The sequence below is a fragment of the Neofelis nebulosa genome, chromosome X (genome assembly GCF_028018385.1).
Source record: "Neofelis nebulosa isolate mNeoNeb1 chromosome X, mNeoNeb1.pri, whole genome shotgun sequence".
Classification (NCBI taxonomy): domain Eukaryota; kingdom Metazoa; phylum Chordata; class Mammalia; order Carnivora; family Felidae; genus Neofelis; species Neofelis nebulosa.
Genome location: NC_080800.1, coordinates 128,017,484 through 128,161,662, shown reverse-complemented (window position 1 = coordinate 128,161,662; position 144,179 = coordinate 128,017,484). Strand labels below are relative to the sequence as shown.

The 144,179-nt window shown below is 37.9% G+C and overlaps 1 protein-coding gene and 1 long non-coding RNA gene across 6 annotated transcripts; one reads left to right on the top strand and one right to left on the bottom strand.

Moving 5' to 3' along the window:
- Positions 1 to 24,319: 24,319 nt before the first annotated feature.
- On the bottom strand, positions 24,320 to 32,200 carry LOC131502627 (uncharacterized). Its single transcript, XR_009257097.1, has 2 exons — positions 31,504 to 32,200; positions 24,320 to 27,260 (listed from the first exon to the last, which is right to left on the bottom strand). It is a non-coding gene; the product is annotated as an uncharacterized LOC131502627 (long non-coding RNA).
- Positions 31,215 to 135,834, top strand: TMLHE (trimethyllysine hydroxylase, epsilon). Of its 5 annotated transcripts, none has more exons than XM_058713479.1 (9): positions 31,215 to 31,351; positions 35,454 to 35,645; positions 48,268 to 48,458; positions 73,858 to 74,034; positions 79,357 to 79,636; positions 89,690 to 89,809; positions 99,580 to 99,816; positions 132,986 to 133,124; positions 133,498 to 135,834. In XM_058713479.1, exons 3-9 carry the CDS (start codon positions 48,278 to 48,280, stop codon positions 133,627 to 133,629), a joined length of 1,266 nt encoding a protein of 421 aa, XP_058569462.1. In that variant the 5' UTR covers positions 31,215 to 31,351; positions 35,454 to 35,645; positions 48,268 to 48,277; the 3' UTR covers positions 133,630 to 135,834. The 5 variants fall into 5 exon arrangements, with proteins under 5 accessions (XP_058569462.1, XP_058569463.1, XP_058569461.1 ...); XM_058713480.1 differs by lacking the exon at positions 35,454 to 35,645 and adding an exon at positions 33,270 to 33,395; XM_058713478.1 differs by lacking the exon at positions 35,454 to 35,645.
- The last annotated feature ends 8,345 nt before the right edge of the window (positions 135,835 to 144,179 follow it).

Sequence of the window (144,179 nt, the reverse complement as noted above, 5' to 3'; positions counted from 1 at the left end):
TATGAAAAAAATGGAAAGGTGACAACATAATTAGGTGTGCTCACAACTAATTGAACAATTACACCAAAATAGTTCTGTTTACTGAATTAATCATAAGCTCCATGAGGAAGGAAACTGTAGGTGTTTTGTTCATCACATAAAAGGTGCTCTAGAAATGTTAAGTGAAGAGATAGAAAGTATCAAATGCAGGGAGATTGGTAGTCATTGGCCTGTTCAATATTTTTGAGGATAACTTGGATAAGGATGAAGAAAGCTGAAATGGACCGAGATTTTTTTTAAAAAATGAGATGCAATAATTGGAAAAATCCTTCAAATACACGGGATAGAACAGACTTGGCTTAAGAGCTTCATATATGCATTCATCAGTTGATAGACATTTAGGCTCTTTCCATAATTTGGCTATTGTTGAAAGTGCTTCTACAAACATTGGGGTAAGTGCAAGTGCCCCTATGCATCAGCACTCCTGTATCCCTTGGGTAAATTCCTAGCAGCTAGGTCATAGGGTAGATCTATTTTTAATTTTTTGAGGAACCTCCACACTGTTTTCCAGAGCAGCTGCACCAGTTTGCATTCCCACTAACAGTGCAAGAGGGTTCCCGTTTCTCCACATCCTCGCCAGCATCTATAGTCTCCTGATTTGTTCATTTTAGCCACTCTGACTGGCGTGAGGTGATATCTCAGTGTGGTTTTGATTTGTATTTCCCTAATGTGGTTTAGATTCACAATGGAATACTATGTGAGAATGAGAAAGAATGAAATATGGCCTTTTGTAGCAATGTGGATGGAACTGGAGAGTGTTATGCTAAGTGAAACAAGTCATACAGAGAAAGACAGATACCATGTTTCCACTCTTATGTGGATCCTGAGAAACTTAACAGAAGACCATGGGGGAGGAGAAGGAAAAAAAAAAAGGTTAGAGAGGGAGGGAGCCAAAACATAAGCGACTCTTAAAGACTGAGAACAAACTGAGGGTTGATGGGGGGTGGGAGGGAAGGGAGGATGGGTGATGGGTATTGAGGAGGGCACCTGTTGGGATGAGCACTGGGTGTTGTATGGAAACCAATTTGACAATAAATTTCATATTCAAAAAAAGAAGAGCTTCATATATGAAAAAAAGGGCTTCATATGCAAAAAAAAAATGTAATGGTGCACCTGGGTGACTCAGTCGTTTAAGTGTCCAACTTCAGCTCAGGTCATAATCTCATGGTTCGTAAGTTCAAGCCCCACGTTGGGCTCTGTGCTGACAGCTCAGATCTGGAGCCTGATTCAGATTCTGTGTCTCCCTCTCTCTGTTCCTCCCCTCTCACTCTCTCTCTCTCTCAAAAATAAATAAACATTAAAAATGTTGTTTAAAAAAAGTATAGGGACGCCTGGGTGGCTCAGTCAGTTAAGCATCCGACTTCAGCTCAGGTCATGATCTTATGGTTTGTGAGTTCAAGCCCTGTGTTGGGCTCTGTGCTGACAGCTCAGAGCCTGGTGCTGCTTTGGATTCTGTGTCTCCTGCTCTGTCTGGTCCTCCCCTGCTCATGCTCTGTCTCTCTGTCTCTCAAAAATAAATAAATGTTAAAAAAATTAAAAATAATAAAATAAATAATAAATAAAATAAAAAATAAAAAAGTGTAGAGGTCTTAGTTGACCTTAATCCCATGAATCAACAATTTACAAAAATAAAAGCTACTATAAAAGCTACTAAAATCAGTCTTTGTGGGGCGCCTGGGTGGCGCAGTCGGTTAAGCGTCCGACTTCAGCCAGGTCACGATCTCGCGGTCCGTGAGTTTGAGCCCCACGTCAGGCTCTGGGCTGATGGCTCAGAGCCTGGAGCCTGTTTCCGATTCTGTGTCTCCCTCTCTCTCTGCCCCTCCCCCGTTCATGCTCTGTCTCTCTCTGTCCCAAAAATAAATAAAAAACGTTGAAAAAAAAAATTAAAAAAAAATTTAAAAAAAAAATAAAAAAAATAAAATAAAATAAAATCAGTCTTTGTTAGTAAAAGTATAGTATACAGAGGAAGGAAGATGTGAAACTTCTACTTAAATTTGTTCTGACCAAATCCAACCTGAAGGGATGTGCTCTATTTTGAGAGACAATTTTTAGTTTGATAACAAGTAGAACTGCATAGCCATTAGACTTAGCCAACAATGGAACAGATTTCCTTCCTTGACAGGCAGTGAGTTTCCCAACACTGGACATGTACAAAGAGAAAATGGAAATCTACTTGGAAAGATTTTGTACAAGAAATTCATCTTCAGCATGACAGGATAGGTGAAAAATAAATAAATCTCAAATTTTCCCAATTGGTATGTTTTTGGCACAAGTGTTTCTCCACAAATGTACCTTAGGGATGCAATAAAATATTTATTCCTTCAACTCTCATGGTGACCAGATAGAGCTTTGGGTAGCTGGAATCTCCATGCCAGTTGTCTCTGGCTGCAAACAGCCTTACCTCTTTGTCCCAGTGAGATATACAAATATTATTTTCTTTTTGTGTCATGATGTGAAAAAGAATGGGAGCCACAGTCCAAAATGAGTTCTTGGTTCCTTTCAACTAAGATGACTAAATTGTACAATATAGAGTTAGAATTGTGACTAGAAATTAGTCCAGGGTTTTTTCTCAATTACAGAACCCATAATTAGAATAAAATATCAATAGAATCTTGAATTGAAGCAAAATAAGATAGCTGCTGTGAATTTGACTTAGAGAAAGATGGCAGAGAAGATAAAGGACATAGGCTACAGCTCTAACGGTCTGGTATTAGGAGGATAAGTCCCATTCTTTCTGTATTAATCATAGCATTGACCAGAGGCAAATATGACTGCCCTCTAATTGTATCCTGAATCAGTACCTACCTCTGAAGGGTTAATCTTTCTAAGTCCATGACTTGTGAAAAAGAGTATAGATACATTTTGACCAGCAAAAGACTAAATAGAAAACTCCAAGAAGGAACTGTCCAAGGAAGGCTGATCTGGATAAGATGCAATAAGAAGAGGGCCTGAAAAGCTGGGGGACAGTTTGAAGGCATTGGAAATTTGAGAGCCAGTAGTCAGGGAGGTTGGAAGGGCACCAAAGAAACATTGGCTGATTTCACACTTTGGCAGCTTTTCTGACAAACTTCCACACTTTGGCAGCATTTCTGACAAACTGTGGCCAGAAACATCTCCCACTGCATTGTCCCCTTTTGAGAATACTAGGCAGATTTACTAAAACCAACAAATGCTTTTCACAGAAGCGATAGCAACGTCATTTCAAACCTACTTAATATTTAGTGAACAAAGGAGAAAACAATGTTATATACATGTAGTAGTTTGAAAGCATATCATGCTCATAGTCATGTGTTGTGCTCATGACATAAGGTCATTGAAGGCAAGAAATGGTCTTGAGCTTTTGTATTTGCATTCTGGTGCCCGACAGAGCACAGCATGATGGATAGATGATATATTAAAATGATAGATTAGGTATATGATAGATAGATAGATAGATAGATAGATAGATAATAGATAGAAGGAAGGAAGGAAGGAAGGAAGGAAGAAAGGAAGGAAGGAAGGAAGGGAGGGAGGAAGGGAGGAAGAAAGGGAGGAAGGAAGGGAGAGGGAGGGAGGGAGGGAGGGAGGGAGGGAGGACCATGGATGTCTATTCAAAACAAATGTTTGAATGAAATAGTTGGGTAATCGTTAAGACTTGGAATGACACTCATAAGAAGACAGAATGATTTGTCCTAGCCCTTGGCACGCCCTTCCTGCTTCCTCACCAAGCCCAAATACCAATCCTCAAAATATTCCCATCCCCCAGACATTAGGAGAAGCAATAACCTTCCTGCAGAAGAAAACTGGCTCTTTGCCTCAGGGATCAGAATGACTCAGGAAAGAGAGTGATTAACAAAAAATGTTATCAGGCTAAAAGATTACTGTTTAAATCATGAGCATCCTAGAAGAAAACAATTTAAAATAAGTAACTATCTTTCTCTTCCCAGCCTATAATTCCCCCTATGTCTCTTAGTTCTACATTCCCAAGGCCTCAGCTTCCTCATCACCTCTAAAATAAAGTATCATACCCTAGCAGATTGTGTTAGCACCTTCCAAAACCTCAGACGGTGGGAGTACAGTGGTTTAGCAGAATATAGATGGAGGTAAATGGCACAGAGTACGCCAAGTGTGTTACATAAAAGGAAAAGGTTGCCATGAGCTTGCATCTGAGGACAAGGAAAAATCATGGACTGGTAATCGGTATGGCTTTCCTCAGGGAACTCTATTTGAGGATGATCAGTGAATCTGGCCCCTAAAAGACTTTAAAAGGCTAGTATGATAGTAGAGAAAGAACAAAATAGAAAGTTTCTAGTTCTGGTTGTACTCTGCATGGCCTTGAACAAGTTCTTTTGCCAATCTGGGCCTAACGTTTTTAAATAGAAAAAAATAATATCTACTTTGCCTAACTCACAGGTCGTTATAAGGTCAGAGGTGATAGTTCTCATAAAATAATTTTAAACTATAAAGCAAAATACAAATAAAGGGAATTTTCGACTCTAACCTCTTGGTTTTACAGAAGAGACAATTCTGAAGCCAAAAGATATTATGGTACTTGCTCAAAAATACAGATAGTAGCAGAGCCCAAATAAGAACTCATTCTCCTGACTTAGTCAAGTGCTTTCTCCACTACACCATTTTTACCTCCTTCACAAACTTGGTGTATGTCAGAACTCAATTGACTGAGCTTGCAAGCATGGGGTGTCTAATTAATTTAGAGTGATAATCTACACATTTGCATTCACACTGCAATAAAATTTACTGAGGAATGTTTAGATATTGTCACTGTAAATTTAATTATTTTTCTGTGGATTTTAATTTAGCAAAGTTTTTGCAATCCTAAACATGTCTAGCTATTAATTGAAATAGTACTGTGGTCTGTATTGTAATTAGCAAATAATATATCAGCATAGGAATTATAAAAATGCTTATGGCATCTTTTTGTAAGGTGTGATATTTTCAATTTAAAGTCAGTTTCTTAGAGATACAGGTAATAATGTGGAAGATTAATTTGGATTATACATATTGTATACCTTAAATACTTTAATGCTTAGAATGTGGAGGGTGAGAGTTCCAAGAATAAATTTTAAAACTTTGTAGAAGATGAATGAGAAACACAAAACTTTGTAGAAGATGAATGAGAAATACAATAGTATAAATGGATAGCGTGATGTGACAGAATAGGAAGAGAAGGATAGAGGAAGGATGAGAAAAAAGGGTAAAGGAGAATTAGTCTAAAGGTAACTCTATAAAAGCCATTGATGATTATTTAGAGACACATTAGAAATTATTCAGTCAGTACTTAAAGCCCAGAAATAATCCCTTTATTACTTGCCTAATCTATGTTGTTTATCTCCTAAAGCAAATCATTGGAATGAAGCCAGTATTGCATTAAGGTTACTAATGGCTCACTGTCTATGATGACCTAATTTTTTAAATTTGAAAGACACTTAAAAAAAATCTTCTACAAGTACCCCTGAGCCCTTGGGCCTTTATAATACTGGCAATCCTAAGTCATGGAATAGGGAAGAGGACAGAAATAGAATATCCTAGAACTGATAGTTATGGCTTAGAACAAAGAGACTGAAATATTCTGTGAGATCGGCCCAAGCAAAAGAGAAAAGCGAAAGAGGATCAGCAATTAAACAGAGAAGACACAGGAACAATATGGGGCCCAAGGACAGGTAGTTATTCTGGAAGCCCCAAGGTAGTGTTACATTTCATGTTTTTTTTTTTTTTTAAAGGCGAAAGATTTATGCGATCTGAAGAGAAACCAGAGTATCATGGTTTTTTTTTTTTTTTTTTAAAGGCTCAAAACAAAGGAGTGAGGAGATATTTAATATAAGAATTACCACAGGGGCGCCTGGGTGGCGCAGTCGGTTAAGCGTCCGACTTCAGCCGGGTCACGATCTCGCGGTCCGTGAGTTCGAGCCCCGCGTCGGGCTCTGGGCTGACGGCTCGGAGCCTGGAGCCTGTTTCTGATTCTGTGTCTCCCTCTCTCTCTGCCCCTCCCCCGTTCATGCTCTGTCTCTCTCTGTCCCAAAAATAAATAAAAAACATTGAAAAAAAATTAAAAAAAAAAAAGAATTACCACAGTATCTCAAGATATAAAATGTATAAAATGCATAAGGAGCAATAATCTGAAGTGCACAGCTAAATAAAGTCGTGCATATGTATATATACCTGTGTAATGCCTATGTAGATAAAGATATAGAGCATATCTAGCACACAAAATTTCCTCTGGTGCTTTCTGATTCTATATTTCATTTGTCCCTTCCCAGAAGGTAACCCCTATTCTGACTTTTTGTTATCATAGATTTTCTTTTTCTAAAAATTGATATAAATGGAATAATATAGTATGTACTTTGCTGTGTCTGGCACTTTTGCTCAATACATTGCTTAGAATAATACTCTCTAGCTCCATCAATGTAATTGCAAATGGCAAGATTTCATTCATTTTTATGGATGAGTAATATTTTTTTTTTTGCTTCATCCCAGAGGTTTTGGGCTATTGTGTTCTCATCTCATTTGTTTCCATGTATTTTTTTATTTCTTCTTTGATTTCATGGTTGACCCATTCATTCTTTAAGTAGCATGTTATTTAACCTCCATGTATTTGTGGTCTTTCCAGATTTTTTTTCTTGTGGTTGACTTCCAGTGTCATAGCACTGTGGTCAGAAAAGATGCTTGGTATGATTTTAATCTTCTAGAATTTGTTGAGGTTTGTCTTGTGGGCTAATATGTGATATATTATGGGGAATATTCTGTGTGCACTTGAAAAGAATGTGTATTCTGTGGTTTTAGGATGAAATGTTCGGAATGTATCTGTTAAATCCATCTGGCCCACTGTGTCATTCAAAGCTATTGTTCCCTTGATGATTTTCTGTTTAGATGATCAATCCATTGATGTAAGTGGGGTGTTAAAATCCCCTACTATTATTGTATTATAATCTATTAGCTCCTTACATTTGTTATTAACCATTTTATGTATTTGTGTGCTTCAATGATAGGTGCATAAATATTTACAGTTGTTACATCTTCTGGTTGGGTTGTCCCCTTTATTATTATAAGGTGTCCTTCTTTGTCTCCTTTTACAGTCTGTGTTTTAAATTAGACTTCATCTGATACTAGTATTGCTACCCTGGCCTTCTTTTGACATCCATTCATATGACAAAGGTTTCTCCATCCCCTCACTTTCAGTCTGCAGGTGTCTTTAGGTCTAAAATGGGCCTCATGTAGGCAGTATATAGATGAGTCTTGTTTCTTATTTATTCTGCCACCCTATGTCTTTTGATTGGAGTATTTAGTCCATTTACATGCCAATTAATTACTGACAGATATGTATTTATTTATTGCCATCTTATTATTTGTTTTGTGGTTGTTCCTGAAGATTTTCTCTGATCCTTTCTCACCTTTCGGTTTTTCATGTTTTACTGATTTTCTCTAGTGTTGTATTTGGATTTCTTTTCTCTATTCTTTGCATGTTTATTAGTGGGTTTTGACATATGGTTACCATTAGGTTTACATATAACATCTTCTGCACATAGCAGTCTCTATTAAGATTATGGTAGTTGAATTTTGAACACATTCTTTTCTCCTTTTATCCCCATATTTTAGGCATGTGCTATTATATTTTATATCCTTTTTTCTCTGAATTCCTTGACTGATTTTTTACAGAAATATTCATTTTGGGGACGTCGGGTTGGTGGCTCAGTCAGTTAAGCGTCTGACTTTGGCTCAGGTCATGATCTCACAGTTCATGTGTTCGAGCCCCATGTCGGGCTCTGTGCTGACAGCTTGCAGCCAGGAGTTTGCTTCGGATTCTGTGTCTCCTTCTCTCTCTCCCCCTCCTCCACTTGTGTTGTCATCTCTCTCTGTCTCTCTCAAAAATAAATAATCATTTAAAAAAATTTTAAAAGGAAATATTCATTTTTACTCTTTGTATGTTTCCTACCTGTATACTGTCACTTTTGGTCTTTCCTTTTCACTAAAAGAAAGAGTCTCCTTTAGTATTTTTTTTTCAGGACTGGTTTAGTGGTCATGAACTGCTTTAGTTTTTGTTTGTCTGGGAAACTCATCTTTCATTCTATTCTGAATGACAGCCTTGCTGGGTATTCTTGGCTGCAGATTTTTCCCACTCAGCACTTTGAATATATCATGCCACTCCCTTCTAGTTTGCAAAGTTTCTGCTAAAAAATTTCTTACTAAATTTATGAGCTTTCCATTGTAAGTTAATGACTTCTTTTGTCTTACTGCTTTAAATTTTTTTATCATTATATTTTGCAAATTTAATTACAATTTGTCTTGGTGTGGGTCTGCTTTTGTTTATTTTATTGGGAGTTCTCTATGCCTCCTGGATCTGGATATCTGTTTCCTTCCACAAATTAGGGGAATTTTCAGCTCTTATTTCTTCAAATAAATTTTATGCCCCCCTTTCTCTTTCTCTTTCTTCTTGGACTCCTATAATATAATGTTATTACATTTGATGGAGTTGCTGCGTTCTCTAAGTCCATTCTCATTTTGCATTATTTTTTGTTGTCTCTTTTGTTCAGCTTACTTTCCATTACTCTGTCTTCTGGGTCACTAATTTGTTCCTGTGCTTCTTCCAGCCTGCGGTTCATTCCATCAAGTGTTTTTCTCATTTTGTTTATTGAGCCCTTTATCTCCTTTATGTTATTCCTTATCTCTATGTTAAGATTCTCACTCATGTCTTCCATTCTTTTCTCAAGTGCAGTGAGTATTCTTATAATCATTGCTTTAAATTCTCTATCAAGCATGTTACTTATATTTGTTTCATTTAGATCTCTGGCCATGGCTTTGTCCCGTTCTTTCATTTGTGATAAATTTCTCTGTCTCCTCATTTTGTTTGCCCCTCTATCTCTGTTTCTGTGTGTTAAGAAAGTCAGCTGTGTCTTCTGCTCATGAAAGTAGTGACTTTATGACCTAAATGAAGATTTTAAACCATAAAAATCCTAGAGCAGAACATAGGCAGCAATCTCTATGACATTCGCCATAGCAACTTCTTTCTAGATATGTCTCCTGAGGCAAGGGAAACAAAAGCAAAAATAAACTATTGGGACTTCATCAAGATAAAAAGCGTCTGCATAGGAAAGGAAACAATCAATAAAACTAAAAGGCAACCTACAAAGTGGGAGAAGATATTTGCAAATAACATATCTGATAAAGAGTTAGTATCCAAGGGGCACCTGGGTATATTAACTGACTGGAGATTAAATAAAAACTTTAAAAAAATAAAAAGAAAAAAAAGAAATATGCACTTCTATGTTTATTTCATCATTACTTACAATAGCCAAGATATAGAAGCAACCCAAGCATGGGGCGCCTGGGTGGCGCAGTCGGTTAAGCGTCCGACTTCAGCCAGGTCACGATCTCGCGGTCCGTGAGTTCGAGCCCCGCGTCAGGCTCTGGGCTGATGGCTCGGAGCCTGGAGCCTGTTTCCGATTCTGTGTCTCCCTCTCTCTCTGCCCCTCCCCCGTTCATACTCTGTCTCTCTCTGTCCCAAAAATAAATAAAAAACGTTGAAAAAAAAAAATTTAAAAAAAAAAGAAGCAACCCAAGCATTCATCCATAGATGAATGAATAAAGATTACGTATATATATACATATATATATGTATATATATACATATGCATAATACATATATATATAAATATATGTATGTGTGTATATATTCATACACACACATATATAATGGAAATTTACTCAGCCATAAAAAAGGATGAGATCTTGCCATTTGTGACAACATGGATGGACCCAAGGATATTATGCTAAGTGAAATAAATTATAGAAAGACAAATATCATATGATTTCACTTATATGTGGAATCCAAAAACCAGAAAAAATGAATAAATAAACAAAAAGCAGAATCATACCTATAAATACAGGGAAAAAAACTGATGGTTACTAGAGGAGAGGGGTGGGAGATGGGCAAAAAGAAGTGAAACGGAGTGAGAAATATAGGCTTCCAGTTACAGAATGAAAAAGTCACAGAAATAAAAGAGTCAGCATAGGGAATATAGTCAATGGTATTGTAATAGCATTGTATGGTGACAGATGGTAGCTGCACTTATGGTGAGTGTAGCATAAGGTATAGAGACATTGACTCCCTATGTTGTATACCTGAAACTAATATAACATTGTGTGCCAACTATATTCAAACTAAAAAAAAGTCATGCATTCCCCTAAAAGGAGCTTTCAAATGGCCATTAAAAATAAAAAAAAAAGATGCATTGACTTTATAAATCATCTGGAAAATTTTTAATGTTTATTTATTTTTGAGATAGAGTGTGAGTCGGGGAGGGGCTGAAAGAGAGGGAAATACAGAATCTGAAGTAGACTCCAGGGTCTAAGCTGTCAGCACACAGCCCAACTCAGGGCTCAAACCCACCAAGAACAAGATCATGACCTGAGCTGAAGTCAGACGCTTAACCGACTGAGCCACCCAGGTTCCCCAAATCACCTGGAAATTTTAAATTAAAACAGAATGAGGGGCACCCGGTGGCTCAGTCAGTTAAGCCTCTTGATTTTTTTTTTAATTTTTTTAAGACTCTTGATTTTGGCTCAGGTCATGATCTCATAGTTGTGAGATTGTGAGCGCCGCATCGCTCCCTTAAGATTTTCTCTCTCTCCCTCCCTCTGATCCTACCCACTTATGCTCTCACACTCCCTCAAAAAAAAATTCAAAAAACCACAATGTAATAGCTTACACACCTACAAAAAAGGCTAAAATTTTAAAAAATCTATCATTGACTACTAATTCTGTTGTTAGGCTGGTGGAATAAAGGGCACTCTTTACACCTGCTGCTTTGCCTATAAATTGCTTGTATCAGTCAGAGTCCAGTCAGGAGACAGAAACTACAGAAACCACTAAACATTGACCAAACATTGAACAAATAAAAAAGCAAAAAGAGAACAATAAGTTATCGTAGATATCATAACGGTAGGAAGCAGCTACCACCCCTAGGGCTGGGAAACAAAGAGGAAAGTTTGGAATTATTAAGTCCTAGAAATGAGGAGAAGACACCCTGAGATGTGAAACTCAGATCTCTGAGGCCTGCTGATGCTTGTGTCTCTGATTGCAGAGGACAGTCCCCAGTGAAAGACTTCTGAGGAGGAGGCGCTTCCAGCTGGTGGTGGCGTGTCTGAGGGGATGTAATGAGGCTGGTTCTGGAAACACTGGGAAAACTGCAAACTGGATTTAGCTGCTACTACATGCAGGAATTTATGCTGCTCTAGCACTCCCTATTGGCAATGCCTACCAGGGACCTAGCAGTCAAAACATAAATGTGGTTTGCATAACATTAGCCCCAATATTCACAAAGCAAAATACAGAATGTGGGCTTGAATCTTAAGAGAAAATTTCTTAATAACCAGCAGTCAACCCATTTGCCTAGTAAGCATTCATTTATATCCTTCTACATGTATTTTCAATTCCATACACCAACAGAATAACTCTCTGTATTTGATTAACAAGATGTAATTATCCTTCATGCAAACAAGACAGTGTCATAGTCTCTCCAAGTGAGGAGTGACAAAATTCCAATAGTCATTGTATACATCTCTGGACTATGTTGATTTCTCCTTAAATTCAGGCACAGCTCATCTGAAATTTCTGTTACCTAAAGGCTAAGTTGTAAAGTTAACCTCTAACAACAATCTTTATAAAATATAATGAGAAAGCAGACAGAGAAAAAGAAATTAGTCAAATATACACATATATTTTATATACAATACATACATTTAAAAAAACAAGTAAAAATGATGTTTTATTTCCATTTATATATCCTCTGGTTCTGAGTTAGTATCTAAAGCATTCTTTTTTCACTACTTATTCAAATATTCCTTGCCCCAACTTGTGCCACCTTGTGGGGAGATACACAGTTTTATTTCTAAAAGGTTTGAACCTTTAATGGTCTTACCTATTTTCTCTTTGATGTAGTTTTCCATTAACTTTTACTATTGGGCACAGACATACTATAGAGGTGCCCCAGAGAATCTCCTGGGCACCAGCCATAGTCCTCCCTGACCCTGTTGTGTGCCAGCAACCCAGTTTCCCTTGAAGATCAGGATCAATCACTCCAGCCAGTAGAGTAACCCCCTTTCCTAATTGTTGGTTCAGTTGGCATAAGAACCTCCAAATATGCAATAGCAGGTGGCAGTCTCAAATTCCGATCTCATAAAACCATTGTTGTGGTCCCTGCTGAAAACAATCCTCCCTTGTTAGATAAGACCTCCAAGCCAGCAGAGCTCAAAGTGACAAGGACAAGAAGCAAAAATTCTGCAAGTGGGTTACTGGGGAGCCACTTCCACATTCATCCCTTGATTCCTAAGTACATGGGTACGTGCACTTAGGGTACTATCTTCCAACTGATGCCACAACTGAGTCTTCAGTAGTCTACCCACTGTTTAATCAGTCCAGCTGCTTCTAGGTGCTATGACATATGGTAAGACAAATAAATTCCATGGCATGAGCCCATTTATGTACTTCTTTTGCTATGAAATTAGTTTATTGTTCAGAATCAATGTCATTAAAATACCATGATAGTGAATAAGGCATTTCACAAGTACACACATGGGAGAGCTAGCAGAAGCATTATAGTAAATCATACCCAGGGTGAATGTCTACTCCAGTGAGGAAAATGGCTTCCCCCTCCTTTGACAGAAGCAACCCTTTGCCACCAGGTGGATGGCTTGTCCCTTCTAAGGGAGTGGAGCTAAGCGTTCTGCTTTTCTCCTGGCATGTTAGGCACTCAGTAGCAACAATACCCCTATAATCCTGTGAGAAGATATCTCAAAATGCTTTTGACCAGTTGACCACCAGAAATTTCACTGAGATCTTGTGATCTCAATTTTATGGTATTTGTTTCCCATTTTCTGATTCTCATATTTAAATAGGCATTTAAAGTCCGTGCTACTTTTCCCCTCATCAGGTAAAATCACTGTAATGCTATCAATGTAGATAACCAGTATAATATTTTGTGGAATACGATGAGAGTTAGCATATTTATATATTATGGCCCAGAGGAAGATTGTTGATATAGCCATGAGGCCAGATTGTGAAGGTGTACTGTCAGCCCAGTCAGGTAAAACTAAACGGATTCTTGTGATCCTTGCAAACTTATATAAAGAAAAAGCGTTTTCTAGGTCAATGGCTGCATATGTCAGGGGATGTGTTGATTTGTTCTAGTAAATAAAGCACATCTAGAATGCAGCTGTTACCATCTGATGAAGTTTATAAAAGTTCACAGTCATTCTCCAAGTTCCATCCTATGTCTGCACAGTCCAAACAGGAGAGTTAAATGAGAATGTGATATGTATCAATACCCCTCTTCTTTTAAGTATCTGATGGTGTTACTAATTCCTATGGTTTCCACAAGCATTTAAGTTTTCCTTTTGGTTTACTATCCTGGTATGAAGGGAAAGTTCCTGAGGTTTATACTTGACTCTTCTTACAACAATAGCTCTCATTTCATAGATCAAATAGCAAATATGGAGATTCTGTCATTGTCTGAATGTATCTATTTCAATTGTATATTCAAGAACTAGGGGAAACAACCACAGAGTGTGTTATCCTACCTATTTAGTCACTGTTATTAAAACATAGGTCAAAACTCCACTTACTATCTTACTGCCACAAGCTCACATTTAGATTCGTGGACCAGAATAATGACTTGGGTCCTTAGAAGTTAACATTAATTCAAAGACAGTGTCTAGTATCCCCCAACGTGTATGAATATTTCCTTTTACCCAGTGTTGTCACTATGGCGAATGGCCACAGGTCCCTTTGGGTAAAGTTTGGGATAAGATTTACAGTACATTATGTATAGCAATGCTGTAAGGTTTGTCCCCAAGGGACCTAGCCTCTCCTTCAATCACAGAGCTCTGGGTCTGTCTGGGAACTTCTTGGGTCTTGGAACTGGGTTCTTAGAGAACACGGATTTCCATTTTAGTAATTCCAGTAAAGTTTCTCTCACACTGGAGCTTTCTTGTTATTTAAAGTATCATTTTAATAGTATGTTCATCTATTGTATTCCTAAGGACATGGATGAATTAGCTATCATCAAAGATCCTTGAGGACTAAAGCACTATGATCATTGCTTTGTCCTCATTTCTAATTATGGTATTTATTCTCATCTTCTCCTGTAGTTAAGTGTTGACAGTTGGCTGTGGTAGTGGTGCTGGTGAGTGTAGAAACTTTATGTGATAAATTCACTCCATCTTTTCTGTCCTCCTAAGGTTCTGGATTATTTTCTCTACATTATGCCATGGAAGTTCTAGCACCGTAACCTCATTAAATATAGGCCATCATTCAGTCCACATTAAGATGCTAAAGCTACTTCCTACTGCAAAAGCTAATGCATTAAATCCAGAATCTCTGGTAAGTATACTTATATCAATACATTTGGCCTGATACAATGTTAGATTCCATCTTTCTTGGTAAAACACTTAGAATCCATTTCAGTATATATTCCCTCAGGTTTATGGTATTATAACTTAGAAAATCTTTAAATTTTGACCAAGTGTAAATTATTTCCTCTTGAGTCAGATTGCATTTGCCCATCAGCACATTGAGATCTGATCCTAGTTACAAGTCTAGTGGCAAAAAGTAGTAGGACAGTAGATCTTGAGAAGAATAGACATCCCTTTGCAAGGCAACATATCTCCTAAAGTTGAATGTATGTATATTCTATGACCCAGCAATTCTATCCCTAGGGATGTACCTAACAAAAATTTATGCACGTATACTACAAAAGACATGTACAAGAGTGTTCATAGCAGTATTATACTTCACATTCCCAAATTGGAAACAACTTCAATGCCCATCAAGAGTAGAATGGATTAATAAATTGTGGTATGGTCACACAATGGAATTCTACACAGCAATGAGGATGAATGAGTTGTTGCTGTACACAAAATTAATAATGAATTTCATAAACATGATATTTTGGGAATGGAGACAAAACAACACAAATACACACACACACACACACACACACACACACACACAGTTTCATTTATATAAAGTTCAAAACAGGGGCACTTGTGTAGCTCAGTTGGTTAAATGTCCAACTCTTATTTTGGCTCAAGTCATGATCTCATGGGCATAAGATTGAGCCAAGAACGTCCATGATGGGCATGGAGCCTGCTTAAGATTCTCTTCCTCTCCCTCTACCTCTCCCTGCTTGTACTATATAAATAAATAAATAAATACATACATACATACATACATACACACACACATACATACATACATAAATACATAAACAAACAAATAAATAAATAAAGTCAAAACAGGCAAAACTTATTTATGTTGTTAAGTCAGGATATTTATTTTTCTGAGGAAGTCTCCTGGAGTACTGGCAACATTCTAGTTCTTGACTGAATTTGTGTCGACACAGGTGGTTTCATTTTGTGAATATCAACTGAATTGCATACTTATACTATGCCCAGTTTTCTGTACTTTTGTTACATTCAAATTAAAAATGTTTTTAAGCAAATTAAAAAAAAGGGTGGGGCGCCTAGGTGGCTCAGTCGGTTAGGCTGCGGACTTCAGCTCAGGTCATGATCTCACGGCCTGTGGGTTTGAGCCTCGTGTCAGGCTCTGTGCTGGCAGTTCAGAGCCCGGAACCTGTTTCTAATCCTGTGTCTCCCTCTCTCTCTCTGCCCCTCCTCTGTTTGCTTTCTGTCTCTTTCTCAAATAATAAACATTAAAAATAATTTTTTAAATGTTTTTAAGCAAATCAAAACCATGAGATATCACCTCACACCTGTAAGAATGGCTATTATCAAAAAGGTAAGAATTAAGTGTTGGCAAGGATTTGGAAGAAAAGAAACTCTTGTGTGCCATTCTTGGGAATGTAAATTGGTGCTGCATCTATGGAAAATAGTATGGATATTCCTCAAAAAATTAAAAATAGAACTAGTATATATCCAGCAATTCCACTTCTGGGTATTTATCCAAAGAATGCAACACTAATTCAAAAACATATCTGTACCACCATTATATTAAAGCATTATTTATAATAGCCAAGACATGTGATACATAATGGAATATTATATAGCCATAAAAAGGGAAAACATATTTTTTTAAGTTTTTTTTTCCTCCAAGTTTTTATTTAAATTCTAGTTAGTTAACATACAGTGTAATATTAGTTTCAGGTGTACAATCTAGTAATTCAACACTTCCTTACAACATTCACTGCTCATCACGACAAGTGCACTGCTTAATCCCCATCACCCATTTAACATATCCCCTACCCACCTCTCCCCTCTGGTAACCATCAGTTTGTTCTCTATAGTTAAGTCTGTTTCTTTGTTTGTCTCTCTCTCTCTTTTTTCCCCTTTGCTCATTTGCTTTATTCCTTAAATTCCACATATGAGTGAAATCATATGGTATTTTTCTTTCTATGACTGATTTATTTCACTTATCATTATACTCTCTAGTTCAGTGCAGGTCGTTAAAAATGGGATGATTTCATTCTTTTTTATGCCTGAGTAATATTCCATTGTATGTATATACCACTTCTCTATCCATTCATCATCAGACAATGGATACTTGAGCTGTTTTCATAATTGTAGATAATTATGCTATAAACATTGGGGTGCATGTACCCATTTGAGTTACTATTTTTGTATTCTTTGGGTAAATATCCAGTAGTGCAATTGCTGAATCCTAGGGTAGTTCTATTTTTTTACTTTTTGAGGAATCTCCATACTGTTTTCCACAGTGGCTGTGCCACTTTGTATTCCCCCCAACAGTGCAGGGGGGTTCCCCTTTCTGCACATCCTCACCAACACTTGTTTCTTCCGTTGTTTGATTTTAGCCATTTTGACAAGTGTGTGGTGATATCTCATTGTAATTTTGATTTGCATTTCCCTGAGGATGAGTGGTGTTGAACATCTTTTTCTGTGTCTGTTGACTATCTGTACGTCTTCCATGGAAAAATGTCTATTCATCTGTTCTGCCCATTTTTTAGCTGGATTATTTGTTTTGGGGGTATTGAGTTTTATAAGTTCTTTATAGATTTTGGATAATAATCCTTTATCAGATACATCATTTGCAAATATCTTCTCCCACTCTGTAGGTTGCCTTTCAGTTTTGTTGATTTTTTTTCTTCCCTCTGCAGAAGGTTTTTGTTTTGATAAGGTCCCAATAGTTTATTTGTGCTTTTGCTTCCCTTGCCTCAGGGGACATATCTAGAAAGAAGTTGCTATAGTCGATATCAAAGAGGTGATTGCTTGTGCTCTCTTCTAGGATTTTAATGGCTTCCTGTCTCACATTAGGTCTTTCATACATTTAGAATTTATTTTTGTGTGTAGTGTAAGAAAATCATCCAGTTTCATTCTTTTGCGTGTTGCTGTCCAGTTTTCCCAATACCATTTGTTGAAGAGATTGTCGTTTTCCCATTGGATATTCTTTCCTGCTCTGTTGAAGATTAATTGGCCATACAGTTGTGGGTTAATTTCTGGGTTTTATATTCTGTTCTATTGATCTATGTGTCTATTTTTGTACCAGTACCATACTGTTTTGATCACTACAGGTTTGTAATATACCTTGAAGTCCGAAATTGTGATGCTTTCAGCTTTACTTTTCTTTGTCAAGGTTATATTGGCTACTCAGGGTCTTTCATCATTCAATGCAGATTTTAGGATTGTTTGTTCTAGCTCTGTAAAAAATGCTGGCGGTATTTTGATAGGAATTTCATTAAATGTGTAGACTGCTTGGAGTAATATGCACATTTTAACAACATTTGTTTTTTCAATCCATGAGCATGGAACGTTTTTCTAGTTCTTTGTGTAATCTTCAATTTCTTTCATCAATGGCATCTTTTACCTCTTTGGTTATGTATATTCCTAGCTGTTTTATGGGTTTTGGTGAAATTATAACAATGGTATTGATTCCTTAAATTCCCCTTATTCTGCTTTATTATTGGTGTATAGAAATGTAACACATTTGGGGCGCCTGGGTGGTTCAGTCAGTTGAGCATCCAACTGTGGCTCAGGTCATGATCTCACATTGGTGAGTTCAAACCCCACATTGGGCTCACTGGCATCAGCCTGTCAGCATCGAGCCCGCTTTGAATCCTCTATCCCCACTCTGTCCCCCTCTCTCTTAGCGCCTCCCCCACTTGCACCCTCTCCCTCTCAAAAAATAAATTAAACATTAAAAAAAAAGAAATGCACGAGGCACCTTGGTGGTTCAGTCAGTTAAGCGTCCGACTTCAGCTCAGGTCGTGATCTCACAGTCCGTGAGTTTGAGCCTCATGTCAGGCTCTGTGCTGACAGCTCAGAGCCTGGAGCCTCCTTTGGATTCTGTGTCTCCCTTTCTCTCTGACCCTCTCCTTCTCACGATCTGCCTCTCTCTCTCTCTCTCTCTCTCTCTCTCTCATATAAATAAAGGCTAAAAAATTTTAAAGAAAATGCAACACATTTCTTTCACATGTTGATTTCATATCCTATGATTTTACTGAATTTGGGTATCATTTCTAGCAATTTTTTGGTGGAGTCTTTCAGGTTTTCTACATAGAATATCATGTCATCTGCAACTGGTGAAAGTTTAACTTCTTCATTGCAGATTTGGAAGCCTTTTATTTCTTTGTGTTGTCTGAGGAAAGGCTCTTAATTTTTCCTCATTGAGGATGATATTAGCTGTGCATTTTTCCTATATGACCTTTATTATGTTGAGGTATGTTCCCTCTAAACCTACTTTGTTGAGGGTTTTTATCATGAATGGATGTTGTACTTTGCCAAAAGATGCTTTTCTGCATCTATTGACAGGATCATATGGTTCTTATCCTATCTTTTATTTAGGTTGGTGTATCATGTTGATTGATTTGTAAATATTGAACCACCCTTGCAGCCCAGGAATAAATCCCACTTGATCATGATGAATGATTCTTTAATGTACTGTTGGATTTGGTTTGCTAATATTTTGTTGAGAATTTTTGCATCCATATTCATCAGGGAAATTAGCCTGTATTTCCTTTTTTTTTAGTGGGGTCTTTTTCCGGTTTTGGTATCAGGGTAAATCTGGCCTCATAGAATGAGTTTGTAAGTTTTCCTTCCTTTTCCGTCTTTTGGAACAGTTTGAGAAGAATAGGTTTTAACCCTTCTTTAGATGTTTGGTAGAATTCCTATGAAGCCATCTGGCCCTCAATTTTTGTTTTTGGGAGCTTTTTGAGTACAGATTCAATTTCTTTGCTAGTTATTGGTCTGTTCAAGTTTTATTTCTTCCTGTTTCAGTTTTGGTAGCTTGTATGTATCCATACATACATATGGTAGCTTGTAATCCATAAATTAATAGATTTATCCATTAATTCTAGTTTGTCCAATTTGTTGGCATATGGTTTGTCATAATATTCTCTTATAATCATTTGTATTTCTGTGGTGTTGGTTGCTATTTCTCCTCTATCATTTGTGATTTTATTTATTTGGGTCTTTTTTCTTTTCTTTTTATTAGGTCTGGCTAGAGGTTTATCGATTTTGTTAATTTTTTTTAACAAACCAGCTCCTCATTTCATTGATCTGTTCTATTGGGTTTTTTTTCAGTTTGTATCTTATTTATTTATACTATAATATTTATTTCTCTTCTTCTGCTGGTTTTAGGCTTCATTTGTTGTTCTTTGTCTAGCGCCTTTAGGTGAAAGGTTAGCTTGTTTATTTGAGATTTTTCTTGCTTCTTAAGGTAGACTTGTATAGCTATATAGTTCCCTCTTAGGACCACTTTTGCTGCACTCCAACAGTTTCATCTGTTGTGCTTTCATTTTCGTTTATTTCCATGTATTTTTAAAATTTCTTCTTTGATTCAATGGTTGACCCAATCATTGATTAGTAGCATGTTGTTTAAGCAGCATATATTTGTGGTCTTCCCAAATTTGTCTTATGGTTGACTTCAGGTTTCATAGTGTTGTGGTCATAAAAAATGCATTGTATGATTTCAATCTTTTTGTGTTTGTTGAGTCATGATTTGTGACCTAGTATGTGATCTATTCTGGAGAATTTCCCATGTGCACTTGAAAAGAATATGTATTATAATGCTTTAGGATGGAATATTCTGAATATATCTGTTAAGTCCATCTGGTCTAGTGTGTCATTCAAAGCCATTGTTTCCTTGTTGATTTTCTGTTTAGATGATCTGTCCATTGACGTAAGAGGGGTGTTAAAGTCTCCTACTATTATTGTGATATTATCAATGAGTTCTTTTTGTTCATTATTAATTGTTTTGTGCATTTGTATGCTTTCGTGTTGGGTGCATAAATATATACATTTGTTATATCTTCTTGTTGGGTTGTTCTTTTTATGATTATATAATGTCCTTCTTTGTCCCTTTTTACAGTCTTTGTTTTAAAGTCTAGTTTCTCTGATAAAAGTGTTTCTACTCAAGCTTTCTTTGAAATCCATTTGCATAATAAATGTTTCTCCATCCCCTCACTTTCAATCTACAGGTGTCTTTAGGTCTAAAATGAGTCTCTTGTAGGTGGTATATAGATGAGTCTTGGTTTTTTTTAATCCATTCTGACACACTATGTCTTTTGATTGAAGCATTTAGTCCATTTACATTCAAAGTAATTATTGATAGATACATATTTATTGCCACTTATTACTTGTTTTATCATCATTTCTCGAGATTTTCTCTGATCCTTTGTTGTCTTTGTCACTTTTTGTCTCTCCTTTACATTCAGAGAGTCCCCATTAATATTTTATGCAGGGCTGGTTTAGTGATCATGATCTCCTTTGGTTTTCATTTGACTCCCAAGCAGGCTCTGAACTGCCAGCATGGAGCCCAATGTGGGACTCAATCTCACCAACCACGAGATCGTGACCTGAGCCAAAATCAAGAGTAGGATGCTTAACTGACTGAGTTACCCAGGTGTCTCTGTGTTTTCACTTTTTACGTTTAAGAGTTCTTTATGTATTCTCATTATCTGATCTTTGTAATGTGTATGCATTATGACTATTTTCTCCCTAGTCCATGGCTTATATTTTCATTTTCATAATAATATCTTTGATGATGTGCAAAAGTTTTTAATGTTGATGAGGGTCAATTTATCAATTTTTTCTTTTATGTTTTTCTTTTGTTTTAGGAAATATTTGCCTATCTCAAAATTATTAAGATATTCATCCATGTTTTCTTCTTTATGCTTCATAGTTTTAGTATTTATGTTTATGTCTATGATTCATCCTAAATTAAATTTTGTGTATGGCATGAGGTAGAGTTTAAGGTTAATTTTCTTCAATAATCAGTGGTTTATGACACTTCCTTTCCTTATTTAATGGCATTGGTAACTTTAGAAAAAGTTAATTGAAGTTATCAAGGCAGTGTGGTGTTGGCAGAAGGATAGACACAACAATGGAATTGAATTTAAAAGTAAGAAATAGACCCATTCAAATATGTCCAAATGATTTTTGTAAAAGTAATTCAATAGAGTAAGAATAGCCTTTATATATATATATATATATATATATATATATATTTATATATATTCCATTGGAATGGAATATATATAAATATTCCATTTATTCAAAATAAACAAATATGTAGAGACAGACGTAGGTTAGTGGATACCCAAGGATGGGAGAGATGGGAGTGAATAGGGAGTAAGGAGGGTTACGTTTCTTTTCAAGTTAATGAAAAATTTCTAAAGTTGATTGTACTAATGGATGTACAACAATGTGAATATATTAAACCACTGAACTTGTACACTTTATATATTTATTTATTTTTGGGGAGAGTGAAAGTGGGGAAAGGACAGAGAGAGGGAGACAGAGGATCTGAAGCTGGTTCTGCACTGACGGGCTGACAGCAGTGAGTCTGACGCGGGGCTCAAAATCACAAACTGCAAGATCATGACCTGAGCTGAAGTCAGACGCTCAACTGACTGAGCCACCCAGGTGCCCCTGTACACTTTATTTATTTATTTATTTATTTATTTATTTTATTTTATTTTTTTTTCTCTTTTTTTTTTATTTTTTTTTATTTTTGGGACAGAGAGAGACAGAGCATGAACGGGGGAGGGGCAGAGAGAGAGGGAGGCACAGAAGCGGAAACAGGCTCCAGGCTCTGAGCCATCAGCCCAGAGCCTGACGCGGGGCTCGAACTCACGGACCGCGAGATCGTGACCTGGCTGAAGTCGGACGCTTAACCGACTGCGCCACCCAGGCGCCCCAATTTATTTATTTATTTAAATATAAGTTAGTTAGCACATACTGCAATTATGATTTCAGGAGTGAATCCAGTAAGTCATCCCTTATGTATAACACCAAGTGTTCATCCCAACAAGTGTCTTCCTTATAATGCACCTTATCCATTTAGTGCATCCCCCTACTCACAACCCCTCCAGCAACCTTCATTTTGTTCTCTATATTTAAGAGTCTCTTATGTTTTGTCCCCTTCCTTGTTTTTTATATTATTTTTGCTTCCCTTCCCTTATGTTCATCCGTTTTGTATCTTAAATTCCACATACGAGTGAAGTCATATATTTGTCTTTCTCTGGCTGACTAATTTTGCTTAGCATAATACTCTCTAGTTCCATCCACGTTGTTGCAAATGGCAAGGTTTCATTCTCTTTGATTGCTAATACTCCACTGTATGTATGTGTGTATATATATATGTATGTATGTGCATATATATATATTTATGTGTGTATATATATATATGTATATATATGCCACATCTTCTTCATTCACTCATCAGTCAATGGACATTTAGGCTCTTTCCATTCTTTGGCTATTGTCAATAGCGCTGTTATAAACATTGGGGTGCATGTGCCCCTTTGAAACAGCACACCTGGATCCCTTGGATAAATACCTAGTAGTGTGATTGCTGGGTCATAAGCTAGTTCTATTTTTAATTTTTTTTAGGAGCCTCCATACTGTTTTCCAGAGTGACTGCACCAGTTTGCATTCCCACCAGCAGTGCAAAAGAGATCCTTTTTCTCCACATCCTCACCAACATCTGTTGTTGCCTGAGTTGTTAATTTTAGCCATTCTGACTGGTGTGAGGTGGTATCTCATTGTGGTTTTGATTTGTAATTCCTTGATGATGTGTGATGCTGAAAATTTATCATGTGTCTGCTAGCCATCTGGATATCTTCTTTGGAGAAATTCATGTCTTTTGCCCATTTCTTCACTGGATTACTTGGTTTTTGGGTGTGGAGTTTGATAAGTTCTTTATAAATTTTGGATACTAACCCTTTATCTGATATATCATTTGAAAATATCTTCTCCCATTCCATCAGTTGCCTTTTAGTTTTGTTGATTGTTTCCTTTGCCATGCTTACACTTTTTATTTTGATAAGGTCCCAATTTTGCTTTCATTTTTGCTTTTGTTTCCCTTGCCTCTGGAGATGTGTTGAGTAAGAAGTTGCTGCAGCCAAGGTCAAAGAGGCTTTTGCCTGCTTTCTCCTCAAGAATTTTGATGGCTTCCTGTCTTGTGTTTAGGTCTTTCATCCATTTTGAGTTTATTTTTGTGTATGGTGTAAGAAAGTGGTCCAGGTTCATTCTTCTGCATGTCACTGTCCAGTTTTCCCAGCACCATTTGCTGAAGAAACTGTATTTCATTGGATAGTCTTTCCCGCTTTGTCAAAGATTAGTTGGCCATACGTTTTTGGGTCCATTTCTGGGTTCTCTATTCTGTTCCATTGATCTGAGTGTCTGTTTTTGTGCCAGTGTTATACTGTCTTGATGATTACAGCTTTGTAATACAGCTTAAAGCCCGGGATTGTGATGCCTCCAGCTTTGGTTTTCTTTTTCAGGATTGTTTTCGTTATTCAGGGTCTTTTCTGGTTCCATACAAATTTTAGGAGGGTTTGTTTTAGCTCTGTGAAGAATGCTGCTGTTATTTTAATAGGGATCGCATTGAATGTGTAGATTGCCTTGGATAGTATCTACATTTTAACAATATCTGTCCTTTCAATCCAGGAGCATGGAATCTTTTTCCATTTCTTTGTGTCTTCTTTAATTTCTTTCATAATCTTTCTACAGTTTTCAGTGTATAGATTTTCCACCTCTTTGGTTAGGTTTATTCCTAGGTATTTTATGGGTTTTGGTGCAACTGTAATTGGGATCAATTCCTTGATTTCTCTTTCTGTTGCTTCATTATTGGTGTATAGAAAAGCAACCAATTTCTGTGCATTGCTTTTATATCCTGCAACTTTGCTGAATTCATGGAGTATTTCTAGCAGTTTTTTGGTAGAATCTTTTGGGTTTTCCATATAGACTATCATGTCATCTGCAAAGAGTGAAAGTTTGACTTCCTCCTTGTCGATTTGGATACTTTTTATTCTTTTGTGTTTTCTGATTTCTGAGGCTAGGACTTCCAATACTATGTTGAACAACAGTGGTGAGAGTGGACATCCCTGCTGTGTTCCTAACCTTAGGGGGAAAGCGCTCAGTTTTTCCCCATTGAGGATGATATTAACATTGGGTCTTTCATATATGGATTTTATGATCTTGAGGTATGATCCTTTTATCCTTACTTTCTTGAAAGTTTTTATCAAGAAAGGATGCTGTATTTTGTCAAATGCTTTCTCTGCATCTGTTGAGAGGATCATGTGGTTCTTGTCCTTTCTTTTATTAATGTGATGTGTCACATTGATTGATTTGTGTATATTGAACCAGCCCTGCAAGGGACAGCCTTTCAAACAATTGTCCTGGGGCAACTGGACATCCATAGGCAAAAATATGAACCTCAACTTAACTTACACCTTACAAAAATTACTCAAAATGGATCATGAACTTTAATGCAAAACATGAAACTATAAAACTTTCAGATAAAACATGTGATAATATTTGGGATATAGGCCTGGGCAAAGAGTTCTTAGACTTTAACACCTAAAGCATAGGCAACAAAAGAAATACTGACAAATTAGACCTCATTGAAATTCAAAACTTTTACTCTATAGAATACTCAAAAGAATGAAAGAGACAAGCAACAGAAAGGGGAGAAAATATTTGTAACTCAAGTACCCAACAAGGATTAGTATCTTAAACATATAAAGAGCTCTCAAAATTCAACCATAAAAAAAAAATCCAAGCAAAAAACATGAAGAGACATTTCACTGAAGATAATACACAGATAGTAAGTAAGCACATGAAAATTTGCTCAATATCATTAGTCATCAGGGAAATGCAAATTAAAACCACAATGAGATATCATTATAGACCTATCAGAAAAGCTGAAATGAAAAATACTGGCAATATAAAGTGTTGGAAAGGTTGCACAGAAAATTGATCTCTCATGCATCACTGGTGAGAATGTAAAATGTTTTACCCACTCTGGAAAACACTTTGGTTGTATCTTAAAATATTAAACATGTAACTACCACATAACCCAGCAATTATACTCAGGGATATTTAGCCCAGAATAATTAGAACTTGTGTTTACACAAAAACCTGTACATGAATGTTCATAGCAACTTTATTCACAGTAGAAAAATACTGGAAACAGCCCAGATGTTCTTTGATTGGTTAATGGTTGAACAAACCCCCCAAAATAAATGAATGAATGAATGAATGGCCATATATGTGTAGGTATATTACTGGATTCTAATCTGTTCCATTGACTTATTTGTCTACAATATCATACTGTTTTGATAAGTGTAGTTTTTACAGAAGTCTTGAAACCAAGAAGTGTAAGTTCTATTTTCCCTATTTTTAAAGATTTGTTGGAAACCCCAAGACATATGCCTGCCCATTCAAACATCTTCACAGCTTTGTCTTCTCTAATGTCTTGTTCCATGGATTTAATTTGGTTAGCTGCTCTGAACTCTGATCCTTGCCTCCTGAGCTTAGTGAGAATGCTAAACTCATCTTAGAATGCAGCTTTCTATGTTGGCGTCAGAAAATTGACACCAGGCAAAGAATGGAGTGATCCTGGGGACTTACCTTGTGAGTTTCTCTTCTAATGTAAATCACAGTCATGTGCTGACTATTGTTCAATACCTGTAAACAGTTTCTTGGCATATATTATGCAGTTAATGCCTGTAAACAGTTTCTTTGCATATATTATGCAGTTTTATGATTTCTGTAATAGCATGAGTGCTAGTCTGGTACCATTAACAATATAGTTTTATTAAACTTTCCTTTGTTTAAATCATGCAGATTCAGCTTCTGTTGCATGCAGCTAAGAGTCCTGACTGATACAAGCTGTTACTTTATGTCATGCTCTATGATAGTTGCTTAGAATTTATTATGTGACTTAATCCTTATTTGGGGAAATCCTTCCTTGTAGAAAACAAAGCATTGGGGAAGAGGCATTTCTCTCTAACAGTGGTAAGAAGGGTAAGCAGGTTTCAGTGAGAGAAACTTTCTAGATGGACTAGGCATGTATAAATGCACAAGAGAGTGAACATGACAAGAAATAAAATATGAAACCTTTGGCATTTTCATGGGAATAGTTCTGAGACCTTCATAAGTTCCCCTAATCTAATAAAACCACTATACCAGAGAATTTCCTCCATAAAATGCAGTAAGATGCAATTGTTCATACAGTTTAAAATCCTATAGGATTATCTTAAATGCCCTTCCCATGCCTATTACACTAGGAAAAGCAACCATCCCAGTTTACCCTGGAGTATCATAGTTTTAGGAAAATCTTTAGGGAATCTCTCGGTCTCAGGCAAACTGGGATGGTTGGTCACCCTTGAAAACTGTCCTTTACTATAATATGACATCAGTCACTTAACTACAGTTAATTGGTCTTGATGACTTAAAGCTTGATGATGAATCCCTCTCCCAGTGTCTGTGGCAGGTGCCTTTCAGATTTTCTTTCAAGAGAAAATCTACTGTGGGCAGTGGAGTTAGACAACAGCCTCCAGCTGTAGCACCTTGGGGATATTTTTGCATCATTTTACCCAAGGCCATACCCATCCCAGGCATCTCCAGGCAATTTCTGAGCACAGAAGGGATATTAGGAACATTTATGCTCAATGTGGGATTCTTATAATTAGTAACCTTTGCTCTAGAGTTCCCAGTTGGGCTGGCTGGAAATTCCACAGAGTTGCACTGCAGTCTGAGGCATTTTGTACCCATTCCTCCTTAATTTCCTCTCCTTTAATAAGTGTCAGACCTGTACTATGGTCTGAATTCTCCCCTGCCTACTCCTGCTCTTCCTCTTTATCTTCTTAATCATTACCCACAATAGATCTCTGGACTTGTAACTCCATCTTGGCATCTGCTTTTCAGAGGACCCAATGTGGCATAATGTCTCTCTCCAGTGGTTGAAGCTGTAAGATGAAAATTTGGGAAGGTATCAGTAACCATATTTCTTATTGCATGAACTTGAGAAACAAAGGAAGATTTTAAAGGAGATGGGGGAAGGAGACAGAAAGAAAGGGAGAGGGAAGGAGAGAGAGGAGAGAGAGGACAGAGACAGGGAGAGAGTGTGAGCACAAATGTGTAGGGAAGAATATGGATAAAAGAATGATAGAGCTATAATGGCATTTGAATAATTGCCATTTGACCATTCTTGAGGCCTAACTGTATCTTGCCCTTTCCAAATTTTGATTGTTCCACTCCTTAAATTTTGTAACAAACTCCACATCTTTCCACAGATTTCTCTCTCACTTAAGTTAGTTTCAGGTAGATTTGTGTCCCTTTCAACTAATGAAATACCTCTTCACTGCAAAAGTTATTATACACGCTACTGATTTTGTGCTGAGTCATATTTCTGTTAAGTCAGAAATGTTCATACCCTGCTCATATCCTCAGACATAAATTAATACAACACTTTTAAGGTTTACCATGTTTTTGTTCATTGGTAGATGAGGAAAATTTTGCATGGCCTGCATGATTTCTGAGATGTTTTAGCATTTACTTATTTCTGTATAGAATGTATAGAATTGTTGTCATAGACCAAAGCCTCAGCCAAATTTGACATTGCACTTTGTCCAGAATATTTATTTTCTGATTAAAAGTCACTTTTAATCATATAATAAAGGTTAGTTTTAATATGAATTTTTTCTTTCTTTTCTTAATTATTTTTAAGCTTTTCAAAGGTCACTAGTAGCTTCCTTTAAGGACCATTTTGATAAATCAAAATTCAAAAATCACAATATACAGTTTGAATCACTTTTCAACAACTCTTAAGGTTGTGACCAAGTTTAGAGAGTATGAAAGCTTCATTCAGATGCTGACAAAAGTAAGATATAGAAGTTGGCCAAAGATGAGAGCTCCTACACATCACCCTTCCAGAACATTCATGCAAGAATGGTGCTGATTTGGTCTGGGGCAGGGCTGTCAACTTATAGCCCACAGGCCAAATTCTACCTCTGTCTTGTTTTTGTAAATAAAGTTTAATGGAATACATTTACACTCATCATTTAAGTGTTGTTTGTGGCTGCTTTTGCTCAATGAAGGTAGAATCAAGTAGTAACGGAGACTGTACGTGTCCCACAACACCTAAAATACTATCGACCCTTTCCAGAAAAAAAATGCCAACCCTCAGCCTCAAGTATTATCAGTACATGTGGAGACGAACAGATGAGCAGATTATATTTTTGAAAGCAGAGCAGGAACAAGCCTGGTGTATTCTAGGAACGCAAGGAAGACCGGTGTGGCTGAAACATAAAGGACCCACATACTATTGTGTATTTTTTTAGCACATTTGTACCTATTGATTTTTGAGACATTAATTCACTCACTCAACAAATGTTCTTTAAGTTCCCACTCTGTGCTAGACAGTGTTAGCTATTTCACACACACAAGCACGTAGAAATTGTAATAAGGGAAAGCAGCAAGTAAACAATCGCAACACAGAATAGTAAGCACTAACTAAAAATGCAATTGATGCCAAAAGGAAGAAATTAACTTTTGTTTCACCGCCCACTCAATACTTATCTGATATTCCATGGTACCTTCCTCAGATTATACCTGAACCACATCTTATCTGGTTGGTCACAGCTCCCTTCCTTCATTCACTAAAACACATCTTTATAACATTAATAATCATAATCATAGCAGCCAGTACTCACTGAGCAGTTACTGCGTGTCAGACACGGCTGGGTACTTTATACACATTGTTTCATTTAATCATCACAATCCTGTAATATAGAGACTATTATTATGCCCATTCGTAAAATCAGAAACTGAGGGTCAGAGACCAAGGTCTCATGTGTGTCTCACAAAGTAGCACTCAGGACATCTACTATTTTCTTCCTCATCTACTCTGGCTTGCTTCTGATGCTTAATGTTATGATCATTGCTGCTTGATGGTATCACCTACCAAAGGCACCACTACCCCTGCCAATACCAACCAATGTCTATACCAAATTCTTCTGTCTAGAGCATTAATGTTTGACTCCAGGTTATTGTTTCTCATAGATGTCCTATATCTGGGAACAATGAACATATTTTGTGAAAGAGTTCTTTGTAGTTTTTACTTGTGCTTTTATTATAGTTCCTGTCCTCAGGTTTGGAGCCAGATTACCTAGGTTTGAATCTCAGACCTGAAACTTAACTATTCTGCGATTCTGATGAAATCGCTTAAGTGGTCTGTAACCCAGTTCCATTATCCTTAAAGCAGAGATAATAATGTTGTCTACATTAGTGTTTGTTATAAAAAAAAACTTGGCCTAGCATTTGGCATATAAGGCAGGTTTAATAAATGTTGGTTATATTACTAGGGCAAATTACTTCTTTTTCCAACTGTTAAACAGGCTTTATCTATCAACCTCTTGCCTCTTTCTGGGTACTTACTATCTGTTGATTTCACCTTACCTTTACTGATCTTACTCACTCTAATTAATACTGTCATGCTCCTTCCTATTATAGGACCTTTGATCAGGCTGTCCTTTCTGTGTAGAATGTTCCTTTTCCTGTTTGCCTGGACAATTCCTATTAGTTCATTAAGCTCCATAAGGGCATGGACACTATCTGATTTGTGTTTACCATTTTACACCCAGAGCTTGATATCGCACCTGCTGTACACTAGGCACTCATTAATACTGGCATGAAAACCAGCCTGAGTCTAGAGTCACTACATTCAGCTATTCCTCTGTATATGAATTCACATCCTAGACTAGCTGGAGCCTTTTCTTCTGTCTAATCACTGGTTCTAGATAATTTTCAACAAATATTCAGTAAATACATACTATATGTTAGGTTCTGTGCTAGGGTCTTAGAAAATAAATTTTATAATTTATTATATAAAATTTATTTAAAAATATATATATTTTTTACCATCTCAAGAGGCCACTTGTTCATTGAAAGACACAGGCATGCAAAGGTAGAAGTAATAATACAGAGTGATATTTGCTATACCGAAGGCCTGTACTGGATCCATTGGGCATATTGAACCCATGGAAAAGAATAGAAATTTATCTGGGAAGAGAGAGACTGATTCATAGAGGAGGTAATATCTAAACTGAGTCAAAATAAGGAGTAGCAATTCTCCTAAAGAACAAGCAGGGGTAGAGCGTGTGGCAGAAAGATTTTCAGGACAAAATTATGAAGTCATTTCCTTCTTTTATTGGTGCTAACTTTTACAAACCATTTCCTTTATTACCCTTTGATATTAGACGAATTATTTTTCATCTGTAATAAGTGCAATACCGGTCAGTTTATTTTTCAATGTCTGTACGTTATATTTGTTTGTTCTTGCTCTAGATTTTTTTTCCCTTTGATCTGGACTTCATTTTCATTGTATATACTATTTCAGTGCAGTTTTTGGTCTTTTTGTAATATGTGTTGTTCTTAAATTTTTAAGTGCATAAGCTGTGCATTCGCGATGGCTCCTTCCATTCTAATGTTCATTGTATTTAGCACTGTACAGGGGCCCTGGATTCAAGTAGCTCAAATGAACTCCTGGGAGTCCAGCAGTGAGTGGTATGTGGCTTAAGTTCAAGAAAGTGGTGCAAGGAAGTGGAAGAATTTTTGTTCCAGCAAACCTCGATAAGCAACCTCAGTAGTGGGGAGAGTCAGGAGGGGCACAGAAAAGGCAAACAAGGAAACCTAGGTGTTAGTTACACCCAGTATATTTTCATGAGTCCGTCTCTTCTCCTCTCTGTGCCTGGGGCTCCAAATCTGTCAAACTAAGGCCATCGACTAGGGCACCCCGTCGCCACCCTTCTGGACCAGAGGCTGTAGCACACCCCCGCAGCAGTCCGGGTCCCGGGCGCACAGGACGCGCACCCACAAGGCCGGAAGAAGTGGGGCGGGGCCTCTAGGCAGTTGGGCCTGAACGGACTGGGGGAGGGGAGCGCGGGGCAGATGGTCTCTGGGAAAAAGCAAAAGGCGGGTGCAGGGCTGCCTCCCACGGCTCTACTTGCTTGCATTTCCTCCCGCTTTGCTGAGTTGGGAGTCGCGACCTCCAGGACAGGTGGGTCCCGTCCCACGGATCGGGAAGGGGTGTCTTTGGTGGGTGCAGTGGCTGGGTTAGCCCGGGCGCTCTATTGAAGGCCTGGCACGGGAGGCAGGGTGAGGGGAATGGTTCCCACCCCGTCTGCTCGGTACCAGGGCGGTGGTACTTACCTTAACCCTGGCTGAGGAGAAGGCCACTCGTGCATTTCCGCACGGCTGTCGTCACGGTTTATGCCAGTTGCGCGACAAAGCCCGGAGATCAGCGCAGGGCCAGATGGGCCTAGCGCTCGGAAAGAGCTGGGAGAGCTGGAGGAAGCTCGGGTTCGGAGTGACGCCCAGTGTACATTGTTTCCAACTCGATCCGACTTCCCCGCCCTGGGTCTGTCACCGACTTGGTGTCTTTCAGAGAGCCCCTAGCCTGTCCATGTCTCACTTTGTTCGGCGGTAGAGTGGAAGGTGGAACTCCTTTCGTTATAATCCACCAGTGTTGTCTGCGCATTGTACCCTTCGTCTGCCCCTCCCGAGCAAGAATGCCTAGCAGGAGTCGGGAGTGGCAGGGCAGGGCAGCGGAGAACTTACGCGAGGAAGTGCTCTCCCTTATGAAAACAATTCTGAAAAACCTTTTCAATGTTTTTAACTACTGACTGCCCCTAAAACTGGAAAAAGCATTCATCCAATGCCCTAGAGGTGAATGTCCACTCTGGAAGAATGCTTTTGTGAATGCTTTACTGTTAAAGATTTTTAACCAAATGATTGATCAAAACATTATGAGTTGAATGAACGTAACACAATGCCTAGCAAAAGTCTCCTCATAAAAGACTTGGGTGGTTTACCTGTTACCAAATCGCTGCAAAAACAAAACAAAACAAAAAAAAAAACAAAAAACGAAACCCAAAAAACAAACAAACAAACAAAAACCTTGAGCTCTCATATGGAGAAACACTTCCATAATCCATTCCCACATAGCAGTCGTTTAGAGTTGCTTCTTGGGGCGCCTGGGTGGCTCAGTCCGTTAAGTGTCCGACTTCGGCTTGCGTCATGATCTCGCAGTTGGTGGGTTCGGCCCGCGTCGCGCTCTGTGCTAACAGCTCAGAGCCTGGAGCCTGCTTTGAATTCTGTGTCTGCCTGTCTCTCTGCCCCTCCCCCATTCACACTCTGTCTCTCTCTCAAGAAATGGATAAACATTAAAAAAAATTAGAGTTGCTTCTTAGCTGGCATTGTCCTTTGAGGAATCATTATAGTAAAACTTACATACATTTTATTGTACATTAACTCTAGAGATAGAATTATAAACGCTATGGACCAACATTTTGGTGTCATTCCAATTCCATCTCATTAAGAAACTGCTTATAATGATAATGACAGCCATATACTAGGCAAAATCCTGTAGTCTTCACAACCATGAGATATGAATGTATTTGTCACCATACTTAAAGATGTGTTCTATCTCGTAACCAATATGATGAAGGGAATGTTCACTGGGTTAGTTGAGTCTGAGGCGCATCATCCACATACCCCATCTCATTCTTATTTCTGGGAAATCTGCACTGGGACAGATCACTTCCTGGTTTTGGTCTCTGTACCAGGAACCACAAGCAGTTCTGTATCTCTGCTTGTCAGCCCTGGCTGGGAGAAGCAATAAAATATCCAAGCTGATCACTTGATGTCTGTGGTGTTTCTGGCAGTTGTATTTTTTGCCTGCCAGCCCGAGGGTCTGGGGGGAGAGGCTGGATTAAGAAACCCATTTGGTGGGAAGAGTCTCTGATCCAAGCCAAGGTGAACACAGATCCACCAGTTGGGTGCCATTGTGACCCTGTTTCTACAACACCAAACGTCCCCTGTGCTCCTAAGGGTTGTACGCTGTGCCATTGGCCTCTTTCTGTAAAGAAATTACAGAAGAGGCTCCTGGCAAAACCCGGTCTGTGCCACACCTACAGGTTCTAGGCAAGGAGTGTCTGATGTGAAGGTGGGTGTTCTTCTGGACCTGAGATATGGCGATTTTCCAAACGGTTGATAAAGTGAGAGGGAAACTGTGATAGACCTCTGCTGAGCCGACCTTGAGGGTGAGTTTAGGACTGGCTGTTTGGCAGGCACTGGTGAATGAACTTTGTTTGGCCGTATTTCTACTCTATTCATTTATTCTTTCACTCCAAAGACAATCAATGAATGCTTAGTCTGTGCCAGCATGCTGATCCACTCACTGAGATTAGCAGTGAAGGAAGACAGTAAGTTCGGAGGCGAACAGCAATTCCACTTTAAGCATGCTAAGTCGGAGGCATCCTCTCTCTTCCCGATTCCCAATATAGAATCAATACAAAATCTCACTTCTGCTTCCTGAATATTTTTAAACCTATCCACTTCTCTTTGCCCCCACTGCTACTCCAAATTTCAAGCCAGCAACATAGTTTTGTAAGTTCATTTATTAAAAAATTATCATTGAAATAGAATTGATATACAGTGTTATGTTAGTTTCAAATGTACAACATATTGATTCTGCAATCCTATACATTACTTGGTACTTACCAAGATAAATGCAGGCACCATCTGTCAACACACAATGTTATTGTAATATTATTGGCTATATTGTCTATGCTGGGCTTTTCATCTCCATGACTTACTTATCCATTTAAAAAAAAAAACTTCATCTTCCAAATTTTGTTAAATATATTTAGAGAAGTTCTCATAATTCTTATCCTTGCTCTCTAAGGTATTCTCCCCCCACCCCGGGTTCTTCAATATCACATGCCTCTGTATAGACTTCTTCTTTTTTTGTTGTTTATTTATTCATTTTGAGAGAGGGAAAGAGAGAGAGCCTGAGTAGGGGAGGGGCAGAGAGAATCCAAAGCAGGCTCTGCTCTGTGCGGACAGCACAGAGCCCGATGTGGGGCTCGATCTCATGAACAGTGACATCATGACCTGACCTGAAATAAAGAGTTGGATTAACCAACTGAGCCACCCAGACACCCCTAGGTTTTTTTATTTGATATTTATCATGCTCATTCTCTGACCTTCCTGGATCTGTGGTTTGGTGTTTGTCAATAATTTTTGAAAATTCTTAGCCATTATTACCTCAAATATTCCTTCAGCTCCTTTCTTTACTTCCTGCTAATCAATTAAGTGTATGTCACACCTCTTGAAATTGCCCCATAGTTCATAGGTATTCTGTTCTGAGCTTTATTAAAATTTTTTTTCTCTTTGAATTTAAGTTTGGGAGGTTTCTCTTGACTTATGCTTACATTCACTGATTCTTTCTTTGACCATGTCCAGTCTACTGATGAGCTCATCTAAGGCATTCTTTATTTTTGTTAGTGTTTTTTAATTTCTAACATTTCCTTTAGATAATTTTGTAGAATTTCCATCTCTCTGCTTACATTTACCCATCTGTTCTTGAATATTGCCTGCTTTTTCCAATCGAGCCCTTAACGTATTAATCATGTCTTTTCTTTCAAAACTGTCATATCTGAGTCTGGCTCTGATACTTGTTTTTTATCTTAAGACTAGGTTTGGGTTTTTTGTTTGTTTGTTTGTTTGTTTGTTTGTTTTGCTTTTAATGTGCCTTATAATTTTTTTGTTGAAATTCAGGCATAATGTATTGTGTAATGGTACTGACATAAATAGCCTTTAATATGAGGTTTTGTTTTAATCTGGCTGGAAGTTGGGCTGTATGTAATGTTTGTGGTAGCTGTAGGTGTCAAAGACTTCACATTTTCCTAGTGTCCTTGATTTTTGTGTCCCTTTTGTCCCTCCTATGCCTTAAGTACTACTCATCAGATAGAGTCTACATCTTGCAGATCCTTCATTTAATAATCCACTCTTATTATACTGAAGTCTGATGGCATGGTGGTACGGTGTGAGATAGGGGATGCATTCTATAATTTTATGATTAAATCTTAGTTTTTTAGTGGGCCTGTGTCCTTAACAGTGTTTCATACCACCTCCCTTTTGGTAACATGAAAAGGCTTAAGAAGGCTCAAGTAAGAGAAGGGCCCTTTCCCCAGATGGGATAAGACTCTGATTAAAGTCTTTTCCCTTGGAGAGCAGGCCTTTGTTATAGAGACAGCTCTGTTTGGAGAATACTCTATTATGGACAATGCAATGTTTACTCTCCCCTCCCCTGCCAGAACCATGCAGGAATTGTTTTGGACCCTATACCATAAGATCCTGGTGGGATTCATGGAGGTAAAAACCCGTGAAAGTGTGGGTTCCCCCTTAAGACTATGATCCCAGAAGTCTCTCCTTCTCAAGGTGGACCACACTCAGCCTCCAGCAGTTCATCAAAATTACCATTTAAGTGAATAGAGTTTCTCCTCCAGGTAAATAGATCTTGGCTGTGCTTCTCTGGCTTTGCCAGTCTCTCCAGATTTTGGGTGGCAGTTTGCCCTGCAACCTCAGTTGTCTAAATCTAAGAAGAGCCATTGTTTCTCAATTTGATCACCTTTTTCTTATTGTTAGGACGGGAATGACAAGATCCAAGCTCTTTACATGTCAGAACTTAAACCCAAAGTCTGATGAGGTTTTTAAACTATGATCTTGTAGCTTATCTGGCTGATTCTCACTTTTAGGGCTGGTGAAACAATCTTTTGTAACTTTCTTCAACCTAACCAGAAGCAAAAGCCTAGGGCTTGAGTGACTTTTAAATTTCTTTTAATTTGAGTGGACTTGACACTCAGTGTTACATTAGTTTCAGGTATACAACATAGTGATTCAACATCTCCATACATTATGGAGCTACCATCTGTCATCATAAAACACTATTACAATACCATTGACTATATTCTCTGTGCTGTTCCCTTTATTCCCATGATTTATCTTGGAAGATTTATCTTCACTCCATCACTGCAAGCCTGTATCTCTCACTCCCCTTCACCCATTTTGCCCATCCCCCCACTCCCCTCCCCTTTGGCAGCCATCAATTTGTCCTCAGTTTTTATAGGTCTGATTCTGCTTTTTGTTTGTTTGTTTATTCATTTGTTTTGCTTTTTAAATTCCACATATGAGTGAAATCACATGGTATTTGTCTTTCTCTGTCTGATTTATTTCACTTAGGATAATGCCTTCTAGGTCCACTCATCTTGTCCAAATGGCAAAGTTTTATCTTTTTTGTGGCTGCACAATATTCTGTTACACACACACACACACACACACACACACACACACACACCACGTCTTCCTTATCCATTTGTCTCTCAGTGGACACTTAAGTTGCTTCCTTATTTTGGCTATTATAAATAATGCTGCAACAAAATAGGGGTACATATATCTTTTCAAATTAGTGTTTTAGTTTTCTTTGGGTAAATACCCAATAGTGGAATTATTGGGCCATAGTTTAGTTCTATTTTTAATTTTTTGAGGAACCTCCATATTGTTTTCCACAGCTGTACCAATTTGCATTCCCACCAACACGCATCCTCACCAACACTTATTATTTCTTGTCTTTTGGATTTTAGCCATTCTGACAGGTGTAAGGTGATATCGCATTGTGGCTTCTATTTGCATGTCCCTGATGGTGAGTGATGTTGAGCATCATTTCATGTGTGTTGACCATCTGGATGTCTTCACAAAAATGTCTAGTCAGGTACTCTACCTTGGCTTGAGTGTCAATGCTTGCAGGAGAAGGCCTTGGGTCCTTACAAGTCATAGAATTGGAATGGAGAACCTCAAAGATCTACACACAGTTTAGCAAAAACTCCACCAACAGAATAGTGATACATCAAAGAAACTTTTCCGTCTTAGTCTAGGCTGTAGATGAGCCTTAATTAGGATGTGGGTTCAAATGCCTATAAAAAAGACCAAAAGTAGAAGTGGAAAAGTGGAAGAAATGCAGCCCAGAGTGCACTGTGGTGGCCTCACCTAGCTCCTCAAGGAATCTCCATGTTCTGAAAGACTCTGGACAGAACTGGTCACTGCAGCAGGCCAGTGTTGCACTTCTTCCACAAAGGGTCTGCTCACCCGTAAACACCAGATTCCTGAATACACACCAAAAGGTTACTATATGTGTATATACTAACTACACACACACACACACACACACATATATATATATATATATATATATATATATGTATATGTATATATAATGGGTTTTATATATATGTAAACATAAATGAATTTCATATATAAATAGAATAAATATGTTTTATATATTATATATAATTATATGTATATAATGTATATTAAAAGGTTATATATAATAAATGTATAAAAGTCTGCATTTGATTAACATGTAATAAATATTTATTACATATAGTAACTATAATAAATATCTATATGTATTTAAATGTAGTCTTAGAGTTCTTCCAGGGAAAGAGCTCCAGAAGAAACCTCGGAGAAATCTACAAATGTTGTGATGTTAGAAAACTACTTGTTACAAATGCGATAGCTAAACAACAGGAAGATGAGAGCCAAAGGTTTTTCTATCCAACTAAGTTAACTTTAAGTCATAAATGCAAGCTATAATGAATGTGCAAGACTCAGGAAATATTAGTTCCATGATGCTTTACTAAGGTATTTAATGGAAATACAAAAGCTTCAGATAACCTAGAAATCATAGGAGACATTTGATGTATGTTTAATGGTGAGCTGTAACTATGTTTACTTGTAAAGCTAAGAATAAGTAAGGAAGATGAAATGACAGAATAGAGGCAAATATTTTATACTCTGAAATATAGATATTACACAAGTAACAAAAAATGTGTGTAGAAAGAGGACATAGATACTAATCAGGAGTAAGAAAATACAGGTTTAAATTAGAGGCTGGGTCAGAAGGAGGGGAGAGAAAAAAGAAGATACTAGCAAATTTTATTATGACTCATGAAGGAAATCAATAGAAAGTATCTTTAAAAGGAGGATAAAAGTAGATCTGATATAATCCCAGCTTAGAACCTTTGCACTAACTTACTTTACACTGGATATCTTCATGACTAACTTCCTCTTTGTTCAAATGTCATCTTTCTCAATGAGGTTTAGCCTTACCATCATATTTAAACCTCCTACTACCTCCAGCCTACCCCTTTTTCATGCTGGATTTTTTTCATAGCTCTTATCATCTTATAATGTGTTATATAGTTTACTTATGTATTGTGTTTATCTTTAATCATCTCCCACCTCCCACTGGAAGATACACTCCATGAAAGGAGGAGTGTTTGTCTTTTTTGTTCACTTATATATCCCAAGCGCCTAAAATAGTGCCTGGTACAAAGTTGGCGTCCAATAAATATTTTTTAAATGAGTTGATTAATTAATTAGTTAACAGTGTTAGGGACGTTTTCTTCAGTGAATTGATATTTAATCTGAGACCTGAAGAATGAGTAGAAAGAATAAGAGGGAGAACATGATAGTCAGAAGAAACATAGGTAAAGCCCCTGAGGTGGTGGGGCAAGATGGGGCCAATTATGTAAAACCTTGAGTGCCATTGTAAAGAGATGACTCAATCCTTTTGCCTTCCCTCAAGGAGCTCTTAGCAAAAGGGGAGAGAAAAATAATAATTTAAGCAGGTGATTATTATACATGTTGTAATTGCACTAATAAGGGTATGCACAAAGAACTATGAAAACATTGACTAGGCAGCTATTACCTCTTCCTAGGGCAGTTAGGAAGATTTTACAAAGAAGGTGACATTTGAGCTAGATCTCAGGCTGGAGAGTGACATGATGAAAGTGTTTTAAGAAGATTAATCTGGCAATAGTATGGAAAATGGATTGGAATGTGGATGGACTAGAGGGAAAGAAACCATCTAGCCTATGGCAGTAGTCCAGGCATGAGGTGATGAAGGCTTCTATAGGAATGGAAAAAGGAGGACAAATCTGAGAGACATTGGAAGGAAAAATTGATGGGAGCTAAATGGATTCTTGGCTTTAAGCCTTTCAGGAGGTAATGCTTCTTCCTTAGTAATAACCATGAAAAGATTCAAATTGACCTATTATGTAATTGCCTACTCTGACTAGAATTTCTAGCTATGGCTGTTCTCCAAAAGTTTCTGTTATTGTGATTGATACTTGTTGGACCTTAATTTACATTAAGATGGTTTTAGACTCTAAAGATTGGGAAGCTCTCAAAAACATAATTTTGACTATGAAACAGCAAATTATTCTATTAAAGGAGAAATGAGGGAAACCATGGGGCTACATAGGAAGTTTTACAATGAGCTCATAGTTCCCTTTTTAAAAGAATAATATGAAAAGAAGGATGAATATAACAGGTGGTATGTGCTTAAAGCATCAGTATTTGGAAACATAAGGCCCCAAAATCACCTCAGGTTGGTAGAAATACATATTTGCAAAAAGAACAAGAACAATGTGCATGTGTCCTGGCATGGGAAAGCTATAAGTCAGATGATATCATTACACTACTCTCAATGATCAGAGGAATTATGGAGAATAGGAGAAGTGCTTTAAGACTGGATTTATGTAAATATATTACCACTTCTAACAAAGACAAAGAAGGAAGAATTTTCAATCTAGTAATCAGTGAACTAAGTATCTCCTGGGTTGGATTCTAGAACAGGCTTTCAAGTAAGTGTGTACTTAGAAAATTACAAAGTTATCAACAAAGACATTCCACACAAATGTAATTTAAAAAAAAAAAAGCTTATTGGGGGTAGTTTATGGAAATTCGGCAGACATAATGTGCATTAAGTGAATTAATGAATGAAATTTCATTAAGATTTTAACAACTCTTTCATGAAACCTTCATGAACAAGAATTATAAATCTATATTTTGATGGGTTTTATAATTAATATAATTATGTATTAATTAATTAAATTTACATACTCAAAGGGAACTGATTAAGAGACCATAGGCAAAGGAAGAGTTTCTGTTGGCCTCCTGCAAAGCCTACCTTTGGTTTGACCTGACTATTTTCATTACTGACTAAAGTGAAGAGTTACAACAGACATCTTACCAGATTTAAAGAAAATAGGAAGTTGGGAGAAAAGTAATTCGATTGAATTCCCACAAACATTTATGGAGTTTTACAAAGCACTAGGAACCATGCTAGATGTTAGAGTACAAAAATTAATGAGACATACATCTTCCTGTTGAGGAGCATCCAAATATTACTAGGAAGAGAGACATAAAAACATAGTTTCATCAAAATGTATAAAGAAGGAATATAGAGACATAAACAGAATATTAAGAGAGAACAAAAGAAAGCTTCATTCTGGGAATTTAGGGAAGAATTCTTAAATGAAATGGTATCTCCACTGATTCTTGAAATATGAATAAAAGGCAGGGTTTCCTACTCTGTTTGAGAGAACAAAGGGCATGAACATGAATTTCTTAGAATCAGGAAAGAGTATAGTGAGTCCGGCAAACAATAAGCAATGAAGTACAAGGAGGAAGTGAGGCTGAAAGGTAACTCAGGACCAGGTAAAAGAAGGCATTATGTAACATGATAACAAATTTGGATGGACTTCACCCTGAAGGCCTTAGGGATCCATTCAGAGAGAATTACATACCAACAAGTCTATTTTAGTTGACTCTTCCTATAGTGTGCAAAATGGTTTGAAGGGAGGCCAAATGTGTATATGGAGAGATCAATTAGAAGACTATTACATACAGTCTTTGGGAGAGAAATAACAGTGGGCTTTGACTGGGATGGTGGCAAGTAAAGCTATAATGCAGTGGGTCAGGTTAGGGAATTTCTTAGAGAGTAAAAGTTATGATTTGATAATTGCCCATAAGGGAGAAATTTTATTTTTTCAAAATTTTTCAAAATGTCAATTCATTTTTGAGAGAGACACACACACACACAGCACAAGTGGGGGAGGAGCAGAGAGAGAAGGAGACATAGAATCCGAACCAGGCTCCAGGCTCCAAGCTGCCAGCACAGAGCCTGATGCGGGGCTCAAACTCACAAGCTGTGAGACCATGACCTGAGCTGAAGTCAGACGCCCAACCAACTGAGCCACCCAGGCACCCCCATACGGGAGAAATTTTAAAGAGGAGGTATCAGTTTGAAGCACAGATTTCAGATTGAACCAGTTATAGAACTGATTGGATGTTACTGGAATTGACTGTGAGGAAGAACACTGTGGGAGGAGCTAGTTTAGGTACAGTAGATATCCGGAGGCCATTAAAAGGTGCTTCATGAGGCCTGAGGACAGGAATATTCGTTGTGTTTACTGATATATTTCCAGCACTTGTAACAATGCCTGGCACCTAGTACATGTAAAGGTCTGATATATTTGTAATAGGAGCCCTAGAGGGAGAGGAGAGAGAGAATGGTACAGAAGCATGAAGAGATGGTAACTAAGAGTTTTCTAAAAGTAACAAAAGCATTGTATTATTTTGCTATTGCTGCATACCAACTTACCAGACACTTAATAGATTAAACTAACACCCACTTATTAGTTCACAGTTCTATAGATCAGGATACCAGGTTTGTCATTACTGGCCAGTATGTTAAAGGCTAAAATGAGGGTATTGGCCAGCCTGCATTCCTTTCTGAAGGCTCTGGCTAAGAATGCACATTCAGCTTCATTCAGATTGTTGGCTGAATTCAGTTCCACATGGCTGTAGGACTGAGGTTGCTGTTTCCTTCTTGCATGCCATCTGTTACTCACTCTCCTCTCCTTGAGACTGCCTGCATGACTTTCCCTGTGGTCCCCTCCATCTTCAAAGCCAATGGAGAATCTCCTTGACAGCAAATCCCTCTCTGGTTTCACATCTCTCACCAGAAAGATCCCTGTCCCTTTTAAGGGATGGCTGGATAAGGACAGTCCAACCAAGGATGTTTCTAAAAGTCATCTGTGCATTATACATTGCTTAATCACTCAAGTGAAATCCCATCATATTCATACTCTAGGGGAAGGGATTATAATTTGGCAAGGATCACTGGAAGTCACTTTAGAATTCTGTCTATCACAAACATCAAGTCAAGGATTCAAAAAGTGCTGTGACTCAAAGAAGAATAAATACAAAGAAAACCTTATCTAGGTGTTTTTGTAAAAACTGCTAAAAATGAAGAAAAAGATAAAAACGTAAAAGTAGTTGGAGAAAAAAGATGTAATACCTAATACGGAGCAGCAGTTAGATTGGCTTTGACTTCTTGACAGAAACAACATGAAGATAATGGAATGACATCTTCAAAATGCTGGAGGAAGTAACTGCCAATCCAAATTTCTATATCCAGTGAAAATAGCCTTCAAAAATGGAAGTAGGGGTGCCTGGGTGGCTCAGTCAGTTAAGCATCTGACTCTTGATCTTGGCTCGGGTCATGATCTCAGGGTTCGTGGGATCAAGCCCTGTGTCAGGCTCTGTGCTGGCAGTGTGGAGCCTGCTTGGGATTGTCTCTCTCCCTCTTTCTCTGCCCCTCCCCTTCTAATGCTCTCTCTCTCTTTCAAAATAAATAAATAAATAAACTTTTAAAAAATGGAAGTAAAAGCTGTTTTTAGATGGTTCAAAACTTAGGGAATCTGCCACCAACTGCAAAGGTAATATTAATGATCTTCAAGCAGAAGTAAAATGATCCCAAATAAAAGCTGGGAGCTATAAGATGGAATGAAGTGTGATGGAGAGGTTAAATATGTGAGTAGGTTTGAATGCCCCTTGGTTGTATAAAACAAAAATAGTAATGTCATGTTATGTGGGATATATATGTGTTAATTAAAATACACAACAGTAGTTGAGGAAGGAATACAAATGGAGTGAATATAAATTCTCTAATCTGCATTATAATTTAATAAGTCAAAGATACATGTTGTAAGTCCTAGAATAACTCCTTTTTAAAAACCAGTAAAAGAATGTATAATAAACAAGTAAACAAAGGAGGAAATTGAATAATACAAATTACCTAATAAGTATAAAAGAAAACAACAGAGAAAAGGTAACAAAACAGGCAAGAGAAATAGAAAGAAAATATTGATATACTAGAGTTAAGTTCAAATATATCAATAATTGTGTTAAATGTAAATGAACTGAACACATTAATTAAACAACAAAGAATATTAAACTGTTTAAAAAAACAAAATATAACTATGTGCTATTTATAAGAGACACGAGTTAAATGTACAAATACAGGAAAATTGAAAGTTAAAGGGTGGAAGAAATATACAATGCCAACACCATCCAAAAGACAACAGATGGAGATATATTAATAACAGACAAAGTTGAAGGTTTTTTTTTCTAGGAAAGAGTATAGCTACCCCATTTTCAGAGCTCCCCTCATTAGGGGTCTTTCCATAGCCACCTGGGATCCTGTTCAGTGGCAGTTTACTGAAGCCACCCTCAACAAGCAGACCTACCTGGGATGTATCTTGGTTTCGTCATCAAATGTCAATCCTACTGAGGATCTGAACCAATCTGACACACTACATCTATAAAAGTACCAGTACCCAGAACACATGGTAACAGGATCCCTGTGTTGCCTAAATCCAAAGATTGAATTAATGTGGAAATCTCAGGCTCTAAAGTCAGTTAGTGAAGAGATGCTCAAAGTTGGCTTTAAGGTGGGAATATTTACTAGACATGGAGAGATTTTGTAATGTCCTTTTCATGCACACAGAAAAATAGATGGTAATCCTGGGCCATAAAGTAAGTCTCAAAAACTTGAAACAATTACAGTCATTTATACTAGCTGTTTGTTTGCTTGCTTGCTTTTGTTCACTTCAGAGTGAAATGAAGTTAGAATATAATAATGAAAAATCTAGAGGGGTGCCTGGGTGGCTCAGTCGGTTAACTGTCCAACTTCAGCTCAGGTCATGATCTCGCAGTTCATGGGTTCGAGCCCCACATCAGGCTCTGTGCTGACAGCTCAGAGCCTGGAGCCCTCTTCAGATTCTGTCTCCCTCTCTCTCTGCCCCTCCCTGTCTCGCACTCTGTCTCTCTCTCTTCCTCAAAATAAATAAACATTAAAAAAAAACTAGAAAATCTCCCTAAAATATGTAGTATACTTCTAAATAACCTGTTGGTCAAATTTTAAAAATCACAATGTAAATTAGAAAATATTTAAATGAACTGAAAAATGGAACATTGCATATTAAATCCATGGCAAGGAGGATTTTTATGGCAGTCAAAAAGTGAAATTAATCTGTATGATCCTATAATGATGGTACATGTCATTATACATGTGCAAACCCATAAAATGTAGACCACCAAGAGTGAACCCTAATGTAAACTATTGACTTTGGGTGATACAGATGTGTCAATTATAGGTTCATCAGTTATAACAAATGTACCACTCTGTTGGGGATGTTGATAATAAGGGTGCAGCCTATGCATGTCTGGGGAAATCTCTGTATCTTTCCCTCAATTTTGCTGTGAACCTAAGACTTCTCTAAAGAAATAAAATCTTAATTTAAAAAATGTTCAGTGGGCAAAAGATCTGAACAGATACTTGGCCAAAGAAGATATACAAATAGCAATTAAGACTATGAAAAGATGCACAACATCATATATAATTAGGGAAATGCAAATTAAAATAATGAGGTGTCATGCACAACCATTAGAATAGCTAAATTTAAAAAACTGACGGTGCACCTGGGTGGTTCAGTTGGTTGAGCGTCCAATTTTAGCTCAGGTCATGATCTCACAGTTCATGAGTTTGAACCCTGCATTGGGTTCTCTGCTGTCAGCGCAGAGCCTTCTTCGGATCCTCTGTCACCCTCTCTCTTTGTCCCTCCCCTGCTCATACCCTCTCTCTCAAAAATAAACTCTTTTTTAAAAAAAGAGTGCTATTGATGGGTCACATGCTAAATCTATATTTGACATTATAAGAAACTGAAACTGTCATCCAAAGTAGCTAGACTGTTTTGCATTCCACCAGCAATGAATCAGAACTCCTGTTCCTCCACATCCTTGTTATAACTTGGTATTGTCACTTTTTTATTTATTTCTTTAATTAATTTTTGAGAGAGAGAGAGAGAGAGAGAGACAGCATGAACAAGTGGGAGGGGCAGAGATAGAGGGAAAGAGATAATCCCAAGTCAACTCTGTGCTGCCAGCGCAAAGCCTGAAGTGGGGCTCAGCACCATGGAACCGTGAGATCATGACTTGAGCCAAAACCAAGAGTCGGATGCTTAACCAATTGAGCCACCCAGGCACCCCCCATGAATTGCACTCTTAAGTATTTACCGAAGTGATCTGAAAACTATAAAATGCAAAATGTATTTTTGTATGTGAGAATAGAAGGTGTGGAGACTTCACATGCGTGTGATCTGGAATTTGGTTCTCCAGACTGTTGATTGTTGATTGTTGACGAATGGGAATGACAAATATTGAAGACAGGAGGTTTCGCTTTTTATTTTCTTCTATATTTATGGGTTGTTTAGACTTTTTTTTCTTTTTACATGTGAGCAAATTTTATTTTGTAAGTAAATACAAAACAATGAAACACTTCTTCAAATAATATAGATCACGTGGAGTCCTCCTGGTTTTACCAGGCATAGTTAACTGCTTTCTCTTTTGCAGTTTTTCACTGTATTCTGTGTTTAAAAATGTCATAAGTAGCAGTAGTTATCACCCTATGTTTGTCTTTCTTCCCCACTAGATTGTGAGCTTCTTGAATGGTGGCCGAGATTGCTGACTTATTTATGTTTCTCTTCCCAGTACTTAAGAAAGTACCTGCTAGGGGTGCCTGAGTGGGTCAGTCAAGCGTCTGACTTCACCTCAGGTCATGATCTCACAGTTTGTGACTTCACGCCCTGCATTGGGCTCTGTGCTGACAGCTAGAAGCCTGAAGCCTGCTTCGGATTCTGTGTCTCCCTCTCTCTCTGCCCCTTCCCCGCTCATGCTCTCTCTCTCTTAAAAATAAATAAACATTTTAAAAAATGTGAATATATATATATATATATATATATATATATATATATAGAGAGAGAGAGAGAGAGAGAGAGAGAGAACCTGTTATACACATGCTCAGTAATATTTGTTGAGTGAAATAATGAAGAAAGGAATACATATACTTGCTTAAGAGTGGTTTTCTGGGGGAGCAATCCAATGTAAAGGGAGAAGAGTATTCAATTAAGAATTAGTGTCAACTGGGGGTGGCTCAGTGTGTTAAGAATCCAACTCTTGGTTTCAGCAGGTCATGATCTCACGGTTCGTGAGATCAAGCCCCGTATCGGGTTCTATGCTGATAATGTAGAGCTTGCTTGAGATTCCCTCTCTCCCTCTCTCTCTGCTCCCCCCACCACCAACCACATCTCTCTTGCTGTCAAAATAAATAAACTTAAAAAAAAGAACTGAGCACTAAACCAGGGGTTGGAAAAATTGTACTTTGAAGGACCAAATAGCAAATATTGTAGACTTTACAGGCCACATATGGTCTTGGCCTCATATTATTTTTTGTTCTTGTTTACAACCTTTTATTTTTTATTTATTTTTGAGAGAGAGGGAGTGAGCATGAGCAAGGGAGAGGGGTGGAGGGGGAGAGAGAGAATCTTAACCAGGCCCCACAGTCAGCATGGGGCCTGACATGGGGCTTGATTTCATGATCCTGTTATCATGACTTGACCTGAAGTCAAGAGTCAGATGCTCAAGTTACTGAGCCACCCAGGAACCCCTACAATCCTTTAAAAATATAAAATCCATTCTTAGCTTGTGAGACATATAAAACTAGGCATGGAACTATAATTTGCCAGCCTCTGTAGGTAGGAGGTTGAGAAACAAGAGACAGTAGAGAACATAAATGTAACCAAGACACCAGCAGAGGCCTTGCCATGCTCTGCTCCTTGCTTACACCCGTAAAATATCAATAAATTTGACGTTAGTTCCTCATTTCCTAGCCTGTCATCAGAATATGCCCAAGTCATCACCCCAAGTCATCAGAATATGCAGTTACATCTCTAGCTATGGCCTTTGTGTTTATCATTGATGTCGTCCCACATCAACGTGACATTCAGTTCCTTCCTCAGCTTATACCACACACACACACACACACACACACACACGCACATACCACTGAAAGCAATCATTCTATGGGTTTAGTGACCTTAAGGGGTTATTGAAAAGGTTCACATCAAGCACCATACAGCTTCTCTGTAGTTGGATGGCTTTCTCCCTCTTTTCTCACAGAACAAATTAATTCTTTTAAAGGTATTATGCAAATGAAGTTTTTTTATTAATCTTTCTGAAACCATGACACTCAGGGAGTCACCAACTCTAAGCAGGTTTGTCAAGGTAGTTTTACCAACAGATATATTTTATCCCTAACAATAATCATTATAAAAATGATAATGACAATAATAATATGGGACAGACACAATTCTAAGTACTTTAGTCTTTATGTTAGACAAATTAAATAAGTATTATTATTATTATCCTCATTTTACAAAACAGGAAACCAGAGTGACTGAGAGTTTAAGTAATTTGCCCACAATCATGCATAATCAGTGGGAAAAAAAAGTTTCAAGAAGTCAGGTGAGAGTGATCAATAAATAGTGTCACAAGTGGAGAGGGCCAAAAGGGTTAGACCTGTAAAGCAATTCTTCTATGTGGTGGTAACGTTAACATTACTGAATTTCGGGAGTGCCTGGGTGGCTCAGTCGGTTAAGTGTCAGACTTCAGCTCAGGTCATGATTTTGCGGCTTGTGATTTCGAGCCCCACATCAGGCTCTGTGCTGGCAGCTAAGAGCCTGAAGCCTGCTTCAGATTCTGTGTCTCCTCTCTGCCCTTCCCTCGTTTGCACTATGTCTCTCTCTCTCAAAAATAAATAAACATTTAAAAAATTTGTTTAATTAGTGAATTTTTAAAGAACCATTTCAGTTAAATAGTATGTTAGAAGCAAGATTACAAGACATACAAAAAGACTATGTAGTGAGAAAATGGAAGTAATGGTTATAGACCACTTATGCTTAGCTTTTCAGAATTTTTCCTTTGTTTAATCCTGAATTGAGATAATTAAATCTATTCTTTCATATAGTTACATCTGTAGTGTTATTCCTACAGCTTCATAAAGGTTATTTAATACTGTTACTAACTCTCTCTTCTCACTGTCAGATTTTCTAAGATGTGGTGCTGCAGGCTGTCCCATCTACACGGCAGGCTCCAGAACCTGCTGAGCAGAGGAGTCACATGCTCAGCCTTCCAACAGCCCAACTTCAAAAGCTTGTTTCCATTAGCCATCCGTTGGCACCATACGGCCTCCAAGTCTCTGAACTGTGCTTGGCAGCAACACGAAGATCATTTTGGTAAGATATATGGAGACAGATACTTCATTTTTTTTAAGTTTTATTTTCATTCCAGTCAGTTAACATATAGTGTAATATTAGTTTCAGGTGTAGAATTGATTCAACACTTCCATACAACACCTGGTGCACATGACAACAAGCACACTCCTTAATGCCCATCACCTGTTCAACCCATCTCCCCATCCACCTCCCCTCTGGGAACCATCAGTTTGTTCCCTATAGTAAAGTCTGTTTCTTGGGTTGACTCTATTTTTTTTTCCCTTTGCTTGTTTGTTTTATTTCTTAAATTGCACATGAGTGAAATCATATGGTATTCGCCTTTCTCTGACTTATTTTGCTTAGAATAATGTACACTCTAGCTCCATCCACATCGTTGCAAATGGCAAGATTTCATTCTTTTTGATCACCAAGTGGCATTCCACTGGATGTATCCCACAGAAATGAAATGTAACATCTTACCCATGTTTGAGTGTACAGTTCAAGTGTTAACTATATTCACATTGTTGTTCAATATCAGATACTTCTCATGTGGACTGAAAATACTTTCTGTGCAGTTGTAAGGGCCTCTAGCCATTTATTTCCAAGATTATCCTACAGGTTGCAAGAAAGACAAGAATAATATACAGCAACAGTATAATCTCATCCTAGCAAAAGAGAAGGGAACATTGCTCTACTCCAGTCCCGCTCTGTCTCTCTCTCTCATATAATGGGAAAAATAAAATAAAAGAAAGCCTCAGTATATAGGGAAGAGGGTTTCAAAGGCATAGACTGGGAATGCTACAGCCAGGTAAGGTTTTAGGTGGCAGAGGGGAAAAAAGCTTTACCCTGTCTATTAGTTTCCTAACACTGCTATAACAAATTACCATAAACTAGTTGGCTTAAAACAACAGAAATCTGGGGAGCCTGGGTGGCTCTGTCAGTTGAACATTTGACTTTGGCTAAGGTCATGATCTCACAGTTCATGAGTTTGAGCCCCTTGCCAGGCTCTGTACTGAGAGTGCAGAGACTACTTGGGATTCTCTGTCTCTCCTCTCTCTTTGCTCCTCCCCACTCGTGCTTTCTCTGTCTCAAAATAAATAACTTTTTTAAAAAGTTAAACAACAAAAAGAGACATTTATTTTTTCACAGTTCTAGAAGATAGAAGCCTGAAACCAAGGCAGGTAGGGATATATTCCCTCCAAAGACTCTAAGAAAGAACTCTTTCTTGCCTCCTCAACATTCTGGTAGTTGCTGACAATCCCTGGTGTTCCTTGACTTATGGCAACATCACTTCACTCTCTGCCTGTCATCACATGGCTTCTTCCCTGTGTGTCCTCTGTCTTCAAATATCTCTCCTTATAAGGGTACCAGCTGTGGGATTTAGGGTCAATAGTGTAAGATGACCTAGTACCATATGACCTCATCATATCTTGATCATCTTCAAAGACCCTATTTCCAAATAAAGTCTCATTCACAGGAGCTAGAAATTATGGGTTCAACATCTTTTGGGGGAATACTGTTCAACCTATAACCCTGAAAAGGGACAAAAACAATTGTGAAGGCTATACCCAAAGACATAGGCCCCCTGTTTACTCCAAAGACTGAGACTTAATCCAAATATTAGATAGTGCCCTTCTCCTCCATACATTATACATTATGCATTATAACCTGATAATAAGCCCCCAGTTAAAATAACAGTGGATTATAGCTGGGAGAGCTGCAACAGACAGGCAGTTTCTGAGGTACAGCACAAAGAGAAGGGCCAAGGCCAAGAAGAGAGACAAAAACAAGGTCACTAGAGGAATTCAATGCCTTTGGTACCCATAGAGACAAAAACATCAGCTCTAGCCCCTCTCTTGGCCAGATTGGTATAAATACTCACCTTAAAGTCCCATTTACCTCAGCGGCTACTGCTTTATACAACACATGTGCCTTTCAACAACAACAAAATTACAAAGCATGCTAAAAGGCAACAAATAACAATTTGAAGAGACAAAGCACAATGAGAACTAGACTCACATGTGACACAGGTGTGGAAATTATCAGTCAGGAAATTAATGGCTAATATGTTAAGGACTCTAATGGATAATGGAGATGGGAGACAAAATGAAAGACCAGATGGATAATGTCAGCAGAGTGATGAAAAATATAAGAAAGAATTTTTAAAATCAAAATCATAGCAACAGAATTGAAGGATGACATTAATGGGTTCATCAGTAGACTTGACATATTCAAAGATATAATCAGTAGATGTAAAAAAATAGGTCAGTAGAAATTACCCATACTGAAATGCAAAAGAGAGAGAGAGAGACAGAGACAGAGACAGAGACAGGGAGAAGAGACAAAAACATACAGTATTCACACACTGTGGGACGATACTAAGGGATGGAGAAAGAAGCACCATGCAAATGATAATCAAACAAATAGTAGCTATATTTCAGACAAAGCAGTCTACAGAACAAGGAAGATTATTAGTGATAAAAAGGCACATGACATAGTGATAAAGGGATCAGTTCTTTAAGAGAACATGTAGCCATTTAAAAAATGTAGAACCTAACAAGAGACCATCAAAGTACATAAAGCAAACACTGATATAAAATTAGAAATAAACAAATCCACAATTGTCCTTGGAAATGTTAAAACCTCCTTCTTCACCGTTATTGATAGATTAAGCAGCCAGAAAATCAGTAAGGATATAAATAACCTGAATGGCACTATCAACCAACTTGACCTAATTGACATTTATAGAAGAGTCCATCCAGGAAAAGTAAAGTACATGTTGTTCTGAAATGTAAATGAAACATCCACCAAGACAGACCACATTCTGGGCCATAAAAAAGCTCAACAAATTTGAAAGAATCTAAAAGCATAGATTATGTACTCTGATCATAATGGAATCAACTAGAAATCAATAACAAAAAGATAGAAGTCTCTAATATTTGGAAATTAAGCTGTATTCCAAAAAATATATAGGTATAAAGTCTCAAAGTTAAAAATATTTTGAACTAAATGAAAATGAATATAGAACTTATCAAAATTTATGGTAAGCAGCTAAAGCAGTGGTTGGAGGGAAATATGTAGCAATAAATGTATATATTAGAAAAGAATAAAGGTCAAAAATCAATAACCTATACTTCTACATTAGGAAATTGGATAAGGAAGAGCAAATTAAACCTAAAGCAAACAAAAGGAAGGAAATAGTAAAAATTAGAGCAGAAATCCATGATATAGAAAATGGGGAGAAAAAAACAAGAATATCAATAAACCCAAAACTGTTTATTTGAAAATATCAATAAAACAGATAAGCCTCTAGCCAGACTAACCAAGAAAAGAAGGGAAGAGAGAAAGATTACCAATGTCAAGAATTTTTATCACTGATCCTACAGATACTAAAAGGACAATAAGAGGAATACCAGAAACAACATTATGCCCATAGATTTGATAATTCAGATGAAATGGACCAATTCCTACAAATACACTATTATGGACTGAATTGTTCCCTCCCACCAAAATTCATGTTGAAGCCCTAACTCCCCATATTACTGTATTAGAAAGATGGTCTTTAAGGAGGTGATTAAATGACATGATGAGGATAGAACCCTGGCCCAAATGCACTATCCTTATAAAAGAGGAAGAGTAGTGATATTTTCCAGTGATATCTCCCTACCCACCACCCCCCCAGCCTTCTTTCTCTCATGAGGATGTAGTAAGAAGGTAGCCATCTATATAAACCAGGAAGAAAGCTGTCACCAGGAACCAAATCAGTTGGTGCCTTGATCCTGGACTTCTAGCCTCCAGAACCATTAGAAAATAAACTTACATTGTTTAAGCCAACCAGTCTATGCATTTTGTTATGGCGACCTGAGCAGACACAAAATACCAAAACTTAAGAAAAATTACATAACTTGAATAGTCCCAAATCTTTTAAAGAAATAGTAATAAAAAAAACTTTCAAAAAAGAAAACACCTGGCCAAGATGGTTTCACTCATGAATTCTACCAAACATTTCAGAAAGAAATATCACCAATTCTATACATTTTCCTCCAGAAAATAGAAGAATAAAGGACATTTCACAACTTATTTTTTGAGGTCATCATTACCCTAATACCAAAGTTAGACAAAGACAGTAAAAGAAAGAAAAACTATAGATGAGTATTTCATGAACATAAATATAAAAATCATGCCAGAATATTAACAAATCAAATCCAATGATATATAAAAAGGATCAAGGCCAGCTAGGATTCATCCCAGGAATACAAGGCTCTTTCAACATTAAAAAAAAAGATCAGTGTAATCCACCATATGAATAGGCTAAGAAACACTATATGATCATCTCATTAGGTTCAGAAAAACAGTTTAACAAAACTCAATACCCATTTATTATAAAAGCTAAACAAATTGGTAATAGAAAGGAACTTTCTTAACCCAATAAAGGACATATATGAAAAACATACAACGAACATCGTACTTCATGTCAAGAGATTGAATTCTTTCCTCCTAAGATCAGGAATAAGAGAAGGATATCCTTTTCTCACCACTTGTATTCAACATTGTTTTCGAAATCCTAACTAGTGCAATAAAGCAAGAAAAATAAAGACATGCATATTAGAAAGGAAGAAATAAAACTTTTTTTTTGCAAATGATATGATTATCTATGTAGAAATCCCCAAAGGATCTACAAAAAAATCATGAGAGTAAGTTTAATGAAGTTGCATAATACAAGGTTAATATACAAAAGTCATTTGTTTTCCTATAACAACTAACAACTGCAATTTGAAATTAAGAAAGCAATACCATTTATAATAGCACCAAAAAATAAGTACTTAGTTTAAATAGTTAAATATTTTAGAATCTGTATTCAGGAAACTGTGGAACACTGATGGAAGAAATGAAAGAATGAAATCACTGGAAAGGCATTCCATGATCATGGATTAGAAGACTCAATATTGTTAAAATGAGAATTCTCGATATGATCTATAGATTCAATGCAATCCCACTCAAGCTTTTTTTATAGATATCAACAAACTGGTTATAAAATGTATGTGGAAAGGCAAAGGTACCAGACTGGCCAATAGAATTCTGAAGAAAAAGTCAAAGGACTCAAACTACCTGATTTTAGGACTTACTGTAAAGCTATAATAATCAAGACAGTGTGGTGTTGGCAAAAGGATAGATACACAGATTAGTGGAACAAGACGGAGAAAACCCAGAAATAGACCCATACAAATATGGTCAACTCATTTTTGACAAAAATACAAAGCCAATTCTATGAATATTTTTTTTCCAAAAAGTGGTGCTGGAACAATTAGATATCCATGTGCAAACAAAACAAAACAAATCAAATGAAAATGCTGACACTTACCTCATACTTGGTGTAACTATTAACTCAAAGTTGATTATGGGTCTAAATGTAAAATGCAAAACTATAAAAGTTGTGTAAGAAAACAGAACAAAGTATTACCTTTGATTAAACAGAGTTCTTAGATACAACTTTAAAAGTATAACCCATTAAGGGAAAAATGATAAATTGGCCTCTATCAAAATTCAAAACATTTTTTCTCTGGCAGACACTTTTAAGAGAATGAAAAGAAAAGCCACAGACTTGGAGATAATTTTTGCAAACCACATATCTGAGTAAAGACTTCCATGCAGAATATATAAAGACCTCTTAAACTTAGTAAGAAAACAACCCACTTTTTTTTTTCAATATTTGAAATTTATTGTCAAATTGGTTTCCATACAACACCCAGTGCTCATCCCAAAAGGTGCCCTCCTCAATACCCATCACCCACCCTCCCCTCCCTTCCACCCCCCATCAACCCTCAGTTTGTTCTCAGTTTTTAACAGTTTCCTATGCTTTGGCTCTCTCCCACTCTAACCTCTTTTTTTTTTCCTTCCCCTCCCCCATGGGTTTCTGTTAAGTTTCTCAGGATCCACATAAGAGTGAAAACATATGGTATCTGTCTTTCTCTGTATGGCTTATTTCACTTAGCATCACACTCTCCAGTTCCATCCACGTTGCTACAAAAGGCCATATTTCATTCTTTCTCATTGCCACGTAGTATTCCATTGTGTATATAAACCACAATTTCTTTATCCATTCATCAGTTGATGGACATTTAGGCTCTTTCCATAATTTGGCTATTGTTGAGAGTGCTGCTCTAAACATTGGGGTACAAGTGCCCCTATGCATCAGTACTCCTGTATCCCTTGGGTAAATTCCTAGCAGTGCTATTGCTGGGTCATAGGGCAGGTCTATTTTTAATTTTCTGAGGAACCTCCACACTGCTTTCCAGAGCGGCTGCACCAATTTGCATTCCCACCAACAGTGCAAGAGGGTTCCCGTTTCTCCACATCCTCTCCAGCATCTATACTCTCCTGATTTGTTCATTTTGGCCACTCTGACTGGCGTGAGGTGGTATCTGAGTGTGGTTTTGATTTGTATTTCCCTGATAAGGAGCGACGTTGAGCATCTTTTCATGTGCCTGTTGGCCATCCGGATGTCTTCTTTAGAGAAGTGTCTATTCATGTTTTCTGCCCATTTCTTCACTGGGTTATTTGTTTTTCGGGTCTGGAGTTTGATGAGCTCTTTATAGATTTTGGATACTAGCCCTTTGTCTGATATGTCATTTGCAAATATCTTTTCCCATTCCATTGGTTGCCTTTTAGTTTTGTTGGTTGTTTCCTTTGCTGTGCAGAAGCTTTTTATCTTCATAAGGTCCCAGTAATTCACTTTTGCTTTTAATTCTCTTGCCTTTGGGGATGTGTCGAGTAAGAGATTGCTACGGCTGAGGTCAGAGAGGTCTTTTCCTGCTTTCTCCTCTAGGGTTTTGATGGTTTCCTGTCTCACATTCAGGTCCTTTATCCATTTTGAGTTTATTTTTGTGAATGGTGTCAGAAAGTGGTCTAGTTTCAACCTTCTGCATGTTGCTGTCCAGTTCTCCCAGCACCATTTGTTAAAGAGACTGTCTTTTTTCCATTGGATGTTCTTTCCTGCTTTGTCAAAGATGAGTTGGCCATACGTTTGTGGGTCTAGTTCTGGGGTTTCTATTCTATTCCATTGGTCTATGTGTTTGTTTTTGTGCCAATACCGTGCTGTCTTGATGATTACAGCTTTGTAGTAGAGGCTAAAGTCTGGGATTGTGATGCCTCCTGCTTTGGTCTTCTTCTTCAAAATTACTTTGGCTATTCGGGGCCTTTTGTGGTTCCATATGAATTTTAGGATTGCTTGTTCTAGTTTCGAGAAGAATGCTGGTGCAATTTTGATTGGGATTGCATTGAATGTGTAGATAGCTTTGGGTAGTATTGACATTTTGACAATATTTATTCTTCCAATCCATGAGCAGGGAATGTCTTTCCATTTCTTTATATCTTCTTCAATTACCTTCATAAGCTTTCTATAGTTTTCAGCATACAGATCTTTTACATCTTTGGTTAGATTTATTCCTAGGTATTTTATGCTTCTTGGTGCAATTGTGAATGGGATCAGTTTCTTTATTTGTCTTTCTGTTGCTTCATTGTTAGTGTATAAGAATGCAACTGATTTCTGTACATTAATTTTGTATCCTGCAACTTTGCTGAATTCATATATCGGTTCTAGCAGACTTTTGGTCGAGTCTATCGGATTTTCCATGGATAATATCATGTCATCTGCAAAAAGCAAAAGCTTGACTTCATCTTTGCCAATTTTGATGCCTTTGATTTCCTTTGGTTGTCTCATTGCTGATGCTAGAACTTCCAACACTATATTAAACAACAGCGGAGAGAGTGGGCATCCCTGTCGTGTTCCTGATCTCAGGGAAAAAGCTCTCAGTTTTTCCCCATTGAGGATGATGTTAGCTGTGGGCTTTTCATAAATGGCTTTTATGATCTTGAAGTATGTTCCTTCTATCCCGACTTTCTCGAGGGTTTTTATTAAGAAAGGGTGCTGAATTTTGTCAAAGGCCTTTTCTGCTTCGATTGACAGGATCATATGGTTCTTCTCTTTTTTTTATTAATATGATGTATCACATTGATTGATTTGCGAATGTTGAACCAACCCTGCATCCCAGGAATGGAATGAATCCCACTTGATCATGGTGAATAATTCTTTTTATATGCTGTTGAATTCGATTTGCTAGTATCTTATTGAGAATTTTTGCATCCATATTCATCAGGGATATTGACCTATAGTTCTCTTTTTTTACTGGGTCTCTGTCTGGTTTAGGAATCAAGTAATACTGGTTTCATAGAATGAGTCTGGAAGTTTTCCTTCCCTTTCTATTTCTTGGAATAGCTTGAGAAGGATCGGTATTATCTCTGCTTTAAACGTCTGGTAGAACTCCCCTGGGAAGCCATCTGGTCCTGGACTCTTATTTGTTGGGAGATTTTTGATAACCGATTCAATTTCTTCGCTGGTTATGGGTCTGTTCAAGCTTTCTATTTCCTCCTGATTGAGTTTTGGAAGAGTGTGGGTGTTTAGGAATGTGTCCATTTCTTCCAGGTTGTCCAATTTGTTGGCATATAATTTTTCATAGTATTCCCTGATAATTGTTTGTATCTCTGAGGGATTGGTTGTAATAATCCCATTTTCATTCATGATTTTATCTATTTGGGTCATCTCCCTTTTGTTTTTGAGAAGCCTGGCTAGAGGTTTGTCAATTTTGTTTATTTTTTCAAAAAACCAACTCTTGGTTTCGTTGATCTGCTCTACAGTTTTTTTAGATTCTATATTGTTTATTTCTGCTCTGATCTTTATTATTTCTCTTCTTCTGCTGGGTTTGGGGTGTCTTTGCTGTTCTGCTTCTATTTCCTTTAGGTGTGCTGTTAGATTTTGTATTTGGGATTTTTCTTGTTTCTTGAGATAGGCCTGGATTGCAATGTATTTTCCTCTCAGGACTGCCTTCGCTGCGTCCCAAAGCGTTTGGATTGTTGTATTTTCATTTTCGTTTGTTTCCATATAGTTTTTAATTTCTTCTCTAATTGCCTGGTTGTCCCACTCATTCTTTAGTAAGGTGTTCTTTAACCTCCATGCTTTTGGAGGTTTTCCAGACTTTTTCCTGTGGTTGATTTCAAGCTTCATAGCATTGTGGTCTGAAAGTATGCATGGTATAATTTCAATTCTTGTAAACTTATGAAGGGCTGTTTTGTGACCCAGTATATGATCTATCTTGGAGAATGTTCCATGTGCTCTCGAGAAGAAAGTATATTCTGTTGCTTTAGGATGCAGAGTTCTAAATATATCTGTCAAGTCCATCTGATCCAATGTATCATTCAGGGCCCTTGTTTCTTTATTGACCGTGTGTCTAGATGATCTATCCATTTCTGTAAGTGGAGTGTTAAAGTCCCCTGCAATTACCACATTCTTATCAATAAGGTTGCTTATGTTTGTGAGTAATTGTTTTATATATTTGGGGGCTCCGGTATTCGGCCCATAGACATTTATAATTGTTAGCTCTTCCTGATGGATAGACCCTGTGATTATTATATAATGCCCTTCTTCATCTCTTGTTATAGCCTTTAATTTAAAGTCTAGTTTGTCTGATATAAGTATGGCTACTCCAGCTTTCTTTTGGCTTCCAGTAGCATGATAAATAGTTCTCCATCCCCTCACTCTCAATCTAAAGGTGTCCTCAGATCTAAAATGAGTCTCTTGTAGACAGCAAATAGATGGGTCTTGTTTTTTTATCCATTCTGATACCCTATGTCTTTTGGTTGGTGCATTTAATCCATTTACATTCAGTGTTATTATAGAAAGATATGGGTTTAGAGTCATTGTGATGTCTGTATGTTTTATGCTTGTAGTGATGTCTCTGGTACTTTGTCTCACAGATCCCCCTTAGGATCTCTTGTAGGGCTGGTTTAGTGGTGACAAATTCCTTCAGTTTTTGTTTGTTTGGGAAGACCTTTATCTCTCCTTCTATTCTAAACAGACTTGCTGGATAAAGGATTCTCAGCTGCATATTTTTTCTGTTCAATGCATTGAAGATCTCGTGCCAGTCCTTTCTGGCCTGCCAAGTTTCAAAAGAGAGATCAGTCACGAGTCTTATAGGTCTCCCTTTATATGTGAGGGCACGTTTATCCCTTGCTGCTTTCAGAATTTTCTCTTTATCCTTGTATTTTGCCAGTTTCACTATGATATGTCGTGCAGAAGATCGATTCAAGTTACGTCTGAAGGGAGTTCTCTGTGCCTCTTGGATTTCAATGCCTTTTTCCTTCCCCAGTTCAGGGAAGTTCTCAGCTATAATTTCTTCAAGTACCCCTTCAGCACCTTTCCCTCTCTCTTCCTTCTCTGGGATACCAATTATGCGTATATTATTTCTTTTTAGTGTATCACTTAGTTCTCTAATTTTCCCCTCATACTCCTGGATTTTTTTATCTCTCTTTCTCTCAGCTTCCTCTTTTTCCATAACTTTATCTTCTAGTTCACCTATTCTCTCCTCTGCCTCTTCAATCCGAGCTGTCGTCGTTTATATTTTGTTTTGCATTTTGTTTAAAGCGCTTTTCAGCTCCTCGTGACTGTTCCTTAGTCCCTTGATCTCTGTAGCAAGAGATTCTCTGCTGTCCTCTATACTGTTTTCAAGCCCAGCGATTAATTTTATTACTATTATTCTAAATTCACTTTCTGTTATATTATTTAAATCCTTTTTGATCAGTTCATTAGCTGTTGTTATTTCCTGGAGATTCTTCTGAGGGGAATTCTTCCGTTTGGTCATTTTGGATAGTCCCTGGAGTGGTGAGGACCCGCAGGGCACTTCCCCCTGCTGTGGTGTATAACTGGAGTTGGTGGGTGGGGCCGCAGTCCGACCTGATGTCTGCCCCCAGCCCACCGCTGGGGCCACAGTCAGACTGGTGTGTGCCTTCTCTTCCACTCTCCTAGGGGCGGGATTCCCTGTGGGTTGGCGTGGCCCGTCTGGGCTACTTGCACACTGCCAGGCTTGTGGTGCTGGGGATCTGGCGTATTAGCTGGGGTGGGTAGGCAAGGTGCACGGGGGCGGGAGGGGCAGGCTTAGCTCGCTTCTCCTTAGGTGATCCACTTCAGGAGGGGCCCTGTGGCAGCGGGAGGGAGTCAGATCCGCTGCCAGAGGTTTGGCTCCACAGAAACACAGAGTTGGATGTTTGCGCGGAGCGAGCAAGTTCCCTGGCAGGAACTGGTTCCCTTTGGGATTTTTGCTGGGGGATGGGCGGGGGAGATGGTGCTGGCGAGCGCCTTTGTTCCCCGCCAAGCTGAGCCCTGTCCTCCGGGGACTCAGCAACTCTCCCTCCCTTTGTCCTCCAGCCTTCCCGCTTTCCGAGCAGAGCTTTCAACTTATGACCTCCCAGAAACCAAGTCGCGCTTGCTGTCGGAACACACTCCGTCCGGCCACTCCGCTTTTGCCAGCCAGACTCGGGGGCTCTGCTTGGCCGGCGGGCCGCCCCTCCGCCCCGGCTCCCTCCCGCCAGTCCGTGGAGTGCGCACCGCCTCGCCGCCCTTCCTCCCCTCTTCCGTGGGCCTCTTGTCTGCGCTTGGCTCCGGAGACTCTGTTCTGCTAATCCTCTGGCGGTTTTCTGGGTTAGTTAGGCAGGTGTAGGTGGAATCTAAGTGGTCAGCAGGATGCGCGGTGAGCCCAGCGTCCTCCTACGCCGCCATCTTTCCTCTTCAAGCAACAACCCACTTTTTAAAAGGGTGGGAAGATCTTGAGGCACCTGGGTGGCTCAGTCGGTTAAGTGTCTGACTTTGGCTCAGGTCATGATCTCATGATTCGGGAGTTCAAGCACCACATCAGGCTCTATGCTGACAGCTCAGAGCCTGGAGCCTGCTTCAGATTCTGTGTTTCCTTCTCTTTCTGCTCCTCCCCCACTCACAGTCTGTCTATCTCTCTCCCAAAAATAAATAAACATTAAATTTAAAAAAATAGGGGCGCCTGGGTGGCGCAGTCGGTTAAGCGTCCGACTTCAGCCAGGTCACGATATCGCGGTCTGTGAGTTCGAGCCCCGCGTCAGGCTCTGGGCTGATGGCTCGGAGCCTGGAGCCTGTTTCCGATTCTGTGTCTCCCTCTCTCTCTGCCCCTCCCCCGTTCATGCTCTGTCTCTCTCTGTCCCAAAAATAAATAATAATAAAAAACGTTGAAAAAAAAATTTAAAAAAAAAATTAAAAAAAAATAAATAAAAGGGTGGGAAGATATGAACAGGCATTTCATTAAAGAGGATGTAAGTATGGTAAATAAACATGTGAAAAGATGCTCAACATCATTTTCTTTATGTAAATGCAAATTAAAGCCAAAACGAGATATCATGCACACATACTGGAATAACTAACACCCCCCCCCCAATAAAAAGCTGACAATACTAAATGCTGGCAAGGGTGCAGAGCAACAGAAAGTCCTATACATTGCTGGTGATTATACAGAAATGGTATGTCCGCTCTGGAAGACAGTTTGGCAGTTTCCTCTAAAATTAAACCCCGCACATGAATAACAGCTTTATTCATAATTGTCAAAAGTGGGAATCTGCCAAGATATCCTTCCAAAGGTTGATTAATAAACCGTAGTACATCCATACAATGGAATACTGTTCAACAATTAAAGGTAATGAGCTATTAATTCACACAATTAATGAGCTATTAATTCACACAACAGCATGAATCGTAAATGCATTCTGCTACATGAAAGAAGCCTGACCATTAAAGGCTACATACTGTATGATTTCATTCATATAACATTCTGTTAAAGGCAAAACTATAGGGACAGAAAACAAATCAGTGGTTGCCAGGGGGTTGGGAGGAGGTAGTGTAATACGGGATATTTTTAGGCCGGTAGAAACAATCTGTATGGAACTATAGTAGCAATAACTACATTTGAAAAAAAAAAAAACCCTATAGAAGTTTATAGCAAAAAGTGAAAGGATACAAGTTTAAATGTATACAAATTTTAGAAAATCAACCAGGAAGTCAGATCTGAGGATGGAATACATCCTGTGATAAATGAATCCAACTGTATTATAAACATGTAACTATTGAAGGGAATGGACGGAAAGGTGGTGGCCTATATAATGTTGGAAAACAGTGCTTTGGCCGGAAACCGTAAGGCTAAAGACAAAAGGAGCTATACATAAACACTATACTCTAGTTTTTAAAGTTGTTTCTTATATGAGAACAGATTTACAATTCTAAAACTGCTGTATATGTATCAGGATTAAACACATAAGAGCATGGCAGACAGTGGGAACCAGGTTTCTCAGCATCAGAGAGTGTGGTTACAAATAAGCACAGGGGAAATGCTAGAATGAATCGTGTGGTTCTGGATTAGAGTTGGAGATATCAATATGAACTCATGTATAGCTTAATATAGATACAGGTGGATACACGCAGAAATCATTATAGATGTTTTTTCACATAGATAGTGTATTTCCTAGCTCTGTCCATTGCGAGAGCCTAGAAGCAGTGATACCTCAGTAGCAGTGAGTGCATTCAGTGACCAGATCTTGATTTCTAATGCTGTTCTCCAATAAAAGGAACCAAGCCTCCTGGGTGAAATGACTTATTCTAGGGCTTGGTCAGGGAAAATACAAGATAAACCTGGAGAAACTTGAAGTGCCAGAAAATAAGGAAGTGCTAAAAAAAAATGAAACGATGTTAAAGGGACACAGGAGCCAACTAAAAGAGTTGCCAATGGCCGAAGCTGGAACAATTTGAGCAAGAAAATAAATAATATATATTGGATTCTAACCCGAGATAAAAAATAAATATCCATGAGTCCATGTTGATATAAACAAATGATCGAATAAATGGGGAGAGTAGAGACAGATCTCCCATACAGGAGAATTTCAAATAGTTTATGTAGTCATTTCTCCTCCTCCCACTATGGAGGTCAATCTTAACTCCCCAGTCCTAGCATGTAGGCTGCATTTAGTGATTTGCTGCCAAAGAATAGAATATGGAAGGAGAAGGAATAACTCTAAGTAGGGAATCTGGCAAGCTCTATCTTGGCCTGGTGTTAAAGGATAAGACCATCAGTAATAAGTCCTATTACTAGCATGTACCATTGATATGATGTGTTGAAAAGGGCACTTCACTTGTGTAGCCCATCTCCCAAAAACCTATACTATAGGTTATACTATAACCCCACTTCAACCATGAGAAAATCATCATACAAACCCAAATTGGGGAGCACTCTAATAACAAAATCCCTCTCAAAATTGTCAGGGTCATCAAAAACAAGGAAAGTCACAGCCCAGAGAAGCCTAAAGAGACATGATTAAGTGTACGGTGGGACCTAGATGGGATTCTGGATAGAAAAAGGACATTAGGGGGAAACTAACAAAATTCAAATAAAGTATGGGATTTTGTTAATAAATTGTGTATCAATATTTATTCATTAGTTGTGGCAAATTTACCAAACTAATATAAGATATTCATAATAGAGGAAACTGGGTAAGGACTTTATCGGAACTGTTTGTACATTTTCTGTAAATCTACAACCATTCTAAAACTTAAAACAAGTTTAGTAAGAGGAAATTGGAGAAGGTAGTGGAAACATCAAGCCATAAGTTTCACTATGAAAGGGAATATGATTGAGGTGGGGTGGTAATGGGAGGGGTACACAGAGTGAAGGGGAACATTGTTTTAAGATGGTGGGATATTACAACATGTTTGCTGATGAGAAGGATCCAGTAGGGAGGGAAACTTTGATAATGCAAAGAAGGGGGTGGAGCAATTTCAGAAGTGTAGTACCTGTGTGGGAGAGAAGAGATAGGGTCTAATTCCTAAATGGAAGTGTTAGCCTTAGTTAAGTGCACAGATGTCTCAACCATAGTAACAGGAAGGAAGGTAGAATATATGTGCACAGGTGCAGGTAAGTGGGCAGATGTGGAAGGAACATGAGTTTGTGGAGATTCTCTTCTAATTGCTTCCATATTCTCTTTGAAGGAGTAAGCAAAGTTATCAGTTGAAAATGGGAAGGGAGAGGCGGTGCTAGCAGTTTGAGGAGAGAGGAGACAGTGTGAAATAGTCTTCTTGGAGAGTGAGTGAGTGATTTTCCCAGGAAATTATGCAAGGATTGTTTGGCAGTGGTGAGTACTCATTTGAGATTTTTGGTGATGATTTTAAAATGAAAATAGTCATTGTGGTTTAGAACATTTTCTCTGACAATGTTCAGCTGCTTGGCTACAGGCACAGACAAAGTAGGGACTTGAGTTTTTTAGGAGTGGGGCTTAGAAAAAAAGGAGTGGGGCTTTTTCAGGGAAGTATGGTGGAAGGAGAGAGAAGGGCAAGGGAGTTAGGGTGTTTTCAGGGAATTGATTAAAATGAAGGACCATTGCATCTGGGCTCCATAAGGAGAGAAATGAAAACATTAAAGAAGACAAGATGATGGATGACAAAAAGGAGGTTGTGGTCAATGGATTAGAGTTCTTTGTGGGGTTGAAAGAGTATCAGAGTGAGGAGTGCGCAAATAATTGAACTGAAAAGGAACAGGATGTAGGATAGGATGTTAAAAATGAAAATTATAAAGGTATTACAATTAATGGTGATGAAGTTGTTAAGAATGCTGACAGGAGAGGGATGGCAATAAACTGATCTTTATTTATTTATTCAAAAATAGAGGGGCTCAGGAGATATTTGACTAGAGTAATGAAGAAGGGTAGAGTCATATAGGACAGCATGAGTTTCAGAAGAGCAAGGGAACAACTATCCTACCAGTATGATTACAGCATTGTCTTGCCCTGTTGAGCAAAAACTAGAACACTCTTTCCAAAATACAATCTGATTTCACAACTCCGATTTTAAAAATCTCGTTGTGGGGGCGCCTGGGTGGCGCAGTCGGTTAAGCGTCCGACTTCAGCCAGGTCACGATCTCGCGGTCCGTGAGTTCGAGCCCCGCGTCGGGCTCTGGGCTGACGGCTCGGAGCCTGGAGCCTGTTTCCGATTCTGTGTCTCCCTCTCTCTCTGCCCCTCCCCCGTTCATGCTCTGTCTCTCTCTGTCCCAAAAATAAATAAAAAACGTTGAAAAAAAAAAAGTTTAAAAATCTCGTTGTGGAGGCCCACGGTGAAAGACGGTGGTTGCCTAAATGTGGCATGAGAAAGGAGTGGAAAGGTCATATAGATTTTAAAAAGATTTAGGAGGTAGAAGCAGCACACCTTGGTGATTGATCAAATGCAGATTATGAGAAAGATGAGTTAAGATGAATCCCAAGTTTCTTTTCTGTATTGACATTTTGGCCTAGTTAAGAAACATTTGTTTAGTGTCAATTTTGTGTATAGCTGAGAATTTCTAGAGACCCAAGATGTAAGATGTGGTATCCAAGAAACATAAAATAAGTAAATAAATATAAGAAGTATGAATACCTTATGCCATATGCAAATGCAAATTAAGTTGTTACCTACCAAATACTTAATTTCAAAGAAAATGTAGGGTTGTTCAAGGAAGCTTCCTTGAATAAATGAATTTGTAGCCAGATTTTGAAGGAAAAGATGGTCATTTAATTAGGGGAGCTTATAATTTCAAGGAGATAAATGGCAAGGGCAAAGACGAGAATGAACTCAGTCATGGGAAGAAGGACAATGAGCACAGCAATTAAACTAAAATGTAGGGGATGTTCTGGAGCTTGCAAAGAGAGAAGTCTAGCCACATAGGACATAGGATTCTACCATACTGTATGTGCCTAGCAACTCCTGAACTGAAAACAGTATATGTATGGCAGGTAGTAGTCAAGATTACTAGATATTGAACAGAGCAAGAGAAGGTCATTCATAGAGGTCATTTCAATGAGAGGATCCTTCTCATTTCTGATGTGTAACCTATATTGGAGTTACCAGTAAGGCAGCTTCAGCACTGCTTATTGATTTCCTCAACAGACATTTAATGGGCACAACGTCTAGAAGCTAGACGTTGTGATAAGTGCTAAGCATGCAGTGATGAAGAAGGCACACTCAGTATCTTAAAGGTGCTCCTAGTCTTTGGTAAAGACAAACCTGTAGACCATTATAAGACAGCATGATAAATGCTTTTAGGCGATATATAGGGTGCTGTAAGAACAAAGAGGAGAAGTACCTGACCCAAACTGAAGAGTTACATATGACTGCTTATAAGATATAACCTGTGAACTGAGTCATGAATACAGAATATGATTTAGGCAAGGAAAGAGGGGTGAGAAGGTGAGGATAAATGTTCCAGTCAGAGGGAGCTGCATGTACAAGAACTTAAAGGCTGCAGACAAGATGGCATAATGGCCTATATGGACTGTTGCATAGAGTACAAGGAAGGGTTGTTTGAGAGAAAATGTTTAAAAAGTTATTGAGTTGGTGATATTAGCAAGTCCTGTGAAGAAGTGGAAGAGAAGGTGATAAACGACTTTATGGCTATGAATTATTTTGGGAGCCAACAAACACTTTCTGTAAAGGGCCAGATAGTAAATATTTTTGGCTTTATGGGTCATGGACATATCTGTTTCATGGTCTTCTTTGTTTTGTTTTTGTCTTACATTTTTAGAATGTAAAAACCATTCTTATCTTGCAAGCTGTACGAAAACAGGCTACAGGCTCTATGTGACCCCCAGGCTACCTGTCACATCCTGGATTAGCTCAGTGTAATGACCCATCTGAATGAAGTTAATTGCTTTTGTCACTTCAAGGACAGGGTTCTCAATATTTTTAGCTTATGAATTGCATAGGAATTCTATAGAAAGCTATGGATCCTCTCAATGGAAAAATGTAGGACTACCCACACATACGCACAATTGTATTATTCCATGGATCCTAGGTAGGTCAGGAATTTGCCACTTAACATTGTTTTTTTATATTGTTTGCAAAACAGGTTTCTTTACATATAGACAAATTTATCTTTTATGATTTTCGTATATATTAACATGGCCATTCCTACCTCAAGATTGTCACTGTATACTAATTTTATTTTTTATATTTTGATCTATCAGTAATTTACTGTTTTGAATGATATGAATCCAGAGTCAAATCTGTCAAATATTCTTTTTCTCCAAAACTAGTTATTGAATAATATATCTTTTCTCTACTGTTATGAAATGACACCTTTAACATAAACATATTTCCATGTATACTTGGGGCTGTTTTGAAACTCTATTATGTTCCCTTAACCTGTTCATCTATTCTGCACAAATACCATACTTTTTTTTATTCTAGTTAGTCAACATATAGTGTAATATTGGTTTCAGCAGTAGAATTTAGTGATTCATCACTTACATACAACACCCAGTACTCATTACAAGTGCCCTCCTTAATCCCCATCCCAAATCTAGTGCATCCCCTACCCACCTTCCCTCCAGCAGCCCTCAGCTTGTTCTCTATAAGAGTTAAGAGTCGCTTATGGTTTCCCTCCCTGTTTTTTTTTCAAATATCATACTTTTTACATGACTGTAGCTTTATATATGTTTTTTGTATTTTGTAAGACAGTTACCCCCTTGCCTTTCTTCTTTTTCAAAATTATAAGTTTATTAATCCTGAATATGAATTTTGGAATTAGCCTGTCCAGTACATGAAAATTTCCATGTGAATTTGGACTGGAAGTACATGGAATTTTGTGCATTAATTTGTTGGAGAATTTGTATCTTTTCATTATTGAATCTGCCTCTCTTTGAGCATATTTCTCTGTAAGCAGTCTTCCACATTTTTGCTTATTTCCAGCTGCATTATACTTTTTGTTCCTCTAACAAATTTGATCTCGTTTTCATTTACCTTTCCTATATTAGTAACCCAGTATATAGGAAAGTCTTTAATTTTTTGGCAACTTTTTATTTTGGTATAACTTCAAACTGACAGAAAAGTTGAAAGAATAGTATAAGTACCTCCTTTATAACCTCTACCCACCTGTGTTTCCTTTTAAAATACTTCAGTGGTTTCCTTTTCCAATATTTTTTTCTTAAATTTTTTTTAAATTTTTATTTATTTATTGTTTTTAATATGAAATTTATTGTCAACTTGGTTTCCATACAACACCCAGTGCTCATCCCAACAGGTGCCCTCCTCAATACCCATCACCCACCCTCCCCACCCTCCCACACCCCCCCCATCAACCCTCAGATTGTTCTCAGTTTTTAAGAGTCTTTTGTGGTTTGGCTCCCTCCCTCTCTAACTTTTTTTTCCTTCCCCTCCCCCATGGTCTTCTGTTAAGTTTCTCAGGATCCACATAAGAGTGAAAACATATGGTATCTGTCTTTCTCTGTATGACTATTTCACTTGCATAACACTCTCCAGTTCCATCCACGTTGCTACAAAAGACCATTCTTTCTCATTGCCATGTAGTATTCCATTGTGTATATAAACCACAATTTCTTTATCCATTCATTAGTTGATGGACATTTAGGTTCTTTCCATAATTTGGCTATTGTTGAAAGTGCTACTATAAACATTGGGGTACAAGTGCCCCTATGCATCAGTACTCCTGTATCCCTTGGATAAATTCCTAGAAGTGTTATTGCTGGGTCATAGGGTAGATCTGTTTTTAATTTCTTGAAGTACCTCCACACTGTTTTCCAGAGCGGCTGCACCAGTTAGCATTCCCACCAACAGTGCAAGAGGGTTCCCGTTTTTCCACATCCTCGCCAGCATCTATAGTCTCCTGATTTGTTCATTTTGGCCACTCTGACTGGCGTGAGGTGGTATCTGAGTGTGGTTTTGATTTGTATTTCCCTGATGAGGAGTGACGTTGAGCATCTTTTCGTGTGCCTGTTGGCCATCTGGATATCTTCTTTTTTTTCCTCTCCTATAAGACTATTTTTTTTTCAATATATGAAATTTATTGTCAAATTGGTTTCCATACAACACCCAGTGCTCATCCCAAAAGGTGCCCTCCTCAATACCCATCACCCACCCTCCCCTTGGATATCTTCTTTAGAGAAGTGTCTATTCATGTTTTCTGCCCATTTCTTCACTGGGTTATTAGTTTTTCAGGTGTGGGATTTGGTGAGTTCTGTATAGATTTTGGATACTAGCCCTTTGTCTGATATGTCATTTGCAAATATCTTTTCCCATTCTGTTGGTTGCCTTTTAGTTTTGTTGATTGTTTCCTTTGCAGTGCAGAAGCTTTTTATCTTCATGACGTCCCAATAGCTCATTTTTGCTTTTAATTCCCTTGCCTTTGGAGGTGTGTCAAGTAGGAAATTGCTGCAGCTGAGGTCAGAGAGGTTTTTTTTTTCCTGCTTTCTCCTCTAGGGTTTTGATGGTTTCCTGTCTCACATTCAGGTCCTTTATCCATTTTGAGTTTATTTTTGTGAATGGTTGTAAGAAAGTGGTCTAGTTTCATTCTTCTGCATGTTTCTGTCCAGTTCTCTCAGCACCACTTGTTAAAGAGACTGTCTTTTATCCATTGGATACTCTTTCCTGCTTTGTCAAAGATTAGTTGGCCATACATTAGTTGGCCATGCAACTGCATTTCTGGAGTCTCTATTCTATTACGTTGGTCTATGTGTCTGTCTTTGTGCCAATACCATGCTGTCTTGATGATTACAGCTTTGTAGTAGAGACTGAAGTCTGGGATTGTGATGCCTCCTGCTTTGGTCTTGTTCTTCAATATTACTTTGGCTATTCAGGGTCTTCTGTGATTCCATACAAATTTTAGGATTACTTTTTCTAGCTTCTAGAAGAATGCTGGTGCAATTTTGATTTGGATTGCATTGAATGTGTAGATGACTTTGGGTAGTATTGACATTTTAACAATATTTATTCTTCCAATCAATGAGCACGGAATGTTTTTCCATTTCTTGTATCTTCTTCAGTTTCCTTCAAAGGCTTTCTATAGTTTTCAGCATACAGATCTTTTACATCTTTGGTTAGGTTTATTCCTAGGTATTTTATGATTCTTGGTGAAGTTGTGAATGGGATCAATTTCTTTATTTGTCTTTCTGTTGCTTCATTAAGAATGCAACTGATTTCTGTACATTGATTTTGTTTCCTGCGACTTTGCTCAATTCATGTGCCAGTTCTAGCAGACTTTTGGTGGAGTCTATAGGGTTTTCCATGTATAATATCATGTCATCTGCAAAAAATGAAAGCTTTACTTCATTTTTGCCAATTTTGATGCCTTTGATTTCATTTTGTTGTCTGATTGCTGATGCTAGAACTTCCAACACTATGTTAAACAGCAGCGGTGAGAGTGGATATCCCTGTTGTGTTCCTGATCTCAGGGGGAAAGCTCTCAGTTTTTCCCCATTGAGGATGATATTAGCTGTGGGCTTTTCATAAATGGCTTTTATGATGTTTAAGTATATTCCTTCTATCCCGACTTTCTTGACAGTTTTTATTAACAAAGGATGCTGAATTTGGTCAAATGCTTTTTCTGCATTGATTGACAGGATCATATGGTTCTTTTCTTTTCTTTTATTAATATGATGTATCACATTGATTGATTTGCAAATGTTGAAAAAGCTCTGCAGCCCAGGAATGAAGCCCACTTGATCATGGTGAATAATTATTTTTATATGCTGTTGAATTTGATTTGCTAGTATCTTATTGAGAATTTTTCCATCCATATTCATCAGGGATATTGGCCTGTAGTTCTCTTTTTTTTGCTGGATCTCTGTCTGGTTTAGGAATCAAAGTAATGCTGGCTTCCTAGAATGAGTCTGGAAGTTTTCCTTCCCTTTCTATTTTTTGGAACAGCTTGGGAAGGATAGGTATTATCTCTGCTTTAAATCTCTGGTAGAATTCCCCAGGGAAGCCATCTGGTCCTGGACTCTTATGTGTTGAGAGATTTTTGATAACTGATTCAATTTCTTAGCTGGTTATGGGTCTGTTCAAATTTTCTATTTCTTCCCATTTGAGTTTTGGAAGTGTGTGGGAGTTTAGGAATTTGTCCATTTCTTCCAGGTTGTCCAGTTTGTTGGCATATAATTTTTCATAGTATTCCCTGATAATTGCTTGTATCTCTGAGGGATTGGTTGTAATAATTCCACTTTCATTCATGATTTTATCTATTTGGGTCCTCTCCCTTTTCTTTTTGAGAATTCTGGCTAGGGGGTTTTCAATTTTGTTTATTTTTTCAAAAAACCAACTCTTGGTTTCGTTGATCTGCTCTACAGTTTTTTTAGATTCTATATTGTTTATTTCTGCTCTGATCTTTATTTCTCTTCTTCTGCTGGGTTTGGGGTGTCTTTGCTGTTCTGCTTCTATTTCCTTTAGGTGTGCTGTTAGATTTTGTATTTGGGATTTTTCTTGTTTCTTGAGATAGGCCTGGATTGCAATGTATTTTCCTCTCAGGATTGCCTTCGCTGCATCCCAAAGCATTTGGATTGTTGTATTTTCATTTTCATTTATTTCCATATGTTTTTTAATTTCTTCTCTAATTGCCTGGTTGATCGATTCATTCTTTAGTAAGGTGTTCTTTAGCCTCCATGCTTTTGGAGGTTTTCCAGACTTTTTCCTGTGGTTGATTTCAAGTTTCATAGCATTGTGGTCTGAAAGTGTGCATGGTATGATCTCAATTCTTTTATACTTATTAAGGGCTGTTTTGTGACCCGTATGTGATCTATCTTGGAGAATGTTCCATGTGCTCTCGAGAAGAAAGTATATTGTTACTTTGAGATGCACAGTTCTAAATATATCTGTCAAGTTCATCTGATATCGTTCAGGGCCCTTGTTTCTTTATTGATCCTGTGTCTAGATGATCTATCCATTACTGTAAGTGGAGTATTAAAGTCCCCTTCAATTACCACATTCTTACCGATAAGGTCGCTTATGTTTGTGAGTAATTGTTTTATATATTTGGGGGCTCCTGTATTTGGCGCATAGACGTTTATAATTGTTAGCTCTTCCTGATGGATAGACCCTGTGATTATTATATAATGCCCTTCTTCATCTCTTGTTACAGCCTTTAATTTAAAGTCTAGTTTGTCTGATATAAGTATGGCTACTCCAGCTTTCTTTTGGTTTCCAGTAGCATGATAAATAGTTCTCCATCCCCTCACTCTCAATCTAAAGGTGTCCTCAGATCTAAAATGAGTCTCTTGTAGACAGCAAATAGATGGGTCTTGTTTTTTTATCCATTCTGATACCCTATGTCTTTTGATTGGAATATTTAGTCCATTTACATTACATTCAGTGTTATTATTGAAAGATATGGGTTTAGAGTCATTGTGATGTCTGTAGGTTCCATGCTTGTAGTGATATCTCTGGTACATTGTGGTCGTTGCATTATTTTACTCACAGAATCCCCCTTCGGATCTCTTGTAGGGCTGGTTTAGTGGTGATGAATTCCTTCAGTTTTTGTTTGTTTGGGAAGACCTTTATCTCTCCTTCTATTCTGAATGACAGACTTGCTGGATAAAGGGTTCTCAGCTGCATGTTTTTTCTGCTCATCATCACATTGAAGATTTCCTGCCATTCCTTTCTGGCCTGCCAAGTTTCAGTAGATAGGTCTGCCACTAGTCTTATGGGTCTCCCTTTGTAGGTTAGAGCCTGTTTATCCCTAGCTGCTTTCAGAATTTTCTCTTTATCCTTGTATTTTGCCAGTTTCACTATGATATGTCATGCAGAAGATCGATTCAAGCTATGCCTCAAGGGAGTTCTCTGTGCCTATTGGATTTCAATGCCTTTTTCCTTCCCCAGATCAGGGAAGTTCTCAGCTATGATTTGTTCAAGTACATCTTCAGCCCCTTTCTCTCTCTCTTCCTCTTCTGGAATTCCTATTATACGGATATTGTTCTGCTTGATTGCATCACGTATTTCTCTGAATCTCCCCTCATACTCCTGAATTTTTTTTTATCTCTCTTTTTGTCAGCTTCCTCTTTTTCCATAATTTTATCTTCTAATTTACCTATTCTCTCTGCCTCTTCAATCCATGCTGTGGTCGCCTCCATTTAATTTTGCACCTCATTTATAGCAATTTTTAGCTCCTCATGACTATTCCTTAGTCCCTTGATCTCTGTAGCAATAGATTCTCTGCTGTCCTCTATGCTTTTTTCAAGCCCAGTGATTAATTTATGACCATTATTCTAAATTCTTGTTCCATTGTATTGCTTAAATCGTTTTTGATCAATTAGTTAGCTGTCGCTACTTCCTCTAGTTTCTTTTGAGGAGAATTCTTCCATTTGTCATTTTGGGTAGTCCCTGGGGTGGCTCCAAACTGCAGGTCACTTCCCCTGTGCTGTCCTGAGAAACTTGTGTTGGTGGGCAGGGCTGCAGTCAGACCCCATATCTGGCCCCAGCCCACCGCTGGGGCCACAGTCAGACCGGTGTGTACCTTATCTTCCCCTCTCCCAGGGGCAGGACTCACTGTGGAGTGGTGTGGCCCCTGTCTGGGCTATTTGTACACGGCCAGGCTTGTAGTGCTGCTTTGATGGGATCTGGCGTATTAGCCGGGGTGGATCCACAAGGTGCACAGGGGCAGGAGGGGTAGGCTTAGCTTACTTTTCCATAGGTGGTCCCCTGTGGGAGAGGCCCTGCAGCACCGGGAGGGAGGCAGATCTGTCGGAGGGATGGGTCCACAGAAGCACAGCATTGGGCATTTGTGCGGTGCCAGCAAGTTTGGTGACAGGAACTGGTTCCCTTTGGAATTTTGGCTGGGGGATGGGAGAGGGATATAGCGCTTGCCACCACCTTTGTTCCCTGCCGAGCTGAGCTCTGTCTTCCGGGGCTCAACAACTCTCCCTCCCCGTGTCCTCTCGCCCTCCCGCTCTCCGAGCAGAGCTGCTGACTTTTAACATTCCACATGTTAAGTCCCGCTGGCTGTCAGAACTCACAGATTCCGGTCCCTCCGCTTTTGCAAGCCAGACTTGGGGGCTCTGCTTTGCCGGGGGGGGGGGGGGGGCTGGGGGGGCTGCCCCTCCACCTCCCGGCTCCCTCCCGCCAGTCCCTGTAGCACACACCGCCTCTCCACCCTTCCTACCCTCTTCCGTGGGCCTCTCGTCTACGCTTGGCTCCATAGAGTCCGTTCTGCTAGACTTTCGGCAGTTTTCTGGGTTATTTAGGCAGATGTGGGTGGAATCTAAGTGATCAGCAGGACAAGGTGAGCCCAGCGTCCTCCTATGCCACCATCTTCTCTCCTCTCTTCCTTTTCCAAATTTAGAACTCTGATATGTTTTGAGTTTATCTTGGATACTGGTGACAATATGGTTATGGACCCAATATTGTCTTTTTTTCCAAATGGCTACCTAGTTGTCCAAACGTCATTTATTTTAAAAGTCATTATTTCCCCAGTCTATAACTATCAGTTTATTAGATACCAAGTTCCTATATTTAGGTATATTTTTGGACATTTTATATGCATGTGTTGTTTTATCTGCTCTGCCTATCCCAACGTCACTGTTTTAATTCTAGAGATTGCATAGGATGTTTTCTATCTGAGAGGCTCATGTTCCTCTCATTGCTCTTGCTTGTTTCTTGGTAGAAAACTTTTTGAAGGAAGTTTTCTATTGATTGTTTTTAAGTTTTCCTCAATAAATAATTATCTCTTTTTGTAAAATAATACATTAAACAATCTGAAAGAATGCTTTCCCCTAGAACTGCATTATGCAAACACCGTGATGTGCTTTGATTATGTGTGGCTTCGAGACCACTGCCGCTCAGCATCTTGCTACAACTCCAAGACCCACCAGCGCAGCCTGGACACTGCCAGTGTAGATTTATGCATCAAGCCAAAGACCATTCGTCTGGATGAGACCACACTCTTTTTCACTTGTGAGTAGACAACAGACTTTGCCTTCATTGGAGTATTCTTCTAAGGAACAATTATTTTGCAAAAACTGGTTTGCCTCATTCCAAAACAGAGAATTCTATTTTTTTAATGGACGTATAATTAACATAAAATATCTTCTTAGTTTCAGGTGTATAACATTGATTTGACAATTCTGTACATTACTCAGTGCTCACCATACATGTAATCACCATCCAAGACCATACAACGTTATTACCGTATTATTGACTGTATATTCCCTACGCCATACCTTTCATCTCTGTGGCTTGTTGACTTTATAACTGAAGTTTGTACCTCTTAATCCCCTTTACCTACTTTGCCCCTCCTCCTCCCCCTTGGCAGCCACCAGTTTGTATTTGCTATCTTGTATTTGAGAAACTGGTTTTTTGTTCGCTTGTTTTGTTTTTTAGATTCCACATATATGTGAAATTATGTGGTATTTGTCTTTTTCTGTCTGACTTATTCCACTTAACAAATACCTTCTGGGTCCATCCATGTTGTTGCAGATGGCAAGATCTCATTTTTTATGGCTGAATAACATTCTATTGTGTGTATATATATCTCATCTTCTTTATCCATTTGTCTATCAGTGGTCACTTGGGCTGCCTCCCTATCTTGGCTATTGTAAATAATGCTGCAACAAATATAGGGGTGCATGTATCTTTTCAAATTAGTGTTTTCTTTGAGTAAATACCCAACAGTGGAATTATTAGATGGGATGGTATTTCTATTTTTAATTTTTTGAGGAACCACAAAGCTGTTTTCCACAGTGGCTGCATCAATTTACATTCCTGCCAGCACTGCATAAGTGATCCCTTTTCTCCACATCTTCGACAACACTTGTTATTTCTTATCTTTTTGATGCTAGCCATTCTGACATGTGTAGGTGATATCTCATTGTGGTTTTCATTTGCATTTCCTTGATGATGAGAGATTTTGAGCATTTTTTCATGTGTCTTTTGACCATCTGGATGTCTTCTTGGAAAAATGTTTATTCAGGTTCTCTGTTTTTAATCAGATTATTTGCTTTTTGATGTTGAATTTTGTTAGTTCTTAATATATTTTGGATATTAACCCCTTATAGGACATATCATTTGCAAATATCTTCTATTCACCAGATTGCCTTTTTGTTTTGATGATGGTTTCCTTTGCTGTGCAGAAGCTTTTTATTTTTATGTAGTCCCAATAGTTTACTTTTGCTTTTATTTCCTTTGCCTTGGGAGACATATCTAGAAGAAGGTTGCTATGGCCGATGACAAAGAAGTTACTCCCTCTGTTCTCTTCTAGGATTTTTATGGTTTCAGGTCTTACATTTAGGTCTTTAATCCATCCTGAGTTTGGTGTGTGTGTGTGCATGTGTGTGTGTGTGTGTGTGTGTGTGTATGGTGTAAGAAAGTGGTCCAGTTTCATTTTTTTGCACGTTGCTCTCCAATTTTCCCAACATCATTTGTTAAAGAAACTGTCCTTTTCCCATTGCATATTCTTGCCTCCTTTGTTGAAGATTAATTAACCATATATTCATGAGCTTATTTCTGGACTCTCTATTCTGTTCCATTGATCTAAGTGTCTATTTTGTGCCAGTACCACACTGTTTTGATTATTACAAATTTGTAGTATATCTTGAAATCTGGGATTGTGATACCTCCAGTTTTGCTCTTCTTTCTCAGGATTACTTTGGCTATTCAGGGTCTTTTGTGGTTTCATACAAACTTTAGGATTATTTGTTCTAGTTCTGTGAAAAATACTGTTGGTATTTTGATAGGGATTACATTGAATCTGTAGATTGTTTGGGTAGTATCGACATTTTAACAATATTAATTCTTCCAATCCATGAGTATTGGATTACTTTCCATTTTTTGTTGTTGTTGTTCAATTTCTTTCATTCATGTCTCATACTTTTCACGGTATAGGCCTTTCATCTCATTGGATAAATTGATTCCTAAGTATTTCATTCTTTTCAGTTCAATTGTAAATGGGATTGTTTTCTTAACTTTTCTTTCTGCTACTTTATTATTAATGTATAGATACACAATAGATTTCTGTATATTAATTTTGTATCCTGCAACTACTGAGTTTATTTACTGAATAAAAGCATTTCTTTGCAACTTCCTGTGAATCTATAATTATTTCAAAATAAAAAGTGAAAAGAAAAAAGCTTTGGAGGAAACAATATTTACAATCAATACTTTTGACTACTGATTTCTCTATAGTAAAAAAAACCAAATCCATGCCATAGAAAGGTTTATTTCTATGCAAAACATTTGCAACATGCATTACAGAGACTGAAAACCTATTAATGTATAAGGTATTTTATTGCCAGTTTGTAAAGAAAAGCATTAGTATTTCAGTAGAAAAATGTGAGAAAGAAGTAAACAGGCAGATCGTTAAAGCATGAGTCAGCAAATATTCTGTAAAAGGCCAGATAGTAAAAACTTCTAGGTTTTGCTAGCTGTACAGTCTCTGTCACAACTGTTCAGCTATTCAATTCTTCAGTAGTAGGGTGAAAGTAGACATACTGAATATGTAACCAAGTGAGTATCATGTGTTCCAAAACAGGTATGATAAAGACAACTGCCAGGCAGATTTGGCCTGTGGGCCATAGTTTGGTAACCCTTGCATTTAAAAAATATGTCTATACAGATGGCTAACAGACACATGAAAAGATGCTGAACATCACTCATCATCAGGGAGATGCAAATCAAGACTACAATGAGATACCACCTCACACCTGTCAGAATGGCTAAAATCAACAACACAAGAAACAACAGGTACTGGCGAGGATGTGGAGAAAGGGGAACCTTCTTACACTGTTGGTGGGAATGCAAACTGGTGCAGCCACTCTGGAAAACAGTATGGAGGTTCCTCAAAAAAATTAAAAATAGAACTACCCTATGACCCAGCATTTGCACTTAGGAATTTACCCAAAGGACACAAAAATACTGACTTGAAGGGACACATGCATCCCAATGTTTACAGCAGCACTATCAACAATAGCCAAATTATGGAAAGACCTCAAATGCCCATTGACTGATGAATGGACAAAGAAGATGTGTATACACACACACACACACACACACACACACTGGAATATTACTCAGCCATCAGAAAGAATGAAATCTTGCCATTTGCAATGATACAGATGGAGCTAGAGAGTATTATGCTAAATGAAATAAGTAGACAGAGAAAGACAAATACCATACGATTTCACTCATATGTGAAAATTAAGAAACAAAATAAATAAGCAAAGGGAAAAAGAGAGAAAAACAAACCAAGAGCTAGATTGCTAACTATAGACAACAAACTGAGGGTTGCTGGAGGGGAGGTGGATGGGGGGATAGGTTAAATGGGTAATGGACATTAAGGAGAGCACTTATTGCAATGAGCACTGGGTGTTGTATGTAAGTGATGGATCACTAAATTCTGCTCCTGAAACCAATATTACATTATATGTTAATTAACGAATTTAAATAAAAACTTGAAATAAAGTAATAATAATTTAAAAATAAAAATAAAAGATGTATGTCTAACAAATATAAATGTCTAACAAATGTTCTTATTAGCCTTATTAGTAAATGAATAAATTAAACTTATTACAATAAGAGCTTTACCTACCAAATTGGAAAAACTATCTTTAAAAAATAAGCATACTCTATTTTGATAGGTGCATATATATTGCTGTAGAGAATGAAAATTGGTATACTTTTTTAAAATACTGTGGGAACATTTTTTAAATATTTATTTTGAGAGAGAAAGAGCAGGAGCAGGGCAGGGGCAGAGAAAGACGGAGAGAGAGAATCACAAGCAGGCACCACACTGTCAGTGCAGGGCCCAATGCGGGGCTTAATCTCACAAACTGTAAGATCATAACCTGAGCCAAAATAAAGAGTTGGACGCTTAACTGACTAAGCCACCCGGGCACTCTGAAATTGGTAGACTTTCTAATAAAGTAACTTAAATGCATCAAGACTCGTAAAAGTTTAGATCTTGAGATTTAACAATTCCACCTTCTGTGTTCCTATTTTAAGAAAAGTATCAGAATTATAAACAAGGATGTCACTATTAAATAATAAGGAAATGAAAGAAAAAAACCCTACATGCTCCAGAGAAAATTGGTTAGGTAAATCTTGGTAGTCCATATTCTGCAAATTATAAGAATTTTTATAAAGATTTCATTTTTTAAGTTTTATTTTTATCCCAGTTAGTTCACATAAAAGTGTAATATTAGTTTCTGGTGTAGAATTTAGTGATTCAGCGCTTCCATAAAACACCCGGTGCTCATCACAAGTGCCCTCTTAATCCCCATGACCTATTCACCCATCCCTCCACCCACCTCCCTTCTGGGAACCATCAGTTTCTTCTCTATAGTTAAGAGTCTATGAATTTATGAAACAATCATAGGATGAAGATTTAAAATTTTTTAAATGTTTATTCATTTATTTTGTGAGAAAGAGCACAAGCAAAGGAGGGGAAGAGAGAGAGAATCCCAAGTAGTCTGCACACTGCCAGCACAGAGTCTGTCCTGGGATCAATCCCATTAGCATGAATGAGATCATGTCCTGAGCCAAAATCAAGAGCTGGATGCTCAACTGACTGAGCCACCCAGGTGCCCCAAAGATTTAAATTTTTATTGATAAAATCACTCTTAAAATATTAAGTTACAAAGGCAGGGTACATGGGAAAAAAGTGGAAGGAATGATGCCAGGCTGTTAACAGTGGTTTCATCTGCATGGTAGAATGGTAAATATAGGTAATTTTTAAAATCTTTCTCATATGTTTTATGCTTTACAAATTCTTTATGATACTTTTATTGTCATGGGGTGGGAAGCCAAACAGAAACAGAGACAGAGAAAGAGAAGTAAAAAGAAGTAAGAGAAAAGATAAGATGCCAGCAAAGCCTTTTACTCCCCTTGCTATACCCTTTGCATATCCTGAAGATTTTCTAAAGCATTTGGGGGGGGGGATTTTTTTTTTTACTTTTTGGGGTTTTTTTTGGCACAGTGGGCAAAGTCACTTATGAAATCATTATCCTGTTATATTGATGTCATATCATTAGGTCAAACTACCCTAATTCATTTAGTCCATTCTAGTTGGTAAGATGTATTTGTTCATTCATTCACTTATTAATTCATACTACTCAACCTACAAATATTTCTGTTCTCAGGAACATTCTAGGCACTTGTTTTAATTTTGTTCCATAAACAATATAGCACTGGGTAATTGGTTGCTAAAAATAACATTCTTAACCAGTAAATTATTGGCAGTACTTATAACTATTATTTTAATGTCTTTTATTTTTCCCTTAAAAGGGCCAGATGGACATGTGACTAAATATGATTTGGATTGGCTGGTGAAAAACAGCTATGAAGGGCAGAAACAAAAGGTCATCCAGCCTAGAATCTTATGGAATGCTGAAATCTACCAGCAAGCCCAAGTTCCATCTGTAGATTTCCAGAGCTTCCTAGAAACAAATGATGGATTAAAGAACTTTCTGCAAAATTTTCTGCTGTATGGAATTGCATTTGTAGAAAATGTCCCTCCCACTCAAGAACACACAGAGAAGTTGGCTGAAAGGATCAGCTTGATCAGGTAACTTATTAGTTTCTAATATCTATAGTAATAATTTCCAGAGCATTAATACCAGTAAAATAACAACAGGGTATGGTCACCTTGTTTTTAATCATGAATATTTTGTGGTCTGAATAAAGTGATTCCCATTTATAGTGCTTTATTTGAGGCCCAGATTTCTAATCTCTAAAGACACTTACATGTTAAATATGATGAAGACTTCAAAGTCACTGTAAAATTTTTCAGCTTAGTGGTCCTCAAAGTGACAAGTACCATAGTACACTAGGAGGAGGACTAACTTTGGATAAAGAGAATCAGGTAGTATTCTGAGTTCCACTATCAGGGGATTGTGTGAACATAGGCAACTCCATTACACTCACACCTGTACTCTCCACCTCCACCTCTACCCCCTTGGCCTTGATTTTCCCATCTGAACAATTAGAGGATTGAATAAAATGGTGTCTAAAGATCATCCAGTTTTGACCTACTATGATTGCTAAGGCTTGATTCAGAGACTAGTTGTTAATAATACTGCCTTACACAATATAGCATGTAACCAACAAATTTACACCATTATTTTCTTTTGGTCATTATAGAAATCATGATAAGTGTATATTTTGTCTCCTGTTCTGCTGAGCCACTTGAGACCCACATATATTAAGTAGGTGGCTTGCCCAGTATTGTTCTGCTAGTAGGTAGTAGAACTGGGATTTGGGGTAGAGCTGAGATGGTGGTGTACTAGGAGGACCCTAGCTTTGCCTTGTCCCTCAAACACAGATAGATAACTATCAAATCATTCTTTTTTTTAAATTTTTTTAATGTTTATTTATTTTTGACAGAGAGAGACAGAGCATGAGCAGGGGAGGGGCAGAGAGAGAGGGAGACACAGAATCTGAAGCAGGCTCCAGGCTCTGAACTGACAGCACAGAGCCCGATGCAGGGCTAGAACTCACAGACCATGAGAGCATGACCTGAGCTGAAGTCAGACGCTCAACCGACTGAGCCACTCAGGTGCCCCTCAAATCATTCTTAATACCCAAGAAATTGACCTGAGGAGTTATAGAACAAACTACAACTAGGGGGAGAGAAGAGGCCACATCAAGGAAGGTAGGAAGTGCAGAGACGCAATTTGGGGGAGAAACGTACTGTAGGTGCTGTGGGAGAAAGAGAGCCCTGGTTGCAGAGAAAGGTGAGAGAGAGTGGAGCACACAGGGATAAGCACAAGGAGATCACTTCTGCAAAGCCATTGGCCGGGAAAACAAGAGGGGCTGATTTTCATGAGTTTTTGCAGTCAATGGGGCTCAAAGACTGGAATTTTAGAGGTCCCCAGACTTGACTGGGATAGAAACCTGAGGACACTGCCTGACTCCTAGAGAGAAGGCAGGCAAACAACCTGGGGATAGATGGCTCGATATGAGGAACTACTAAGTAAGGCACACGAGAAGAGACTGTTCACTCTTCTTGGAGCACATCTGTGAGAGGTGAAATTGCCTTTCTGAGGACAAAAGACGACACCATTTTCCTCTCCCACCCCTCGGCATAGGCATAGAGATACCTGCAGAGGGTAGCTAACCGGGAAATTAGCTGTTTAGCCTTCTTGCTCCAAATCCCACACCCACGTGCTCTGGTACACCCACCCTTCCATGTCAAACTGTATCCATTTCAGTGTGGCAAACCCTTTCCCAGAGGACCAGCACAGGCCCCTGCCACAGCAGGTCCCTAAATTTTGGAGTTCTAAAAGTCAGCAGGCTTGGCTGAGATAGATCCCAGAGTATACTGTGCTGCTCCAAGCAGGCATATGACCCAGAGACAGTGTTAAAATGGTGATCTGAAAAACACATAGGACACACAACGGGAAATTATTTGCTCCTCTGGGGGTGCTTTTCTCAGAGCAGGAAGCATGGACTCCCTTCTACAGGGACAAAGGAGCGGGCTGGCACAATTTTCCTCCCTCGCCCCTCAGCATAAACCAACTTCAGGAAAATAGCACAGTGCCAACACAAACTGACTAACCTGCTTACACGAAGTCACACTTTGTGCTGCTGGTACTGCTTTTCTCGGGCAAGTGTGCCTAGGACCAACACAGCAGGCCCCTTCCCCAGAAGATCAGCACAAACCCCTGCCCACACCATGTCTCCCAACCAGAGAGTTGTTCAAGGCTTCAGTTCTAGTGGAAGTAGCATCAGGTCCCTTTTAACAAGCAGACCAGAGCACACCTAGTTAAAATGCACCACACTTTGGCTAAGGTGCAAACACTCCCTACTGCATGCAAGAAGAGCCTCTGCAGGAACTGACCTGAGGGATAGAGCAGCCAAAACACAGCAGCAGAATCACACAACACACGTCAAAGACACTCCCTAAAGCACCAGGCTCTGGATGCTATATGACCTCTTCATACAGCCATTTACACTCAGGAGCAGAAACTAACAGACTTTTCTAACACAAAGAAGAAGACAGAGACCTAGACAGAATGCCAAGACAAGAACTCATCTCCAAAGAAAGAACAAGAAGAGGTCATGGCCAGGGGTCTAATTGAAACAGACAGACATAATTTAATATGCCTGATGGAGAATTTAAAGCAACAATCATAAAGATACTTGCTGGTTGGAAAAGTATGGGAGACATCAGGGAGACCCTTACCACAAAATAAAAGAATTAAAAAACAATCCATCAGAAATGAAAAATGTGATAACTGAGATTCAAAGCCAACTGGTTGTAATGACCACAAGGATGGAAGAAGCAGAAGAATGAATAAGTAATATACAAGATAGAATTATGGAAAATAATGAATTTGAACAAAAGAGAGAAGAGTGATAGATCACAAGAATAGACTTAGGGAACTCAGTGACTCCATTAAATGTAATACTATTTGTATCATAGGGGTCCCAGAAGAAGAGAGAGAAAGGGGGAAGATTTATTTGAGGAAATAATGGCTGAACACTTCTCTAATCTGGAGAAGGAAAGAGACATCCAGAATCAGGAGGCACAGAGAACTCCCATAAAAATGAAAAAAAAAAGCAGGCCAGCAAGATATATTGTAGTTAAATTTGCAAAACATAATGATAAAAAAATCCCAAAAGCAACAAGACAAAAGAAGTCCCTAACTTATAAGGGAAGACCCATAAGGCTAGCTGGAGATTTCTCAACAGAAATTTGGCAGGCCAGAGGGAATGGCATGATTTGTTCAAAGTACTGAATGGGAAAAACCTGCAGCCAAGAATACTCTATCCAGCAAGGCTATCATTCAGAATATGAGGAGAGATAAAGACTTTCCCAGACAAACAAAAACTAAAGGAGTTAGTGATCATTAAACCAACCCTGCAAGAAATATTAAAGAGGGCTCTTTGAGTGGAAAGGAGAGAACAAAATTGACAAGGACAACAAAGGATCAAAGAAAATCTCCACAATGACAAAGCAAGTAATAAAATGGTATTGAGTACAGATCTATAAGTAATCACTCTGAATGTAAGTGGACTAAACACTCCAATCAAAAGACATAGGGTGTCAGAATGGATAAGAAAAGAAGACACATCTGCATGCTACATATAAGAGATTCATTTTAGACCTAAAGACATCTGCAGATTGAACATGAGAAATATTTATCATGCAAATGGACATCAAAAGAAAGCCATAATAGCCAAACTTCTATGAGACAAACTTGATTTTAAACAAGTCTTTGTAAGAAGAAATGAAGAAGGGCACTATATCAAAATAAAGGTGACTATCCCATAGAAAGATATAACAATCATAAATATTTATGCCCCCAACTTGAAGCATGCAAATATATAAACAATAGCATATATAAAGGAACTAATTGATAATAATACAATAATAGTAGGGGACTTTAACACCCCACTTACACCAATGGACAAATTAAGCAAAAAATCAACAAGGAAACAATGGCTTTGAATGACACACTGGACCAGATGGACTTAATAGATATATTCAGAACATTTCATCCCAAAGCAGCACAATACAGTTTTTTCAAATGCACATGGGACATTCTCCAGAATAGACCACTTACTAGGTCAAAAAACAGACCTCAACAAGTACAAAAATACTTTTATCATACCATGTATGTTTTATGACCACAACACTATGAAACTTGAAGTCAGCCACAAGAAAAAAATTGGAAAGACCACAAACACATGAGGGTTAAACAGCATGCTACTAAACAATGAGTGGGTTAACCAGGAAATCAAAGAAGAAATTTAAAAATACATGGAAACAAATGAAAAATGAAAACATGATGCTCTAAAATCTTTGGAACTCAGCAAAAGTGGTCCTAAGAAGGAAATATATAGCAATACAAGCCTACATCAAGAAGCAAGAAAAATCTCAAACAACCTAAACTTACACCTAAAGCAGCAATAAAACAACAACAAATGAAGCCTAAAGCCAGCAGATAAAGGGACATAATAAAGATTAGACCAGAAATAAATGATATAGAAACTAAAAAACAAAACAAAACAAAACAGTAGAACAGATCAGTGAAACCAGGAGCTGATTTTTTGAAAAAATTAATAAAATTGATAACCCCCTAGCTGTTGCAGACTTTGAGTCTGGAGTTCTCTCTTGTCCAGCAAGAGAGTGGATGCAGAATTGAATATGAGAGAGGCTAATGTCCGGGAGGTGACAAGAGCCTCGAATAAGGGTCCTTGCTCAGTTTTTATTAGGATCAGAAGGCTTACAAACGTGATGGACGTGCAGAAAGAGACAATGAAACAGTAAACATTAACTCGTGTGTGATAGAAAAGGGGTCTCAAAGATGTGCAGTGTTAGGGGTTTGGGTCAATACAAAACAAACTCACGGTGCCAAGCAGATGGTTTACAGCAGGCACAAGGCGCCACGTCTGTTTATCTTAGCTTGCCTACGGGATAAGAGAGATAGAGCAGGCTACCTTAGGATCAACAAGGCACTTTTCTTTTGCTAATTAGCTCCGCTCTGGGCAATTTCACCGTGCTGCAGTCTATAGCCCTGTTTACCTGTTTACCTATTCTGGACCTTAAGTCCTGTGACAGCAGCTTTCTGTTTTGTTCTATGCTGGGAGCACTTTCGCCCTATTTGCCTAATCTTGGATGCTTTCATTGTAAGCCTTGTTAACCCACTGGTACAAGCTCAGGGAATTCCAAAACTTATTCCCCACACTTAGCGAGTCTTATCAAAAGAAAATAGATTGGTCTCACATAAATTAAATCAAAATTAGGGAGGAGAAATAACAACCAACACCACATAAATACAATTATAAGAAAATATTATGAAAAACCATATGCCAACAAATTGGACAACCTGTAAGAAATGGATTAATTCCTAGAAACATAAACAACCAAAACTGAAACAGGAAGAAATAGAAAACTTGAACAGACTGATAATCAGAAAAGAAATTGAATCAGTAATAAATCTCCCAACAAACAAAAGTCCAGGGCCAGATGGCTTCACGGGTGAAATCTAACATTCATTTAAAGAAGGGTTAAAACCTATTCTTTTCAAACTGTTCCAAAAGATAGAAATGGAAGGAAAACTTCCAAACTCATTCTGTAAGACTGGCATTACCCTGATTCCAAAACCAAAGACTCCACTAAAAAACAGAACTACAGGCAAATTTCCCTGATGAATATGGATGCAAAAATTCTCAACAAACTACTAGCAAATCGAATCCTACAGTACATTAAAAGAATCATTCACCATGGTCAAGTGGGATTTATGCCTAGGCTTCAGGGGTGGTTCAGTGTTTACAAATAAATGAACATGACACCACATTAATAAAAGATAGGATAAGAACCATATGACCCTCTCATTAGATGCAGAGAAAGCATTTGACAAAATACAATATCAATTCGTGATAAATAAAAAAAAAAACCTCAACAAAGTAGGGATAGAGGGAACATACCTCAACATAATAAAAGCCATATATGAAAAACCCAGAGCAAATATCGTCAATAGGGAAAAACTGAGAGCTTTTCCTCTATGGTCAGAAACAAGATAGGTATGTCCAATCTCACCACTGTTACTTAACATAATACTGGAAGTCTTAGCTTCAGCAATCAGAAAACATAAAAAAATAAAAGGCATCCAAATAGACAAGGAAGAAGTCAAACTTTCACTATTTGCAGATGACCTGATACTCTATTATAGAAAACCCAGAAGAGTCCACCAAAAAATTTGCTAAAACTGATACACAAGTTCAGTAAAGTGACAGGATATAAAATCAACATACAGAAATGTGTTACATTTCTATACTCCAATAATGAAGCAACAGAAAGAGAAATCAAGGAATCAATCCCATTTAAAATTGCACACACAAAAAAAGGTAAGATACCTAGGAACAAGCCTACCCAAAGAGGTAAAAGATCTCTATTCTGAAAACTAGGAAACACTGGTGAAAGAAATTGAAGATGACACAAAGAAATGGAAAAACATCCCATGCTTAAGGATTGGAAGAACAAATATTGTTAAAATGTCTATATTACACACCTTTAATGCAATCCCTATCAAAATACCACTAGCATCTTTCACAGAGCTAGAACAAACAATCCTAAAATTTTTATGGAACCACAAAAGATCCCAAATAGCCAAAGCTATTGGGATTAGAAAGCAATCTTAAAAAAGAAAAGCAAAGCTGGAGGCATCATAATTCTGGACTTCAAGTTCTATTACAAAGCTGTGGTGATCATGACAGTATAGTAATGGCACAAAAACAAACACATAGATCAATAGAACAGAATACAAAACCCAGAAAGTAACCCACATCTCTATGGTCAATTAATCTTCAACAAAGCAGGAAAGATGAGAAAAAGACAGTCTCCTCAACAAATAGTGTTGGGAAAACTGGACGGCAACATGCAGAAGAATAAAACTGGACCACTTTCTTATACCATACACAAAAATAAATTCAAAATAGATGAAAGACTTCAATGTAAGACAGGAAAACCATCAAAATCCTACAGAAGAACAGAGGCAGCAACTTCTTTGACCTCAGCCATAGGAACTTCTTACTAGACATGTCTCCAGAGGCAAGGGAAATGAAAGCAAAAATGAACTATTGTGACTTCATCAAGATAAAAAGCTTCTGCACAGTGAAGGAAATGATCAACAAAACTAAAAGGCAGTGTTCAGAATGGGACAAGATATTTGCAAATGGCATTTCTGATCAGGGGTTAGTATCAAAAATGTAGAAAGAACTTATCAAGCTCAACACACAAAAACCAAATAATCTTGTCAAGAAATGGGCAGAAGACATGAGTAGACATTTTTCCAAAGCAAACGTGCAGCTGGCTAACAGAGACTTGAAAAATTGCTCAACATCACTCATCAACAGGGAAATGCAAATCAAAACTACAATGAGATATCACTTCACATCTGTTGGAATGAATGGATGAAACTAACAACACATGAAACAACAAATGTTGGTGAGAATACAGAGAAAGAAGAACGCTTTTGCACTGTTGGTGGGAATGCAAACTGGTACAGGCACTCTGGAAAACAGTATGGAGGTTCCTCGAAAAAATTAAAAATAGAACTACCCTATGACCCAGCAATTGCACTGCTAGGTATTTACCCAAAGGATAAAAAACACTGACTCAAAGGGACACATGCACCCTGATGTTTATAACAGCATTACCAATATAGCCAAATTATGGAAAGACCCCAAATGTCCATCAACTTATGAATGGATAACGATGTGGTATGTATGTACAATGGGATATTACTCAGCCATCAGAAAGAATGAAATCTTGCCATTTGCAATGACATGGATGGGGCTAGAGTGTTTTATGCTAAACGAAATAAGTCAGAGAAAGATACCATATGATTTCACTCATACGTGGAATTTAAGAAACAAAACAGGTGAACATAGGGGGAAAAGATAGGCAAACCAAGAAATACACGCTTAACTATAGAGAACAAACTGAGGGTTGGTGGAGGGGAGGTGGGTGGAGGGATGGGTTAAATGGATGATGGGCATTAAGGAGGGCCCTTTCTGGGATGAGCACTGGGTGTCATATGCAAGTGATGAATCACTGGGTTCTACTCTTGAAGCCAAGACTACACTGTATGTTAACTTGAATTTAAATTTAAAAAAAGAATGAAATCATGCCATTTGTAATGACATGCATGGAATTAGAGAGTGTAATACTAAGCTAAATAAGTCAGTCAGAGAAAGACAAATGCCATATGACTTTACTTATATGTGGAATTTAAGAAACAAAACGAATGAGCAAAGGTGTAAAAAGAGAGAGAGGCAAACGAAGAAAAAAACTCTAGAGAACAAACTGATGGTTACCAGACGGGAGGTGAAGGGGGAAGGGTTAAATAGGTGGTGGCGATTAAGGAGTTCACTTGTCATCATGAGCTGTGGGTGTTGTATGGAAGTGTTGAATCACTCTAGTGTACACCTAAAACTAATATTACACTGTATGTTAACTAGCTGGAATTTAAATTAAATTTAAATTTAAATTTTTAATTAAATTTTTAATTTAAAAATTAAAAAAATAGTGTGATGTATATATAACAGTGCTACCAGAATATGTTCACTAATAACAATTCAGTAATTAATTTAAAAATACTAGAATTCAGATAGGTCAGGCTTCCTGATCCTAAATACAGTGTGGTTTCCACTTGCCAGTCTGCATTTCTATGTAGTACTTGGATTGATCTTGTGTAGTATTAAATGTGATGTAAACATACTTTGTTATAATTAGTACTTTCCTTTTACTTGATAAGGGCTAGATATAGCTCATTATGTAGCAGATAGTGTGCTGGGTCATTTGCCCTATCCTTGTACAGCATAATCAACATTTTGAACCATTTAGTTATAAACACATTTTAAGAACTTTCAAGTAAATGAACCTGTGCTGTAAATAAATTGAGAGGGCTTTAGGGATTATAGTCCATGAGAAAGGATGTTTCCTGTTTGGCCTTTGAGGGTTCAGAAAATAAGACGAACACTGAAAAGTAAAGAATTAAAGTGACCTTTGGTCAGATGTGAGCCACCAGGAAAATAATTGTAAAATCAAAACCCATGATGTATATCTCAAGGAAAGATACAGCAACAGTGATACAGCATCTCACTAAATACTTGCTAACAGAAACTATCTTCTCTTTTTCTTATTCCTCCCTGTCCAAAAGATGGGTGAGGACCTACATTAACCACTTCTAAAAGCATCTGCATAAAGACATCTTTTTCTATGTAAGGAAAGTGAGCATAGGAAAGAACCTTGAATGTGAAAGGTATTAAAAGTGGGCATATAAACAAAGAGGAATGGTTCCCTAAGCTTTGAAACTACAATATACAGTTGACCCTTGAACAATGCAGGGGCTTAGGGGAACTGACCCCCCCACCCACGCCACACGTTGAAAATTCATGTGTAACTTTTTGACTCCCCAAAAACTTAACTGCTAACAGCTTACTGTTGACCCGAAGCTTTACCAATAACAATTAACACATATTCTATATGTTATACGTATTATATACTGTATTCTTACAATAAAGGAAGCTAGAGAAAATAAAATGTTAATAAGAAAATCATGGGGAGCTTGGGTGGCTCATTTGGTTAAGCATCCGACTTTGGCTCAGGTCATGATCTCACAGTTCATGGGTTTGAGCCCCACGTCAGGCTCTGTGCTGACAGCTCAGAGCCTGGAGCCTGCTTCGGATTCTGTGTCTCCCTCTCTGTCTGCTCCTTCCCCACTTGCACTCTCTCTTTCTCAAAAATAAATAAACATTAAGAAATTTTTTGAAAAAAAAAAAGAAAACCATAAGGAAGAGAAAATATATTTACAATAATGTATTTATTGAAAAAACATCCATGTACGAGTGGATCCATGCAGTTCAAACCTGTGTTGGTCAAGGATCAACTGTTCTTTCAGTTTTCCCCCCAACTTCCTAAAATATTAATCAGTTACAGAATTGTTAAGACTGGCGGTGTGTTCAAATGTCATCTACACCTTACGGACAGAAATCTGGAGCCAAAAAACTAATGTTATTTGTGAATAACTAAAGGAGTTATTAGAGTTGTAAAAGACAAAATTAAAAATTTCAAATAGTTAAAAGTCTTTCTTCATTTCATTGACAGAGAAACCATCTATGGGAGGATGTGGTATTTCACTTCAGACTTCTCCAGGGGTGACACGGCATACACCAAGCTGGCTTTGGATCGGCACACTGACACTGCCTATTTTCAGGAGCCCTGTGGGTAAGTGGATTCGAATTTTCCATATTAGGATCTTTACATGTGATGGTCTTGAATAATTTCTTAATCATTTTCCTTCTATTTGAACCAATATCATATCTGCTGCTGACGTTTATGACTATTTCTTTTTATTCTCTCAGCAACATGGTCATTTTTAAATACCCTTGCTCAGTCTTAGAACTTACAAGAATAAGTTTTTTGAAATGATTGAAAATACACCTTACTACATAAGTGGATCTTAATTTTGCTTAATTTACATTTTGTCAAAGTAATTACAAATAACATAAAAAAGTATTGCCTAACCATTAATTTTGGAATTGCACAGTTTTCTTATATTTAGTTATATTGCAAAGAGGTCAATATTCTAGACACAGCTGCTTTGGGTGGTGTTAACAGGAATTTGAATCCAATTTATAAGAAGGTGCAGAGGAGGAATTAATGAAAAATTTTTCACATAGAATCAGAAGTTGCTGAGCCAAAGATATACCATACTTTTTCCCCTTTATTGATATATAGTTGACATAAAACATTATATAAATTAATAGTTGATATAAAACATTATATAAATTTAAAGTGTATAGTGGTTATATATTGTAATCTGATTATCATTGTAGCTAACAGAGAGTAGATCTTAAATGTTCTCACCACAAAAATAAAATGATAATTATGTGACATGATGAATAAATACCATACTGAACTTATCTACTATTTGCCACTTATTAGAGGTAACTTTGTAGTTGTTATTTTGTTGTTATTGATCTTGCTCCTGCATATATAGATGATAAGCCTGAGGCACAAAGATACTACTAAAGTGAGTGTACATACGCATTTATAAAGAGCATATGGGCGGGTGATAACATGCAATTGATTGTGGCTACATAGATTTTCTTAAAGAGTTTGGAACTTAAGAATATTTGGTTCAGGAGAGGAAGAATAAAGCAGCTTTTAGAGGGTCCTTGTCAATGTTATCAATATATGAAGATCCCAACAGCCTGCATCCTCATTCTAGGGGGTGCAGAAGGAAGAAAGAGGAAATGGGATGAGAAACAACTAGACAGAGGTTGACATTCAAATACTGAAAAACCCTTTTCTCAAATTTGAGCAACTCACTACCAAAGATAAGCAGTTAGTTGTCTGTGCCTTTAATTTAACCCTTTCTATTCAATGACAAGGACCAAGTACATTAGCAGTATAGTAAGAGTGGTTGAGAGTTCAGGCCATGCCGTCAACAGATCTGGATCTGCATCCCAGCTGGCACATATGTTAGCTTTCTGATTTTGGACAAATAACTTCTCTGTGCCTCAGTTTCCTCATTGGTAAAATGAAACTAGTAATAAAACCTATTCATTAGTATTGCTCAGGGATTAAATTACATAATGTATTTAAAGCACTCGGCATACCGCCTGAAACATATTAAGTGGTCATGAAATGCTAGCTATGATTATTATCACTTTAGCCATTGTCATCATCATCATCAACATTGTTATATGCCTTGTCCTTTCTGAAGCTACCTTTGCTCTGGATCTCATATTTTCCGGCCTCCTTGGAGATTTCTCTCTCCTACATATTCACCCTTTTCATACCTATTGAATCCTTCCTATCAGCTTCTCGTATCTTCTTTGGACTCTGTCTCCCTCAAGTTACAGCCCTGCCTTATTCCTCCCCTTCACATCTAAACTTATTAAAAGAATCATCTACCTTCAATATCTTTTTATTTTCATTTCCCATTCACTCCTCAAATTCATAGTCGCTAGTTCATCCAACCCCCTCCCAATTAAAATCACTCTCTCCAAAGTCACCAGAAACTTGTTGCCAAACCCAGTGTGTACCTTTCAGTCTACATCTTACTTGACCCCTGGCGAATGCCATTAACCACTACCTCTTCTTAAATATCCTTTCTTTTTTTAGTTTTCCTCCTATATCTGACCACTTTTCCTCAGCATCCTGTGCTGCCTTTTTTTCCTCGGTCCATTTCTTACTTGAAATGATCTCTCTAAATGACTTCTTCCATGATCTTGGCTTTGGCTATCACCTACCGACAACTACAAAATCCACCTCTCTTCTGAGTTAAATAACTTCAACTAGCTACTAAACAATCTTGACCTAGATGTTTCACAGAAAGCTCAAAAACCAGAACTGAACTCTCTCATTTGATTTTTTAAAATATTTATTTATTTTTGAGAGAGAGAGAGAGAGAGAGAGAGAGAATGAGTGGAGAAGGCACAGAGAGAGAGGAGACACAGAATCCGAAGCAGGCTCCAGGCTCTGAGCCATCAGCACAGAGCCTGACGCAGGGCTCGAACACATGAACCATGAGATCATGACCTGAGCCGAAGTTGGACCCTTATCCGACTGAGCCACCCAGGCACCCCTAACCTTTCTCATTTTAATTGTGTTTATATTAGATTCTCCTTGATTTTATTCCTTCTTTTTTTTCAGTATATGAAATTTATTGTTAAATTGGTTTCCATACAACACCCAGTGCTCATCCCAAAAGGTGCCCTCCTCAATACCCATCACCCACCCTCCCCTTCCTCCCACCCCCCATCAACCCTCAGTTTGTTCTCAGTTTTTAAGAGTCTCTTATGCTTTGGCTCTCTCCCACTCTAACCTCTTTTTTTTTTTTTTCCCTTCCCCTCTTCCATGGGTTTCTGTTAAGTTTCTCAGGATCCACATAAGAGTGAAAACATATGGAATCTGTCTTTCTCTGTATGGCTTTTTCACTTAGCATCACACTCTCCAGTTCCATCCACGTTGCTACAAAAGGCCATATTTCGTTCTTTCTCATTGCCATGTAGTACTCCATTGTGTATATAAACCACAATTTCTTTATCCATTCATCAGTTGATGGACATTTAGGCTCTTTCCATAATTTGGCTATTGTTGAGAGTGCTGCTCTAAACATTGGGGTACAAGTGCCCCTATGCATCAGTACTCCTGTATCCCTTGGGTAAATTCCTAGCAGTGCTATTCCTGGGTCATAGGGTAGGTCTATTTTTAATTTTCTGAGGAACCTCCACACTGCTTTCCAGAATGGCTGCACCAATTTGCATTCCCACCAACAGTGCAAGAGGGTTCCCGTTTCTCCACATCCTCTCCAGCATCTATACTCTCCTGATTTGTTCATTTTGGCCACTCTGACTGGCGTGAGGTGATATCTGGGTGTGGTTTTGATTTGTATTTCCCTGATGAGGAGCGACGTTGAGCATCTTTTCATGTGCCTGTTGGCCATCCGGATGTCTTCTTTAGAGAAGTGTCTATTCATGTTTTCTGCCCATTTCTTCACTGGGTTATTTGTTTTTCGGGTGTGGAGTTTGGTGAGCTCTTTATAGATTTTGGATACTAGCCCTTTGTCCGATATGTCATTTGCAAATATCTTTTCCCATTCCGTTGGTTGCCTTTTAGTTTTGTTGGTTGTTTCCTTTGCTGTGCAGAAGCTTTTTATCTTCATAAGGTCCCAGTAATTCACTTTTGCTTTTAATTCTCTTGCCTTTGGGGATGTGTCGAGTAAGAGATTGCTACGGCTGAGGTCAGAGAGGTCTTTTCCTGCTTTCTCCTCTAGGGTTTTGATGGTTTCCTGTCTCACATTCAGGTCCTTTATCCATTTTGAGTTTATTTTTGTGAATGGTGTCAGAAAGTGGTCTAGTTTCGGGGTGCCTGGGTGGCGCAGTCGGTTAAGCGTCCGACTTCAGCCAGGTCACGATCTCGCGGTCCGTGAGTTCGAGCCCCGCGTCAGGCTCTGGGCTGATGGCTCGGAGCCTGGAGCCTGTTTCCGATTCTGTGTCTCCCTCTCTCTCTGCCCCTCCCCCATTCATGCTCTGTCTCTCTCTGTCCCAAAAATAAAAAAATAAAAAAAATGTTAAAAAAAAAGAAAGTGGTCTAGTTTCAACCTTCTGCATGTTGCTGTCCAGTTCTCCCAGCACCATTTGTTAAAGAGACTGTCTTTTTTCCATTGGATGTTCTTTCCTGCTTTGTCAAAGATGAGTTGGCCATACGTTTGTGGGTCTAGTTCTGGAGTTTCTATTCTATCCCATTGGTCTATGTGTCTGTTTTTGTGCCAATACCATGCTGTCTTGATGATTACAGCTTTGTAGTAGAGGCTAAAGTCTGAGATTGTGATGCCTCCTGCTTTGGTCTTCTTCTTCAAAATTACTTTGGCTATTCGGGGCCTTTTGTGGTTCCATATGAATTTTAGAATTGCTTGTTCTAGCTTCGAGAAAAATGCTGGTGCAATTTTGATTGGGATCGCATTGAATGTGTAGATAGCTTTGGGTAGTATTGACATTTTGACAATATTTATTCTTCCAATCCATGAGCAGGGAATGTCTTTCCATTTCTTTATATCTTCTTCAATTACCTTCATAAGCTTTCTATAGTTTTCAGCATACAGATCTTTTACATCTTTGGTTAGATTTATTCCTAGGTATTTTATGCTTCTTGGTGCAATTGTGAATGGGATCAGTTTCTTTATTTGTCTTTCTGTTGCTTCATTGTTAGTGTATAAGAATGCAACTGATTTCTGTACATTGATTTTGTATCCTGCAACTTTGCTGAATTCATGTATCAGTTCTAGCAGACTTTTGGTGGAGTCTATCGGATTTTCCATGTATAATATCATGTCACCTGCAAAAAGCGAAAGCTTGACTTCATCTTTGCCAGTTTGGATGCCTTTGATTTCCTTTTGTTGTCTGATTGCTGATGCTAGAACTTCTAACACTATGTTAAACAACAGCGGAGAGAGTGGGCATCCCTGTCGTGTTCCTGATCTCAGGGAAAAAGCTCTCAGTTGTTCCCCATTGAGGATGATGTTAGCTGTGGGCTTTTCATAAATGGCTTTTATGATCTTTAAGTATGTTCCTTCTATCCCGACTTTCTCGAGGGTTTTTATTAAGAAAGGTTACTGAATTTTGTCAAAGGCCTTTTCTGCTTCGGTTGACAGGATCATATGGTTCTTTTCTTTTCTTTCATTAATGTGATGTATCACATTGATTGATTTGCGAATGTTGAACCAGCCCTGCATCCCAGGAATGAATCCCACTTGATCATGGTGAATAACTCTTTTTATATGCTGTTGAATTCGATTTGCTAGTATCTTATTGAGAATTTTTGCATCCATATTCATCAGGGATATTGGCCTGTAGTTCTCTTGTTTTACTGGGTCTCTGTCTGGTTTAGGAATCAAGTAATACTGGCTTCATAGAATGAGTCTGGAAGTTTTCCTTCACTTTCTATTTCTTGGAATAGCTTGAGAAGGATCGGTATTATCTCTGCTTTAAACATCTGGTAGAACTCCCCTGGGAAGCCATCTGGTCCTGGACTCTTATTTGTTGGGAGATTTTTGATGACTGATTCAATTTCTTCGCTGGTTATGGGTCCGTTCAAGCTTTCTATTTCCTCCTGATTGAGTTTTGGAAGTATGTGGTGCTAAGGAATTTGTCCATTTCTTCCAGGTTGTCCAGTTTGTTGCCATATAATTTTTCATAGTATTCCCGGATAATTGCTTGTATTTCTGAGGGATTGGTTGTAATAATTCCATTTTAATTCATTATTTTATCTATTTGGGTCCTCTCCCTTTTGTTTTTGAGAAGCCTGGCTAGAGGTTTGTCAATTTTGTTTATTTTTTCAAAAAACCAACTCTTGGTTTCGTTGATCTGCTCTACAGTTTTTTTAGATTCTATATTGTTTATTTCTGCTCTGATCTTTATTATTTCTCTTCTTCTGCTGGGTTTAGGCTGCCTTTGCTGTTCTGCTTCTATTTCCTTTAGGTGTGCTGTTAAATTTTGTATTTGGGATTTTTCTTGTTTCTTGAGATAGGCCTGGATTGTAATGTATTTTCCTCTCAGGACTGCCTTCGCTGCATCCCAAAGCGTTTGGATTGTTGTATTTTCATTTTCGTTTGTTTCCATATATTTTTTAATTTCTTCTCTAATTGCCTGGTTGACCCACTCATTCTTTAGTAGGGTGTTCTTTAACCTATGCTTTTGGAGGTTTTCCAGACTTTTTCCTGTGGTTGATGTCAAGCTTCATAGCATTGTGGTCTGAAAGTATGCATGGTATGATTTCAATTTTTGTATACTTATGAAGGGCTGTTTTGTGACCCAGTATGTGATCTATCTTGGAGAATGTTCCGTGTGCACTAGAGAAGAAAGTATATTCTGTTGCTTTGGGATGCAGAGTTCTAAATATATCTGTCAAGTCCATCTGATCCAATGTGTCATTCAGGGCCCTTGTTTCTTTATTGACCGTGTGTCTAGATGATCTATCCATTTCTGTAAGTGGGGTGTTAAAGTCCCCTGCAATGACCACATTCTTATCAATAAGGTTGCTTATGTTTATGAGTAATTGTTTTATATATCTGGGGGCTCCGGTATTCGGCGCATAGACATTTATAATTGTTAGCTCTTCCTGATGGATAGACCCTGTAATTATTATATAATGCCCTTCTTCATCTCTTGTTACAGCCTTTAATTTAAAGTCTAGTTTGTCTGATATAAGTATGGCTACTCCAGCTTTCTTTTGGCTTCCAGTAGCATGATAAATAGTTCTCCATCCCCTCACTCTCAATCTAAAGGTGTCCTCAGATCTAAAATGAGTCTCTTGTAGACAGCAAATAGATGGGTCTTGTTTTTTTTATCCATTCTGATACCCTATGTCTTTTGCTTGGCACATTTAATCCATTTACATTCAGTGTTATTATTGAAAGATATGGGTTTAGAGTCATTGTGATGTCTGTATGTTTTATGCTTGTAGTGATGTCTCTGGTACTTTGTCTCACAGGATCCCCCTTAGGATCTCTTGTAGGGCTGGTTTCGTGGTGACCAATTCCTTCAGTTTTTGTTTGTTTGGGAAGACCTTTATCTCTCCTTCTATTCTAAATGACAGACTTGCTGGATAAAGGATTCTTGGCTGCATATTTTTTCTGTTTAGCACACTGAAGATATCGTGCCAAGCCTTTCTGGCCTGCCAAGTTTCAAAGGAGAGATCAGTCACGAGTCTTATAGGTCTCCCTTTATATGTGAGGGCACGTTTATCCCTTGCTGCTTTCAGAATTTTCTCTTTATCCTTGTATTTTGCCAGTTTCACTATGATATGTCGTGCAGAAGATCGATTCAAGTTACGTCTGAAGGGAGTTCTCTGTGCCTCTTGGATTTCAATGCCTTTTTCCTTCCCCAGTTCAGGGAAGTTCTCAGCTATAATTTCTTCAAGTACCCCTTCAGCACCTTTCCCTCTCTCTTCCTCCTCTGGGATACCAATTATGCGTATATTATTTCTTTTTAGTGTATCACTTAGTTCTCTAATTTTCCCCTCATACTCCTGGATTTTTTTATCTCTCTTTCTCTCAGCTTCCTCTTTTTCCATAACTTTATCTTCTAGTTCACCTATTCTCTCCTCTGCCTCTTCATTCCGAGCCGTCGTGGTTTCCATTTTGTTTTGCATTTCGTTTAAAGCGTTTTTCAGCTCCTCGTGACTGCTCCTTAGTCCCTTGATCTCTGTAGCAAGAGATTCTCTGCTGTCCTCTATACTGTTTTCAAGCTCAGCGATTAATTTTATGACTATTATTCTAAATTCACTTTCTGTTACATTATTTAAATCCTTTTTGATCAGTTCATTAGCTGTTGTTATTTCCTGGAGATTCTTCTGAGGGGAAGTCTTCCGTTTGGTCATTTCGGATAGTCCCTGGAGTGGTGGGGGCCTGCAGGGCACTTCCCCTGTGCTGTGGTGTATAACTGGAGTTGGTGGGCAGGGCCGCAGTCAACCCTGATGTCTGCCCCCAGCCCACCGCTGGGGCCACAGTCAGACTGGTGTGTGCCTTCTCTTCCCCTCTCCTAGGGGCGGGATTCCCTGTGGGGTGGGGTGGCCCGTCTGGGCTACTTGCACACTGCCAGGTTTGTGGTGCTGGGGATCTGGCGTATTAGCTGGGGTGGGGAGGCAAGTTGCACGGGGGCAGGAGGGGCAGGCTTAGCTCGCTCCTCCTTAGGTGATCCACTTCAGGAGGGGCCCTGTGGCAGCGGGAGGGAGTCAGATCCGCTGCCGGAGTTTTGGCTCCGCAGAAGCACAGAGTTGGGTGTTTGCGCGGAGCCAGCAAGTTCCCTGGCAGGAACTGGTTCCCTTTGGGATTTTGGCTGGGGGATGGGCGAGGGAGATGGCGCTGGCGAGTGCGTTTGTTCCCTGCCAAATAGCTCTGTCCTCCGGGGGCTCAGCAACTCTCCCTCCCTTTGTCTTCCAGCCTTCCCGCTTTCTGAGCAGAGCTGTTAACTTCTGACCTCCCAGACGCTAAGTCGCGCTTGCTGTCAGAGCACAGTCCGTCCGGCCCCTCCGCTTTTGCCAGCCCGACTCGGGGGCTCCGCTTGGCCGGCGAGCCGCCCCTCCGCCCCGGCTCCCTCCCGCCAGTCCGTGGAGCGCGCACCGCCTCGCCGCCCTTCCTCCCCTCTTCCGTGGGCCTCTCGTCTGCGCTTTGCTCTGGAGACTCCGTTCTGCTAATCCTCTGGCGGTTTTCTGGGTTCTTTAGGCAGGTGTAGGTGGAATCTAAGTGATCAGCACGACGCGCGGAGAGCCCAGCGTCCTCCTACGCCGCCATCTTCTTCTCTTGACCCGGTTTTATTCCTTCTATCTGCATTCATATTTATTACTTATTTTACTTTGTTATTTACTTTTATGTTTATTATTTTACTAAATTTTTATTAATTTTATCTTCCCCTTGTTAATTTGGGAATTCTAGTTGAGCTTTCTAGCCCATTAAGTCACCTTTCCTTTCCCTGTTAACATTTTCAGCCACAAATGACTCAACTATTTCAACATGGCCCCTAAACTGAACTTCAACCCCTCACACTCCCTCATTATAATCCAACTACAATTCTCCATCTTTGCATATGACAAGTTAACTCAAGTGAAAAACCTGAAGTCATTCTAGATTTTTGCTTGTTCTTTGTCCACCACATTTAATTAGTCATCAAATCTACTACTATAGTATCTCTTTGGTGTGTCTTTTCTACACCTTTCCTTAAGCTCAAGCCCTCAGTATTTTTGTCTATTTCAGTCATCAAGTTGTTCTCTACATTTTTTGTCATCTTGCTTCCCACAAGTCCATCTCCCATACTATCATCCTAATCAAGTCTTAAAAATGTTAATGTGACCATAGAGCTTCCCAGTTTAAAAGCCTTTTGTGATTCTCTGTTCTATGCTGATATACACTTCTTGCTCTCTTCCTTGAATATACCTTGTAAAAAATGTCCTTTTTTTGTGGCCCCTCTATATCTTTTATATAACTGTATTACACTTCCTATCATAATCTTATTGATATTTCTATGCTTCATCTTTTCCTACTAAACTACAGGCTTCTTTATTTTTTATTTTTTAAATTTTTTTAATGTTTATTTTTTGAGATAAAAAACTTTTTAATGTTTATTTTTGAGATTTTTAAAAAATCTTTTAATGTTTATTTTTGAGTTTTTATAATTTTTAATGTTTATTTTTGATATATTTTTTTTTTAATTTCGGGCTTCTTTAAAACAGAGACTGTATCTTATTCATGTCTGTATTTCCAGGGTCTGTCACATATAGGCTTTAATTCATATTGAATATGTTTAGAAGAAACCTGTAATAGTATTAGTATTTCAAAGCACAAAAAAGTACAACTGGCTATATGGAAAGATAGTTAGGAAATGAAAATGACACAAGTAGATTCAGTAATTATTTCATATATAATTTTCTAAAATTTTGATATGTTCTCTTTTCTCCACTGAACAGAAGACTTTAATTTTTTCCCTTTTCAGCATTCAAGTGTTTCACTGTCTTAAGCATGAAGGAACAGGTGGCAGGACACTGCTGGTAGATGGATTCTATGCAGCAGATCAGGTACTTCAAAAGGCACCTGAGGAATTTGAGCTCCTCACCAAAGTGCCACTGAGGCATGAATATATTGAAAATGTTGGCGAATGTCACAACCACATGATTGGGGTTGGGCCAGTCTTAAATACCTACCCATGGAATAAAGAGCTGTATTTGATCAGGTGAGCACCAAAGAACTATCCCCTACTGTAATGTACTTACCCATTATTAGCCTTCAAATGTAATGAAAATCCCTAAAATCCTTATACTGACCACATTTTAATCTTGCTATTTTAAGTCTCTTTATTAACAATTTCTGTTATTATACTTCCCATGGAATAATAAATAGGCCAACAGGTAAAGAATACTAGATTTTAAAATGAAAACATTATTAAAATCAAAAAAGTGATTAAATTGTGCTCAGTGACCAAACAGCTAGAGTACCCAAAGGCATCATGACCACACTTGTCTGTAGCCCACATTTATGCAAATCCCCTGACCTGTATATCCAACAGTCTACTAGATAGTGCCACTTAGGTATCTTATAACATCATAAAGCACATCATATTCAGAATTGAACCCATCATCTCCACTCATTTCAGTCTGCTCCTCCACACCCAGTTGTAAATATAAAAATAAACTGTTTCTCCTGCCTTTGCCCCTGGATTTTAATAGGAACTGCATAAATACTAATTCACTGCCATCGGATAACCTCCTCTAGAAAACTCTCTCTTAGTCATCTCTTGTATCCCCGTTGCTTAGAACAGTGAGCAGGTAATCAGTATTTTTTCCAACATTTGACGAGAAACATTTTTAAACATATAGAAAAGTTGTAAGCATTTACAGTAAAACCCATAGACCCACCACCTAGATTCTACCAGGAGGGTATTGCTACATGTTTGTTTTCTTATCTATCTGCCTATCTGCCTGCCTATCTATCTATTAATCTCATTTTTGATGCATGTCAAAGTACATTGCAGATATGACTACATGTCCCCCTAAATGCTTCAGCATTTATATCTTTAAGTAAAGTTCAATATTTGTTTACAAATTTTTAATTTTGAAATAAAACTTACATAAAATTATGTTTTAAAATATCAAATATACACTTGCTGAATTTGGACAAATGCATATACCTATGTAAACCAAACACCTATCAAGATATAGAATGTTCCTGTCACTGCAGAAAGTCCCTTATACTCTTTCCTAGTTCAACCCTGCACAGCCACCCCAGAGGAGATCATGGTTTTGATTTTTGCCACCATTGATTAGTTTGGCCTGTTCTAGAAATTCATACCATAGAATAAATGCTTTTATTAACAAACACCTGGGCTGTTTCTAATTTGGGGTTATTATGAATAAAACTGCCATGAGCATTCATAGAAAAGTATTTTTGTAGATATGTGTCTTCATTCCACTCAGGTCAATAGCTACAAGTGGAATACTGCGTCATAGAGTAGGTGAGTGTTTAGTTTCATAAGTAACTGCCAAAACTTTTACTAAAGTAGTTGTTTGATTTTATATTGTCATCAGCAGTGTATGAGGATTGTAGCTGCTCCACATCCTTGCCACTACTTGCTGTTGTCAGTCCCATTAGTTTTAGCCATTATGGTGGTTATCTCTTTGGGATTTAATTTGCATTTTTTTGATGACTGATGATGTTGAGCATCTTTCCATGTGCTTATTGGCCATTTATATATCTTCTGAAATATCTGGTTAAATCTTTTGCCCATTTTTTCATTGAGTTGTCTTTTCATTATTGAGCTGTAGTTCTTTATATATGCTGGTCACTATTTCTTACTGAATATATGTTTTAGGAATATTATTTTCTATGCTGTAACTTACCTATTTATTTTTTAACAGTGTCTTTTAATGGGGAGAGAATTTTAATTTTAATAAAATATAATTGATTATTTTTTTCTTTAACATTGTTTCTATGACCTGCATAAGAAATCTTTAACTACCCCTATGACATGATGACATTCTCCTATGCTTTCTAAAAGTACTATAGTTTTATTTTTACATTTAAATCTGTGATCTATCTCAAATTAATTTTTTCTATGTGGTGAGGTATAGGTAGAAGTTCATAGTTTTTACATATAGGTATCCAGGTGTTGTAGCCTCATTGAATTGCCTTTGCAACTCTGTCAAAAATCAAATGGCCATGTAAATGGGGGTTTGTCTCTGGGACCTCTATTTGATTCCATTATGTATTGGTGGATCCTTATGACAGTTCCACACTGTCTCAGCTAGTGCAAGTTTATACTAATTTTTTTCTTTATTTTTTTTTAAATTTACATCCAAGTTAGCTAGCATATAGTGCAACAATGATTTCAGGAGTAGATCCCTTAATGCCCCTTACCCATTTAGCCCATCCACCCTCCCAGAACCTTTCCAGTAACCCTCTGGTTTTTTTCCCATATTTAAGAGTCTCTTATGTTTTGTCCCCTTCCCTGTTTTTATATTTTTGCTTCCCTTCCCTTATGTTCATCTGTTTTATATCTTAAAGTCCTCATATGAGTGAAGTTATATATTTGTCTTTCTCTGACTGTCTCATTTCGCTTAGCATACTACCCTCTAGTTCCATCCACATAGTTGCAAATGGCAAGATTTTATTCTTTTTGATTGTCGAATAATACTCCATTGTGTGTGCGTATATATATATATACGCACATACCACATCTTCTTTATATATATATATATATATATATATATATATATATATATATGCACATACCACATCTTCTTTATCCATTTATCCATCATTGAACATTTGGGCTCCTTCCATACTTTGGCTATTGTTGATAGTGCTGCTATAAACATCAGAGTGCATGTGCCCCTTCAAAACAGCATACCTGAATCCCTTGGATAAATATCTAGTAATGCAATTGCTGTGTCATAAGGTAGTTCTATTTTTAATTTTTTTGAGGAACCTCCATACTGTTTTCCAGAGTGGCTGCACCAGTTTGCATTCCCACCAGCAGTGCAAAAGAGATCCTCTTTCTCCCCATCCTCGCCAACATCTGTTGTTGACTGAGTTGTTAATGTCAGCCATTCTGACAGGTGTGAGGTAGTATCTCATTGTAGTTTTGATTTGTATTTCCCTGATGATGAGTGATGTTGAGCAGTTTTTCACATGTCGGTTGGCCATCTGGATGTCTTCTTTGGAGAAGTGTCTATTCATATCTTTTGCCCATTTCTTCACTGTATTATTTGTTTTTTGGGTGTTGAGTTTGATAAGTTCTTTATAGATTTTGGAAACTAACCCTTTGCCTGATATGTCATTTGCAAATATCTTCTCCCATTCCGTTGGTTGCCTTTTAGTTTTGCTGATTGTTTCCTTCACTGTGCAGAAGCTTTTTATTTTGATGAGGTCCCAGTACTTCATTTTAAGTTTACAGTAATTCTTGAAGTCAGATAATATGTTTGTTAACTTTGTTCTTTTTTAACATTATTGTGGATATTCTAGATCGGGGGTCTACAGATTTTTTTTGTAAAGGGCTAGATAGTAAATATTTTAGGCTTGTGACATATATGGTCTTTATTGCAACTACTCAGTACTGTTGTGGATTTACAACAGCAGCCATAAACAACATATAAATGAATGAGTGTGACTGTTCTAATAAATATTATTTACAAAAGTGGTCAGTGGTCTGGATTTGGCCCACAAACCATAGTTTACCAAGCCTCGCTCTAGATTCTTTATATTTCCATACAGATTTTTAAATCAGCCTGTCAATTTCTAGGAAAAAGCCTGTTAGGGTTATGATTGGGATTGCTTTGAATCTATAGATCATTTTGGCGATAACTAACAAACTAACAGTTTTGAGTCTCCCAATCCATGAACCTGATTTATCTATTTATTTAGGTCTTCTTTAATTTCTCTTAGCAGTGTTGTGTAGTATTGAATATACAGATCTTATATTTCTTTTGTTAATTTTATTCCTAAGTATTTTTATATTTTGATGGTATTATAAAATAAAATTTTAATATTATTTTCAAATTATCTGCTGCATTATGTTAAAAATTGATTTCTTTTTAAATTAGCCTTTTATTCTATATCCTTGCTAAAGTAATTCATTAGTTCTAAGTTTGTGTTTTTTGGGGTTTCTTAAAATTTTTCTATATACAAAATCATGTTGTAGGGATAGTTTTATTTCTTCCTTTGCAATTTATATGCTTATTCATTTGTTTTTCTTACCTTATTACACTGGCTAGCACCTCCACCACTATGTTAAATAAGGGTGGCAAGAGCAGACATCCTTAGGATGAAAGTGTTCAGTGTTTTGCCCGGTATGATATTAGCTATAAGAGTGTTGGTGATGTCTAGGGGCACTTGGGTGGCTCAGTCGGTTAGGCGTCCAGCTTCAGCTTGGGTCATGATCTCACGGTCCATGGGTTCAAGCCCCATGTCGGGTTCTGTGCTGACAGCTCAGGGCCTGGAGCCTGCTTCAGATTCTGTGTCTCCCTCTCTCTCACTCTGCCCTTTTCCTGCTCACACTGTCTCTCTCACTCTCAAAAATAAATAAATGTTTTAAAAAAATTTTTTAAGTGCTGGTGATGTCTTTTATATTCTGGATGAATTTCACTTCCAAGTTTCCTGAGATTTTTTTACATCATAAATGGGTATTAAATTTTAATAAATCCTTTATATTCATGTCAGTCATCAGTGAAAATAACTTTATGATTTTTCTTCTTTATTCTGTTAATATTGTAAGTTATATTAATTTCAAATGTTAAACCAGCCTTGTAGTCCAAGGATAAACTATGCTTGGTCACAATTTATTACTATACACACACAGCGTGTATGTGTGTGTGTGCATGTCTGCGTGTGTATATTTAATACTATGGGTTCAATCAAGAAATAAATACCACACATTAGTTTCTTTTTGTTGTTTTTTTTCTATTTTAATTAATGAGCAGTTAATATACAATATTAATTTCAGGTGTACAATATAGTGATTCAACAATTTTATACATTACTAAGTGCTCATCATGACAAGTATACTCCTTAATCCCCATCACCTATTTCTCCCACCCCCACCCACCCACCTCCCCTCTGGTAACCATCAGTTTGTTCTCTATAGTTAAGAATCTGTTTCATCGTTTGTCTGTCTCTCTTCTTTTTTCTCTCTGCTTGTTTTGTGTCTTAAATTCCAATATGAGTGAAATCATATGCAATTTTTCTTTCTCTGACTGACCAGTTCACGTAGCATTATACTCTCTAGCTCCATCCATGTTGTTGCAAATCGTAAGATTCATTCTTATACATGGCTGAATAATATTACATATATATATATATATATATATATATATATATATATATGTACATACACACACACACACACCACATCTTCTCTATCCATTCATCAATTGATGGACACTTGAGCTGCTTCCATAATTTGGCTAGGCATGCGTGTATCTCTTCCTTGCATAAGTTCCTTATATATTTTTGGATACTAACCCTTTATCAGATATGTCATTTGCAAATATCTTCTCTGATTCCCTAAGTGGCCTTTTAGCTTTGTTGATTGTTTCTTCACTGTACAAAAGCTTTTATTTTGATGTAGTCTCAATAGTTTACTTTTCTTGTTGTTTCCCCTGCCTCAGGAGACATATCTGGAAAAATGTTGCTAAAGAACTTATAAAATGCAACACCAAAAAAACAAATAATCCAGGTAAAAATTGGAAAGAAAAAAGTGGACAGAAGACATGAGTAGACATTTTTCCAAGGAAAACATGCAGATGACCAACAGACACATGAAAAGATGCTCAACATCACTTGTCATCAGGGAAATACAAATCAAAACTACAATGAGATATCTCGTCACATCTGTCAGTATGGCTAAAATTAACAACACAGGAAGCAACAGAAGATGTTGGTGAGATACAGAGAAAGACAGATACCATATGGTTTCACTCTTATGTGGATCCTGAGAAACGTAACAGAAACCCATGGGGGAGGGGAAGGAAAAAAAAAAAAAAGAGGTTAGAGTGGGAGAGAGCCAAAGCATAAGAGACTCTTAAAAACTGAGAACAAACTGAGGGTTGATGGGGGGTGGGAGGGAGGGGAGGGTGGGTGATGGGTATTGAGGAGGGCACCTTTTGGGATGAGCACTGGGTGTTGTATGGAAACCAATTTGACAATAAATTTCATATATTGAAAAAAAAAAAAGAAGATGTTGGTGAGGATGCAGAGAAAGGGAAACCCTCATGCACTGTTGGTGGGAATGCAAAGTGGTGCAGCCACTCTGGAAAACAGTAGAGAGGTTCCTCAAAAAAAGAAATAGAATCATCCTGTGATTTAGCAATTGCATGAGTAGGTATTTACCCAAAGAATACAAAAATACTAACTCAAAGGGACACATACACCCAGATGTTTATAGCAGCATTGTTTACAATAGCTAAATTATGGAAAGAGCCCAAATGTTCATCCATTGACTGATGAATGGATAAAGAAGACAGAATATTACTCAGCCATAAGAAATAATGAAATCTTGCCATTTGCAGTGATGTGGATGGAGTTAAGAGTATTATGCTAAGTGAAACAAGTCAGGAAAGACAAATAGCATATGATTTCACTCATATGTGATTTTTTTTTTCAGGAAAATCAGGGTTTTTTTTAACGTTTATTTATTTATTTATTTATTTATTTATTTATTTATTAATATATGAAATTTACTGTCAAATTGGTTTCCATACAACACCCAGTGCTCATCCCAAAAGGTGCCCTCCTCAATACCCATCACCCACCCTCCCCTCCCTCCTACCCCCCTCAACCCTCAGTTTGTTCTCAGTTTTTAACAGTCTCTTATGCTTTGGCTCTCTCCCACTCTAACCCCTTTTTTTTTTTTTCCTTCCCCTCCCCCATGGGTTTCTGTTACGTTTCTCAGGATCCACATAAGAGTGAAACCATATGGTATCTGTCTTTCTCTGTATGGCTTATTTCACTTAGCATCACACTCTCCAGTTCCATCCACGTTGCTACAAAAGGCCATATTTCATTCTTTCTCATTGCCACGTAGTATTCCATTGTGTATATAAACCACAATTTCTTTATCCATTCATCAGTTGATGGACATTTAGGCTCTTTCCATAATTTGGCTATTGTTGAGAGTGCTGCTATAAACATTGGGGTACAAGTGCCCCTATGCATCAGTACTCCTGTATCCCTTGGGTAAATTCCTAGCAGTGCTATTCCTGGGTCATAGGGTAGGTCTATTTTTAATTTTCTGAGGAACCTCCACACTGCTTTCCAGAATGGCTGCACCAATTTGCATTCCCACCAACAGTGCAAGAGGGTTCCCGTTTCTCCACATCCTCTCCAGCATCTATAGTCTCCTGATTTGTTCATTTTGGCCACTCTGACTGGCGTGAGGTGGTATCTGAGTGTGGTTTTGATTTGTATTTCCCTGATAAGGAGCGACGTTGAGCATCTTTTCATGTGCCTGTTGGCCATCCAGATGTCTTCTTTAGAGAAGTGTCTATTCATGTTTTCTGCCCATTTCTTCACTGGGTTATTTGTTTTTCGGGTGTGGAGTTTGATGAGCTCTTTATAGATTTTGGATACTAGCCCTTTGTCCGATGTGTCATTTGCAAATATCTTTTCCCATTCCGTTGGTTGCCTTTTAGTTTTGTTGGTTGTTTCCTTTGCTGTGCAGAAGCTTTTTATCTTCATAAGGTCCCAGTAATTCACTTTTGCTTTTAATTCCCTTGCCTTTGGGGATGTGCCGAGGAAGAGATTGCTACGGCTGAGGTCAGAGAGGTCTTTTCCTGCTTTCTCCTCTAAGGTTTTGATGGTTTCCTGTCTCACATTCAGGTCCTTTATCCATTTTGAGTTTATTTTTGTGAATGGTGTCAGAAAGTGGTCTAGTTTCAACCTTCTGCATGTTGCTGTCCAGTTCTCCCAGCACCATTTGTTAAAGAGACTGTCTTTTTTCCATTGGATGTTCTTTCCTGCTTTGTCAAAGATGAGTTGGACATACTTTTGTGGGTCTAGTTCTGGGGTTTCTATTCTATTCCATTGGTCTATGTGTCTGTTTTTATGCCAATACCACGCTGTCTTGATGATTACAGCTTTGTAGTAGAGGCTAAAGTCTGGGATTGTGATGCCTCCTGCTTTGGTCTTCTTCTTCAAAATTACTTTGGCTATCCGGGGCCTTTTGTGGTTCCATATGAATTTTAGGATGGCTTGTTCTAGTTTCGAGAAGAATGCTGGTGGAATTTTGATTGGGATTGCATTGAATGTGTAGATAGCTTTGGGTAGTATTGACATTTTGACAATATTTATTCTTCCAATCCATGAGCAGGGAATGTCTTTCCATTTCTTTATATCTTCTTCAATTACCTGCATAAGCTTTCTATAGTTTTCAGCATACAGATCTTTTACATCTTTGGTTAGATTTATTCCTAGGTATTTTATGCTTCTTGGTGCAATTGTGAATGGGATCAGTTTCTTTATTTGTCTTTCTGTTGCTTCATTGTTAGTGTATAAGAATGCAACTGATTTCTGTACATTAATTTTGTATCCTGCAACTTTGCTGAATTCATGTATCAGTTCTAGCAGACTTTTGGTGGAGTCTATCGGATTTTCCATGTATAATATCATGTCATCTGCAAAAAGCGAAAGCTTGACTTCATCTTTGCCAATTTTGATGCCTTTGATTTCCTTTGGTTGTCTCATTGCTGATGCTAGAACTTCCAGCACTATGTTAAACAACAGCGGAGAGAGTGGGCATCCCTATCGTGTTCCTGATCTCAGGGAAAAAGCTCTCAGTTTTTCCCCGTTGAGGATGATGTTAGCTGTGGGCTTTTCATAAATGGTTTTTATGATCTTGAAGTATGTTCCTTCTATCCCGACTTTCTCAAGGGTTTTTATTAAGAAAGGGTGCTGGATTTTGTCAAAGGCCTTTTCTGCATCGATTGACAGGATCATATGGTTCTTCTCTTTTTTTTTTGTTAATGTGATGTATCACGTTGATCGATTTGTGAATGTTGAACCAGCCCTGCATCCCAGGAATGAATCCTACTTGATCATGGTGAATAATTCTTTTTATATGCTGTTGAATTCGATTTGCTAGTATCTTATTGAGAATTTTTGCATCCATATTCATCAGAGATATTGGCCTGTAGTTCTCTTTTTTTACTGGGTCTCTGTCTGGTTTAGGAATCAAGTAATACTGGCTTCATAGAATGAGTCTGGAAGTTTTCCTTCACTTTCTATTTCTTGGAATAGCTTGAGAAGGATAGGTATTATTTCTGCTTTAAACGTCTGGTAGAACTCCCCGGGGAAGCTATCTGGTCCTGGACTCTTATTTGTTGGGAGATTTTTGATAACCGATTCAATTTCTTCGCTGGTTATGGGTCTGTTCAAGCTTTCTATTTCCTCCTGATTGAGTTTTGGAAGAGTGTGGGTGTTTAGGAATGTGTCCATTTCTTCCAGGTTGTCCAATTTGTTGGCATATAATTTTTCATAGTATTCCCTGATAATTGTTTGTATCTCTGAGGGATTGGTTGTAATAATTCCATTTTCATTCATGATTTTATCTATTTGGGTCATCTCCCTTTTGTTTTTGAGAAGCCTGGCTAGAGGTTTGTCAATTTTGTTTATTTTTTCAAAAAACCAACTCTTGGTTTCATTGATCTGCTCTACAGTTTTTTTAGATTCTATATTGTTTATTTCTGCTCTGATCTTTATTATTTCTCTTCTTCTGCTGGGTTTAGGCTGCCTTTGCTGTTCTGCTTCTATTTCCTTTAGGTGTGCTGTTAAATTTTGTATTTGGGATTTTTCTTGTTTCTTGAGATAGGCCTGGATTGCAATGTATTTTCCTCTCAGGACTGCCTTCGCTGCGTCCCAAAGCGTTTGGATTGTTGTATTTTCATTTTCATTTGTTTCCATATATTTTTTAATTTCTTCTCTAATTGCCTTGTTGACCCACTCATTCGTTTTGTTCTTTAACCTCCATGCTTTTGGAGGTTTTCCAGACTTTTTCCTGTGGTTGATTTCAAGCTTCATAGCATTGTGGTCTGAAAGTATGCATGGTATAATTTCAATTCTTGTAAACTTATGAAGGGCTGTTTTGTGACCCAGTATATGATCTATCTTGGAGAATGTTCCATGTGCACTTGAGAAGAAAGTATATTCTGTTGCTTTGGGATGCAGAGTTCTAAATATATCTGTCAAGTCCATCTGATCCAATGTATCATTCAGGGCCCTTGTTTCTTTATTGACCATGTGTCTAGATGATCTATCCATTTCTGTAAGTGGGGTGTTAAAGTCCCCTGCAATGACCACATTCTTATCAATAAGGTTGCTTATGTTTATGAGTAATTGTTTTATATATCTGGGGGCTCCGGTATTCGGCGCATAGACATTTATAATTGTTAGCTCTTCCTGATGGATAGACCCTGTAATTATTATATAATGCCCTTCTTCATCTCTTGTTACAGCCTTTAATTTAAAGTCTAGTTTGTCTGATATAAGTATGGCTACTCCAGCTTTCTTTTGGCTTCCAGTAGCATGATAAATAGTTCTCCATCCCCTCACTCTCAATCTAAAGGTGTCCTCAGATCTAAAATGAGCCTCTTGTAGACAGCAAATAGATGGGTCTTGTTTTTTTATCCATTCTGATACCCTATGTCTTTTGGTTGGAAGATTTAGTCCATTTACATTACATTCAGTGTTATTATTGAAAGATATGGGTTTAGAGTCATTGTGATGTCTGTATGTTTTATGCTTGTAGTGATGTCTCTGGTACTTTGTCTCACAGGATCCCCCTTAGGATCTCTTGTAGGGCTGGTTTCGTGGTGACAAATTCCTTCAGTTTTTGTTTGTTTGAGAAGACCTTTATCTCTCCTTCTATTCTAAATGTCAGACTTGCTGGATAAAGGATTCTTGGCTGCATATTTTTTCTGTTTAGCACACTGAAGATATCGTGCCAAGCCTTTCTAGCCTGCCAAGTTTCAAAGGAGAGATCAGTCACGAGTCTTATAGGTCTCCCTTTATATGTGAGGGCACGTTTATCCCTTGCTGCTTTCAGAATTTTCTCTTTATCCTTGTATTTTGCCAGTTTCACTATGATATGTCGTGCAGAAGATCGATTCAAGTTACGTCTGAAGGGAGTTCTCTGTGCCTCTTGGATTTCAATGCCTTTTTCCTTCCCCAGTTCAGGGAAGTTCTCAGCTATAATTTCTTCAAGTACCCCTTCAGCACCTTTCCCTCTCTCTTCCTCCTCTGGGATACCAATTATGCGTATATTATTTCTTTTTAGTGTATCACTTAGTTCTCTAATTTTCCCCTCATACTCCTGGATTTTTTTATCTCTCTTTCTTTCAGCTTCCTCTTTCTCCATAACTTTATCTTCTAGTTCACCTATTCTCTCCTCTGCCTCTTCAATATGTGATTTAAAGAAACAAAACAAACAATCATAGCAGGGAAAAAGAGAGAGGAAAACCAAGAAACAGACTCTTAACTATAGAGAACACACTGATGGATACCAGATAATAGGTTGGTGGAGAGATGGGTTAAATAGTTGATGGGGATTAAGGAGGGCACTTGTGATGAGAACCAGGTATTGTGTGGAATTGAATCACTAAATTGTACACCCAAAACTGATATTATACTGTATGTTAACTAACTGGAATTTAAATAAAAACTAAAAAAAATAGGAAAAAATGTTGGGGGGAGTTAAGATGGCAGAGGTGTTGGGAGACCCTAGGCTTACGCTTTCCCTCAAATACAGCTGATAAATATCAAATCATTTTGAACACTGAAGAAATAAATCTAAGGACTGAGATTAAAAATTCGTGGTCTGAGGATCTCCTGGGTTTCACAGGGAGAAGCAGTTACCCTGCTTGGAGCGCATTTGGGAGAGATTGCACAGCCTCTTTAGGGGCAAAAGACCTGGCAGATGCCACTGACCTACCCTGTTCACTAACATAGGAACAAGAACACTGGCTGAGGGCAACAAGCCTTTGTGCTGGCTTTCTGCTACACTTTACCAAAAACTCTGAACTACTGCATGGTTGTGCAACCGGTTTCTGGGACAAGCCAGCACTGGCCACAGCACAGCAAGAACCTCCCCCAGAGAGTCAACATGGGTCCCCGCCATGCAGATCTCTAAAATACGGAGTTTTTTTTTTTAACGTTTATTTTTGAGACAGAGAGAGACAGAGCATGAACAGGGGAGGGTCAGAGAGAGAGAGAGACACAGAAGTTGAAACGGGCTCCAGGCTCCCAGCTGTCAGCACAGAGCCCCACCACGGACCGCGAGATCATGACCTGAGCGAAGTCCGCCGCTTAACCGACTGAGCCACCCAGGCGCCCCTAAAATATGGAGTTTTGAAACCCAGCTGCGTGCCTGAGATAAAACACAGGAGTGCTGTGCTGCCTGGTAGGCAGACAGCTCAGATGCAGGCAGGGTTAATGCGGAGATCTGGTGGAAGCCAGAGACACAAGAGAGGTGATTGTTCTTCTGTGAGGGCCTCCTGAAGAGAGGTGGGTGTGAATTCCCCAATCCAGGGATGAAAATAGGGCGATGCCATTTTCACCCCACCCATCAGCACTGACCTACTTGAATGAGCAAAACAGTGCCACCAAGTGGAGGCCAGAGCCACTTACACCAAGCCCCGCCCCCTGCAACCTACAGGTACATCCTCACTAGCGCAAATCCATCTAAGAATTAGCGCAGAAGGCCCCACCCCCAGCAGACCAGCACAAACCCTCACAGGCACCAGGTGTACTGATCATAGAGTGCTACAAAGCATCAGTTCTAGGGGTAATACGATCTAGCTTCATTTGGTTCCCCCTGCCCTTGGGATACAAAAAAAGCAATTAAAAAAACCTTTTTTTAATCTAGTTTCTTTTAACAAGCATACCAAAGCACATCTATAATCTAGTTTCCTTTTTATATCTTGAAAGTATGATAAGACAGAGGAATTCACCCTAAAAGAAAGAACAGGAAGAAGTAATGGCCATGGATTTAATCAATACAGATATAAGTAAGATGTCTGAACTAGAATATAAAACAATAATTATAAGGATACTAGCTGGACTTGAAAAAAGCATAGAAGACACTGGAGAATCACTTACTGAAGAGATAAAAGAACCAAAAACTAGTCAGTCCAAAGTTAAAAATGCTATAACCAAGATGCAAACCCAGATGTATGCCAAGACAACAAGTGTGGACAAAGCAGAGGAATGTATGCATGATATAGAAGATAAAATTATGGAAAATAATGAAACTGAAAAGAAGAGGGAATAAAAGGTATTGGATCACAAATTTAGACTTAGGGAATTCAGCAACTCCTTAAAGTATAATAACATTCATATAATGGGAGTCCCAGAAAATGAAGAGAGAGGAAAAGGAGCAGAAGGATTATTTGAGTAAATTATAGCTGAAAACTTACCTAACCTGGGGAAGGAAACAGAAGACATCGAAATACAAGAAGCACAGAGGACTTCTGTTAAATTCAACAAAAGCCAGCCATCACCAAGACATATCATAGTCAAATTCACAAAATACACAAAGAAATGTGAAAGCAGCAAGGGGAAAAAAGTCCTTAAACTATGAGGGAAGACAGATCAGGTTCACAGCAGACCTGTCCACAGAAATGTGGCAGGCCAGAAGGGAGTGGCAGGATATATTCAATGTGCTGAATGAGAAAAATATGCAGTCAGGAATACTTTATCCAGGAAGGCTGTCATTCAGAATAGAAGGAAAGATAGTTTCTCAGGAAAACAAGAACTAAAGGAGTTCATGACCACTAGACCAGCCCTACAAGAAATATTATAGGAGCCTCTTTGAGTGGGGAAAAAAGGACCAAAAGCAACAAAGACTAGAAAGGAACAGAGAACATCACCAGAAATACCCAACTTTCCAGGTAACACAAAGGCACTAAATTACTATCTTTCAGTAATCACTCTGAGTATAAGTAGACTAAATGCTCCAATCAAAAGATATAGGGTGTCAGAAAGGATTTAAAAAGATCCATCTATATGCTGCCTACACGAGACTCATTTTAGACCTAAAGACACCTGCAGATTGAAAATGAAGGGATGGAGAGCCGTCTATCTTGCTAATGGATGTCAAAGAAAGCCAGAATAGCCATAACTTTTTTCAGAAAGACTATATTTTAAACCAAAGACTGTCACAAGATATGAAGAAGGGCATTATATCATAATTAAGGCATCTATCCTTCAAGAGATCTAACAATTGTAAATATTTATGCCTCAAACTTGAAAGAACCCAAATATATAAATCAATGAATAACAAACATAAAGAAACTCACTGATAATAATACAATCCTAGTAGGGGACTTTAACACCCCACTTACATCAATGGACAGATCATCTAAGAAAATCAACAAGGAAACAATGGATTTGAAAGACATACTCAATTGGATGGACTTAACAGATATATTCAGAACATTTCATCCTAAAGCAGCAGAATACACGTTCTTTTCTAGTGCACATGGAACGTTCACTGGAATAGACCACATACTGGGTCACAAATCAGCCCTCAACAAGTACAAAAAAAGACTGAGATCATACCATGCATATTTTAGGACCACAATTGTATGAAACTTGAAGTCAATCACAAGAAAAAAATTGGAAAGATCGCAAATACATGGAGGTTAAAGAACATCCTACTAAAGAATAAATGGGTGATGGGCATTAGGAGGGCACTTGTTGGGATGAGCACTGGGTGTATTATGGAAGTGATGAATCACTGAGTTCTACTCCTGAAACCAATACTGCACTGTATGTTAACTAACTTGAATTTAAATTAAAAAAAGAGAATGAATGGGTTAATCAAGAAATTAAAGAAGAAATTTTAAAAAGTACATGGAAGCAAATGAAAATGAAAACACAACAGTCCAAAACTTTTGGGATGCAGCAAAGGCCATCCTAAGAAGGAAGTATGTTGCAATACAAGCCTACCTTAAGGAGCAAGAAAAATCTCGAATATACAACCTAACTGTATGCCTAAAGCATCTAGAAAAGGAACACCAAATAAAGCCTAAAACCATTAGAAGAAGGTAAATAATAAAGATTGGAGCAGAAATAAATGATATGGAAACAAACAAACAAACAAAAAACAGAACAGATCAACAAAACTAAAAGCTGGTTCTTCAAAAGAATTAATAAAATGGATAAACCCCTAACCAGATTTATCAAAAATAAAAGAGAACAGTTTCAAAAAATAAAATCATGAATGAAAGAGGAGAGATCACAATCAACACCACAGAAATACAAAGAGCTATAAGATAATATTATGAAAAATTATATGCCAACAAAGTGGGCTATCTGGAAGAAATGGACAAATTCCTAGAAACATACAAACTACTGAAATTAAAACAGGAAGAAATAGATAATTTGAACAGACCCATAACCAGCAAAGAAACTGAAACAGTAATCAAACATCTCCCAAAAAGCCACCCTGGAAAACAGTGTGGAGGTTCCTCAAAAAATTAAAAATAGATCTACCTTATGACCCAGCAATAGCACTGCTAGGAATTTACCCAAGGGATACAGGAGTGCTGATGCATAGGGGCACTTGTACCCCAATGTTTATAGCAGCACTTTCAGCAACAGCCAAATTTTGGAAAGAGCCTAAATGTCCATCAACTGACAAATGTATAAAGAAGTTGTGGTTTATATATACAATGGAATACTACTTGGCAATGAGAAACAATGAAATCTGGCCATTTGCAGCAAGGTGGATGGAACTGGAGGGTATTATGCTAAGTGAAATAAGTCAGGCAGAGAAAGACAGATACCATATGTTTTCACTCATATGTGGATCCTGAGAAACTTAGCAGAAGATGATGGGGGAGGGGAAGGGGGAAAAAGTTATAGAGAGGGAAGGAGGCACACTGTAAGAGACTCTTAAATACTGAGAACAAACTGAGGGTTGATGGGGGTGGGGGAGAGGGGAAAGTGGGTGATGGGCATTGAGGGGGGCGCCTGTTGGGATGAGCACTGAGTGTTTTATGGTAACCAATTTGACAATAAATTTTACATATATATATTATATTATATATAATTATATATTTTTATAATTTTTTATAAAATTATATAAATTTTATTTTAAAAATTTTATAAAATTATAATTTTATATTATATATAATTTTATATATTTTTATAATTTTTTATAAAATTATATAAATGTTATAAAATTTTTTTATAATTTTATATATATATAAGTCTCCCAAAAAACAAAAGTCCAGGGCCAGATAGCTTCACAGGTGAATTCTATCAAATATTTAAAGAAGAGTTAAGAGGGGGCTGGGTGACTCATTCAGTTAAGCGTCCAACTTCGGCTTGCAGTTTGCAGTTTGTGGGTTCTTGCAGTTTGTGGGTTCGTGTCCCACATTGGGCTCTGTGCTGACATCTCAGAGCCTGGAGCCTGCTTTGGATTCTGCGTCTCCCTCTCTCTCTGCCTCTCCCTGCTTGCTCTCTCTCTCTCTCTCTCTCTCTCTCTCAAAAATAAAAGTAGAAAATTTTTTAAAAAATAAAGAATTAATACCTATTCTTTTCAACCTGGTCCAAAAAAAATGGATGGAAAACTTCCAAACTCATTCTACAAGGCCAGCATTACCTTGATTCCAAAGCCAAAGACCCCACTAAAAAGGAGAATTATAAGCCAATATCCTTGAGGAACATGGATGCAAAAATTCTCAACAAGATACTAGCAAATTGAATTCAACAGTATATTAAAAGAATTCTTCACCACGACCAAGTGGGATTTATTCCTGGGCTGCAGGAGTGGTTAAATATTTGTAAAGCAATCAATGTGATATACCACATTAATGAAAGAAAGGATAAGAACCATATGATCCTCTCAATAGATACAGAAAAATCCTTTGACAAAATACAGCATCCATTATTGATAAAAACCCTCAACAAAGTAGGTTGAGAAGGAACATAACTCAACATCATAAAGGCCATATATGAAATACTCACAGATAGTATCATCCTCAATGGGGAAGAACTAATTAAACTTTTCCTCTACGGTCATGAAGAAGACAGGGATATCCACTCTTACCATTACTATTTAATATAGTACTGGAAGTCTTAGCCTCAGCAATCAGACAACAATCTTTCATGCTTTACTGGTTTTCTTTCATGATACACTTGTATTCCTTTCTCTTTATTCTTTGCATATTTATTACTGGTTTTTGATTTGTGGTTATGATTTTGTTGTATATAACATTTTCTGCATATTGAAGTCTATATTAAGTTGATGGCCATCTATGTTTGAACCAATTCTTTACCCCTCTTTTCCCATATTTTACATTCTTTTATGAATCCCTTGACTGATTTTTAGAGAAATACTTACTTTTAATGCTTTTGTTTTTTACTTTCGTACTCTCACTTTTGGTCTTTCCTTTCTGCTCAAAAAGTCCCCTTTAATATTTCTTGTAGGGCTGATTTAGTGGTCATGAACCCCTTTTGTTTTTGTTTATCTGGGAAACTCTCTCTCTTTCTATTCTGAATGATAGCCTTGCTGGATAGAGTATTCTTGGCTGCAGATTTCTTCCTTTTCACACTTTGAATATATCGTTCCACTCCCTCTTTCCTGCAAAGTTTCTCCTGAAAAATCAGCTTATAGTCTTATGGAGTTTCTTTTGTATTTAGCTGTCTTTTTTCTCTTGCTGCTTTAAAATTTCTTTATCACTCTTTTTTTTTTGCCATTTTAATTACTATGTATCTTGGTGTGGACTTCCTTGAGTTGATTTGGAGGGGGAAGGGGTCTCTGTGCCTCTTGTATCTGGATATCTGTTTCTTTCTCCAGATTAAGGAGATTTTCAGCTATTATTTCTTCAAATAAGTTTTCTTCCACCTTTTCTCTCTCTTCTTCTCTTGGGATACCTTAAATGTCAATGTTATTATGCTTGATGGATTCACTGAGTTCCCTAAGACTCTTCTCATTTTGCATCATTCTTTTTCTCTCAGCTGCTCAGTCTGATTACTTTCCATTACTCTGTCTTCCACACCACTAATTCACTCCTCTGCTTCCTCTAGCCTGCTATTTATTCCATCAAGTGTATTTTTATTTTTTTAAATTTTTTAATCTTTATTTATTTTTAAGAGAGAGAGAGAGAGAGACAGAGTGTGAGAAGGAGAGAGGCAGGAAGAGAGGGAGACATAGAATTCAAAGCAGGCTCCAGGCTCTAAGCTGTCAGCACAGAGCCTGATGCAGGGCTTGAACTCATGAACCATGAGATCATGACCTGAGCTGAAGTCAGATGCTTAGCTGACTGAGCCACCCAGACGCCCCATCCATCAAGTGTATTTTTAATTTTACTTATTGTGTTCTTCATCTCTGATTGGTTCTTTTTTATCTCTTTGTTAAGACTCTCACTGATATCTTTCTTTTCTCAAATCCAGTGAGTATCTTTATGGTCATTACTTTAAATCTGTCAGGCAAGTTACTTATATCCCTTTTGTTTACATCTCTTGCTGTGGTTTGGTCCTGTGCTTTCATTTGGGACATATTTCTCTGTGTCCTCATTTTGTCCAACTCTCTATGTCTATTTCCATGTGTTAAGAACATCAGCTATTGGGGCGCCTGGGTGGCGCAGTCGGTTAAGCCTCCGACTTCAGCCAGGTCACGATCTCGCGGTCCGTGAGTTCGAGCCCCGCGTCAGGTTCTGGGCTGATGGCTCGGAGCCTGGAGCCTGTTTCCGATTCTGTGTCTCCCTCTCTCTCTGCCCCTCCCCCGTTCATGCTCTGTCTCTCTCTGTCCCAAAAATAAATTAAAAACGTTGAAAAAAAAAAATTTAAAAAAAAAAAAAAAAAAAAAAAAAAAAAAAAAAAAGAACATCAGCTATGTCATCAGCTATGTCCTTATGAAGAAGAGGTCCTGTAGTGCCCTGCCATGCAGTGTCCCCTGTTCCCCAAGGCCTAGTGCTTCAAGGAGTGTCTCCTATGGTTGTTGCATTTGCTCTGTTGTTGTGTTCTGGCCTCTTCTTTCTCAGTCCAGTTGTCTGAAGAGGTTCTGTTTGCCTGTAGTGGGAAGTGTTTGGTCCCCAGCAGGGGTGGGGCACATTTTAACAAGGTGTGTGCTGGTCTGCTTTCAAAATGAGACCTTCCACCACTGCCTGAACTGAGCCTGCAAATCTCACACATCAGGACATGATATTGGTGGGTTTGCAACAGTCTTATTGGGGAGGAGGACTGTCACACTGGGACTGAGGAAGTGTGACTGGGCAGGGCAGATCTGCAAAAATGTCTGGGGGAGTGGGCTTGGTGTAAACAAGGTAGGTAACAAGTGTGGGCACTGTGCTGGTTTCTGCAGGTGGCCTTGTGTTTATGCTGGGATTTGGTGGATGGAAATGATGCATGCCAGCTCCTTTGTTCCTGGGGGAGGTCTCCCCGTGATCCCTGCCTCTCTAGACCATGCTCTGAGGTGAGCAAATCACTCTCCCTTCAGTCGGCCCCTGGAGTTTTTCAAACTGCTGCTTCCACACTGTATCTCTGAGGGCAGTTTGTTCTGCTGTCTCTTGAAAGGCAGTGACTTAGCTTTCTAACACCCTCTGGGCTTTCCCGGGGCCAAGCTGCTGATTTTTTTAATTCCAGGCATTAAGTCTTGCTGGCTGTATGAACTCATGAAATTCGGCCCCTCTCATTTTCAAAGCCAAATGTTATGGGGATTCATCTTCCCTCTACAGACTTCCCAGTGTGAAAGTATGTTTTTTGCCCTTCTCCACACCAATGGCTGTCTCCCCAGCACAGATGGCCATTTTGCTCCCTACTGCATCTCTGCCCTTCCTACCCTCTTTGATGTGGCCTCTTCTCTATCTCTAGTTGAGTTGGCTCTGCCAGTCTTCAGATTGTTTTCTGGGTTGTTTACACTGATGTGACTGTTATCTGGTTGTATCCGTGGGAGGAAGCAAGTTTAGAATCCTCCTACTCTGATATATTCCCAGCTGACCTCCACACAGTAATTTAATATAAAGAATCATGAGGCTATGGTAAAAGAGTAATTATAAGATATAAGGAAATTCAGTATAGTACCCTAGGTCTGAGGCAGAGCAGCTAAGGAAGAATAAACCTAGAAGGAGTGCAGACCTCAAAGAAAGCATAGTTCAGCCCCCTAAAATCAGAGTAATTGCTGGTTTCACTAGGCAAGAGCTAGTTCTAGAGTTGCTGAGCAAACAATAGGCCACCTGTCCAGAGTGCAGGCAATCAGCAAGGTGGTGTGAGTATGCAAAAGAAGTCTGGGTGCCAGTGAAAGCAGGAACAATTAAGAGCACATAGATTACACAAGATGAAAGTGAGGGATGGGAACTTGCAGGATGACTGTTCCGTGTGTGTCCCTGCAGATCATAGGGGAGCTCTGTGTTGAGAGGGTTGTGGAAAGGTTATCACCAGGCTGAGGCTGTAAGGCCACATTGGGACCAAATCCTGGGCCCCAAAGGGACTGACACTACCTGACAGAGTCCTGGCCAGGTCCAGAGATACTAGCAAGAGAACTTCTTGCACTTGTCCCTCCAGCGCCCTCTACTGAGAAAGTTTAAATATTGTGCTCACTATAAAGAATACTTAAAGGATTCTTATATGGAGAGCATACTATGTAAGGAAGGATGCATTTGGAACTGAGAAGCAATAAATTGGTAACTGACAAATATACATAGCTGCTTTCAGCTTAATAATATCGTGTTGAAGGAATATTTCATCTAGGTTCAAAAGGGACATTGATCTGCAATTTCCTGTTTTGGTAGCTTTTTTCATATTTTGGTATTAAACTGACTTTGTAAAATTCTGGTTTAGCAAAGAATTTGTATAATATTAGTGTTATTTCTATCTTAAATGTTTGCTAGAATATACCTAGGAACCTTTCTAAACCTTTTTGGGAAGGTTTAGAATATTCAATGTTTGCCATAGATATAGAGCTAGTAAGATTTTGTTTCCTCTTTAGTGTTCCTTACAGGAAACTTGAACATTTTACCTGAGTTGTCAAATTTTAGTCATAAAGTAATTAACAATATTCTCTTGTTATTTTCATAAAGTCTGTAGGCTCCATAGTGATATCAGATTCTTGGTATTGGTAATATTTGTTCTTTTTTTCTTGTTGACTCTAAGAGTTTAACAATTTTGTCGGTCATTTCAATGAGCCATCTTATTGTTTTGTTAATTATCTGTATTGTTTGTTTCCACCTTACTGATTTATGTTATTTTTCTCTTATTTTTACATATTTTTGGTTTAATTTATTCTGATTTTTGTATTTGCCTAAGGTAGAACCGTAGGTCATTGATTTTATACATTTAGTCTTTTTTTATTATTTTTTCCCTTTTAATTTTTTTTTAGTGTAGTTGACACATGTTACATTAGTTTCAGGTGTACAATTTAGTGATTTGATAAGTTTATACGTTATGCTATGCTCACCACATGTACAGCTACCATCTCTCGGCATACAATGCTAATACAGTATCATTGACTATATTCTCTGTGCACTACCTTTTACTCCCATGATTTATTCATTCCCTGTCAGGAAGACTGTATCTCCCTCTTCCCCTCCAATTTTGTCCAAACCTCCACTCCCCTCCCCTCTGGCAACCAACAGTTTTACATTTAGTCTTTTCTAATATAATTATTTAAAGCTATAGTTTTACCTCTAAGCCTTTTTGCTACATCCCACAAATATTGATATGTTTTGTTTTCATGATCATTAGGTATAACACCTTTTCTAATTTCCTTATGTTTTCTTTAACCATGTATTAATTAGAATTATGTTCTTTAATTTCCAAGTATCTGAGGTTTTTGTAGGTATCTTAGTATCAATTCTAATTCAATTCTATTGTCATCAGAAAACATTCTATAGACTTGAAGTTTTAAATTTTTATTGTGACTTAGTTTTTGGTCCAGGAAATGGTCTTGGTGAATATACCATGTGCACTTGAAGAGCATATGCATATGTTCTGCATTTCTTGGTATACTATTTTATAAATACCAATTAGGTCAAGGTATTTGATAGTATTATTTGATATTTCATGTCATTTCTGATTTCTTTTGTCTAATTATTCTGTTAAGTGCTGAAAGAACAACATTAAAATATACAGATAATACTCTGATATTTTTTCTATTTCTCCCTTTAATTCCATCAGTTCTTGCTTCATGTAGTTTGAATACCTGTTATCAAGCACATACTCATTTATGATTTTTATACCTGATGAAGTGACATTTTGACATCATAAGCTGTCCCTTTTTAACTTTGTTTTGCACTCTATTTTATCTGAAATTAATATAACCACTGTAACCTTCTTAGGCTTACTCTTTGCATTCTTCTTTTTAAAATTTATTTACTTTCAGAGAGAGAGAGAGAGAGCGAGCAGGGGAGGGGCAAAGAGAAAGGGAGAGAGAGAGAGAGAGAGAGAGAGAGAGAGAGAGAGAGAGAATCCCAAGCAGGCTCCACACTGCCAGCATGGAGCTCAATGTGGGGCTTGAGCCCAGGAACCATAAGATCATGACCTGAGCCAAAGTCAGATGCTTAACCAATTGAGCAACCCAGGTGCCCCACTCTTTGCATTCTGTTTAATGTTCCACTCTTTTTTTCCCTAACTTATCTGTATTTTTATATTTAAAGTGTGGTTTTGTAAATATCATATACTTTAGTCTTGCTTTTTTATCCATTCTGACAATCTCTTTGAATTGGGATATTTAGCGCATTAACACTTTTTAAAGCTTTAAAACATTTTGAAGTTTTCATTTGTATACCATAAAATAATCTGTTTTAAGTGTGCAAATCAATAATTATTAATATGCTTACAAAGTCATGTAACCATAATCACAATCCAGTTTTTGGACATTTTTATCACCCCAAAAGTTTCCTTATGCCCACTTAAGCAGTCACTCCCCATTCCTCCACCCCACTCCACCCTATACAAAGCTTCTGCCAATTTAATTTAATTTCTGTGTCTGTGGATTTGCCTATTTTGGACATCTTATATAAATGGAATCATACAATATTATGGTCATTTGTGTCAGCTTTCTTTTACTTACAGAATGTTTTCAAAATTCATCCATGTTGTAGTATGTATCAGTTTAGTTGCTGAGTAGTATTCCATTAGAAATGTATCACATTTTGTTCGTACACTTCAACAATAATGAACATTTGGGTTATTTCTGGTTTGAGGTTATTTCAAACAATGCCGCTATGAAGATTTGTGTAGGTCTTTGTATAGACATGTTTTCATCTCTATTGGGTAGATTTCTAGGAATGTAATTGCTAGTTCATATGTGAAATCTATGTTTCTACATTTGGGGAACTGCCAAACTTTTCCACACAGGATGCAGCAGTTTACATTCCTGCCAGTAGTGTATGAGGGCTTCAGTTTCTATACATCTGCACCAATTATCATTATCTGTCTTTTTGATTATAGCCATCCTAGTGCGTGTGAAATAGTATTTCCTTGTGGTTTTGATTTGCATTTCCCTGAGGACTAATGATATTGAACGTCTTTCATATGCTTCTTGCCCATTTACAGATCTTCTTCAGTCAGATCTTTCGTCTATTTTTAAATTGTATCATTTGACTTCTTTTTTTTTAATTTTTTTTAACGTTTTATTTATTTTTGAGACAGAGAGAGACAGAGCATGAACGGGGGAGGGGCAGAGAGAGAGAGAGACACAGAATCGGAAGCAGGCTCCAGGCTCCGAGCCATCAGCCCAGAGCCCCACGCGGGGCTCGAACTCACGGACCACGAGATCGTGACCTGAGCCGAAGTCGGACGCCCAACCGACTGAGCCACCCAGGCGCCCCGAATCATTTGACTTCTTATTGGTCAGTTTTATGAGGTCTTTAAATATTCTGAACAAAGTTCCTTATTGGATATATTATTTGCAACTATTTTTCTCTCAGTCTGTGACTTGTCTTTTTACTTCCTTGAGTGTGTTCTTTGACATGCTAAAGATTTAAATTTTGATGAAGTCCAAAATATCTATTTTTGTGTTGTGTATACTGTTCGTGTTGTGTCTAAGAAGGCTTTTTTTAATCCAAGGTCATGAAGATTTACTCCTATAACCTATACTAAGAGTTTTATAGTTTTAGCTCTTACATTTATGTCTCTAAAGGTGTAGTTAATTTTTGTTTACAGTGTGAGGTCCAACCATATTCTTTTTTGTATGTGGATGTTCATTTGTCCTGGCACTATTATTGAGGAGATTATTCTTTCCTTTATTGAATGGTCTTGGCATTCTTATTGAAAATCAACAGTACATAGATATATGAGTTTATTTCTGACTTTCAGTACTGTAACACTGACCTATAGGTCCATTCCTATGCCAACTCCATTAACATTTAATGTAATTTATTTTTACTTTTAATCTTTTGTTTTCTCTTTGCCTGATCTATTTATTTTTGCTGTTCCTCCTTTCCTAACTTCTTATGGATTATTTTCAATATATTTTATTTAATTATATTTTAATTTATGCATCATGTAACCTTTTTTTCTGGCAGCTTTAAAGATTTACTCTTCAGGTTGATATGTAGGAATTTGACTGTAATGTTCCTAGGTATTGTTCTTTTTGTATTCCTAGTGGGAATTCTCTCTGAGGTTCTTGAATCTTTAAATTTATGACTTTCACCAAATTTTGGTCATTATCTCTTCAAAGTTTTTTCTGCCCCATTTTTTCTCTTCTCTTTCCAGAACTCCAGTTACACACGTCAGACCTTTTAATATTGTCCCACAGGTCCCTGATGTTCTATTCCGTTTCTTTTCAAATTTTTTCTATCTTTTCTTCCAATAGATCAAATGAAATTATTGTTTTCAAATTCATATACCTTATCTGTTAACATATTATATTATGGTTAAGCCTATCTGGTAAATGTTTTAATTCAGATATTGCATTTTTCAGTTCTAAAATTTACATTTTGTTCTTTTTTATGCTTTCTATTCATTGCTAAGAGTTTCTATACCTTCATTATAAGCATATTTTTCTTCACCTCATTGATGTAATGAGAATAACTGCTTTAAAACCCTTGTCTGATATTTCCAACTTATGAGACATCACAGGATTGACTTTTGTTCTCTGTACCCTTCATAATAGATCACATTTTTCTGGTTCTTGTTACATTGAATAATTCTGGATTGTATGCTGGAGAATGTGAATATTATGTTATTGAGACTTTAGACTCTTATATTTCTCCAAAGAATGTTGATTTTCGCGTTTTTTAAATAGGCAATTAACTTAGTTGTACTCAAAATTCAAACTCTGTTCTTTGATAGCTCAAATTTCTGTTCCATTATTTTATCTTTAGATGTAATGCTTGGAGTTTTTCTTTCACATGTGCAATTCAGGGGCCATCCATCCAGATATTTGAGCAGAGCTTACACACAGAGTTTGGTGCTCTCCTTCTCTGATTCTCTCCTTTCCAGGATTTTCTCTTCACTTTTTGGTAGCAGTGGTTGCACCAAGCCTATCCGCTGGTTCTTCAGGCCAGAAAAAAATGGAGAGTTCCTTTAGGATTTTAGCTGCCTGATATGGTGTAGGCTGTGGCATGCCCTCAGGCTAGATGTCATGAAAATGGAAACTCACCCAGTGCAGTTCCTTTCTTCCAAGTGTCAACTCCACCCCACAGTCTGCCTATATAGTACCTTCAGATAGTTATTTTTGGTATTTTATCTAGAGTTTTTAATTGTCATGTGTGAGAGGAGGGGTTGATCCAATAGGAGTTTACTTAGCTATTACTGGAAACAGAACACAGTGATCAGTATTATTTGATAAAATAAAAATACAACATACTTTTTATATAAGTAAGCTTTTTGTATAAATGAGATATTTGTAACAGATACAATGACTATTCAAACTTATTATTTAATAATATTTATTAAATAATAAATATTTTTTAATTTATTAAACTTTAGAGCAAGGGGTATTAAAAAGCAAATATTTATTTTATTTTTTAATATAATTTATTCTCAAATTGGTTACCATACAACACTCAGTGTTCATCCCAACAGGTTCCCCCTCAATGCCCATCACCCACTTTCCCCTCTCCCCCACCCCCCATCAACCCTCAGTTTCTTCTCAGTATTTAAGAGTTTCTTATGGTTTGCCTCCTTCCCTCTCTGTAACTTTTTCCCCTTTCCCCTCCCCCATGGTCCTCTGTTAAGTTTCTCAGGATCCACATATGAGTGAAAACATATGGTATGTCTTTCTCTGCCTGACTTATTTCACTTAGCATAATACCCTCCAGTTCCATCCACCCGGCTGCAAATGACCAGATTTCATTCTTTCTCATTGCCAAGTAGTATTCCATTGTATACATAAACCACAACTTCTTTGTCCATTTGTCAGTGGATGGACATTTAGGCTCTTTCCATAATTTGGCTATTGTTGAAAGTGCTGCTATAAACATTGGGGTACATGTGCCTCTATGCTTCGGCACTTCTGTATCCTTTGGGTATATTCCTAGCAGTGCTATTGCTGGGTCATAGGGTAGCTCTATTTTTAATTTTTTGAGGAACCTCCACACTGTTTTCCAGAGCGGCTGCACCAGTTTGCATTCCCACCAACAGCGCAAGAGGGTTCCCGTTTCTCCACATCCTCGCCAGCATCTATAGTCTCCTGACTTGTTCATTTTAGCCACTCTTACTGGCGTGAGGTGATATCTCATTGTAGTTTTGATTTGTGTTTCCCTGATGAGGAGTGACGTCGAGCATCTTTTCATGTGTCTGTTGGCCATCTGGATGTCTTCTTTAGAAAAGTGCCTATTCATGTCTTCTGCCCATTTCTTCACTGGATTATTTGTTTTTCAGGTGTGGAGTTTGTGAGTTCTTTATAGATTTTGGATACTAGCCCTTTGTCTGATATGTCATTTGCAAATATCTTTTCCCATTCCGTCGGTTGCCTTTCAGTTTTGTTGATTGTTTCCTTTGCTGTGCAGAAGCTTTTTATCTTCATGAGGTCCCAATAGTTCATTTTTGGTTTTAATTCCCTTGCCTTTGGAGATGTGTCGAGTGAGAAATTGCTGTGGCTGAGGTCAGAGAGGTTTTTTTCCTGCTTTCTTCTCTAGGGTTTTGATGGTTTCCTGTCTCACATTCAGGTCCTTCATCCATTTCGAGTTTATTTTTGTGAATGGTGTAAGAAAGTGGTCTAGTTTCATTCTTCTGCATGTTTCTGTCCAGTTCTCCCAGCACCATTTGTTAAAGAGACTGTCTTTTTTCCATTGGATACTCTTTCCTGCTTTGTCAGAGATTAGTTGGCCATACATTTGTGGGTCCATTACGGGGTTCTCTATTCTATTCCATTGGTCTATGTGTCTGTTTTTGTGCCAATACCATACTGTCTTGATGATTACAGCTTTGTAGTAGAGGCTAAAGTCTGGGACTGTGATGCCTCCCATTTTGGTTTTCTTCTTCAATATTACTTTGGCTATTTGGGGTCTTTTGTGGTTCCACACAAATTTTATGACTGTTTGTTCTATCTTGAGAAGAATGCTAGTGCAATTTTGATTGGGATTGCGTTGAATGTGTAGATTGCTTTGGGTAGCATTGACATTTTAACAATATTTATTCTTCCAATCCATGAGCATGGAATGCTTTTCCATTTCTTTGTATCTTCTTCAATTTCCTTCATAAGCTTTCTATAGTTTTCAGCATACAGATCTTTTACATCTTTGGTTAGGTTTATTCATAGGTATTTCATGGTTCTTGGTGCAATTGTGAATGGGATCAGTTACTTTATTTCTCTTTCTGTTGCTTCATTATTGGTGTATAAAAATGCAACTGATTTCTGTACATTAATTTTGTACCCTGCGACTTTGCTGAATTCATGTATCAGTTCTAGCAGATTTTGGTGGAGTGTGTTGGGTTTTCCAGGTAGAGTATTGTGTTGTCTGTGAAAAGTGAAAGTCTGACTTCATCTTTGCCAATTTTGATGCCTTTGATTTCATGTTGTTGTCTGATTGCTGATGCTAGGACTTTCAATACTATGTTAAACAACAGTGGTGAGAGTGGACATCCATGTCGTGTTCCTGATCTCAGGGGGAAAGCTCTCAGTTTTTTCCCATTGAGGATGATATTACCTGTGCGATTTTCATAAATGGCTTCTATGATGTTTCAGTATGTTCCTTATATCCTGACTTTCTTGAGGGTTTTTATTAACAAAGGATGCTGAATTTGGTCAAATGCTTTTTCTGCATCTATTGACAGGACCATATGGTTCTTATCTTTTATTAATGTGATGGATCACATTGATTGATTTGGGAATATTGAACCAGCCCTGCAGCCCAGGAATTAATCCCACTTGACCATGGTGAATAATTATTTTTATATGCTGTTGAATTCAATTTGCTAGTATCTTGTTGAGAATTTTTGCATACATATTCATCAGGGATATTGGCCTGTACTCTTTTTTTGCTGGGTCTCTGTCTGGTTTGGGAATCAAAGTAATGTTGGCTTCATAGAATGAGCCCTGAAGTTTTCCTTCCATTTCTATTTTTTGGAACAGCTTGAGAAGGATAGATACTAACTCTGCTTTAAATGTCTGGTAGAATTCCCCTGGGAAGCCATCTGGTCCAGGACTCTTATTTGTTGGGAGATTTTTTATGACTAATTCAATTTCTTCACTAGTTATGAGTCTGTTCAAATTTTCTGTTTCTTCCCGTTTGAGTTTTGGTAGTGTGTGGGTGTTTAGGAATTTGTCCATTTCTTCCATGTTGTCCAGTTTGTTGGCATATAATTTTTCATACTGTTCCCTGATGATTGAAAAAGGAAATATTTAGATAGAACTATTTTCCTATCCTTCAGCCATTATTTTCTTAATTTATTTATTTAAATTCAAGTTAATTAACATACAGTGTAGCATTGGTTTCAGTAGAACCCAGTGGTTCATCGCTTACATATAACACCCAGTACTCATCCCAACAAGTGCTCTCCTTAATTCCCATCACCCATTTAGCCCATGTCCACACCCACCTCCCCTCCAGGAGCCCTGTTTGTTCTATGTATTTAAGAGTCTTGTATGGTTTCTCCCTCTCTGTTTTTATCTTCTTTTTCCTTCTCTTCCCCTATGTTCACCTGTTGTGTTTCTGAAATTCCACATATGAGTGAAATCATATGATACTTGTCTTTCTCTGACTGACTTATTTTGCTCATGAGCAAATGAGCAGATGAGCCCCAGCAACAAAGACAGTTAAAACACTTTCCAGTTTACACAGAGGCTCCCTTAATATGCTTTGGTTCCATCCACGTTGTTACAAATGGCAAGATTTCATTCTTTTTCATCGCTGAGTGGTATTCCATTGTATATACAGATACCACATCTTTTTTATCCATTCATCAGTTGATGGACATTTGGGCTCTTTCCCTACTTTGGCTATTGTCGATAGTACTGCTATAAACATTGGGGTGCATGTGCCCCTTCAAATCAGCACTCCTGTGTCCTTTGGGTAAACACCTAGTAGTGCAGTTGCTGGGTAGTTCTACTTTAATTTTTTGAAGAACCTCCAAACTGTTCTCCAGAGTGGCTGTACCAGTTTGCATTCCCACCAGCAATGCAAAAGTCTTCTCCTTTTTCTGCATCCTCACCAACATCTATTGTTTCTTGACTTGTTAATTATAGCCATTCTGACAGGTGTGAGGTAGTATCTCATCCTTGTTTTGATTTGCATTTCTCTGATGATTAGTGATGTTGAGCATCTTTTCATGTGTCTGTTAGCCATCTGGATTCTTCTTTGGAAAAGTGTCTATTCATGTCTTCACTGGATTATTTGTTTTTGGGGTATTGAGTTTGATATGTTCTTTTATGTTTTGGATACTAACCCTTTGTCCGATATGTCATTTGCAAATATCTTCTCCCATTCTGTTGGTTGTCTTTTAGTTTTGTTGATTGTTTCCTTTGTTGCAGAAGCTTTTTATCTTGATAAGGCCCCCATAGTTCATTTTTGTTTTTATTTCCCTTGCTACCAGAGATGTGTCTAGTAAGAATTTGCTACAGCTGAGGTCAAAGAGGTTGCTGCCTCTGTTCTCCTGTAGGATTGTGATGGTTTCCTGTCTCACATTGAGGTCTCTTATCCATTTTGAGTTTATTTTTGTGTCTGGTGTAAGAAAGTGCTCTAGTTTCATTCTTCTGCATGTCACTGTCCAGTTTTCCCAGCACCATTTGCTGAAGAAACTGTCTTTTTCCCATTGGATACCCTTTCCTGCTTTGTCAAAGATTAGTTGGCCATACATTTGTGGGTCCATTTCTGGATTCTTTATTCTGTTCCATTGATCTATGTGTCTGTTTTTATATGTCTTGTTTTTCCTAATAAGGGCCTTTTTTAGCTTATAGAAGTCCCTTTAACATTTCTTGTAAGGCCATTCTAGTAGTGATGAACTACTTTATTAGCTTTTGCTTTCTGGAAAACTCTTTGTCTCTTCTTCAATTTTGCCTGAATTTTGCCTGAATGGCAAATTTGCTGCATAGGGTATTGTTGTTTCAAAGGGGTTTTTTTCTTTCATCTTTCTGAATATATCATGACACTCCCTTATGGCCTGCCATGTGATGATATTCTTATGGGGGTTCCCTTATATGCAACAAGTTGTTTTCCTCTTATTTCTTCTAAGATTATCTTCTTGTCTTTAACTTTTGTAAGTTTAATTATATTGTGTTAATTGAAAGTTTAATTAATTGTGTTAATATATATTGGGGATTCCATCGGCTTCTTGGATGTAGCTGTCTCTTTCTCTAGGTTAGAGTAGTTTTCTGTTATTTTTTTGAATAAGCTTTCTGCCCCCTTCTCTCTCTCTTCTCTTTCTGGGACCCCTATAATGTGAATATTGGTCTGCTTGATGGAGTCTTGTAATTCCCTTCATCTATCTTCACTCTTTTTCATTTTTTACATCCTCTGATTGAATTCTACTTTTCTGCCTTTGAGTTTGCTGATATTTTCTTCCACTTTATCTAGTCTGCTCTATTAACTTTGTAAATTCAGTTATTGTATTTTTCAGCTTGTATTTGTGTTTGTTACTTTTTAACATTTTCTATCTCTTTGTTAAAATTCTCACTTTGTCATGCATTGGTCCCCTGACCTTGGTGAGCATCTTTTGGCCATTTTTAAAAACCCTTTGTCAAATATACCACTTATCTCCATTTTATTAAGGTCTGTTTCTGGAGTTTTACCTTGTTCTTTTGTTAGAACATATTCTTCTGTTTCTTCATTTTTTTCACTCTGTGTTGGTTCCTGCATATTAGATAAAACAGCCACCTCTCCCACTCTTGACAGAGTGGTCTTGTGTAGGAGATGGATCTCATAAATCAGCTCAGCCTTAGCTCTTGGTTGTTTCTCAAACTTATATGATTGTCTAAGCCACTTTTTTTTTGTTCTTAGTGCCTCCCAGTAGTTGATGGCATGTCAAGACCTGTCAGCCTCCCAAAAGGGAGGGATCTCAGTCAGCACCTAGATGCAAACTAATTAGAAGCTAGACTCTTGGTTAGCAGCTTTTAAAGTATACAAGTAGATTTCTTTCTAGGCAAGACCAGGATCTGAGCATATCTGTATGCTCCCTTGCACTAAGCCTTGGGTAGACAGCCAATTAAGAAACTTTTAACTCTTCAGTCCTCAGAGAGAAGCTTGGAATTGAGTTCCCTCCTAATTACTGCACCAGGGGTGGGGTTTGTAGTAAGATTGTGTCTCAGCATCTTCCACCCATTTTGATGTGAGTTTTTTTTTTCATTTGCCCAATGTGTAGGAGTCACTCAGCTAGTTTCTGGATTTCTTTCAGAGGAAGTTTCCCCATGTGTAGCTATAGATTTGGTATGTGCATGGGGGGAGGTGAGTTTGGGAGCTTCCTATGTTGCCATCAAGGATCAGCACCACCAGCACTATTTGTAAAGTGCCAAACTGGAAACTACTCAAATATCGATCAACAGTAGAATGTATGAATAAATTATGGTATAGTCACAAAATAAAATTCTATACAGCATGAAGGATAAATGATCTACTGCTCTATAACACAACAATGATAAATCTCCCAAATATATTAAATGAAATAAGCCAGACACAGCAGAGTACATTCTGTAGTATTTTTTGTTATATAAAGTTTATAAACAAGCAAAACTAATCTTTGGTGACAGAAGTCATGATGGTAGTTATCCTTGAGTTAGGGGAGAGACAAGATGGGAAAGGGGGACAAGGGAGTGTTCTGGGATATGGGTAATGATCTGTTTATTGAGTTGGATGCTAGGGGAAGGAATGTGTTCACATCATGAAAATTCATCAGGCTTATGATTTATGTACTTTTATGTATATGTACTATACTTCAGTAAAAGGTTAATTTGACTTAAGTAAAAAAAAAAAAAGACAGAAAAAAATCCAATATTTTTAGCAAAGGCTTTTCAGTGGCTTCCCATAGTACTCAGGATAAAACCCAAAGTCCTTACCATGGCCTAAAAGGTTATACATGATCTGGCCTATGGCTATCTCCTCCACATTGTTCCTTCCTATTACTCCCCTTGCTTACTTAGCTCCAGCCACATGGCCTTCTTGCTGTTATGCAAACATAATAAAACTCCTTTCCATCCTAATGCTTTTTACTTGCTATTCCTCTTTCCTGGAACACTCTTCCCTCAGCATGTCACATTGTTGGTTTCTTATCATACAGGTACCAGCTTAAATATCACTTCTTCAAAAAAGTCCTCACTTAACACTCCATCTGAAATAGAGTTCCCAATCACTTTTTATTACATTACGGTATTTTTTCTTTATAGCATCTGTAACTATCTATGTATTTATTACTTGTTCTTCATTTGTCTTTCTTAATAGAATACAAACTCCCCAAAGGCTGGGGTCACATCTGCTATGTTTATCATTGTGTCTTTAACACCTGACATCGCCTAGCACATAGGAGCTGCTCATATAAATGTTAGAGTTACATGAATGAATTAATGAAGATCCCTGGGTAAACTGTCACTAAGCTATAGCTTGGCTTTTCCCCCCAAAGGGAAACACTTAGAAGTTCTAAGTCATTCTGTTAAAAATAAAGCCATGTTAGTATCACCTCTCTTGTCCACCTCAGCTTGATGAATAGAAAGCTCAGATATTTCCCCAGTGCTTCTGTAAAATTTGGCCAAGAGAATGTACTTTAGATAAAACATCATATCCTAAGAAGAGAAACCAGCTAGAACTTACTTCTGTCTCCTACCCCCAGATTCTCCAAAGAAAAAATATATATATGGTCAATAGGCAGTGGAGCTCCTCTCTACAGTCCTATATTCCTAAGAAAACGTTGACTTATTCTCACCTTATCTAGGACAAGTAATGAATATAGAAAAGGCCTTATATAGAATTGTTCAATAAGCAAAAGGTGTCTTTAACATGTATTTGAGGGTATCTTTTCTTCTTGTGATTTCATCTTAGATACAACAACTATGACAGAGCTGTCATCAATACTGTGCCTTATGATGTTGTCCATCGTTGGTATACAGCACACCGGACTCTGACAGTAGAGTTGAGGAGACCTGAGAATGAGTTTTGGGTCAAACTAAAGCCTGGCAGGGTGGGTGCCAAACTCTAAAGATGTCAAATAATTTTGATTTAAAGATGTCAAATAACAATAAAATGAAGCCAGTGTAGATACTCAATAGATATTCAAGTATTCTTGAGTAAAAGAATACTCAAGAAACAAGTTTGTCAAGTGCAGGACCTATTACCTACTGTAACTTATCTTTGTAACTTCCACCCAGCCTGCTGCAGGGCCATGCATATCCTAAGTTCCAAATGTTTGTTTAATCTCAAAAAGAAAAATATGTCATCAAATGTAATCAGAGAACAACCTAAAGCTTTTTTTAAGTGATCTCTTCTGATTTAGAGTTCCTTTGGTCTGCCCTTGTTCTGATGGTGTTTTATTCTCTGTTTTTGCCCATTCACAGGTTCTATTTATAGACAACTGGCGTGTCCTACATGGCAGGGAATCCTTCACTGGCTATCGCCAACTCTGTGGCTGCTATTTAACAAGGGATGATGTATTAAACACTGCTCGTCTCTTGGGGCTTCAGGCTTAAAACTGACAGCATTAGGATTATGAACACACCTGACACCCTGCCTACCAGAATTTCATATCAGCAGAATAATATTTTGTCAATATCTACTTCAAATTGTCTCTTTATCTCATCACACAAAACAGAAGTTGCAATTAGATCAGTTAGAAAGGAAAGCATTTTAGGAATAACAAAGCCTTTATAAAGCAGGATAAAGCAAAATGTTTGGTCTTAGGACACGTTAACACTATTAAAAGTCATTGAGGACCCCAAAAAGTTCTTGGATGTGGATTATATCTATTGATACTAACTGTATTAGATATTAAGACTGAGAAATGTTTAAAATTCAAGAACACAAAATCACACATCCCTCTCAGTATCAGAGAGATGACATCATCACACATCAGGTAGCCTTTGGAAAAGCCTCTGTACATTTATGAGATAATGGGAGTTAAAAAGGCAAATATCACCTCAGTGTTATCATAAAAATAGTTTTTAAACTACAGGCTCACTAAAAGGGTCTCAAGGATCCTTACAGGTGTTTTCAGACCACTCTTTAAGAACCAGTGAGCTGGAGGATACCTTAGGACAGTCCTTTACATAGACCTGTGGATTAAAGAGTTTAACTGAAACCCTACATTTATACCTACAGTGTCCTATAACTACAGATACTACAGAAATTGCTTCATAACACAAGCTCTGTGATAAGGGAGTAACTAAATACAAACACGTGTTTGTATCTTACAAGAAGAGTTATCTCCATCCACGTCATCTCTTGAGGAGTTAAACTAGGAAGTCACAATAGCTCCTGTGGAACAAAACCATCAGTTCAATAATTGTGTGAGGGATAACTACAGAAAGTTTTGAGAGACTTCTGAGGTTCCATATGATAATGCATATATACACACATACGCCACAAGAGAGTACAGAGGGTTAGTCTGTAAGACTGTTCAGTGAACTCATCATGATAGATAATGTGCTTCCAAAGAATTGGACATCACTATCCAAACTTGCATTTTTTCTTTTGATGGAATTTAGGATGCAATCTGTTTTCTCCATTTCTGCTGATCTTTTTTTTCTTCTCTTAAAATATTATATGTTTTAATTGCTAAGATTTGACAGGGTTAAGTTTAATATCTTGTTTCTTTTATTTTTTTAATGGCTTCCTTTACATATGGGTAGAGAGACAGAGAGATGGGTATGAGGCTTATTTTCCCCTAGGTTTCATTGAAAGTGAAGCTGTACAATAACTTCATTGACCACTATAGAATGATGAAAGAGAATCCAGGCTACTATGTGCACAAGAGGAAAAAAAGCATTATTAGTGAGGATAGAAGTCACAAATCAAAACCAATATTCTGATAGAGAGTAGAGTCTAATCTAATATTCACAAAGAGCCCCTAGTTCCCATTTAGTAATTTATGCATTATCTTATTGACTCATCCAGTGTCCTAAAGTATGTTCTCAAAATATTTCTCCATTTTATTTGTAGTATATAGGAATCTTTAAGGGTCTTCATGAAATTTGTCATCCTTAGGTCAAAAGATTGATAATTAAGTCTAGGTTTTAAAGAACATACCCGTTAGCAATCAGAGCAGAAGTAACACTTTAACATGCAGTCTATTCTCCCTACTGTTATATACTCTTGAAATATGTCACCATTAGTATTCATCAGGATATTTACCTTTTTTGAAGTCTTGCTTAACTTAGCCTTGAAAATTATATTTTAACTACAGTCAGCATTGATTTATAACAACCAAATCACATATTCAGGGCTCTGGAGAGACAGGGATACAAATCAGTCCTTCTCGCTAAAGGATTTCCTTTACCTTCTGTCTCACCTAGGACCTTGATTCATTAATTATTTCACCCTCGCTTGCCTAAATTTTCAATCCATACTTTTCTACAATGTACTCTTTTCACAGGAAGAAAGAAGGAAGGTAATCATTTGAGTATTGCCCATGGTGCGTTGAAAACTTTCTTTGTGAGATGTTTCTTTTTTACATCTCTTTCTTGTGTCCCTGAATATGTAAGCATGGAGTCTCTGTCTACCAAGCTCAGTGTAAAGTTACTTTTACCTTTTGCTAAGGTGGGATGGGATCCGTGGGTCAGGAGCACTGCGCCTATCATAGTGTTCCATAGCACCTAACATAATCACTACATAATACAAATTTGTTGGAATAAGAATAAATTAATAAATCATTTTCAAATAAATTCACCACAAATTACCATGTTCTTAGTAAATATGTCCTTTTGTGTTTGGCAGTTAACCAGCACTTCATTTTGTTTACCTTCATCTAGAGTAACAAACTATTAAGGAGGGTTCAGGACTGAGGGGTTTCCTGGGCTTCAGAACTTAGTGTTAAAACTGGGAAAGTACCACACAAACCAGGACTATTGTTCTCTCTACCCTCTTGCTGCTAGCTATGTCTTTTTCTTAGGTTCATCACTGGTTCCCATTTCTGTACGAGTGCTCTGTGCCCTCACAACCTGTGTAGTCCATGATGAAAAGGGAAAAAGATGGATAAACTATGGTGTGTTGTGGTGGTTCCTAAAATAGACCAGCATCAGCATCATTTGAGCACTTGTTAGAAATGAAAATTCTCAGCCCCCACCCTGGACTTACTAAATCAAAAACTGTGAGGGTAGAATCCAGCAGTTTGCATTTTGGAAAGCCCTCTGGGGCATTCTGGTGCCCATCAAAGTTTGAGAATCACTGAAGGGAAGAGCCTTGTTGTCGAGTTCTAGGCTCTATTTTAGCTATAGTTTGCTTTTCAGTTTTCTCTTCTTCACTTTATTTTTTTACTTTATTTATTTATTTATTTTGAGAGAGGACAGGGGAGAGGGAGAAAGAGAGAATCCAAAGCAGGCTCCAACCCAGCACAGAGCCCAACACAGGGCTTGAGCCCACAAACCGTGAGATCATGACCTGAGCCAAAACCAACAGCTGGATACTCAACTGACTGAGCCACCTGGACACCCCCTTTTCTTCACTTTAAAATGGAGGGAGGCCTTGGACTAAGCAACATCTAAAGGTTCTGTCACTCTGTAATTTTGTTTGACCTCTCATAGCTTAAGTTTTCTCATATGAGTAGAGTAAGGAAAATACCTACCTCACAGGTTTTTCTAACAAATTTGTAATTATTAAATAAGATGTTTACAGCATATAATGATGACCAATAATAATAGCTAACTCTTTCATAGTGCTTTCCGTGTGCCAGACACTGTTATAACTGCTTTTAATCCCCATAGCAACCTATTTTATAAATGAATAAATAGAGGCAATGAGAGATTAAGTGGTTTACCCAAGATCACATGGCTAAATAAGTGTCAGAGGTTGTTAGAACCTCGAAAATCTGGCCACAGAAACAGTGCTTTTAATTCATGAAAGTGGGTGATGGGCATTGAGGAGGGCACCCGTTGGGATGAGCACTGGGTGTTGCATGGAAACCAATTTGACAATAAATTATATTTAATATAAAAAATAAATGAAAGTGAGTTTTAAAAAGCAAAAAAAGGGGCGCCTGGGTGGCTCAGTCGGTTGAGCGTCCGACTTCGGCTCAGGTCACGATCTCACGGTTCGTGAGTTCAAGCCCCGTGTCAGGCTCTGGGCTGATGGCTCAGAGCCTGGAGCCTGCTTCCGATTCTGTGTCCCCCTCTCTCTCTGCCCCTCCCCCATTCATGCTGTGTCCCTCTTTGTCTCAAAAATAAACATTAAAAAAAAGCAAAAAAAATATTCCATATTCCAAAATAAATATTAATTACTTCCCCCTTGTGCATATTTACAGTCTAGCTGATCATTCATAGATAGTAATCATCATCTTCATTATTAAGTTCCTTCCAACAGAATCTTAAGAGAACCATGAGAATATCTAGATGTTTTACAAATAGTTTGTAAACATCCAACCCCCCCCCACTTTTTAAAAAGAAGTGTTTTTCACATTCTCTAATTTTACTTCTTCCAAAGGTAGAAGGTTGATGATAGAAGGAAACCAATCCATTCAGTACTTTTCCTTCTTTCTACACTGTACAAAATATGTCAGTTGTTAGGTCAAAACCATTTTACAGGAAATATTCCCATCACTGCCCCAGGGAACTCTAGGGCATATTGAAGATCTACTCACAGGGCCAGCTGGTGGCTTAGTTGTAAAGTTGGGCCATGTCTGTGCCCTCACCTCCTTAAGCCTACAGCTCACCACAGCCAAAGACCCTGGCAGATATGGTAGTAGTTTATTTTTTGGTTCTCTTTCGTTGTTGTTGTCAGATTTACATTCAGAGGTTGGTGGGTTTGTGGGTAGTTCTATCCTACCCCTTGGCTTTAAGCAGTGAGTCTGGCTTTTGTCCTCCATCTTGCTCAGAGCACTTCTGGACCAGAATATAAAGTATTAGCTTGATTAGCGGAATCCAAGCTTCCTTCCTGGAAGGCATCTTTAACAATTGTGAAAATCATCTTAAGCCATGTTGGTGGCTTAAGTTAGGTAAGCCATGTTAGTTTCATAGTGGTGTTGTAACCTACTTTTTATGGGTAAACATAGTAATTTATCCTATGCACAAGTGAAGATCACAAGGGTCAATGCTATGGTGAACCTGTAAAGTCAGTGAAGGTTTTTCCCTGCTAGCCCCACCTTTCTCCATGGTTGATCCTTTGTCCCATTGATGATGGCCACTCCATCCAATTCAGGTATTCAGTATCTTCTCAGCTTCTGCTTTCTAGATCCCTCTCTGATGCCTTGACTGAGGCAGAGTAGTGTCATGGGAAGAGCATGGACTTGAACCAAACTGGGTTTGAATTCTATCTTTGCCTCTGACTAACCTGGTAAATTTGGGGAAGCCACTTTCCTTCCTTGAGCCTCTGTTTCTTCATCTGCAAAGTGGGGCTAAAAATGTCATCTACTTAATAAAGCTGTGATGAATGAAATGAGGTCATGTGTATAAAGTGAGTACCATAGTGAGCAGTACACAATAAATAGTACTTAGTAATTGTTTATCATCATCACCAATATCATTTGAGCAAAAAACAGAACTGAAAAATGCAATAAATGAGATTCAAAACAGACTTGATGCAATGAACACAAGATGGAAGAAGCAGAGGAATTAAGAAGTGATATAAGAGATAAAATAATGGAACATGATGAATCTGAACAAAAGAGAGAATTATGGACGTGAGAATAGATTTAGGAAACTCAGAGACTCAACCAAGCATAATAACATTCATATTATAGGAGTCCCAGAAGAAGAATAGAGAGAAAATGGAGCAGAACATTTATTTGAGGAAATAATAGCTGAAACCCTCCCTAATCTGGGGAAAGAAACAGACATCCAGATCCAGGAGGCACAGAGAATTCCTATCAAAATCAACAAAAGCAGACCAACATCAAGACATATTGTAATTAAATTTGCAAAATATAGCAATAAAGAAAAATCCTAAAGGCAGCAAGACAAAATAATTCCTTAACTTACAAGGGAAAACCCATAAGACTAGGTGGAGATTTCACAATGAAACTCAGCAAGCCAGGAAGGACTTAACATGATACATTCAACGTGCTGAATGGGAAAAATCCACAGCCAAGAAACTCTATCAAGTAAGGCTATGATTAACACTTTCCCAGACAAACAAAAACTAAAAGAGATCATGACCACTCAACCAGCCCTGCAAAAAGGAGATTCTCTGAATGCAAAGGAGAAACCAAAAGTGACAAAGACAAGGAAAGATCAGAGAAAATCTCCAGAAACAATGACAAAACGTAATAAAATGGCACTAAGTACATATCTATCAAAATTACTCTGAATGTAAATGCCCCAATCAAAAGACATAGGGTGTCAGAATGGATTAAAAAAAATAAGACCCATCCAAATGCTGCCTACAAAAGATAAATTTTAGACCTAAAGACATCTGCAGATTGAAATTAGGGGATGGAGAAACATATATCATACAAATGGACATCAAAAGAAAGCCAGAGTAGCAATACTTAGACAAATTACACTTTAAACCAAAACTGTAACAGAGATGAAGGAGGCACTATATCACAATAAAGGGGACAATCCAACAAGAAGACCTAATAATTGTAAATATTTATACACCCAATTTGGAAGGTCCCAAATATATAAAACAATTAATAACAAACATAAATAAACTCATTGATAATAATACAATAATAGTAGGAGACTTTAACACCCCACTTACATCAATGGACAGATCATCTAAGCAGAAAATCAACAAGAAAACAATGACTTTGAATGACACACTGGACAAGATGGACTTAACATATATTCAGAACATTCCATCCTAAAACAGCAGAATACACATTCTTTTCAAGTGCACATGGGACACTTGCCAAAATACATCACACACTAGGTCACAAATCAGACCTCAAAAACTGCAAAAAGATTGAGATAATACCATGCATATTTTTCTGACGAAAATGCTGTGAAACTTGAATTCAACCACAAGAAAATAAAATAGAAAGACCACAAATACATGGAGGTTAAATAATATAGTACTAAAGAATGAATGGGTCAACCAGGAAATCAAAGAAATTAAAAAAATACATGGAAACGAATGAAAAAACATAACAATCCAAAACCTTAAGGATGCAGCAAAAGCAGTCCCAGGATGGGAAGTGTATAACAATATTGGCCTACCTTAAAAAGCAAGAAAAATTTCAAATAAACAATGTAATCTTATACCTAAAGGAGCTAGAAAAAGAACAACAAATGAAGCCTAAAGCCAGCAGAAGGGAAATAATAAAGATTAGAGAAGAAATAAAGGATATAGAAAATAAAAAAGCACTAGAACAGATCAATGAGGCCAGGAGCTGGTTCCTTGAAAAAAAAATAATGAAATTGGTAACCCCCTAGCCATACTTATTGAAAAGGAAAGTGAAAGGACCCAAAATAAATAAAATCACAAATGGGAGAGAAGAAATAACAACCAACACCACAGAAATACACTTATAAGAATATATCATGAAAATCTATGCCAACAACTTGGACAACCTGGAAAAAATGGATTAATTCCTGGAAACATATAAACAACCAAAACTGAAACAGGAAGAAGTAGAAAACTTGAACAGACTGGTAACCAGAAAAGAAATTCAATCAGTAATAAATCTCCCAAAAAACAAAAGTCCAGGGCCAGATAACTTCACAGGTGAATTCTACCAAATATTTAAAGAAGGGTTAATACCTATTCTTCTCAAACCATTCTAGAGAATAGAAATGGAAGGGAAACTTCCAAATTAATTCTAGGAGGCCAGAATTACCCTGATACCCAAACCAAAGACTCCACTAAAAAAGAAAACTACAGGCCCATTTCCCAGATGAACATAGATGCAAAAATCCTACTAGCAAACCAAATCCAAGAATACATTTTAAAAGATCATTCACCACAATAAACTGGGATTTGCTTAGGAGGCAAGGTTGGTCCAGTATTTGCAAATCAATCAATGTGGTACATCACATCAATAACAGAAAGGATAAGAACCATATGATCGTTCCAGTGAATGTAGAAAAGGCATTTGACAAAGTACCACATCCATTCATGATAGAAGCTGTCAAGAAAGAAGGTCTGGAGGGAATGTACCTCAAAATAATAAAGTCCAAATATGAAAAACCCACAGGTAATATCATCCTCAATGGAGAAAACCTGAGAGCTTTTTCTCTATCTTCAGGGACAAGACAGGAATGTTGGCTCCTCCACTGTTATTTAATATAGTTCTAGAAGTCCTAGCCACAACAATCAAACAACAGAAAGAAATAAAAGGCATCCAAAATGCAAGGAGGAAGTCAAACTTTTACTCTTTGCAGATGCCATGGTACTCTACATAGAAAACCCAAAAGATTCCACCGAAAAAGTTGCTAGAACTGCTGATACATGAATTCGGTAAAGTCAAAGGATATAAAATCAACACACAGAAATCTGTTGCAGTTCATAATGAACTCTCTCTCTTTCTGAGAAAGAGAACTCAAGGAATCAATCCCATTCACAAATTAACCAAAAAACCATAAGATACCTAGGAATAAACCTAACCAAAGGGGTGAAAAATCTGTACTCTGAAAATTATAGAAAGTTTATGAAAGGAATTGAAGAAGACACAAAGAAATGCAAAACACTCCATGCTCATTGATTGGAAGAAAAAATATTGGTAAAATGTCAATACTACCCAAAGCAATCTACACATTCAGTGCAATCCCTATCAAAATACTAAAAGCACTTTTCACAGAGCTAGAACAAACAATCCTAAAACATGTATGGAACCACAAAAGACCCCGAATAATCAATGCAACCTTTTAAAAGAAAAGAAAAGCTGGAGGCACCATAATTCCTGACTTCAAGTAATATTACAAAACTGTAGTAATCAAGACAATGTGGTACTGGGACAAAAATAGACACATAGATCAACAGAAGAGATTAGAAACCCCAGAAGTCAACCCACCACTCTATAGTCAATTAATCTTTGACAAAGCAAGAAAGAATATCCAAGGGGAAAAAGACAATCTCTTCAACAGTGTTGGGTAAACTGGACAGCAACATGCAAAAGAATGAAACTGGACCACTTTCTTACACCATACACAAAAATAAATTCAAATGGTTTAACAACCTAAGTATGAGACAGGAAACCATCAAAATCTGAGAGGAGAACACTGGCAATAACTACTTTTATTGGCCATAGTAACTTCTTTTTTTTTTTAAGTCTATTCATTTATTTTAAAAGAGGGAGAGAACATGATGAGAGGAGGGGCAGAGAGAGAGACTCCTAAGCAGGCCCCATGCTGCCAGCATGGAACCCACCGTGGGGCTCAAACTCACGAACCACAAGATCATGACCTGAGCCAAAACCAAAGACCGAACGCTTAACTGACTGAGCCACCCAGGTGCCCCTGGCCATAGCAACTTCTTACTAGATATGTTTCCTGAGGCAAGGGAAACAAAAGCAAAAATAAACTACTGGGACCTCATCAAGATAAAATCTTCTGCACGGTGAAGGACACCATCAACAAAACTAAAAGCCAGTGTTCAGAATAGGAGAAGATACTTGCAAACGACATACCTGATATAGGGTTAGTATCCAAAATCTATAAAGAAGTTATAAATCTCAATACCCAAAAAGCAAATCATCCAATTAAAAAATTGGCAGAAAACATGAATAGATGTTTTTCCAAAGAAGACATACAGATGGCTACATGAAAAAAGGATCAACATTACTCATCATCAGGGAAATACAAATCAAACTACAATGAGAGATCAACTCACACCTCTCAGAAAGGCTAAAATTAACAACAGAAGTAACATCAGGTGTTGGAGAGGATGCAGAGAAAGGGAAACCCTCTTGCACTGTTGATGGGGGTAACAGAGAGGCCACTCTAGAAAACAGTGTGGAGGATCCTCAAAAAATAAAAGTAGAACTACCCTACATCCCACAATTGCACTGCTACGTATTTACCCAAAGAATACAAAAATACTGATTTCAAGGGATACATGCACCCTGATATTTATAGCAGCATTATTTGCAATAGCCAAGTTATGGAAAGAGCCCAAATGTCCATCGACTGGTGAATGGATTATGAAGATGGGGTTTGCACATAAATAGAATGGAACATTACTGAGCCATAAAAAAGAATGAAATCTTGCCATTTGCAATGACATGGAAGGAGCTAGAGAATAATATCCTACGCAAAATTAGTCAGAGAAAGATAAATACCATATGATTTCGCTTTTATGTGGAATTTAAGAAAAAAAATAGGGGCACCTGGGTGGCTCAGTCGGTTGAGCATCCGACTTCGGCTCAGGTCATGGTCTCACGGTCCATAAGTTCGAGCCCTGCATCGGGCTCTGTGCTGACAGCTCAGAGCCTGGAGCCTGTTTCGGATTCTGTGTCTCCCTCTCTCTCTGACCTTCCCCCATTCATGCTCAATCTCTCTCTGTCTCAAAAATAAATAAACGTTTAAAAAAAAGAAAAAATAAACAAGCATAGAATGGGAAAAGAGAGGGAAACCAAGAAACAAATTCTTTTTTAAATTTTTTTTAACGTTTATTTATTTTTGAGACAGAGAGAGACAGCGCGTGAACAGGGGAGGGGCAGAGAGAGAGGGAGACAGAGAGAGACAGCGCGTGAACAGGGGAGGGGCAGAGAGAGAGGGAGACAGAGAATCCGAAACAGGCTCCAGGCTCTGAGCTGTCAGCACAGAGCCCGACGCGGGGCTCGAACTCACAGACCACGAGATCATGACCTGAGCCGAAGTCAGACACTTAACCGACCGAGCCACCCAGGCGCCCCGAAACAAATTCTTAACTAAGGAGAATACACTGATGGTTACCAGAGGGAAGATGGGAGGGGGGATGGGTTAAATAGGTGATGGGGATTAAGGAGTGCACAAGTGATGAGCACCAGATGTTTTATGGAAGTGTTGAATCACTATATTGCACACCTGAAACTAATTATACACCATATGTTAACTGACATTTAAATAAAAACTTACCAAAAAGTGAAAGGAATCCCTTTTACAATATCATCAAAAATAATAAAATACTGGGGAATAAATTTAACAATAGATGTGCAAGATTATATTTGCTA

Excerpts from the sequence above, each read along its gene's own strand:
- TMLHE (XM_058713478.1), top strand. The coding sequence starts at position 48,278 with ATGTGGTGCTGCAGGCTGTCCCATCTACACGGCAGGCTCCAGAACCTG. Across the intron at positions 48,459-73,857 it reads GCAACACGAAGATCATTTTG|AACTGCATTATGCAAACACC; the intron begins GTAAGATATATG and ends GCTTTCCCCTAG. Across the intron at positions 133,125-133,497 it reads TCAAACTAAAGCCTGGCAGG|GTTCTATTTATAGACAACTG; the intron begins GTGGGTGCCAAA and ends GCCCATTCACAG.